Consider the following 144,179-nt stretch of genomic DNA (forward strand, 5'->3'; position numbering starts at 1 on the left):
TGGCTTACCAGGCACGATAATTCTTATTTTTTAAGAAAAAATTAATGATATTTAACAAATCAATATATTATATCATATCACTAATATATAATGTAATACCCCTAATTTTTTTTGAAATATTTTTCTTAATTATTTTAGTAATTTCTCTAATTATTTGGAATAATTAAATAAATTATGATCTTGGTCGGTCCATAATATGTTAGTTAACGTTGTACGCTATTTATTTTTTAAAAAATTAATTATTTTTCCGGATTTTACCTTAACAATACTTAACAACCTTAGCTTAATTATTATCTCATGAATTATAACTAATCTTAGTTTTGATATTATCTATATTTTATATAATAACTTGATTTAATCATCAAATTCAATTATTATATTTATTATTTATGATTTTTGTTTTTTATAAAAAAAAATAAGAAAAAAACACACACAAAATGGCCGTGAGTTTGTTGAGGCCTAGTTGTTTTTATCATGGCTTAGCTTTATCCTATATAACATTAAGCATTTAATCTTTTAATTTATCTTACTTTACCATCTACCTTCCTTAACCAAATTAGCATCTATCTTAATTCCATCTATAATCTTTTCCATTGGATTTTTTTTACATGAATTAACCTAGACTAAATTTCACTCATATTCATTTAACAAATTTACATTTATCATGTTCTCATGCTAATCTCAATCCTCCTTCAACTCTATCTTTCCACCCTCAAAACACTATAAATAGACCCTCAATTCTTCACAAATTCCTCACATCAAAAGCTGAACTTTTCACTCCTCTTAAGTCTTCACACCTTCCTCTTGTTGTCTTTCCCACACTCGTGCAACAACAACACCGAAACCGCAAGTTAAACTAGCTACTACCACCCTCTACCGCCTAGCTGCCGCCACACAAGCCTCCCCGTGAGCTGCCTTTAGAAGGTGGAAAAACATCTTCTTTCTTTCACCTTCATCTTTGCCGCAAGTTTCCTAAAAAAAAATGATACTTTGCTTCCTCTTATTTCTATTGTTACAAATATTACTAAATTATCATACTAATGCTATTTTGATACTAGAATTACAATTTCGATGCTAATATCACTACTTTTGATACTAACATAAACTATTAAAGTTTTGATAGTTTTGGTAGTTCATGCACAAATAGAGTATTATCTGTAGTTTTGTGTTTGTTTGGTTAGCCTTATATTAATTAAGGTTATGTCATTTGTGTAGGAGGAGTCTCTCGACCGTGGTCAAGTTTAGTGGTCGTACCTTTATTTTCGCGTGATCAAGGTACGTATTGGTGGATAGGTCCTTGATACAATTTTTGAATGCATGTTTTGTATAATGTTTGTTTTAATGACTGTTTGAATAAATGTTGTGTATGAATATTTAAGTTAACAATTTTCATGACAAGTTAAAGTATATAATTTTATGATCATTTGAAGGTTTGATCTCTAAAAGTGTTGATCGATTTAATAAAAGTTGTTTGATTTATAAATCACTTGATTCAATTAATTTGCATCTCATTATGAGCCTGAGTATTTGATATTTTAATTGTCCCTCTACCCCGGACTGGTTAAGTAAGACTATGAACTTTGTATGATCTGGTCTTTCCTCGAGTATAGTATAACTTGCTTGGGGAGCGTGCACACTTAGGTGAGGAAAATTGGTTTGGTATTATATTTTTAAAATTGGAAAGTTTTTAATGATGATCATTACTACCCTTGGAAGGTTTAATTTTAGAAAGTATGTAGGGAATATTTCAAGCATTAATCCCCTAGCTTGAACCCCACTATGATCATACACTAAAGTATGGTGACGTCCAAAGGGAAAGAAGATAGAGCAAAAGAGTCGCCAACAAATTTTAGGAACTTGTAAACCGTTCACTGGGTGAAGGTTACACCCCTTAACGATCCAAGAGATCGTCAACTCGATAAGGTTTTGAACCAAATAGGGTTCGGGGATGAAGGTACAAATCCAACCTAAAAGAGATTGAACCTGTCCTAATAATAGGCCTCTACTTTATTCAGATCGTATTCATGTGCGCTTTCTGACTAACATGCAATCAATAGGTTAACCCTAAACCTGTTCATCTATGTTGGTTGAATATTAATGCACAAATAAAACTATTATTGGCGATCACTTGAATTATAATCAAATTAGCCCTAAACAAGATTATTAATTATCTTATTAAGCGTGATTACAAGTACCAATTCCCTTTAAACATGCATAAAAGGTGTGATCAAGCAATAACAATAAATATCAAGCAACATAATAATCATCATCATAACAATAATAATAATTATAATCATAATAATGATATTTAAAATAATCATAATTATAATAACTATCATAATTAAAATAATCATGTTAAAGCATAAGAATAGAAAGATCTTAGGCATGATACTAACAAGATTAATAACAAACCCTAGCATGCCACTAAACACCAAAGATCAAATATATAACCCTAACATGATACTAACATGAATAAATATTAGGAAGAAAATAAAAGGCATCATAGAAATCATAATTGACATTAAAATTACCCTAGACATGATACTAGGAATATCATAATAACAATCTAAACATGATTTCTATATCATAACATCAATAAAAACCATTAAAGTACTTACTTGGATGCCTCGTACCTCTTTCTAATAACAAAATACACACATTAGTAACTTCAAGGAAAATAATAAACAAACAATTAAATTAAATAATTGAAAGAGATATTTGGGACCAAACCCTCAGAAATTAAACCTTTCACGTCTAGGGCGAAGGCAAATTCGAATATGGCTAGGTGTATCTAGGTCTAATGAATGCGGAATTTTGTATTGGAGAAAAGCTAGTTTAGAAAAAGAGAGATGGTAAAGAATAAGAATCGGTGATTGTAGGTGAATGTAGATGAATTGGTGAATTGTAGATGAAAAACTGGTTATCCAAAAACGGAGTTTTTAGCACATTATTTATAGAGAAAATCAGCCAAAAAGATAAAATATCAAAACAGAGTTCTGGCGCACATAAAACTGAGTTGGCGCCAACGCTGGCTATTGGCGCTAGACGCCAACATTAGCGCTAGGCGCCAATGCTAGCGCCAGGAGCTACAGCTGGCGTTTGGCGCTGATCTGGAAATTCTCGCGTTTTCTTAAAATCAGATAAAAATTGTCGTACAGGAGGATAAATTCGTATTTTTCCTCAAAAATGCTCTTTGATCTTAATTAAAACTCTAAAAAGTCAACAAAAGTCAATTTATCAAGCTAATTGAATTAGGAATGAAAAGAACCTTCTAGAAGAATCTAGGAATGATAAATCTATATTAGGCCCTCCTCTAGATCATTGGGTCGCATATAAGGCTCAAACCGGGCCCAGTTCAGTAAATTGGCCATAACTTCCTCAATATTCATCGGAATTGGGCTTATAATATATCGTTGGAAAGCTCTTGTCAAGCCCCATCCAACTAAACTACTATCGGACCCATATCATGGACCATCCAAACTGGATTGGCTGTTTTCTTAAAACAAGTTTTCAAAAATAGAGAGAAGAGAAAAAAAAACTATCCGCAACACTAAACTTTCCACACTTTCACTTCATTCGATTATGATTCGTCGTGAAAGGTACTCATCACAGGGTTTGGTTTTGGGGAGACACAAATGGGTGTCTACAGAAGCCCCCACTTTGACTGAGTTTGGAGAAACGCAAGTTTCGAAAACAAAAGTCAAAGTATCAATAGGGACGGAGAATGATTCAGAACGTTCTGCGATTCTAAACCACTCTTGTAACGCCGATACCTGCAAACTAGCGTTAGTTAAACAGATAAAGGAGTTAAGAAACGCGTATCTTGCCCCGTCGAGCACACGTCTCTGAAAGTAACCGATTTGCTGCCGCATTACTGTTGTTTTGATGACCTCCGGCCAAGAGAATGCCATCCCGCTTGAAAACCGCTACGCTTGTAACTGCCTCCAATATCCGCCTTGATAATATTCCACGTCCAAGGGAATACTATCGAAGATTGCTTCGCTTGAAACAATCCCCTTCTGCTTTGTGACCATCCTCCACGTCTAAGGGAACATGATCGAAGACAACTTCACTTGAAATCACCTTCAGTTGTTTGTGACAACTCTCCACAATCTAGGGAACACCATCTTTGTTGTTTCGATGTTCACTCGTCTTTGAACAAAGAGCTTCTTTTTTCGAATATGTTCTTTTGATATGTTCACGCGCCTCTGAACAAAGTGCTTGATAATAGGATGCCCACGCGTCTCTGAGCAAAAGAGCTTGAAAGAAATGTCCACGCGTCTCTGAACAAAAGAGCTTTGATGATAATATTCCGAAAAATTTCCGAAGACCAACGCTTGCCGATCTCTAAAGCTCGCTTGAACTTTTCTTCCGTTATGCCAGTACGTCGACGGTTTGCTGTTTGTGAACCATTATGTCCGTGCTTTTACTGTGATGACAATCCTCTTTTATTTGGGAATAGTTGCCAACACAACTCTTGTATGATGTATGACAATCCGATTTAGGGAAAGTTGTCAATGCTTCGTAACAATCCATCCTTGGAAATGTTGCCACGATGAAGCGACAATCCGTATCTCGGAAAATTTGCCAAAATCCAATTTTTGGGAAAAGTTGCCAATGCTTCGTAACAATCTGTCATAAGAATTTTGCTACGATCGACAATCCACATCTTGAAATATAACTCTTGAAAGCAATCCACTTTGGAAATTTGCCAACGCTATGCGACAAGCCTTTTAGGAAAATATTTCCACAATTGACAATCCACGTCTTGGAACATTTGCAAAAAAGAGTCGACCGACAATCCACTTCAGGAAAATTTGCCACTCGCTGAAATGAATGACAATCCACGTTGAGGAACCTTTGCCGATTTTTATGATGAATAGAGTCCTACAACAATCCTTTGGGAAATTTTGCCATAGGGAACTGGGTGTATGACAATCCAATCTAGGAAAACTTGTCAATGAGTCGATGAATGTATGACAATCCGAACTTGGAAAAACTTGCCAAACAAAGAAGGAGCACGACAATCCACGCTTGGAAACTTTGCCAGAGATGACAATCCAATCTTGGAAAAATTGTCGTTGAAAAAGATGCACGACAATCCATTTTTGGAAATATTGTCAGTTGGGGATGACAATCCATTTTTTGGAAAAATTTGTCGTTTAATAATAATGCGCGACAATCCATATTTAGAAATATTGTCGTTTAAGTGCTTGCTTTTAAACCGATTGTAATGAGCCAGTGTTTTAGGCGCTTAAGCTAAGTGAGACGATCTTTCGTCGGGTCGATCACTTAGACTGTAATCAAACCGACTACTTAATCATGTCAAATTGCTTATAGGGGCTAACTAGCGTACCAAGGAACCCGAAATTCTTGTATGAGGTTGAAATAACCATTCTGAGAGGCTTCGAGCTCTGTCGCTGCTGAAATATTTCTGGCGCCAAGAATTGACTCTGCCGCCAGACGCTGAGATCTAGCGCCAAGCGCTGAAATCTATTTCCATACGCTAGATGTTGTCGTCTGGCGCTGGAGTAGGGTCTTCTCTATTCTGCTGCACCTGTATTTATTTTTGACTATAGAACTTTGCTAATTTCTTTAATTATCTTAGGGTTGACCTAAGGTTTAACGTCGCTTGACTCATTGATTTGACACAACTCAAGGCATAAACTTGACTCACTGTGATTGACTCGAGGTCGACTTGACTCGAGGTGAAATGACACGTGTGACTCATGACCCGTCTGTGCATTGTATTATGATTGTGCGACTCAAAAATGCAAAAAAAAAAAAACAAAAATTTTCCGTCATTTTTGTGGAGGGTACCGACTTTCTCCCGAAAAAGAAAGACGCGAAAAAAGAATCGAAGTGTTTGAAGGTGCATGTTGAATGAGCTTAGTCAAATGTTGTTTCTCACAGTACAAGGATTGTAACATCTTAGACTGTCCTAGTTGAATCGATAATGAAAGTATTTAGGTAACTTAGGCACGGAGGCTAAGCACTTCATAATTCGATATGCAATGATGATTATGATTGATGAATGATGCTGGGCATGACAAGGCATGCTTCAACGTTATGTTAAGATTTCATGACAAAGGGTTCCTAAGGGAAGTATATTTGGTCATGTATTTGTGCGGTGTGTGAAAGTGACACTAAAGTTAGGCCGCAAAGGCTAAGTGTGTGGGAAAATATTGTTTTTAAAAGAGTCAAATGGTGGTGACTCTTAAGCTAGGCAAGCTAATGATATAGGGATCAAGCCCCCAAGTCTAGCTCTAAGGATAGGGATGAGCACAGGGAATCCCTTGATATGATCACGGTGTAAGTGTGTGAATGTGAATATGAATGCATTTTTATTACGGTCGCACCTCAATGTGAGGTTGCCTACGTATCCGTTAGGAATCAGGCCGAACGTAGCTCTAACCGAACCTCGCACAAGTGTGTGTATACCTCAAAAAGGTCTTTTAAGGGTTGTAACGTGGTTAGGCTAAAGGTTATAGAAGAAGGGGATAAAAAGGCTCAAGACCCTAGATAAGCCCCCAAGGTGTGCAACCTTGCTTTTGAGTCTCTATATTTTTATGCTTGAGTTTCTACTCTTTTTTAGCTCTTTCTTTTGCTTTAGCATTTATTTCATTTTTATAAGTGTGGGCAATCCCGATCATGCGGTCTATCACTCACTTGGCATTCATGTTTCTCAGCCACGGTACCGAGCACTCGATAAGAGACGCAATCTGAGACGTGTTCATATCGAAGACATTTTCATGTCAAAGACATTGGAACACTTACCCTTTTGTACACTTTTATTTATATTTTTTGTTGTTTTTTTTTTTCTTTTTTGCTATTTTCTTTTGAAGTCACTCAAGCTTTTGAGATTGCATAAGTTGCACACTGTCCCATCCCAAGGTTAGGTAGATATGGGTTGGAAAATGAAAGGTCTATCATTAGACGAGGCTCAAAGTGGTTTATGAAGAAAGGATTGTAAATTAGAAAGGTGAAAGGCAATATGATGTGGCTACAAGGGGTGCCTTAAATCATTGGTATACCTTGTGTTTAGTTCGACATGGTTTTTTTTTTTTTTTGAAATGATCATATGTAAGAGAATAAATGCTCATTTTATTAAATGGGGAAAAGAAAGAATTTACAAAATTAATCTAAGAAAAAAGAAAGGTGCCTATGCTAGACTTATTGGGGAAAGGATAAATAAAGAAAAAGAAAAAAGATGTCATGAAATCTCGTCATTTGAAGCTCGCCTTATGTCTTGTATTGTTTGCTTTATCATCACTCGCTCTTCTTGTTAACTGGAGGTATGGGAAGCTTGTTATTATCAATCAAATGTTGGATAGCCTCCTTTAGCTTCCAACGACTCTCAGTAGCATGACCCCTACCTTGATGGTACTTGCAGTGCACATTTGGATTCCAATTAGGCACTCTCTTCTCAAGTGGGGGATCTTGAAGAGGTCCAATAGGAGTAATGATTCCCTTGGCATGGAGTCGATCGAAAGCATCATCGTAGCTAATTCCAATAGGGGTAAAATCCTTTTTTTGTTGCTTTCTAAATCCTCGATTATCCATGGCTAAGATTTCATTAAGGTCGAAAGTACCAACGCTGTTACTAGAGTAGGTGTTTTCGGAAGAAGAAGGATAGTCGTTCTTCTTCCCTTTACAGCCACTGTTACTATCGTTACTAATCTTGGCCTTCTTGTCGCGCGGAGGAACATGAAGGATATTTGAATCAATGAAGTCTTGAACACGATCCTTGAGGGCGAGACACTTTTCAGTAGTGTGACCGCGACCTTTACGGTATCGACAATAGGAATTTGGATCCCAATTGGGAAAACATTTTTCAGATGGAGGGTCTTGACTGGGACCAATGGGGTGAATATGACCTTGATCATGAAGACAGTCAAAAGCTTCATTGTAAGTCATTCCTATTGGTGTGTATTCTTCAATGGTCCGTTTTGCCCGTGGCTTAGGAGCATTGAGTTCCTCATTAAACCCTTGGCGAGAATTTTGTTCGATGACCATCACCCAATTTGTTAATCCTTCTACCACGTTCAAGAGCATGGCAACGACATCTTGCAGTTTTCGAACGTCCTCTTTTAGACTTGACGAGTCTTCCCTGGTATTATCTAAGAAAAGACTTTCATCCTCCCCAATCATGGCCACTTCATCGAGAGAGGTTATATAAGCTGTCTCGATCATGGGTTCTCCTACAGGTGTGATAAGAAGTGATGGATCGAAGGATGTTTGATCATATTCAATGGCTAGAATCTCGGAAGTTTCATTGTTATCGATCAGATCTTGAATAGCTTCTTTGAGTTTCCAACACTCCTCAGTGTCGTGACCCTTTCCTTGTTGATATTTGCAGTGCTTATTGGGGTCCCACTTAGGTGGCCTGGCTTCTGGAACTGGATCTTTGATAGGCCCTATGGGCATGACTAATCCTTTGTGATGTAGCTTCTCGAAAGTTATTTCATAACTCATACCAAGTGGAGTGAACACCCTTTTTGACCTTTGGATTCGTGATTTAGAGGCGTTTGTGGCACGTACCTCATTAATGGGAGAGGAAGAAGAAGGATGGTCGTTCTTCTTTCCTCTCGCACTATTATCTTTCAGAAGGTCATCTTCAATGTCAATGCCTATATTATAGACAGCCTTGAAAGTATTCAAGTTGTGTTGGTACTTTAAGTGCCTTGAATACTTCCCTTGGAGATTCTTGATAAACATCCTCACAAATTCTTTTTCGATAGGAGCCTTGACCATATTAGCGGAAGTTTCCTTCCATTTGTTGAAGAAAGAAGTGAACCTTCATTTTCTTTTTGTTTTAATATCTCGAGTTGTCTATGGTCTATTTCGTCTTGGATGTTGCACTTATACCTATCTATGAAAGCATTTGTTATCGAGTCCCAGGTAGAGGTTTTCTCTTTGTCAAGGGAGAAGAACCATTGTTGGCAAACGGTTTTAAGAGATAGAGAAAATATAGAGGGGAAAACCTTCTTATCGATACCCTTAATACTCATTATTGTTTCGAAGGCTCTTAAATGAAAATAAGGGTTATCTGTTGCCTTGAATTTAGGGATGTCAGTGGCATTGAACTTATGCGGAAAAAGTTCCTTGTCCAGCGAGACCCCTTGTGAACTAATGGCCTGAATTTTATAGTCACTAGATAGCTTGCTCAAACTTTCTTGCATGAGGTTCATTTGTTGTTGCTTCACAGGGTCATCAATTTTGAGGGTTAAAGCCTTTAGCACCTCAGTCACGTCATTCAATTGATTCCTAAGTTCATTGACCTCTTCTTGACTTGCCATTATTTTCTTAGCCTTCCTCTTTTGACGAACTGGTTTATCAAAAAGCGAGACCTGAACAAAGGTGTTGTCCTTGATTAATCGCCCTTCTCTCCTCGACCAAGTACTGTGGAAAAGGAATTTGGGGATATTCATTGTTAATTATTTGACTCAAACTTTATTCAACATGCAATGGATGGAGGAAGTGAAGAAAGATTGGAAGAGAATGTGAAGGAAAATGATGTAGATGGAGGGATATGAAGAATTAGGAATAGAGTGTACCCTCAACTCGAATGACGGAAAAGACCGACTCATGCATGAACCTAAGACACGGTCATGGTGACATATACTCGAAGTGTGTGCTAAGACTAGTGAGCATAGGTGATATGTTAAGACTCGTGTCATGACCATGTGGCTAGACTATGTGACTTTGTGCCTAAACTCAATTAATGACTCAACAAAGTATGATTGACAGTAAAAATTAACCGAATTATTTAGCAAACTGGTTAATTAGACACTAGGTGATGACCCTCGATCAATAATCCAAACTATCGGCAAAACGACAGGACTGGCGTCGCACTGTGTAGTGTAGCGCCAGACGACAGAGCTGTCGCCAGGCGTCACACTCCACAGAGTGGCGCTGCAGTTCAGATTTTGGCGCCAATGCTGGAGCTTCAATCCGAGACTGTTTTCAGTGTTATTAATCAACAGGGGTATGCCTAAAGTCGTACTAGGTCAATTCTGATTAAAAAAATAGACTTTATTTACTCAAATTAATTAATCAATTAATTAATTAATTAGGCAAAGTTCTTTAAGTCATTAAATTATTAAATCTCAACACAAGTCAAACAAACGGTTAAGAAAACATATATATGCACAACAAATAATGCACAATTAGTCAAGTAGGCACAATATGATGCAATGAGTTTGCAACCTAACCATGACTCTAGTTCTCTAAAGTTCGGGTTATGGTTTAGTCAATAGAAGGTCCATGGTTAATTGTCCGGATGCACCGCGCGGAAGCCTAACCGTGAAGGGTTGGCGCGAGTGGATGGGACACCGCGAGTTTTAGAAAAACTCGCTTCTATGGTTTGGTGAATTCAACATTCTTGGATGTACCCTTTGTTGCTCAGAGCGTTCAATCACGTAGATGGAGCATGAATTCCCAGAGGTTATGTCCATATGTAGAACACATATGGGTTTCAGAAAAGTGAGAAAAAACTCAATCAGGAAGTAGGATCGAGCAAACAATGCTAAAAACTGGTCGAAATTAGAACGCATATTTCTGGCTCGGTAATGGAAGAATTTGGCGCCAGCAAACAGAGACTGGTGCCAAGTTTTAGCTGTAGCGCCTAGCGACAAGCCTGTCGTCTGGCGCTACAGTTAAATGTCTGGCGCCAATGCTCTGGTCGCTGACGCTAATTCCTACATGCCTCAGCAGCTTTCTGTGCTCGATAAAATTTTCCAGTTTCGCGCAGTGTTATTTCGGTCCTAGTTGTGAAAGATATTTCTCAAATTTCCTACGTGTAAAATCCTATGTTTTTAACTTATTACGGATGGTCTTTCCAATGAGATCTTTTCTATGCGTATGACAATAATGTTAATTAAAATTACGCACATGAAATACTTAGAACGTTTCGAGTCTCATCCACTCATTCTAAATCATTGCCGAAACAAATTCAGGAATTAAAATAGAAATCCTCCACAATGGAGTCGCCAAAAACTGTGGGGAATATTTCAAGCATTAATCCCCTAGCTTGAACCCCACTGTGATCATACACTAAAGTACAATGGCGTCCAAAGGGAAAGAAGATAGAGCAAAAGAGTCGCCAACAAGTTTTAGGAACTTGTAAACCGTTCCCAGGGTGAAGGTTACACCCCTTAACGATCCAAGAGATCGTCAACTCCATAAGTTCTTGAACCAAATAGGGTTCGGGGATGAATGTACAAATTCAACCTAAAAGAGATTGAACCTGCCCTAATAATAGGCCTCTAGCTACTTTATTAATATCGTATTCATGTGCGCTTTCTGACTAACATGCAATCAATAGGTTAACCCTAAACCTGTTTGTATATGTTGGTTGAATATTAATGCACAAATAAAACTATTATTGACGATCACTTGAATTATAATCAAATTAACCCTAAACAATATTATTAATTATCTTATTAAGAGTGATTACAAGTACCAATTCCCTTTAAACATGCATAAAAGGTGTGATCAAGCAATAATAATAAATATCAAGCAACATAATAATCATCATCATAACAATAATAATAATTATAATCATAATAATGATATTTAAAATAATCATAATTATAATAACTATCATAATTAAAATAATCATGTTAAAGCATAAGAATAGCAAGATCTTAGGCATGATACTAACAAGATTAATAACAAACCCTACCATGTCACTAAACATCAAAGATCAAATATATAACCCTAACATGATACTAACATGAATAAATATTAGGAAGAAAATAAAAGGCATCATAGAAATCATAATTGACATTAAAATTACCCTAGACATGATACTAGGAATATCATAATAACAATCTAAACATGATTTCTATATCATAACATCAATAAAAACCATTAAAGTACTTACTTGGATGCCTCGTACCTCTTTCTAATAACAAAATACACACATTAGTAACTTCAAGGAAAATAATAAACAAACAATTAAATTAAATAATTGAAAGAGAGATTTGGGACCAAACCCTCAGAAATTAAACCTTTCACGTCTAGGGCGAAGGCAAATTCGAATATGGCTAGGTGTATCTAGGTCTAATGAATGCGGAATTTTGTATTGGAGAAAAGCTAGTTTAGAAAAAGAGAGATGGTAAAGAATAAGAATCAGTGATTGTAGGTGAATGTAGATGAATTGGTGAATTGTAGATGAAAAACTGGTTATCCAAAAACGGAGTTTTTAGCACATTATTTATAGAGAAAATCAGCCAAAAAGATAAAATATCAAAACAGAGTTCTGGCGCACATAAAACTGAGTTGGCGCCAACACTGGCTATTGGCGCTAAACGCCAACATTAGCGCCACGCGCCAACGCTAGCGCCAGGCGCTACAGCTGGCGTTTGGCGCTGATCTGGAAATTGACGCGTTTTCTTAAAATCAGATAAAAATTGTCGTACGGGAGGATAAATTCGTATTTTTCCTCAAAAATGCTCTTTGATCTTAATTAAAACTCTAAAAAGTCAACAAAAGTCAATTTATCGATGCTAATTGAATTAGGAATGAAATGAACCTTCTAGAAGAATCTAGAAGACTAAAACCATTCCTAATTGCATTAGGAATGATAAATCTATATTAGGCCCTCCCCTAGATCATTGGGCCGCATATAAGGCTCAAACCGGGCCCAGTTTAGTGAATTGGCCATAACTTCCTCAATATTCATCGGAATTGGGCTTATAATATATCGTTGGAAAGCTCTTGTCAAGCCCCGTCCACTACACTACTATCGGACCCATATCATGGACCAACCAAACTGGATTGGCTGTTTTCTTAAAACAAGTTTTCAAAAACAGAGAGAAGAGAAAAAAAATCTATCCGCAACACTAAACTTTCCACACTTTCACTTCATTCGATTATGATTCGTCGTGAAAGGTACTCATCACCGGGTTTGGTTTTGGGGAGACACAAATGGGTGTCTACAAAGTCTAATTTTGAATGTGACTTGTGACAAGTCAAATGGTTATTTCGAAAGCATGTTTGACTATTAAAAGTATTTACATGCCTTGCACTTATACGTACTTAGCGTTTTTGCTAATCTGTTTTCCTTTTTGTTTTGGTTCGCACTGTTTACCATTTTTGGTAAGCAGTTTTGATTTCAGGTGTGGAGTTGTTCGTGCGCATACTAGAGTCAGGATTGGGATCACATAGTTAGGAGTTAATTTTATTTATGTGTGGAGTTTTTATTATATTATTTCGAAACAGTTATTATGGTTACTCATATTATTATTAATAAAAGTTAGTTATTTTTCCGTTGCAATTTGAGTAATTAAGTAAGCCTTACGTTTTCACGTGGCGGTAATACGCCCAAGTCTACTTCTTCGGTATTTGTATATGTATAAATATAGTAATTACGTAGAGGGAGATTTGGGGGGTGTTACATATAAAGCCGGTCTCGCAACCAGGCTGCAAGACAGCGACACTTGACATTCCAGTTTTTCGACAACTGTTGCGCCATGTCAGATATAAATAGGTATTATTGTAACACATATAATGCTAAGTAAGTGTTTTTTTGGATAGATTTTTTAAGATAAAATTGTTGCATAGAGTTTTATTATCAATAAAATTCTATTATTTCAAATATACAAAATTAGTCATAACTTTTAATAAGTATCCTATAAATCAATTCTATTCCATCATATCATCAAATCGTTTTAAAAAGTTTTTTTAAAATAAGATCCGTTTATAACATATTTTAATTACAAACTTTTATACGTAGATTGGCCAAGCCGTGTCACCGTACCAACTATTACAAGAATTACTTCGTTAGTACTATAGGGTTACTTGTTCGGTGTTATAGTAGTTACTCAATCAGTGATATGAATAACGGTTACTTAGTCAGTGTTAGAGGTTACTCAGTTAGTATTACAAGGGTTACGGCATATTCTCTTCTGCTTATTTTCAGTTCAGTTCAGTCCAGCTCCAATCAATTCAGTTCAGCTCAGTTTAGTTTAGCTCAATTCAATAAATCAGAACAAGCCCTTACTCAGTCAGTTTCATTAGGTTACTTTGTCTGACTAGATTGTGTGGCTAGCTGCATAAAAAAAATGCATTGTTACTTAACTTATTTTTTAAAAAAATTAGAGAATCAGTAAAAAAAAAAAAATTAAATAAATAAATAAAATTAATTATTAAAATTAATTTTAGGTTAATTTTTAAATTACCACCCAAAAATGTATCCATTTTCAAAATAACCACCCGTTAAATTTTTATTATTATTTTACCACCCCTGAAATTCTAAAACTACTCTTATTGACACCTATTTCAAAATTCCGGTGGATTTCTCTTATGTGGGTCCCACCTAACGACTCTTAGTGGTGACAGAAAGAAGATGGTCAGTAGTAGTGGCAATTCAGATAACAAGTGTGGGGAATATTTCAAGCATTACCCCAAACTTGAACCCCACTGTGATCATACACTTAAGCATGGTGGCGTCCAAAGGGAAAAAAGCTAGAGCAAAAGATTCGCCAACAAGTTTTAGAAACTTGTAAACCGTTCACAGGGTGAAGATTACACCCCTTAACGATCCAAGAGATCGTTAACTCCAATAGGTCTGGAACCATGACTGGAAGTTCGGAGTTGAAGGTATAAAATCCAACCTAAAAGAGATTGAACCTGCCCTAATAATAGGCCTCTAGCTACTTTATTCATATCGTATTCATGTGCGCTTTCTGACTAACATGCAATCAATAAATTAACCCTAAACCTGTTTAATCTATGTTGGTTGAATATTAATGCACAAATAAAGCTATTATTAATTATCTTATTAAGCGTGATTATAAGTACAAATTCCCTTTAATTATGCATAAAAGGTGTGATCAAGCAATAACAATAAATATATATCAAGCAACATAATAATAACAACAATAATCATAATCATAACAATAATAATTAAAATAATCATCATAAATTATAACAATTATAATCATAATTAAAATAATCATATCAACGCTAAAGCATATTAATAGCAAGATCCTAGGCATGATACTAACACGATTAATAACAAACTCTAGCATGTCACTAAACATTAAAGATCAAAGCTTTAGCCCTAACATGATACTAACATGATATTAGGAAAGGAAATAGGAAGCATTCTTTTAATCATACTTGATATTAGGAATTTTTAGTTGTTACCCTAAACATGATACTAGGAAGATCAAAACATCCTAATAACATGATACCAGGAATCAAAATAACAATCTAAACATGATATCTATACCATAATATCAATTAAACAATTAAAGCACTTACTTGGATGCCTCGTATCTCTTTCTAATAACAAAATACACACGTTAGTAAATTCAAGGAAAATATAAAATCAAAACAATTAAATTAAATAATTGAAATAGAGATTTGGGACCAAACCCTCATAATTGCCAAACCTTTCACGTCTAAGGCGAAGACAACTTCGAACTTGGCTAGGTGTGTCTAGTGCTAATGTGTGAAGAATTGTGTTTGTAAAAGGGTAGGCTTAGAAAGAGGGAGAGAGAAAATCAATAATTTCTTGATGAGAGTTGGTGAGAGAGAGAATTAGAGAAAATTCCTAAGAATTGATAATTATTGGTCCTTGAAAACGGAGGTTTTATGAGGCTATTTATAGAGAAAATCAGCCGGATATGATAAAAAACGAATTAGAGTTTCGAAAATAATAAAACACGACTGCAGCGCCAAACACGCGCCTATCGCCAGACGCCAGGTCTGTCGCCAGGCGACAGAGCTGTCGTATGGCGCTGCAAATAGTTTTCCACACGTTTTCTTATTTTGATAAAATTTAAGCGTACGAGAGGGTAAAACTGTATTTTCCTTAAAAACGCTTCCTTTATTCTGATTAAAACTTTTAAAAGTCAACTAAAGTCAATTTATCAATGCTAATCAAATTAGGATTCAAAAGAACCTTCTAGAAGATTACAATCAATTCTAATTGCATTAGGAATGATAAATCATAATAGGTTCTCCTCTAGATCATTGGGCCGCATATAAAGATCAAACCGGGCCCAGTTTAGTAATTTGGCCATAACTTCCTCATTATTCATTGGAATTGGGCTTATAATATATCGTTGGAAAGCTCTTTTTGAACCCGACCCAACTACACCATTATTGGACCCTTGACATGGACCAAACCAAAATGGATTGGCTATTTTCTTAAAATAGGTTTTCAAAAACAAAGAGAAAGAAAAGAAATAAAACTAACCGCAACACTAGACTTTCCACACTTTCACTTCATTCGATTATGATTCGACGTAAAAGGTACTCATCACTGGGTTTGGTTTTGGGGAGACACAAATGGGTATCTACAACAAGCTCTTGGTTTTTTTAGTTGTTTTCTTTTGGTTTTGGGTTATCTGGTATTTAATAAACTGGTTTAAAGGAGAGGTGGAGTGAAAACATGGTTGATTGTAATGCTTAGACATAGCCGTTATTAGCCATTGGGTAGGTCCACATACCAGAAATTCACCGAAATTTTGAAATGGGTGGTAATCTGAGTAGTTCTTTAATTTAAGGGTGGTAAAATAAAATAAAAAAAATTAAACTGGTGGTTATTTTGAAAGTGGATACATTTTGGGCGGTGATTTAAAAATTTTCCTTAATTTTATTTTGGTAAAAATACTTTCAGTTTATTAATAATTTAAGTTCAATAAAAATTATTTCAAGTCAATAATACACATAGATATCTATTTATAAACAAAATTACAAAAAGTACGCACTATTATATAAATAAGCAAGATGATATTGTATGTCTAAATATTTTTTATATTATCAAAAAGGGATTACATAATGTTATTTAACATTCAAACTAAAACATTTAGGACAATCCGAGCATTATTCGGGCACAAATATATATCATATCAGTAAGATAGTAATAAATAAAGTCGGTCTTGCAGCCAGGCTATGAGGCAGCGACACAAGTGTCGCTCCATGTAGGCGACAAATAGATATTGTTGTGATTAGATTAGATTAGATGCAACCTAACGTTAGATTAGATTGAATAGATTTGTGTAAGATAAAAAAGTATACATAGAATAATTTATAATTCTTTTGAAAAAAAATATATATCTTTTTTATTGACAATAGAATTTTACTTATATCAACACATCACATATTATAATTAATATGTTTATCCAATTAACAATAGAATCAAATAACCACGTAATTATAATTAGAAATATGGCCATGCATCATTAATTTTTTTTATCTAACATTTAAAAAAAATGTATAAATAATAATAATAATAATAATAATAATAATAATAATAATAATAATAATAATAATAATAATAATAATAATAATAATAATAATAATAATAATAATACAGAATATACCCACAAATAAGTACACTCTCTATAATGCGTATCCGAGGGAATGCTCGGGGCATTGATGGGCGTTAGAACGGTCGCACATTCCACACTCAAACAAACACATTTATTAGCAAACACCTTACAAACCAAGCATACTGATAAGTAAGAGTTCGGTCCACAAGGAACGGGATATGGTTGCTAAAGATCTTAACACTTAAGCTAATTCGAAGTATATGGTCAATTGGGGTTCGTCAAGTAGACAAACAAACTATGATTCTAAATCGATGGATTAAAGACACTAAGGAATGGGATCCACTCAACTAAAGCAATTAGGCAAACGGGGAGTAAAATAGACAAGGTATAGCAAGGACAATATGTAAAATCGACCTCATGCAATTAGAAAACAACTCACACTACTAAACTTAGATTCCTCATTAGTCTAGCAATAGACGATACAAAATCAAATTGCAATAAGTAATGACATATTCGATTTACATTCCCATGTCAAACTAAGCATATCATGCTATCAAGCTCCTAAGTCAAGGGTAGCTAATCCTATCATGAAGAACTAACAAGCAATCTCATATAATCAATTTAATTGCAATACAAACATCAATGTTTCTCCCACATTTTCATAATTAACCCAAAAGGTTGAGCTTCACCCAACCTCTAGCAAGTAGACTACTCACAACTCATGTTTATCAACATGCAAACAAGTATTAGGGTTCTAACTTCTTCAATAATTGGGGAAAAGTGATTAACAATTGAAATAACTATCATCCAATAAAAAATTATCAAGAACTAAGAAGATTTAAATATCATGCAAGAACAAATAAAATCAGAAATTGAATGGAGAAAAGTAGAAGGAAGTTACTAATTGAAGCTTGAAAATGTTGAATACAAAGTGCCAATTCTTGAGGATGAATCTTGAAACCAACTATTACAATGATTAATTTGATTAAAACTAAGCTAAATTAATGTTCCAAACTAAGAGGAGTTTCTAAAAATTAGGCTATTTCTGTCTAAGTTACAAATGAACTAAAGGGGAAGTATTTATACTCCACGAAACACATAGGGAAATCCGTCAAATGAAAACGGATTCCCAACGAAGGAGCACCTGCTCCACGGCCAGGAGCGCCCACTCCTGAATGTTGCACGCCCTCTCCTGAATGTTACACGCCCTCTCCAGCTGTCTTCAGAATACAAACAATTTTGAAAGTTTGGGGAGGAGCGCCCGCTCCACGACCAGGAGTGCCTGTTCCTCATAGGGTGCACTTGGCATTAAGTTTGGAAGAAGGTTTGGAGCGCCCGCTCCTGAAGGGTGCACGCCCGCTCCAGCTTGAGCGCCCTCTCCATTCTCTAATTTCCTTGCCTTGAACACAAACCATGCATCGAATGCTTGCCAAATCGAGTCAATAGACCTGCAAAACATGGACAAACACAAACCAAGAGGGGGCAAGGCCGAGACAAAACATTTTCATTCAAAAACGGGTTAGAAAGAGGGGAAATGAATGCAAAATCGGGTTTAAATTAACACAATAAGTGGTCAAATAAACCACTTATCAGGCATGTACTAGTCTATTAACTATTACTAAAATAGAAGTTGCTGACATCATTATTGCCTACATGTCGCTTTCTTAATAAAAAAAAATCCCGCCTAAATGCAATGATGATGTCATTTTTTGTTGTAGAGCTATCATATTTAACATTTTTGAATTTTATATATTGGAAGCTTCCACATTACAACTAAAACCTATCAATTTATCGTAGGAATTTGAAACAATTTTAAATAACATACTAATAAATGACCTCTTACATTGAACTATGAATTAGACAACGTTGAACAGTAACTATATCATAATTTTTATGAAAATAAAAATATTTAAAATTATAAAATTTACGTAATTCTTATTTATACTCATGTATAATAGCGATTTATTTTTAAAATGTACAAATTAAAAATATGTTTCATAAAAACCGTGCATCGCACGAGTTCTAACCTAGTATATAATACTAAAACAGACACCATGAATGACACGTGTCATTTCCTGATGCTGTTTTTTCCCTCCAAAATCCCTTCCCTTTTTTTCCTTTGTGTGTTTTTTTTTCTTTTTTTAGCCAATGACATTAATTGTAATACCCTGTACTTTTGAAATTTCTAAAAAGGGTATTTTAAGTAATTTATTTTACTATTTGAATTTTTGAGCCAAAATGATATTTGAATTTTGGCACCGACAACATTTTTAAAACTCAATGATTATTTTGGATTTTGCATAAGATTTATTATCCATTTATTTCAATAAAAATCTAGTTATATATATATATATATATATATATATATATATATATATATATATATATATATATATATATATATATATATATATATATATATATATATATATTTCAAAAGGCAATATAATAACTACTTCCTCCGGGTTTTTTTAGTTGACACCTTTCTATTATCACGCTTGCCAACGCATATTTTTAACGATTAATATCTTTAATTATCAACATTGTAAAATTATAAAAAGTGGATATCAATAAAATATACATTGAAACGATTCAAACAAGATCCCACATGAATATGTTTTATCGTATCTACAAACCATATGTAAGTCAAAGCATGTTGTTTGAATAGTGTAAAAGTCAAACGGTGTCAACTAAAAAAACGGAGGAAGTATGCTATTTGGTCTCATTCTCGCACATTTCTATTAGTCCACTTTAGTCTATCTTCCTATTCACATTCTTCTTGAAATTTTTCTAAATGCTATTAAAATTTTCTTCCATTTCTATGAGTAATGTCTTTAATTAATTATTATTATTTTAATCTACACTATATATTTTTGAATAAATAATATATAATTGCTACTCATTTTTAAACAATTGATAAAACTTTTTTTTTTATGCGTTATAACAAAATTATTTAAATCGTGCAACACATGAGTCTAATCTAAAATGCCAATATGAACTCGTTTTCACAGCAAAAATTAGCAAAAAAAATAACGTGAGTGCCTCATTTTGCGTAACAAAAATGTATCGATTTGTGGGCAACTATTTTTTGCTTTGAAAACGAGACACTTACGTTATTTTTTTGCTAATTTCAAGTTCAATTCGGACCCTCAAGACTAAAATGACCCCTAAAACCTTAACCGAATATTTTTCGACACGTAAACCGATGAAAAATTTAAATTAGGCTGCAATTTACAATTTATACGAACTTTTGGGCTGCAAGTTGCAATTTTTTTAAATGGCTGCAATTTACAAAATATTAACTTTAAATGGCTGCAATTTGCAAATTTTTCCTAATAATAATAATAATAAGAAGAAGAAGAATAGTGTTCCTAATCAAGTATTTAAGCCCTAATCCCAGTAAGTCGTTTTGGGTATCAATTGTTTTTGGTTTAGGTCATTTCGGGCATAAGGTACTTTAATTATAATTTAGGTCATTTTGAGTATTGAGTTAATTTCGAATTAGGTCAACTTCGATATCGGGTCAACTCCACTTCAAGTCCGGTTAAAGTCTATGGGCATGTTCACATTTACTGAACTGAACTGATTGGAGGTGAACTGAACTAAGCTGAAATGAATATTTTATGAGAGAAGAAAATTAGGAGCTAAACTAAACTAATTAGAGCTGAACTTAACTGAACTGATTGGAGCTGAAATGAACTGAAATTAAAGTGAAGTAAACAGGCCTTATGTTTAAGATTCGGATAAATAATTTTGGATCAATTTTTGAGTCAAGAGGTTGGGTCAGGATTTCCAAGACTAAAACTTGTGCTTAATATGAGCATGATAGTTTGACCACAATCATAGTCACGAAAGATATCCATACCAGCTTAATCACTTTTATCAAGATCATGTTGATCATGTTTAAGCTGGAATGGATATATATTGATCAAGAAAGGATATATGTTTATCCTAGCTAATATTTGTCAAAGTCAATAATAACCTTTTAATTTGTAATTTTGGTCGATTTATCATATATACACTCTTATAATTGCTTATTTGCTACCAAGAACTAAAAATTACCTCACAATTGGTTGGCCAATCATCAACATCATGTTTCTAGATCATACTCGTTTATAATATTTTATAATACATACTCCGTAACAAACAAAATATAAAAGCATATTTAAAATTACACAAAGTTAACAACCGCATCATATTAAAACGAAATCGTAGCATACCTTATTAAAACAAAATCGTAGCATACCTTACTATAACCGTTATCATAACGCTTCAAAACATACCATTGATGGATTGACCAATTGAACACATTAATGCAAAATAATGATCCAAACCAATCTCAATATCTCAATTTCACATGGAAATTTCAACGCTGATACATGAACCATACTTACAACTAGATAGTGAAAAATCACTTTGTCAAGAAATAACCTCTATAGTACCACACAATATAACCAAATGAACATCATACATCATGTTTCTATAACCAGCGTGCTTATAAGATTATACTCCCTCCGTCCCCTTTTGTTTGTCACTTTTTCACATTTAGCTTTTGGGTGTCCCTAAATGTTTGTTACATTTCATATTTTCATAATTATTAAGATACTAGGTTAGGTCCGTACCATGCACGGTTATTGACAAAAAAAATTATGTACGAATATACTTATTAGTATCATATGTTGTAATATCTCGTTTTTAGTCATTAATTTTTGTCGATCTCAATTGTATCCTTGAAATGGTTATTATGCTTGTCACATAAAAACTTATAGTAGAAGATTGTATTTTTTAAAAATATTTACAAAGAATATATTTTGCTATTCTATTTTTCATATTAATTAGTTAATTGAATGTGAATATAAAAAAAAGGTAAACATCATTTCTATTTATATAGTAATTAAATTTTACAAATAATCTTCTTAAATAAATTTTCTATTAATTTTAAAAAAAAAAAAAATACTAAGGACACACCAGAAATTGACATGTGTCATTGTTGGTGTGTCTTTTAGTATATATAGTTATTGATTATTGATGATTGATACTTTGTATAAAAAGATTTTTATACCCTTATATTTTTTTTGTCTTTATTAAGTCCGTCCTCTCCCTATTATACCCTAACATCCGCTATAATAATAATTGTACTCCAACTTTTGACTAATTTAATGTTTTACACTCTTGATTCTCTCAAATTCTCTTTCTCGTGTACTTTAATTACTTTTTTAATTAGAAATTTCTCTTTCCCATGCACTCTTATTACTTTATTATTGGTTGGGAATTTCACTTTCCATATACTCCGTACTTTCATTACTTCAGATTCTCCATTTTAATTCCCGTGATTTTCTTTCAAAAGCAACAAACAAAAGGGGACGGAGGGAGTAACACTTCCAACAAATAAAGCATAAATCACACTTTAAATCTACATAACGACAATCAGTTCAGTTAATCATCATATCGTATAAAGACAAAACCGAGCATACCTTAGCTTACTATAACCGTTATTGTAACGCTTCAAAACATACCATCAACATATTACCCAATCAAACCCATGAATGCAAACAAATCATCCAAAAAAATCTCAATAGATACCCAATTTATAAGAAGAGATCAACTTTGATACATGAATTATACTTATAACTAGGTAGTAAAAAATTACTTTACTTGTGTATTACCACAACATGCCCCAACATCAACACCATGTTTCTATAACCGACTATAATATTCTACAAAAAAAAAAAAAAAAACCCCATAAATCACACTTTAAACCTACGTAACGACAATTAATTCACTTAATCAGCCGCATCAGATAAAGACAAAAACCGTAACACACCTTACCATAACCGCTACTGTAACGCTTCAAAACATACCATCTGTATCAACCAATCGAACGAACACATGAATGCAAACAAATCATCCAAACCAATCTCAAAATCTACCAATTGCACAATAAGAGATCTCCTTTAGGGCTATATGCTATTCTCCCACAATACAAGAAAACACTCAACATGATGAATGTGGACATCCATCCATCCATCCATCCATCCACCATACATTTCATACACATATACATGTTACATCCATAAAATAGCAAGACGGGGATTTGACTTGTAATTTAATTTTAATTAAATAAATTCCAAAAAATGGAATGAAAATTGAAAAATTCAATCCGATGGAATGCTAATTTGACGTCCGCAAGGAGACATCCTTTCTCTCTCCTCTTTTCTTTCTCTCTCTTCTTCTTCCTTCATCTTCTCTCTCTTGCTTAGATACAGCGAAGAACAGCAGACAACCAAGAGAAAAAAAAGAAAAGAAAAAAAAATCCCCAAAAAAAAAAAAAATTAAAGAAAAAAAAGATACTGAGATAGACCCTCTTTCTTATTTCTCTCTCTATCATATTCTCTTCTCTTATTACTTCAGATATTGATTTTTAGGAGAAAAAAACACTTTGCCCCTTCAAAATTAAAGGAAAATAGAAAAAAAAATCGAACCCTAAAAAAAAAAGCAATTTTTATTGGTGGGTCTCGAAAAACAGAGAAAATTAGGAGCAACCCAGTTCTTAATTCAGTGTTAATTTCAGTTTTTACATCCCCAATTTTGAGAAATTTTCTCTCTCTAGATTAATTAATTTAGTTCTGGTGAGTTCTTTTTTCTAGTCAAATTTAGTCTTCTTAGCTCTAAATTTCATTTCTTTTTAGTCTTATACACTTTTTTTTCATTGTTTTGTTAAATTTTTTAGCTGATCGATTTATTGGGGTTTTCTATTTTTTTTTCCCTTCTATTTATGTAATCCTCTGCTTTCTAATTATAACTTTAATTTTAATTTACTCTGTTTTATGTATTGTAAAATTGTTTGGATTTATGTTATTTGAAGTTAGGAACTTCTATTTTTGTCTAAGAAGTGGGAAATTTGAGGGTTGAAGTTAATTTTTTTGGAAGATTTCTTACTTGGGTGTTTCTATCTTTTTTGGGATTTGGGTTTTTTAGGGTTCGATTTAAGTTATTTCAATTGGAATTAAAGGTACTAACTTAATTTTTATTGTAATTTGCGCTTTGTGCAGAATGAGTGAAGGTTTAAGTGGGATCCAAAGATTTGGAGTTAACTCAGGGAATACCGCGAAAGCTCGAGGATTTCTTGGAGGCGTCGGCATTGTAGAATGTTAAGTAGAAACGCGTTTTGCTCGGTTTGTACAATACCTTTACTGGGTGTTTTATTTAGCGACTTGCAAGTTTTTATGGTTAAGCACAAAATTGTTTTGGATGCTTTAGTGTGTGGTTGCTACTTTGGAGTATTATGCCTTGAATATAGTCCAAAATTGCTTGGTGGGTTGTCGTTTATTTCGGTTTTTGAACTGTCTGTAGTGTAAAATTTAGCTGGTTTTATTAGGATTCATGTGGTTTTAGATAGTTAGGTTTTAATTGTTGAAGCAGTGATAGTTAATTAAGATCTTTTTTATTATACAATGGTGCCTTCTGGACCGTCCACCCCAATTGGTGGAACCCAATCTGTTAATCCTTCACTGTTAAGGTCGAATTCCGGGATGTTGGGAGGGCAAGGTGGTTCCATGCCTTCTCAAGGGGGTTTTCCATCTTTAGTGTCACCCAGAAATCAGTATAATAATGTGAATTTGCTGGGAAACGTCGCCAATGTTTCATCGCTTCTTAACCAGTCTTATGGGAATGGTGGGGCGAATTCCGGGATTGGTGTCGGGAATGGCCCCAGAGGTGGCCTTGATGTAGGAGCTGAGTCTGATCCCCTTTCTGGTATTGGCAATGGAATGGGGTTCAACCCTGCATCCTCTTATGGTACTTCTAATATGGTGAATCCTAGCTCATCTGGTCATAGTCAGGGTCAAGGTCAGGGTCAGCAGTTTCCAAATTCTTCCGGTAATCAAATGTTACAAGATCAAGCACAATCCCAACAGCTTGAATCCCAAAATTTCCAGCATCAGCAGCAACAATTTCCTGCTAACCAGCAGCCACAACAGCAGCAATATCGGGGTGGGCTAGGTGGTGTTGGTCCTGTGAAATTAGAGCCCCAGGCTTCAAGTGATCAACATGGTCCCCCACAACAGCAGCAATTGCAGCCTTTAAGAGGTCTTAGTCAGGTAAAGTTGGAACCGCACCAATTGCAGAATATGCGGGGTATGGGGTCTGTAAAGGCGGAGCCTCAACATTCAGAGCAGTCCATGTTCATGCATCAGCAGCAACAGCCGCATCAACAACAGCAACTCATGCAGCAGATGTCCATGCCAAGGAACCCACAAGCTGCAGCCGCTCATCTTAATCTCTTGCAGCAACAAAGAATGCTTCAGCTACAGCACCAGGCTCAACAACAACAACAACAACACCATCAGTTAATGAAGGGTATTCCTCAACAAAGGTCTCTAACGAACCAGCAATTTCCTCCCCAGAATATGCCTCTTAGGTCACCTGTGAAACCAGTTTATGAGCCTGGGACGTGTGCCCGTCGTCTCACACATTATATGTATCAACAGCAGCACAGACCAGAGGTCAGAACTAGGTTTACGACTGATTTCCTTATGAGCAAGTGTTTTTAAGTTTTTACCTAAATTGGTATTTAAGATTATTGTTATATCTATGCAGGATAACAATATCGATTTTTGGAGGAAATTTGTTGCGGAATATTTTGCCCCGAATGCCAAAAAGAAGTGGTGTGTGTCTATGTATGGAAGCGGTAGGCAAACTACCGGAGTATTTCCTCAGGTAAGCTACTAAATAGCATAAACTGATTGTTTTTCTGTTATGTTGAATATATATGCTTATGAATACCTTTTAATTTCTTTGTTTGCAAACATTCTTGCCTTCCCCTCTTTTTTTACATATCCGGAGTTGTTCACAATGAAGCATTGTTCTGGGATTAGACTCTTTGTATATCTCGTTATTGTTTGGGCTGCCTACAAGATCCGTAGTACATGACACCTTTATTTGGTGTAATGTTGTCTTTTCTCTCCATGGCTGTATCTTTATCCCTTTATGATTTCATCAGATACTTGGTTCTAGTGTTTCAGTTTTTTGTATCTTTTAATGCTGAACTATATGAACTCTAAATTGTCAGGATGTATGGCATTGTGAAATATGCAAGCGCAAGCCTGGCCGTGGTTTTGGTGCGTAGTTCATTGTCTTCCTTACGACATTTTTAATTGCTGTATGTTGCTGTGTATATGTGTGCTCCTTGCTGGCCTGTGATTGACATTTAAATGATGATCCTTCTCAGAGGCGACTGTTGAGGTTTTGCCAAGGCTTTTCAAAATTAAGTACGAAAGTGGCACATTAGAAGAGCTTCTTTATGTTGATATGCCTCGTGAATATCAGAATTCGTCAGGTCAAATTGTTCTGGACTATGCAAAGGCAATTCAGGAAAGTGTTTTTGAGCAGCTACGTGTTGTTCGAGATGGCCAGCTTCGGATAGTTTTCTCCCCTGACCTCAAGGTTGATATTATTCTTATTTCCTATTCAAGATCTATGATATACATAATAATAGTACTAATTATTTTTTGATATTTATGATATATTCAAGATATGCTCATGGGAATTTTGCGCCCGGCGACATGAAGAGCTCATTCCTCGACGACTCTTAATACCCCAGGTCATGTACCAATTCATTATTGAATCTATTGATTGTTAAATTTATTTTTTTATTTTTGGCTATATAATTTCCTTTTGACAAGGGTAATTAGCCAAGTACACTTTTCTTCTTTAAGCTACTCTACAGCCTATGTGTATGAATGTTATGACTTGTCTATAGAAGCCTAGAGTGTAATGAAGATGAATTTATCTGTCATCCTTCTCCTTACTGTCCCTCATTCAATCTGTTATTAAGCCCCATAAATAAGTTTATTCATTTTTTTTTCACTATTGGTGCTAGTTTTTAATTCAGACCTTGTTTTATACAATTTTGGGTTTTCATGTATAGATTTCATTAGTTTTTGCCTGGAATGTGCTCATAAGAAATTCATATATTGAATTATGGTTGTTTAAGATAGAGTCATACATACTAGCTTATAGATAAACTATGACAACACATTTGTTTGTCGATATTCAGATTGATGTGCCATTTTTTGAGTTAGACCTTACCTTAATTTGATTAAAATGATCAATTAAGGATATGGAAAATCTGCGGCGCGAATGTTCTTTTCACTGATGATTGAGCCTTGAGAATCTGCATCAATCCTTTTTATTTCATGAGGGATGGCTCTCTCAACGACGTCATTGCGTGTTGCAATACACAATCCCCTACGGCCCCCCTCCCCACCCCCCACCCCCACCCCAAAAGGGGAATTTCTGAAGAATGCTTTATCATGAAACAAGTGGAAACAAATTAATGTAGATTTATGATAAAAGTTGTTTTTAAATTATTGCTTGATTGGATCTGGATTTCTTGGCTGAATTGTTTTTTATTTTTTTGTTTTTCTTTGGATTCTGGTTACGTAGTGAAAAAAACCACAATGACCTGTTGTTTTACACGTTTCAAATTTTCCTGTACATTGTTTTAAGCTCCCCATCTATTGTAGATAGGTATCTTTTAGTCCTTTTCTGATTACATTTTAGATGTTGCAATCATACCAGAATCTTGAATTTCCCTGGCCCAGTGCACGTAGAAAATAAAAAGTGATACATTTTTATGTAAGGGTTGTAAAGAAAAGTCTCCTGTATTGCTTGTATCTTATTGTGCTGTTATATAAGAGAATGTTACACTTATTTAAATTCTGCCTTTGATTTTCATTTGGATTGCATCTTATTCTGCTACCGTGTTGCTGATTAGATGCTGAATTTGTGCAGGTTAGTCAGCTTGGTACTGCTGCGCAGAAGTATCAGGCTGCTACACAAAATTCATCATCCAATATGTCTGTTTCAGATTTACAGAGTAATTGTAACATGTAAGCAACTATCTTCCGATTTTCTCAATTGGTAATTGGATCACTTTGCGAGAGAACATTGTAACGGCTATTTTATTTAATTTTCTATTTGTTATTTTGGTCTATGTTGGTTGCATGACAGCTAATTAAAACCTCTTCAATTACTAATGCCTTCTTGGCTTTGTTACATTTTTGTGGTTGCATATCCTTTCTTTCTCCTTTTATCCTCTTTACTGTATAAGTTTAAGCTATTGGATTAATCATTTAAGGTTTTTCTCTTTGTTATGATGTTTGTATGTCATTTTCATCTTTTACATTGGTGTATGTATATTTCAGTCCTCCATTATTGGAGTTTTAGGCTTAATCTATCAGTAATGACCTTCTAGGACCTGTTAAACTCTTGGCCTGTGATCAGATTAGAAGCTTAACACGTACCTTTTATCTGAAAAGAGCAACATTTGCTTACATTTTGGTGTCTGCTTTCCACATTTCTTATGAGGTGGTTAAATATGTCACTAACTGTATTCTATTTGCCTCAAATTCTTTTTTTACAGGTTTGTTGCGTCAGCTCGACAACTGGCAAAAACACTGGAAGTTCCATTAGTTAATGATTTAGGTTACACAAAAAGATATGTTCGCTGCCTTCAGGTATGCTCTGCATGTTTTCTTTGCTTTTCATACTAGGATAATGACCAGGGGGATATTGGTTTGAAAATTTGAATAAGTGAGTGCGGCTCTTCCCCCATCTTGAGTTCCTTGATTAATGATATGATGGCTGCACTGCCTTTTGCTTTAATTGACTTTGCTATTAATTTTTTCAGCTTATCTGCTCATCTTTACTTGAAACTTTCATTGTTGGTTGTATGTTCATACTTCATATGGAGTACTAATTTTCTGCATTTATTAATAATATGCTCTTCTTTGTCATGTTCTGTGGTTTTGTAGATATCTGAAGTGGTCAACAGTATGAAAGACTTGATTGACTACAGTCGATCAACAGGGGCTGGACCAATGGGTAAGATTGAATAGTTATTTATTTTTGTTTTTCTTGTCTGAATCTACCAGCATTTTATGCTCTTAGGTCAAGTGGTTTTAGAGACTCACAAAGCCAAATTTACTCGTCTTCCCTTTTTACCCGCGAAATATGAAGATGTCATTGTTAAGTCACAAGCTGGTAGATTTTGTGAGCATATAACAACTAGGGTAGAAAAGATATTAATTTTAAATTGCCTTTGCTGAAGTCACAAGCTGTTATGACATGCCACCTTAGAGGAAGAAAACAGAAGGCAACGGTAATTTAAAAGATGTAAGCTGATATTTCTTTAGCCAGGCTGTCAGAGTTATATCTTTAATTTGACAATTATATCTTTAATTTGTTTAATATCCTATGGACTTAGCTGTCTTTAACAAGAAAGTGCACTGTTCTAGCTAAGAATGGTTAATGATTACTTATTTCGCATTTAATTGCTTCTTGTTTCTTTAATTGAAGGAGGCCCAACATATGTAACATATTCCTTCATTTGTCATGTTGTCAATTTGTTTGATGAATTTATTAGTTAATTTACGTATCTCACTGCCTTCTTTGTTACTGCTGCAGAAAGTTTGGCCAAGTTTCCTCGAAGAACCAGCACATCATCTGCCCTTCAAAGCCAGCAACCTGAAGAGCAGCAGCAGCAGTCGCAGCAACCGCAGCAGCAACATAACCAGCAGCAGTCACAGCAGGCAATGGCTCAGAACTCGAATAGTAATGATCAAGGTTCTGTCCAGGCTGCTGTAATGCAGATTGCTTCTAGCAATGGGGTGACCAGTGTAAATAATAATTCACTCAATGTACCTTCCACCTCTACTTCACAAAGTACTATTGCCGGGCTTCTCCACCAAAATTCAATGAACTCCCGACAGCAAAACCCTATGAATAATGCTAATAGTCCTTATGGTGGTGGAAGTTCTGTTCAGATGCCATCTCCGGGTGGTTCATCAAGCACAATGCAGCAAACGCAACCAAATCCTTCCCCCTTCCAATCTCCTACACCTTCAACTTCTAATAATCCTCCCCAAACTTCGCATGGTTCCTTGGCAGCAACCACCAATCACATGAACTCAGTAAACTCACCTGCAATGTCCAATATTCACCAGCCTGCTCTATCAGGTGATGGAGATACAAATGACAGTCAGAGCACAGTTCAAAAGATGTTACAAGAAATGATGATGAACAGTCAACATAATGGGGGAGGTATGATGGGCATCGGTTCATTAGGAAGTGACGCAAAAAATGTGAGTGGCATATTGCCAATGAGCAGCAACTCGGCTCTCAATGGTCTTGTGGGCAATGGTCCCACGAATAGCAACTCAAGTATGGGTGGCGGGCCTTTAGGGGGCATGGGTGGGGGAATGGGCCAGGCTTCGATGGTTAACGGAATCCGATCTGCTATGGGCAACAATTCTGTTGTGATGAATGGAAGAGTGGGTATGGCCTCAATGGCACGGGATCAAAGTGTGAATCATCAGCAACAAGACCTGGGAAACCAAATGCTAAGTGGGCTTGGAGCAGTTAATGGGTTCAACAGTCTTCAGTATGATTGGAAACCATCACCATAACAAAAGATTATATGAAATGGGTGTGAAAATTTGTTGTCCGGGTTTTGAAAAGATAAATGGAGCTGTTTGTGCAGCATGATAATGCAATGATGGAAAGAGAAGAGGCTTCTGTGATTCCTTGTTGCCCTGAGGCAGAGGAGTTTGCACATGAATGGAGTTGAGGGTTTGCGCTTGAGGATGAGGGAGAGAGAACGAACAGAAGAAAAAGGGGGGGGGGGGGGGGTGGTTAAACACCACTTTGTACTAATTTCAGAGAGGAGAGGGAACATATAGCGTAGCGTTTTACTATATTATTGAAAAGAATATCTTCACATTTCTCAAAAATCAGCTGTTTTTGGCCTCTAACATTGTCTTTCAGTGTTTTAACTCTGATCGTCAAGTGTATACTGCATAGCAATCGAGATTGGGATCGATTGTTGGGTGATGTACAATGAGTAGAGGATTGATCCAATTCACTTGTACAACCTTCTTGTAAGTTTCTGGAGCCTTTGTACACTACTTATATGTCAGCATTCCCTTCAACTCCTAGTTATGTTGCTAGGTGATGTGTTTGCATCTTCAGCAGGGATCTCAGGTTTGCGCCCTATTGGACTTTCTTTGGAGGTTGTCTAAACAACCTATATAGTATCTAAAAGTAAGGTTGAATGTATTAATGCATCATTTATACCGCCTTAGAGAAAATTTTTGTACCGATGTTTTGAGGTGAAGTGAACATTCCTGTGTTGTGCTGCACAGGTCTTATAGATGATCGTCATACTTAGTGTCATTTAGTGATAGTTTTTATGAAGAAACTAAGTTTTGTTTCATAATAACTCCGCATTTGATCAACAGTGAAGGCCAGACGCAAGTGTAGATTGCAACACAAGCGAAACACCTTTGGGAATTATATCCTCTAATCCTACCTTTGTGTATATTGGTTCATACAAACTTTAAATGTCACAAGTTTACTAATTTTCCATCCAACTTTATACAAGTACTTCGTTTCAATTCTACTTATAAATTTCACGAATGATACATAAGAGCCGAGTTGGATGTAGAGTTTTGTATTCCGTTCTGGTCATAACTAAGCTCTAAACAAGAAACGCGATGATAGTCATTTCAATATTGCCAATGATGCCAACTAACGAGCTATTTTGTGCAAATCGATTCGAGGGCGTTAGCCATATGAATTTTAGAAGGGGACTAGGGGAGGGGGAGCTTCATTTTCGACCTCTTATTTCTAGTTTGGATTATAAATCACATATTGTAAATAAATTGAATTATTCTTAACACAACTCAACATGAAGCTTCAATGATTGTGATGATTAGTCATAGATCTTGGAATAATGCTTTTGTATGATTGCATAAAAGTAATGCTTCATTTCTTTAAATGTTAATTTTGTAATCCAAATTGCGTGAATGTGTTTTTTATAATCTTTACACAATAAATACATAATGGATGAAAAATATCAGGTGGTCCCTAAAGCATAAAACATAAAAAAATATAATTAAATTATAAATATGTGGGCAAGAATTGAAGCATATTCAGAAAAATACTACGGAGTATAAAGAGACAGTTTTTGTCATAAAATACTATTGAGAGGCATTGTAGCAAATTTATTGTGAAATTGTGTATTTGTTGCACGAAATAATAGCAAGAATATAAGTATATAACATCATATTTGGACATTTCCAAGGTGATAAGTGGTTGAAATAAATCGAAATGGACATGTGTAGACGTGTTTTGACAAATCTTACTTTGTTAACGTGCAAGTAATATTAAGTTCCAAAAGAAAGCAATTCGTACTCCATCTGATCTCTGTATATATACTTTTTTTTTTTTTAATTATGTTTTGTATTGGGATTTTAGATCTCTACATCTTTTAATAATTTCGTAATGTGTTGGTATGTATGAATGACAAGTTAGTGTAACAGTGTATTGATATTTTACATGACTGCCTTGAATGAGGAAAGCACATGCTAGTCTTTGTAACAATTACAAATACTTTATGACTTCATTTTAAAAATAAACTCTATTTTTTGCCTCCACATGTAATCAAATGTATTGTTTTTGTCATGAATTCCTCTATCTAATAGTGTAATTTCAGACAAAATTGAACTTTATTTAACTAAATAACATCATCAATATTTCACTAAAAAGTAGTAGTAATTCACAAGAGTATCATAATTAACATATTTTCTAAACATTCAAAGATATCACATTAATATCAACAAATGATGATATACAAATACTAAAAGCAACTCTTATGAAATAAAGTTGCTTAATAGTTTTTGTTCATAATTTAGAAAAAGACTGATCTTTTAATCTTAATTAGTACTAAGATTTTTTTTTTTTTTTTAAGAAGCTAAATACTTCTCAATGGTATCAGTCAAAGTAGACTTAGGCACAGCACCAATAATACTCTCTTTTCTTTCTCCATTCTTAAAGAACAACACTGTTGGAATGCTCCTTATGTTGTATTGTGTAGCAATGCTTGGTGCTTCATCTGTGTTCAGCTTGTAAACTGCAATCTTCCCGGTGTACTCTTTCGCCAACTCGTCGATCACCGGAGCAATCAGCTTGCAAGGTCCACACCATGGTGCCCAAAAGTCTACCATCACTGGGACTTGGCTCTCTAGGACTAGCTCTTTCCAACTTGAGTCATTCACATCTTGAACTATAAACATAAACACCAATAACCAAAATGTGGAAAATTAATATTTTAATTTTTTTTTATGATAATTAATTATCATTGGGTAATAAATAATAAAATGAATAATAGTGTTATACTTGGTATCAATTCTTGAACAAAGATTACTTATTTTCTCTATTCTATACCTTACCAAACCCTTAACCTTCGGTGTTACACTTGCCGAGGCTTGTTCACTTCAACTTAATTTCAGTTTAGCTCAGCTCCAATCAGTTCAATTCATTTTCAATTCAACTTAGCTTAGTTAATGTAAACATACCTTTAGTCTGTGTCAATTTTTTTTTTTAAGTGTTACGTAATACACTTTAATTTTTAAGTGTTACAATAGTAAAGTTTAAAAACACTTTTGTCCTCATATGGTCTCCATTATTCTCAATCTACTCGTGATTATTTTTTTTCCCCTCATCTCACATCCTTTGATTTTTAATTAACTATTACATTCTCTATATTTTCGTATAACTTTTTTTTTTTTTAATTTTTTTTAATTTATTATTATTATTTTAATTTATTTATTTTTTATCATTATTTTTTTAAAAAAATATCTCAACTACTCTAACCCACTTACCTCTTGTTATAATAAAGTCAATTAAACCTTCTATTATAAGTACCGGTCAAGTTCTAACAATTTAAAATCGAATGAATAATCTAGATTTTCAATTGTTCCACTAGTTATTTTCTATTATGCATATAATGATAGAGTATAAAACATATTTGTGGGCCTCAACCATAAGTTTAAGCTTTTGGTTGAGTTGGTCCTCTAACATATAATACGTATATTTAACCATACATCGGGTGTATTTTCTATTATGTATATAATATGTATATTTAACCATACATCGGGTGTACAAAATACTTTATGTACACCCGATGACTTTCCGGGAAACGCACCTTTTCATGTGTATGCGCCTAATGGCAATGCCCGGATGTATTATATAGACACGCTAATCAACAAAGGGCTAATCACATGTTACAGCAAAACTATCTTTTCAGGAACTACAATTTCCTATAACTTATTATAAGAAATCCTAAAAAAAAAAAAAAAACAAATATTACTTGCGTTTCATATTATTTGCAACGATTTAACAAAAAGTAGAGAAAAACTAACCTTGCTTAACAGCTTCACTAGCCTTACAAACAACGCTAGAGTACCGTGCTCGTCGAGGGGACGACACGAAAGAAGGCGAAACCGATGAAGACAATGCCGGAACCGATCTCTTTATACATCGAAAACTCGGGAGAGCAAGCTTGGATGGTGGAAGATGATGAGCATGAGATTTAACAGCAACTGTTCCTACACTTGCTGATGTGCTCAACTGTAAACAGTTTTCTAAAGCCATAATATTTGATGATAAAATGTCACAAGATTTCAATTTTTTTTGATGGGAAAAAACTATTGTATGAACAACAAGTATGTAATAATAATATTGTGAAGGAAAATGGTGGATTTAGATTTTGTTGAAGTGTGGATAACTTGGAGAAATTTTCTGAGGTTCTTAAGAATGATCAAATTCATGTGGATCACATTTATTTGTGGCCCTTTTCATATTTTTTATTTTTTTTTGTTTTTTTATAAGGACCACATTGTAATTTCATGTCATTGCTCAAATGGGCTTGTGGTGGCAAATGACAATGAATCAAACGAGGGTAATGAATGGGCAGTGTTATACATGTTGCTTTGCTTGATTGGTTTTGGAAAAAATCTTGTATGAGACGGTTTTGTGATGATTTCTACTGTATAATTATTGAGATCAGATTCGAGTGAGTTATTATTTATGGAGAATTTTTTTGGGTTATTTATACGTTTTTGGTAACGTCTTTCATTTTATGTGTGTGTCACATTGATTTCTAGCTAATTTATTTGAATTTACACATGACATATGATATCTAATAAGTAAATATCGTTGTGTTAGGTTTGAATTGATCATATTGTAGAAACTTATTTTGAAGGCTTAAAGAAGAATCTTAGTTAAGTTATAGGGCGTTTAGTAGGTGGGATAAGGGGATAAGGATAGAGATAATTGGATAAGAAAGAATGATATGTTTGATTAGGTGGATAAGATTTACTGAACAATACTTTTAGAAGTAGGGGTAAAAATACACATAAGACTCGACCTTATAACCTTACCCACTATATTTACATCTAGCGAGTATCAGATATGCGTAATAATGGAGATAGGATGAATAAGATAGTAAAAACGAGGATAGAGGATTGGTGTAGGAGATAAAGAAAACAACGTCAAACTATACGTGAACGAGTTAGATAAATTAGCAAAATTACTTACAAAAATATTTCTTTAAGGAACGGTTCTTTTCAACTCATTTTGTTAAACTTGTTTGGTGAAGTAAATATGCTCTTTTTACTATTTCAACTCATTTTTTTAAACTTGTTTGGTGAAGTAAATATGTTGATGACCTTACTTAGTTTATGATCTTACTTTATCTTTTTCCCAGTACTCTTATTGTCATTGTCACTCAAAACAAACATATGAGTTCTTCTATCTCATATTCTCATCCCTATATATACCTACCCAAACTTACCTACCCAAACTCCCAATTCTAAGCTACTTCCTCTTGGAACTTTGAGGAGGAAAAGAAAGAGGAGATATAGTAAAAAGCTTGGGAATTAATAGGGGATAAGTTATTTTTATCAAACTATTTTGTATATGAACATATTTTTATATATCACACCTATTAATGCATAATTTTAAACATAATTCTATCTTTAATTAAAAGAAGAGATATCTATATTATAATTTAACAGTGATTTTTACAACACTTTATCACAATTCATCAAAATACAATAATACTCAAATCTTATGCATTTGACTTTTTTGTTTTTTAATTTTTAACATTTATATATCTTATAAGAAACTACCAATAGTTCTTGTCAAAAAAAAAAAAAAAAAGAAAAAAAAAGAAAAAAAAAAAGAAACTACCAATTATCCCACTTATGACTAATTGGAGCTGAACTGAACTGAACTGATGAACTGAAATTAAGCTGAAGTGAGCATGCCCTAATTTCCTATTTTTTTTTAAAGGACTCTAATAACTAACTACATTTCACTTTGTGTTGTTTTCTTTTGCGAATAACACATCCCTTGCATTCGTGCAGTAGCACGGATACGCTCTAGTTTTAAAAGTGTACACTAATATTGTTGTACACAATTTTTGTTTTCAGTCATAAAGAACCCAAAATGAATAAAATATGTCGTTCGTTTCACTTATGCTCGTTTCAACTAGCCCAGTTGTCACAAACCCCGTTCAACCCTCGAATCCACTCTTGCTGCCAATACGCTAGAGTGCCCTACAACTCGACATTCACATATGTTGTTTCGTGCTCACGAGCCAGTTGTTAGCTTGCACCTTCTCTCCACAACTCCACCATACAGAGAACACCCCATACAAATCCGTTATCAAAACATTCAGCCCACCCTTAACTCATAATGAATTTGAAGCACGATATAACCCTAATATTGCCATATTAGCTTTAACCAATTGAGTTATTCTTTCTTCTCCATATTTTTACGATGACGTAAATATTAATAAAGCAGATAAAGTACCAGTTAACTCATGAGTTTTGACTTATGATGATATGGCCCATAATAACAAGTAAAGGCCCAAACACTTAACACATTCATAAAAAAGTGAGTTATGTTTCCTCTTTCTAGTCCTCTCTCTTCTTCTCCTCCGCCATTTCCACTCTCTCTCTCCTTTCTTCTTCCTTCTTCTTCTTCTTCTTCTTCATCACTCTCCCCTAAATTAATTTCCAGAAATTTAATCATGAGTTCCGCTGAACCCACTAAAGAAACCCTAATTTCTACTGACGAACAATCCAATGAAATTTCTTCCAAAACTTATTTCGACATTTATGGACCTCAGGTAATCAATAACCTACTCTCTCTCTCTCTTTTCTTTGAATTATATAATTTTCTTATTATATAGTTTTGGATTATGTAAATAATGCTATAAGTTGAATTAATGTGACATTATTTTTGTTTGATTAGGCAAAAGCTGAGGTTGTGCTTAATACACCGGAGGCTAATTCTACTCTGAGTTTGGAAGTATGTTGTTAAATTTATGTAATTCTATTCAATTTAGTTTAATGTAATGTAATTAAATTTTACTATTATGTTGATTTTTTGAAATTTTTGTGTAAGTTTGTAATTTAAAGAAGTTGTAAATTTGATTGTAGGATGTTCAAGGGTTGGTAACATGGGTGCTTGCTGATGGTTATATGCCTCCTTGGGTTTTTATCAAAGTAAGTGTTTGATACGGCGATTATTTGTTACTCTGTATGTTATTCTCGCGAATTCGGATTCTCGACTCAGTTTACAAATGATTTGTGAATTAGAATGACAATGTGATGAAGGAGACCTATTGGGTATGAGGTGAAATGTAATTCAGGGGAAACTAGGGATGAAGGCTTTTGTTTTGATTAGTGAATTGAAGTTTGAAATTCTTATAGCCGGTTTTGGCCTAGTTTAGTCTGAGTTATTGCTGTACAGTACTGATGAATTACATAAATGAAGTTCTGATTCAAAAGTATGCTAGTAACCATACAAATTCAAACCTGCAAATATACAATTAAGGAGGGAAGAAATATACGAAAAACAATACTATGATGATATATTGTGAATTATTGATTACTGTGTTTGTGGGATGGTATCTGATATAAGATGGATTGTGTATTGGCTTGGGCATGCGACTTAGACTATGATGATAGAAATTTGATTTCAATCTATTAATCAAAGTCTTAATCCCATAAGCGGGGCTGGTTTCATGAACCAAAATTGATTATTCCATATAGTCATTTACAAAAGTCTTCCTCCTCTATCCCTTGCGATCAAATACCTCATTCTCATGCAAATCCATATACTTCATATCTTTCTTAACTCTTTCCAACCAAGTCATTTACAGTCTCCTTCTACCTTGTTTAAAGTTAATGTCTCTATCTATAATTAATGTTGCTATTTGTGAAGCATGATTGTAAGGACATTATTCACCAAAACGATATCAACCTCTGCTTCCATTGCTTCAATTTAACATCATCCACCAATACGATATCATCCGCAAACAACTTATACCATGGGACCTCATCTTGAATGTGAATGATTAGCCTTGCACTTCTTTTTCTACCTCCTAAGTCCTAAATGAGTAGACAACGCTTAGCCAAATTTCTTAGTAGTTTGAAATCTAATTAAAAAGCATAAAAAATCATTTGCATTTATTATAATTGCTGATTTACCTACATTATGTGGTGCAGAACAAGCCCCTCATCCCGAAAGTCGCACTTCTATATGTTCCAGGTCTTGATGCAGCATTATATATGTCACACACAAAAAAGTTCAGCAATTTAAAAAAGTGTTGTGGGAATCCAAAGGCTGTCCAGGCTTTAAGGTTGGTAGCACTGATTCTGTTATAATTTTATTTTGATATATATATATATATATATATATTTTTGTTTACCTTGTGAGTGTTTTGTTTCCTGTGCTAGCTGTTTATTAGATGGTATTCAGACAATTGATGCCCTTCTGACATGCAAGTTCAAAAGGAAAAGAGATGAACCTGATTTAGCCCCCAAGATACCTAACGAGTCTTCTGTGAAAGGTATCCAAAGTCTAATTGTCTCATTACTTTTAAAGATTATAGAGTCCACTCGTAAGCCTCCTCTAGCTATCTCATGGTTCTCACCTCCATCCATCTCTCATCCTTTGGTCATTGTCTTTTTGATTCCTCCTATGCACCTGTTGTGCAGAATGTTTATTCATTTATGCTCTGATTGTCTACTGATTTGGTAGATGATTTCATATCAAGATGTTGGTTACCTTTTTTTTTTTTTTTTTTTTGGGTGTAAAAATACCTTTAAATTTAAATCGATAAAATAAATCCATGAGATGTAGAAACTGCTGATTGAGCCACACAATAAGAAAAGTTAAAATAAGTGCTATCCATTTCTTGAAGACTATAGCTTTGGTGGATTGATCTGAAAAAAAGCCTTAGGAAATATTTTACCCTTGCAAGCAAAAAAGCTATAAAATTGATCAACTTTAGGATGGGGGTTATGACCATTAGTGAGTTCTACCGGCCTCAAGCTTGGTTGCTGGCATCTGTGTTGGTTCGTATTTGAAAAGTTTCGCCTGGACGCTGAAGCCCAAGGGTCTTCTGGCTGCTGCCTAAGTGCTTAGAAAGATCTGTGCAAGGTGTTTCCAATTACGTGAAAAAAAAGGCTGTGGTTACGTTAATATTATTTCTGGAATCTGTTTTTATACACAGAATTGATGAAGCATTGTGGTCTGGGCTGACCTTTGATCTGGCTCTAGGACCCTTTTCTTGCAAGCCGAATTTTTTCAATGCTGTTGTCAGATATTAAGTACATGGTGGCCCCCATTCCTGTTTGGCTTGGAATTGCTTTCGATAAGCTCTAGCTGCTCTACAATTCTATTCCATATTTGCTTAAAGTACAAGGTGTATCCTAGAAGCTTGTTTACTAAGCACCAGCCATTGAGGCTATTTTAATAAAAAGAGTTATTGTGGGGACCGGGCCTTTGTATAATTTGCGGTATCTGAGTAGTAATTGCCTATTTGACCTTGAGTGGATTAACAGACAATCTAAATTGTGTACTTAAACTTCTAGCTGTTGATTTAGATTCTGTATTAGAGTTTTTTTCACTCTCTAGAACCTTGGTTTTGTGCTATTTTCTGCATTTTGTGTAGCACGAAATGATCATTGTTTCCGATGCTAATACTTGTCCACAAATACAGAAACGAATACCATTCTAAAAAATTTATCCCCAACTGAGTTCATGAAGAATATACCATTCCCTCTGACATATTACACTCTCACTGCAAAACAGCTGGAGGATAATGGATATTGCCTCAATCAACCTGGTAATGCTCTGTTTTCCTTCTATATTATACTTTGTTGGAGGATTGCCTTTTGGTTGATTATATTTTGTACATAATGTAGGTTTCTGTTCTACCCTCCCTGCACCTCCTGGGTCTTCTCCTTGTGAAATGTTGGCTCTTGATTGCGAGATGGTAAGATGTGACATAGCTGTCTACTTTGTGACAATGTGACTGCATGTAGCTTTTCTGTTATCCGAGGTTTTTATTCTGTCACAAGTGTCCAGTTTCATCCTTAAGCATCTTCAAAGTCATGGGTGCTGTTTATGAAGTGGGAAGGCAAATTTTAATTTTTGCTGGTCATTGTCCCAAAGAAGTTCCTGTTTTGTTTTACTTCTTCTCTGTTCTCTTCACAAAATAAAAGTTTGATGCCACCTTTCTTTATGTTGGATGGACCTTTGGGCATGAATATTTAGTTATTTACGTCAGGATTCCGAATTTAGATGAATGCTGATGTCTTCTGTTCAGATTCTTAGCTAATAGTCACTAGTCACTCAGTTATTATAAAGTTTACTCATTATAGGAAGATGATTTGTGCAAATATGCAATGATTCGTCAGTTGAAGGGAATATGCTAACTCTACTAGTAGTTATAAATTTTTGAGGCCAAGGGGCTTTTAGAGGTATTATGTTTGTTTGATCTTTCTTATGTGTCATCCTTTAAGTCATGAAGTGTAGAGACTGTAGAATATATTGTCATTGGTAACTGTTGAATATTTTTTTGTTTTTCCTTTATGGGTTTGATATGCCTTGCTACTATAACTTTTATCTTGCACTTAGCTTCTAAATACATGCTGTTTTTCTAGTGTATCACATGCAATGGATTCGAGCTGACGCGGGTGACCCTCGTAGATGTTGAAGGTCAGGTGCGTTCTTAAAGTATCTCTATGATCCGTATGACCACACATTGTAGCTCCTTTGAGATCTCTTAAATAATTAAAAGTTAATGTCTCTATCTATAATTAATGTTGCTATTTGTGAAGCATGATTGTAAGGACATTATTCTTTTTAATACTGGTTAATCCCTGATTCTTTTCTTCTATCTGCCTTATGCTACATAATTCCAGGTTATGTTGGACAAGCTGGTGAAGCCATCGAATCCAATTACTGATTACAACACAAGGTATTACGACTCAAGCTGTCTCTGATTCATGTTTTCTTGTTGTGCCTATGAATTCTTTCTTTCTTTTATTTTCTTATATTTTTTTTGGGGGGTGGGTTGCTATTTGCAGATTCTAGTGTCAGAGTTGCCAGTGTTAATTTTTTTTTTTTTCGTTAGCTACTGACATATGACCCCTAATTTTTTAATTGATTGGGCCGCTGTATGTTTATCTCTAAGCTACACAGTACACTTACAGAAATCATAATATTTACTTAAAAGTTGAAAGTAGCTGAAGTTTCCTTAGCCCTTAAACTTAATTTAGCGATCAAAATCCTTTAAGATTGGGGTTTTGTTTCAGTCATCTTTGGGCTCTTAATTGAACTATTTTCGGATTATCAGTTGCTGGAATAGGGAAATGGTGATAGCAACTTAAGGTACTTTCCAAAAGATGTGTTCCAATTCCCCTTTTGCTGGTCCAAGAGGTTGGATGCGCAGTGCATAATTGGGATGAGATCACTTTGAAGGTTGCTTGCATTTTTTAGGTTCTCTAATTATTTATTTATTTATTTATTTTTTTCAATTTTTAATTACTCATTTCTGAAATAGTTTGTGTTTCTCACATTGGTATAAGATTATTAGCTTTTAGGGCTTAATACCTAACAGCTCTCTTTTTTTTTTTTTTTTTTTTTTTTTTTTTTTTTTTCCATTTATAATAATAAAATAAAATCAATAATAGGTGAATGAAAAGTTAGTTTACAAATTAGGAGTCCTTGATGTTTGTTGTGAAGAAAGCATACAAAGACACCCAATTACTATTTATTTCCGAAATCAAATAACAATTAAACCACCATCCACCACAGGGAAACTAAATAGTACCTATACCGTAGTTGGGAGTAAGAGAAGATGTACAAAATCTGTACTAACCGCATACACCAGGAATTTGCTATAAAGGAACTTGCGATGGTAACTTCTTAAATCATCTAGAGTAGGTCTGATAACTTCCAAACCACATACACCAAGAATTTGCTACATTGAAGGGAACTTCCAAACCCTTCAATGTTCAATTGCAATAACTTTACTACTAGAGTAGGCCCGATAGGGGCAAATTCTCAACTCCCACAGAGGCGAATTTCCTAAAGATGTTGAGCCACCTAACAATGAAGGAAGATATGCAAGCTAAGGTCACTGTTGGGACTGCATAGCACTGTTCCTAGCCTCGAAGCTCATGCAAAAGCTTGATGTTTACAATAATGTGTAGCCTTCTAAATCATCTTGGCACTTTGGCAGCTCTAAAACAAGGGTATGATAATGGCGAGGTTAAAAAATTCAAGAAGAGACTTGCAAGACAAAATATTTTCTAAGTTTCCCCCTTTTGCACTATCAAGTCACTATTCTCAGATAAATACAAGTCTAAATTTCCATCAATTGCTCATCTTTCTTGCCATAGGATAGCCTTATTCCGAAGCCAAATGATGAAGAATAGAAGAACATGTTGAGTTGCTGACTCAGGATCATCATGAAAATTAAAGGCAAGGATTGACGACGAAAACATATGCAAATTGATAGTTTAACTGCTCTTGTCCCATGATATAGTGCCTGGTTCTCATTTTTCACGGTAAGTAATGGTAGTTAAGGACTTAAGGGAGTGTAATACTCTTAAAAGTAAGGGTATTATATGGGAAAAGTTAAACAAAAACAAAAAAGAAGTATAAAATGACATTTAATGAACTTTGGTTATAAGAGTATTTTATAGATAAGTAATTAATGGCACAAAATTTAATGAAGCTTTGGATATAAGAGTATTTTATAGATAAGTAATTAATGGCACAAAAAATTGGGGAATTAATTGTAGTTAAGGGAATTAATTTGGGGTTGGTTCAAATGGGAAAGGTAAACAAGTAGGTGTAATATAGTAAAATTTTGTAATATAAAATAGAAATATTAGAAATAGGCACAACAATTTGGGATACCCGAAAAGGAATACAAGCACTATATTATGGGTCGGAGCCTTGGAGGGAGTATATGCCTTTAATTGAATGGTTGTAGTTGAGTTTGACACCTTGTCTTCTACAGAATCATGATCAACTGATTAAGATTAATTCTGCTTAACTACATTCTGAGGAGATTTATTCTTATTCCTTTACACTTAGTTCTTTAGTTCTGCAAAATGAAGGACATGCTTGGTACATGGTACACACAAGCCAAAAGGTTTGGTACACATGAGCCTTGTAGCATTGTTTTCTTTCCCTCAATTTACTGGTGGGATAGTTATATTGCCATCTTGCTATTTGAGATACTTTGCCCATTCTATTCCACATCTTTGTCTGATTTTAGCTGCATCCTAGTATCCTACATCTATTTGCTGTTGCATTTTAGTTTATATAGAATAATTGATCTTTTTAAGAGTTTGATAGACATATGAAATTAGCTAAGTAAAGTCTCTTGCAATTATTTAATCTGTATCATCCTGGTGTCTATTGTTATTTTACACATAGTGGGCTTTATTTACCTAAACTTGGTGACAAAGAAGCTCAAGTATGTCTGGTGCCCCAAACATTTTGACCTCTTTCTTGATGTGGAAATTGGGATGTGCAAAATACTCCACTATTGATTTGCTTAAGTTTTCCTTCTTCTTTCATATATGTACCCCATAACCCCATTTAAGAACTATGTTTCATGATATTGAAATTAGAAATGCTATTTTCATATGTATGTATTCCCACACCCTCTTTTTAAGGTGTGGGAAATGGGATGTGCAAGGTATACATCCCATTAATGATACATTTTGCAAGAATATATCACTAATCCACTATCATCATATATGGTATTATTTTTTATCTTTTTTCTGTTCATGTAAAGATTTATACCAAGTATATGGAACTTTCTGAAGTGGTCAAGTGGAAGCATCATAATCTGTTTTTTCTTTCATATTCTGAACTATGCTTCAATTTGTGAAATACACTCTTGGTTAATTCACTGATCTGACTATTTGGCAACACTTTTTTTTTTTTTTTCAGATATAGTGGAATCACGCCAGAAATGTTGTCTGATGTATCTACTAGTCTTCAAGACATTCAGGTATGATATGTTTTCCTTTTTTCTATTTCTTACTGGATGCTTAAAGTGGCAGCGATATTGTTGCTGATGCTGAGTTGAATCTTGTTTGCTTTCCTGATACAGGAAGAATTTTTGAAGCTTGTTTATAAAGAGACGATCTTGATTGGGCACTCATTGGAGAATGACTTGTTGGCATTAAAAGTGTCACATGATTTAGTTATTGATACTGCAATATTATACAAGCATCCTCGTGGGGGCTCATATAAAACAGCTCTTCGGGTGCTTGCCAGAAGATTTCTTTCTAAACAGATACAAGATTCAGAATGTGGCCATGACAGCATTGAGGATGCAAGGACAGCTATGGAACTGGCTTTGCTAAAGATTAAAAATGGCAAGTGCATCTGAATCATTTGCCACTTTTTTCTATGCTTTCTCGCGTTCTCTTCCATTTTCTCCTTTTCACTCTTCTTTGTTTAGTTCTGTAACTTATTTCTATACTTTTCTTGTTTTACTTTTCACGGGTGGTTCTTTTTGCCGATTCGTGTTAGATCAAATCATTTTGGAAATAAGGCTTTGGTGTAGCAGTAGTGGTTGTTGTTGTTGACTTGTTGTGATGGTTCATGAGAGAGTTCTGACATAGACTCAATCTTGATGTCATCTCTACATTTGTATGTTTTACTTGTACCCAGCACAAGCTATTGATAATGTTTCTAAAACTGAAATTGGGCTGCCTCGGAAGCTTTATTTGGAGGCTAGGTTAGGAGAGCTGATAAGTTGAGTCAAAATGCCTCTAAATTTTCTTTTTCACGTTGCTCTTTAACCAGTTTTGTTAAGTTTGCTCCTAGGTGCAACATATCGTTTTCTCTGGTTACTATCTGCTGGCAATTCTGTTTGTCTACTTCCTACATGTCACATATAATATCTACTTGTTAATAAATTTATCAGGTTCAACATATCACCTTCCCTTATCTCTTTACCTGCCTTTATACTGCTGTTAATCAACCTCTTTTTTTTTTTTTTTTTTTTTTTTTTTTTTTTGTTGGAGAGAACAAAATCCTGCTTTGAGAGAAAATTCTTGTGGTAAGATTATATGGGACAACCCAATTAGAATATGAGTTATGTCGTGGCTTGGAGGAATATCTATCCACACAAGAGTAATTATGTGCACATTTCTTGAGAATACAAAAGATGTTTCACATTAGCCTATCTGAGCACATGGTTACCTGACCTAAAATTTGTACTTCCTCCTTTTCTTAATAGATGCATCATAGAGGAATGACACACATACCAAGGTGAAGGAGAGAGTGTGTGCTAATTTACATATTTGCCCATGTGATTTGTTTGAAAGAGAGAAGGTAAAGTAAGTGCATGTGAGTTGGTCACCATATCTATGAAACAAAGTTGAGGACATATTAAAGTAATTTCACACAATAAAAGTTTCTAAATAGAGAAAAGATGCATCTATTGAGAAACATCCCTAAAGGGAATTTGATGCATCTATTAAAAACCGAGGAACTATAATTTTTCAACTTAGTCATCAAATTATATTTATTATGTGGCATCGCTTCGATGTCCTACATGCTTCTTTGATTTTCATAACTAACCTTTCTTTTCTGTTTGAATTTGGATATTCTACCTCTGCATAAGCAGTTTGTGAAGTTTCTTTCTTATGACTCATACTTTTACGTTTTCCTGATTTTAGGGCCTGATTTTGGCTCACCTCGACAATTTTTGCGAAAGAAGCTTCTCAATGTGTTAAGTGAGTCTGGCAAAACATCGTCTTTCATTGATGATATTTCGATTGTGAAGCGTTATTCTTCTGGGACATGCCATGCATTTCCTGTCTCATCTGATGATGATGCACTATCTAGAGCTTCAAAAGAGGTTTTTAATATCTAATGCAGTGCCTTCTCTTTTATTTTTGTGGGTGGCAGAACTTCTGTATTGAGCAATATTTATGCTTTTTCCAGGTAAAAAATGACAAAGTGCACTTTGTGTGGACTCAGTTCTCGGAAATAAATTCCTATCTTAAAAAACAAGCTGACGACGACGAAAAATTTAATGCACGGCTTGCAGAGTTGATGGCATTTCTCACTTGTCAAAATAAGTCTTCTGCAAGGAAGGGAATAAAGTGTAGTTTACCTTCAACATTCAAAGAGATCCTAACCCGTACAGATTCCAGAATTTACAAGCTCTATTCTAATCTACCTGTGAATAGTATGTTTATTGTATTTACCGGTCAGGGAGACACTGCAATAATCCACAGGTAAATTTTTTTGACAGCTGATAAAGTATTCCTCAACCCTTTTCTGCCATATGTCATACTACTTAGTAAAAGTATGATATAAAACCACATTATCCAGCTATCAACAATTGCCAATGATAGGCAGTGCTTGTTTGTTGGATGTGCCCACACCAGCCCTTTCTTGGATAATATAAGACTAGTGAATTTGCTGGAGAACTATAACGATTGTGTGATTAATAAAAATCTTGCTTTAATGCTATAGTGATTGATCATTGATGGCATTTTTAATTGGTTGAGTCTTGTGACAGATATCACTGTAAAAAGAACTGCTCTCGTATCTTACATATTGTGCTTAAACCACTGTTTTCGTTTCCTAGTGTCAAGAGTTTCAACTATAGTGGTCCTACTGTTAGCCTAGTTCCTTTCATGTTGCTCTCTAATAGTCATACATGGTGAGCCAATGTTTGTAGCCTTACCCTTGGAATCACACAATTCACACCAAGACTGGATCTCTTATTTGGGGTGACAATCAGGCATGGCCTGGCTGCTATTTATCCTACAAGAACTAGCAACAGGTCAGACATTTAAAATTCCCATTGGATTATAGCTTGCAGTCAGAATGTCTCCGAAGGGATTAGCATCTGCCTTAGCCCTTATGATATGGCTCTAGAAATGGAGCTAAAAAGTGAATCTTGAAGATCTATGTTAGAGACCTCTCTCTCTCTCTCCTTTCTTAGCTTTCATTGAAGATTAAATTTTGCTTATGCTGTTTTGGAACAACTTTCTTATGATGCTTAGTTACCCTCTTCATTGCACCTCTTTAGCCTTTGGACATCGGCAAATTTGTACCGTAATCTACATCCATGCTACTTACTGACTTGCATCATTTTACTGGGCTTTCATCATATTATTTGACCATTTTCTCATTTGCTGCTGTTGTCAACCTCTGATCATCCCTATTTGCTTGAACATATTTTTTCTTTCACTTTAAAACTTAATTTTGATCCAGCCGATGAATATAGTGATGTGTTTAAATTTTAGGATTTTTCGGTCTAATCTTTTGGAAATGACATCATATTGGAATTTTCCCTTTCTGGAGATGGTGGTAAATTGTAGCAAACTGATGAATCATACTGCTGTTTCTTTGTATTATGTTTGACATGGAAGTTTCCCTTTGTCTGATGTACATTCTTCTGCTATGTGTACTTGCAGATTGCGAAAGATGTTGACAGAAGAATCCAAAACCGAAGTATGCCGTGAAAAACTCATTAAGGTCTTGGAAGAACTCCAGGCCCAGGCTGAAGTAGGTCTGTGTTTTGTGGGAATAAAACATTGATTTCTAATTGTTAAACAGGATGTTCAACATCATGTATACCATTTGTAGATGTAAAACCCAGAATGAAGAGCATTATTCAGAATTTTATACTTGTATTATACTATGAGTACTTTTTTTCTAATTAAATTTGTTTTTATTTTTATTTTTAAGTAACACAAATTAAAACGCATCTACAAGGAGAGAAAGGGTAGATTCATTTATGACAAGGTTTTTTCTTGCAAAAATTCCCAGACATTTAGCCAGTGAATACATCAAAAAGAAATCCAAATATTATTATGTAATCTAATATATAATTTCAGAGTCGTTTTCACGACAAGCCTCCAATACAAAAACTAGAATAGACCCGGTCTACAATAACTTATTGTAGACCCAACCTTTTTGTATACCATACGAATGTGATTATATCATACGAAGATGTGATTATAGTACTACAAAAGTGATTATATCATTTTGAAACTGTTATATAAATGTATAACTCAAAAAGTGAATTTATCATTATAAAAAGTATCAAATAGTAAATTACATCATTTCAAAACATGATTTTTAAATTTTATCATCCTAAAGATAATTATATAATCTCATTAAATAGTTTAATATGAGATTATATAATTCAAAATATGACTCACAAAAAGATAATTATATCATTTAAAAAAGTGATTATATCATCCAGAATGTGATTATATTATTTGAAAGTGTTAAATTTTGGGTCTACAATAATTTATTATAGACCGGGTCCATACAAGACCAATTGAGCCTCTAAATCCTCAAATCTCATGCATTTGAGGTTTTTTTTTTTTTTTTTTTTTTTTTTTTTTTTTTTTTTTTTTTTTTAAAGAAAAAAATAACTACTTATTCCACAACTATTCTTTTTTAATCATTAAAAAAAAAAAAAAAACTACCCATCCAATACCTTCTTTCTGTTTTTCTTTTTGTTTTTTTTCAAGGAACTATTACTAACATTTCACTTTTTTTTCTTTTTATTTTTATTTTTATTTTTATTTTTTTTGGATACGTAGTATAATATATGACAAGCATTAGCACGAGTATACAGTTCCTTCATCAACTATTCACTATAGCACTCAAAACCCCCAACATTTCACTTTTTTTAAACAATATGTACCAACATTTCACTTTGTTTTACGAGTATTTTTTGATACATAGTATAATATATGTCATGCATTAGCATGAATATATAGTTCTTTTATCAATAATTCACTAAAGTACTCTAAATCCCCAACCCTTCAATTATATGCATTTTTGTAGGGAATACCCTCTAAATAATTTTTACTACTCTGATCATCAAAAATAAATAAATAAATGTACAACACGTTTTTGCGCAACTGACCTCACCGAATAACTATTTGCAACATATTAAAGTATATAACTCCTAGAGCAAGACACTAACCCATATGACACTAACTGAGTAACCCGAGTAACCCCTATAACATTAAACGAGTAACCTCTATAACTTTGACAAAGTAAACCCCATAATAGCTAGCTACATTGCGTGGCCACCGACATAAAAGAGTAAGACCCTGTTTTTTGAGCTTCTAAGCAAAGCAGGGAATATTATATGCAGAGCAGGTTTCAGAGCGACAAAACAAGTGGCAACACATTATTAATACGATTATTAATACTCACTAGCGCAAAGCTGAGCAGGGTTCAACAGAGTCGACCAGTCTAAAACCGACCATTGCAGGCCAAGTATAAATTACAACATCAAGATCAACTTTCTATATTTTAAATATTTTTTTTTATATATATGACAGGGTAAAGTCGTATCCCCTAATAAAAAATAATTACCTAATTCACTAACTAAAGTAGATAGGGAAGTAGGGTCGATCTCCACAGGGAAACAAGTCTTTTTACTCCTAACTAAATATTATAATCTAAATTATTTAAGTAACCAATATTAAAAGTTGAATATGAAACTAAACTAAAAGGAGTAGGAAAAGGGAGAAAATAATATATAAAAGGATCTAGGGCATAGGTTCACCAATAAATAATACTCCGGGGTAAAATAGGGTAATCAATCATTGACATTGCATAAATAACATGATTAACAGGCTCTCGCAATTTATTAACCAACATAGATCTAACAGGCTCTCGCAATTTACTAGATCTAAGTTCTTATTGAAAATAGCCTTTAATATCAAATTAACATCTGCTCGATTCATCAATTTAATATTGCTATACTTTTACAAGCCGCAATTGTAAAACATTAAAACAATCCAATAAGAAATCATCATGCAATACCAACAATCAATAATAGTCAATCATCAATGCATCAATTAATCAGATTGTAAGGGGCTCTCGCTACTTATTACAATCACACAATTAATTTATCGGTATTTAATCTCATCTCACGAATCTTGACTTAACCATTTATAAATTAACTTGCCTATTGAAACTAGACCTAAACATTAATTCTCATCTCTCGATTCTTGAATCAATATTGTCAAACTCATGCATAAAAGATAGGCCTAATCTAGTCACAGAGCATTAAATCAATCAATAGGAAATTAATCTAGCATTGATAAATAACAACAATAAATTTACCCCTTCATATTATTTATTAGATCCCCATAAACCCTAGAAATTAAACTACTCACACATAATTAAATATAAACTAAGCAAAGCAATAAAATAAATCATGATCAAAGGAATAAAATAAATAACTAAGATTAAGGGAAGAGAAATCGTCACCAAAGTAAATCTGGAATTAATCAAAGAAATAAGAACAAAGGTTTAGAGAGAGATTAAGAGAGAGAAAACTAAGTAGAGAGAGAAAGTCTAAGAGAAAGGATTAAGAGAAGAAGAAGTCGTAGAAGAAGAGAGAAGAAGATCTCCCCCCAAAAGAAGAGACAATCTAAAAACGTATTACGGAGGAGTATTTATACTCCGTACAAAAATCCTAAACTAAAACAAATTAAAACGACGCTAATCGTCCCCTAAAAATACACGCGCCCGATCGGGCGAGGCACCGCCCGATCGGGCGCGCCTTTTTTTATCTCTAATAGCAATCTCGCGCCCGGCCGGGCGCGTCATCGGGCGCTTCTCCCGCCCGGCCGGGCGCGCCTCCGGGCGCCAGCCTTTTTGGCCGGGCGGATCATTTGGGCCAATATTTGGACTTCGATTGGGCTCCAATTCTTCGGGCCAATCTGGGTTTCCTCTTTGGGTCTTGAATACTCGGTCCAAACGCCCCGGTATCACCTCTATCGAGCCCTTAATCACCGGTTCGATGGCTCCAACCGGCCCTGGGCTATAAAATCTGGTCGTGCTTCTCCAGTGCTCGTGATTGCTCCTAAATATCTCGGGAAAATACTCCAAAAGCATAAATCCCTGCAAAAGTCAACCAAATCTACGAAAACACTAGAAAACACCAATTAGTAATAAAAGTGGCTCTAAAGAGCAAAAAACACTACTAATTATGACCAAGGGACGGGGGTAAAATACTATATAAATTGGATACATCAAACTCCCCCAAGCCAAACCTTTGCTTGTCCCTAAGCAAAGATCTCATCAATGAATCAATAAATATGCTTCACCCCAATAAGTAAAAATCAAGCACAAGCGATCCAGGGTAAATCAAATAAACACGCTTCAGAGTCAACCAATCAAATCCATCCAATTACCTTTCTTCCCTAACAATTGTCAAACAGAGCAAACCACAAGAGCATATAGAATTCAAGACTAGTGCTCACACACTCGACTCTCATTTATGTGGCGAGTAAAAGATGTACTCGATCGCTCTCCATCCAACCCCTTTATGTGAACAATGCCCTCCCAACTCACACTCTCGTGTGTTTAAAACAATGAACGCTCAACCTACTAGTCGACTCGAAATATGTCAAATCATAACTTGCATTGATAAGCAACACTTTCACATTCATACAATTCTATGCACAAAGGTCGGAAGGTCTTTAAAGCTTGTAATGTAAGACTAGGGTAAAGGGTAGGATAAATTTGGAAATACGTGAGAGAAAATCTATGCCTAAGGGAGCAATATCCTAATAAAACCCATGATCAAAAATAAATAATGATCAACATCTCCTACATAACCAATTCTAACATCAACCAAATATACTCCAATCATAATAAATAAACCCAACTCTTACAATTTCACTCATAAGATATAATAATGGAGTAATAGAGTGAATAAACAAACTTTATTTTCCAAACTTGAAATTTTTTATTGAAGCTCAATTTTTTCTTTGATCAACCTCCAACTAGAACATTTGAACATTTTTTTCTTTTGAAGTTCACTTATTTTTTTCACATTTTTTGTTCTTGAACTTCTCTTTTTTTTCATAATATCATGCTTTATTTTTTCAAGAAAATATAACTCTCAAACTCATAAAAAATAAACATGAATAACAACAAAACAACTTCTCAAAGTCCCACCCAAGTTGTGCAAATAATAAGCACACTACAAACTCTCTCACTACCTAATAGCTCCCCCAAGCCAAGCTTGGGACTAGTAACCAATGGGGCAAAATAGGCTTGTAATGTGGCTAATAAACAACAAAAAGGTCAAGGCAACAACATGGGTAGCAAGAAGGGAACAAATGTATCTACAATATCTGGAGGCTACCTAAAAGAACAAATGCCTTCGTCCTCCACAATGTGCATAATAATGAATCATATAAATATTACTAATAGTTGCAAACCAATACTCAAATTCATTAACATACCAGGAACTATGGAACTATCACACATTTCCTAACCAAATCAACTAGTCAAGCACTATATTCACAAGTAGTTGGACAAAATTGACGCATGTTAAGGTTTCATGACAATCAAACATCAAATCATGATCAACTAATCCACAATATTTATCATCAAATACCAGGGATCAAAACAAATTTGTAAAGTAAGGGGCACAGGGAAGCATGATTTATAATTCATTGGAACGTATTTTTGGATTTTTTAATTTTTCAATTTTTTTGCATTTTTAAATATAAATAAAGCAATAAAGCTAACCTAGAAAGCGAAAAATCTAACCTAAGAAAACACACCAAAAATAAAGGAAAAGAGAAAAAGAAAAATACCAAACCAAAATCTCCCCTAAGCCAGAATCAGACAATGTCCTCATTGGCTCGGAAACTAGCCCAGCATAGCTAGTCCTCATCATCCTCGTCCATCGAGCCGAAGCCCGCACCTCCACTGCCACCTGCACCACCTGCACCAGAAGAGCTACCACCAAAATAGTCAGCGTGAAAACTCCCCCCCGCCGGTCCCCCGAAAGGAATGTCCTGCCCGTACCCGAAAAAGGAAGAATAGTCAGAGTAAATACCACGGGCAGTGGGATCCCTACCGTACCCCTGGGCTGGAGGCTGAAACCAGTCAGGGTGGATAGCGTCGTCGGGAATGTTGCCCCGACGAGCATAATCATCGTACATAGGGTAGAGAGCTCTACCCTGGTTCCTCTCTAGGTACCCTAACCTGTGGTCAATAGAGCCTACCATCCTCCTAAGGTCAGTCTGTGCATGCTCAATACGTCCTAGGGCCTGACCTATACTCTGAAAATCCCAAACTGGGTCAGAGTCAACATGAGGGACGGAATGAGACATACGAGGTGGAGAGAAAGCCACCTCGGGCTGGGGCTGAGGTGGTGGAACTGGTGGCGGTGGTGCCTGTCCCCTAGCGTTGGCAACTAAAGCATCATAGGTATAGGAAAGTTGCCCTGGGGGAAAGGCGGTCAAGTCTGGACTGGGAAGGGGAAAAATAGGCAAGGGTTGCTCATTCCCAGTCCTAATACACCAAAAGGGTGTCTTCTCGCTATCCGGCCTAACCCACCCCACATCTTCAAAATACCTAGCAGTCATGTAGGTGTCTGGTCCACAGTTAGTCAGCTGGTGGGGTCCGTCTACTACAAAACCGGCCTTTTTCACCGCTATTCGAGTGATAAGGCCACCTAAACGGATAGGGGACTTGGAAGTGGTGCTGGCTGTGGCATGCCGACTCAGGTGATGAACTATGAACCTGCCTATGTTCAATTTCCCGAACCCGTATACATAATGTCCTATTATAGCTAGTTCGTTGGTTTGAGCGTTATGAGGCTCGGCCCTACCCAAGAAACACAATCCCGCAGACCTTTGCCAGATTTTCGGGACAGGGTGGTGAATGGGTTTGGTACTAGCATGTTGGGGGTCGGGGGCAGGTAAACCAGTCAAAGCAAAATATAAATCACCCATTTTATAATCTTCATGCCACTGGTGAGATAATTCAGAATTTAATTCAAAAATTTTACAAAATTCAACAAAAGTTAAACTAATATTTCTATTATTTAACCTGAAAAATAAATTAGGTCCATGTCTACTACTAACAACATGAAAAGTGGACAAAAATTCACATGTAAGTTCTCGGTATGTAGGATAATGCATGTCAACGAATTTTCTCATGCCAATATAATTCAAAAATCGTTTAACATAATCAAACAAACCATATGATTCTAAGGTAGGGCGGTGTAACCACCGAGAAGGGATTACCTCACGACCGACCAAATGCTCCAAACGTTCTTTCTGTTCCCGGCTCACGATCCGGATCGTCGGCCAATACGGGAGCTGTAAGTCTGGGTCGTACTCCTCCCTCGAGCTGGAGTTCCTACCAAAAATTGATCTTGCCCCCTTTGAAGCCATGTAGAGAAATGGGTCGAAATTATTTTGAATTAAAACTGAAAAAAAAAATTTATATGAGAGTGAAGAGGATGAAGAGAGGATTACAAATATATAAAAAGTTTTGAATTTGGATTGGTAATGGAGGAGAAATCTTAGAGAGAAGTCAGAGAAAATTTGAGTTTTAGAGAGAGAAAGTAATGGAGGAAAGAAGAAATGAAGAAAGAAAGAAGAAAGAAAGAAGAAGAGACGCGTATATAGCTCGCGCCCGGTCGGGCGATCTGACCAAAAATTTTCATATTGTTTTCGCGCCCGGTCGGGCGTCATTCGCCCGATCGGGCGATCTAACTACATGATTTTCACCTTGCTCTCGCGCCCGATCGGGCGAGGCTTGCCCGATCGGGCGAACAAGTTAGTCCGTAAACGTCAAAATTCGCGCCCGGTCGGGCGGATCTCGCCCGGTCGGGCGAAAATTCTTGTTTTTGGAACTCTACTCTCGCGCCCGATCGGGCGAGCTTCGCCCGGTCGGGCCCGAGACTAAATCTGGGGCAAATTTCCTTCTGTTCTCAAAAAGTTGTCTAACTCTTTTCCTTCAAACCTGTACAAATACTCAAAAAAAAAAACTCATTAAATTCCCTCACTTCTCCTCACATAAGAAAACGAAAAGAAAAACTGGTCTAAAAAAAAAAAAAATAAAAATTAAAAATACGGGTTGCCTCCCGCAAAGCGCTGGTTTATCTAGGTCCCGCACGACCTTCTTACCAAGTACAATTCCTAAGACCCTTGGCCTAACGCTTGATCGGGTGGTTTCTCACCCGGTCTAGCGACGTTTAGGCCGCGATGCGACTTCCTGACATGTCCTGTGGGACGCCAAGTCGCCTTATCTGGTGGATCCTCCATGACTTGGATTGGGGGATCTTCAATGCTACGCACTAAAAACCCTTCTTCGATCGAATGTTGCTTCAAATTGTCATTGTGTTCAACACTTGCAACTCGATCTGGCGGAACACTTACCGTAGGCTCGATTCGCACAACTTGCTCTATCGGTTCCACTTGTTCATCCTCGAAACCAAGACCAACATTGTAGAGTGCTCTTTCTATTGCGTCGACTTCCTTCTGCCATTTGTCTATCTCATCTGAAAAGGATGCAACACAAGATACCGCCTCCAAGGGATATTTTTCAAGAGCTTGGGGCTTATTAGAATAATTTACAACCACATTAACACTGAAACATTTCTCCTCAGTCATGGAGCTTTTGAGGGTGTTATTCAGATTAAAAACCACTTTATCATCCCCTACAGACAGTGTTAGCTTACCACTTCTAACATCTATGACTGCTCCTGCAGTGTTAAGGAATGGTCTACCCAAAATAATTGGGGTTTGCATATCCTCAGCCATATCAAGAACAACAAAGTCTACAGGTATATAAAATTTACCTACTCTAACGGGGACGTCCTCTAAAACACCTAGGGGGTATTTGAAAGAACGGTCGGCCATTTGCAGAGTTATATTGGTAGCTTTTAATTTACCCATATTTAACTTAGAACACACAGATAATGGCATAACGCTAACACTAGCACCCAAATCACATAATGCATTATCAATCAGAAGATTACAAATATGACAAGGGATAGAAAAACTACCCGGATCTTTCAATTTAGGTGGAGACTTATTTTGAAGTACGGCACTACACTCTGCAGTGAAAGCTACTGTCTCTACCTCACTAATAGACCTTTTTCTCGTCAAAATTTCTTTCATAAATTTTGCATATGAGGGGATTTGTGTGATCAATTCAGTAAAGGGAACTGTTACCTTCAAATCCTTAACCACCTCCAGGAACTTACCAAACTGCTTATCCAAGTTTGTCTTCAATTGACGATTGGGGAAAGGAAGTTTGATAATTGGCTTTTGAGCATTCTTCTCTTTGTCTGGAGTAGCCACCTTCTCCGGAGTTTTACCCTGCAATGTAGGATTAGATGTGTTAGTATTATCTTCTAGCCCTGCAGGGCTAGCAACTACATTGTTTGGTTTAATGGAATCAAGATTAGCATTATTTAATAAAATAGGTTCATCAACTCTGGGCATAGAGGGCCCTTCATAATTTGAACCACTCCTTAGAGTAATTGCAAATGCTTGATCCGTAGGCCTAGTCGGCTGTGCCGGCAGGGCTCCCTGTTGGCGTGCTTGTAGAGTAGCGGAGAGTTGCGCAATTTGATTATCTACAATTTTGTTGTGCGCTAGAATTTGATCAATTGTCGCATCTCTGCTCTCCATGTGCTTTTGCATATTGACCAACATTGCTCTAATTTCCCCCAAAGAAGGGTCTGAAGATGAGGGGGGTTGTTGTGGTTGATTCTTCTGGCTAGCATTGGGATGATAGTATTTCTGCTGCTGTTGCTGTGGCACCTGTGGTTCTTGTGGTGGTGGATTTTGAACATTAGTGCTCCGGTAGGAAAGGTATGGATGATTCCGATACCCAGGATTGTAAGTGTTGGAGTATGGGTTATTCTGCCTATAAGCTTGGAAGGCATTAACTTGCTCCACGGAACTCCTGCAATCCTGCTCCCAATGACCTACAATACCACAATTTTCACAGAAAGCCTCATTAGAATTGTTATTAATCGCAGAAACATTGGCTACGTTAGCAGTGCTCAGATTATCTAATTTTTGACAAATAGAGGTCAGTTGAGCTTGCAAAAAGGATACAGAGTCGACGCTATGTTTCCCCTTGTTAGCAAATCCTCTCGGATTCCCATATTGGGAATTGTGTATCGCCATGTCTTCAATAACCTGACCTGCGTCATCAACATTAAGATTCATAAATCTCCCACTAGCTGCAGAGTCTAAAATTATTCTAGAAGAATTTCCAATGCCATTATAAAAGGCTTGGATTAACTGCCATTGTGCTAAATTGTGGTGAGGGCATTCTCTTTGTAAGTCCTTGAACCTCTCCCAAGCCTCATATAAAGACTCATCGGCTTCTTGGGCGAAGTTCTGAATCGCACTCCGTAGTACTGCTGTTCTCTCTGCAGGATAATATTTGTTATAAAAATTAAAAACAAGAGTTTCCCAGTCAGTTATACCAAGCGTAGTTTTATTTAAACCATTAAACCACAATTTAGCTTTTCCAGTTAAATAAAAGGGAAAGAGAATCTCCCTGATTTGGTCTTGAGTGACCCCGGCTTGCCTTATGGTGTTGCAATATTGACAATAGTCGGCAATGTGAAGATTCGGGTCTTCACCCTTGGCTCCACTGAATTGCTTCCTCTCTATCATCGTTATAAATTGGGGTTTGATTTCGAATTGAACCCCATCAAGAGCCGGAGTAGGGGTGAGATGTGGAAAATCTGTAAGCTTTGGTTGTGAATAATCACTAAGTTTCTTTGGAACCGCCATCTCTGATTCTGTGTCTGATGATGCCTCTGAATTGCTAGAACCAGTTGGGGAATCTCGGTGATTATTGTTATTATCACCAGAATCCGCCAGGATTTGCTTGTAGAAGTTTTTCTGTCTATGGAAGGAACGTTCGATCTCAGGATCGAATGAGATGTAACCTAATCTGGAACACCTGGGCATAAACAAAAACTAGAAGCAAATATGAGATTTGTCTCAGAGAACTAACGCTCTATGAGACAAAAAGGGAAATAATCTAGACTACAAAAATAATCAGAAATAAAATTAAAACCGTTTCCCCGGCAACGGCGCCAAATTTTGACAGGGTAAAGTCGTATCCCCTAATAAAAAATAATTACCTAATTCACTAACTAAAGTAGATAGGGAAGTAGGGTCGATCTCCACAGGGAAACAAGTCTTTTTACTCCTAACTAAATATTATAATCTAAATTATTTAAGTAACCAATATTAAAAGTTGAATATGAAACTAAACTAAAAGGAGTAGGAAAAGGGAGAAAATAATATATAAAAGGATCTAGGGCATAGGTTCACCAATAAATAATACTCCGGGGTAAAATAGGGTAATCAATCATTGACATTGCATAAATAACATGATTAACAGGCTCTCGCAATTTATTAACCAACATAGATCTAACAGGCTCTCGCAATTTACTAGATCTAAGTTCTTATTGAAAATAGCCTTTAATATCAAATTAACATCTGCTCGATTCATCAATTTAATATTGCTATACTTTTACAAGCCGCAATTGTAAAACATTAAAACAATCCAATAAGAAATCATCATGCAATACCAACAATCAATAATAGTCAATCATCAATGCATCAATTAATCAGATTGTAAGGGGCTCTCGCTACTTATTACAATCACACAATTAATTTATCGGTATTTAATCTCATCTCACGAATCTTGACTTAACCATTTATAAATTAACTTGCCTATTGAAACTAGACCTAAACATTAATTCTCATCTCTCGATTCTTGAATCAATATTGTCAAACTCATGCATAAAAGATAGGCCTAATCTAGTCACAGAGCATTAAATCAATCAATAGGAAATTAATCTAGCATTGATAAATAACAACAATAAATTTACCCCTTCATATTATTTATTAGATCCCCATAAACCCTAGAAATTAAACTACTCACACATAATTAAATATAAACTAAGCAAAGCAATAAAATAAATCATGATCAAAGGAATAAAATAAATAACTAAGATTAAGGGAAGAGAAATCGTCACCAAAGTAAATCTGGAATTAATCAAAGAAATAAGAACAAAGGTTTAGAGAGAGATTAAGAGAGAGAAAACTAAGTAGAGAGAGAAAGTCTAAGAGAAAGGATTAAGAGAAGAAGAAGTCGTAGAAGAAGAGAGAAGAAGATCTCCCCCCAAAAGAAGAGACAATCTAAAAACGTATTACGGAGGAGTATTTATACTCCGTACAAAAATCCTAAACTAAAACAAATTAAAACGACGCTAATCGTCCCCTAAAAATACACGCGCCCGATCGGGCGAGGCACCGCCCGATCGGGCGCGCCTTTTTTTATCTCTAATAGCAATCTCGCGCCCGGCCGGGCGCGTCATCGGGCGCTTCTCCCGCCCGGCCGGGCGCGCCTCCGGGCGCCAGCCTTTTTGGCCGGGCGGATCATTTGGGCCAATATTTGGACTTCGATTGGGCTCCAATTCTTCGGGCCAATCTGGGTTTCCTCTTTGGGTCTTGAATACTCGGTCCAAACGCCCCGGTATCACCTCTATCGAGCCCTTAATCACCGGTTCGATGGCTCCAACCGGCCCTGGGCTATAAAATCTGGTCGTGCTTCTCCAGTGCTCGTGATTGCTCCTAAATATCTCGGGAAAATACTCCAAAAGCATAAATCCCTGCAAAAGTCAACCAAATCTACGAAAACACTAGAAAACACCAATTAGTAATAAAAGTGGCTCTAAAGAGCCAAAAACACTACTAATTATGACCAAGGGACGGGGGTAAAATACTATATAAAATGGATACATAAATATATCCCGTGCATTTTGCACGAGTACACTCTAGTATCTATAATATAATTGTAGAGTAAGTTGATGGTTTTTCCAAAACCCCAATCCTCAATTCTCATGCACTCCCCCCCCCCCCCCCCCCCCTTTTTTTTTTTTTTTTTTTTTACAATATCCTCCTAATAACTTCCATGTTTTTTTTAAAAACAAAAATAATCCTCCAAATAACTTCAACTTCTTTCCTAAAAAAAAAAAATAAAAAATAAATAAATAAAAAAAACACTTCCAATTTTACTATTTTTATTATTTTTCCTTTTTTTTTGAATTATTATTTTTCCTAATAACACGCATACTATCATTTTAATTAATATTAAAAAAATAAAAAATTACCAATTTTATTAATCTACTAATTATCAAAACAAATTAAATATAGCACGTTTTCTACCCCCGGCCAATTGGAACACAAAAAACACTAACTCGTAACTTCAAACCAAGCTGAGTAACCCCTACCCGACCAAGTATCCCCTGACTGATTAACCCTTGATTGACCGAGTAACACCTAACAGACCGAGTAACTCCAAACCAAGTAACCTCCGATCGAGTAACCTTTGACATATCATGTAACCCCTGACTGACTGAGTAACCCATAAATAAAAAACCCGGCCACATATGAAACTTTGTGAAACATAAATGTATACATCATGTTTTCTATGCAACTAGCGACAACGTATGACCACTTGCAAAAGAACAAAGTAATCTTTATAACATTGACTAATATTTCAAATATTCATTCAGCAACTACCTTAATTATTATTAATTCAATAAAAAAAATAAAAAAAAAAATTAAACAACACATTTTTCGTGTGACAAGTTGTAAAAGAACAAAGTCACTCCTATAACACTAACGGAGTAACCCTTATAACACCAACGGGTTACCTCACACTGAATGGATGAACCCTATAAAACTAATAAAGTAACTCCCATAAGAGCTGGACACACGGTGTTATCATAGTTAGTTACCATATTAAAATCAACTTTCCGTATTTGAAAAACAATTTTTGTTATTAGATTTATTTTTAATATCATTTTGTAAAATATATATTCCGTGCATTTGCACGGGTACACTCTAGTGTAATTGAAATTAATAATAAGCATCTTCAGTTGAAAAACTAAGGTATCTCATTACTTAGAATATTACAACAATTGCGTATGAAAACACTACATTTAAATAACCCTTGTCATTTTTCATAGAGGTGTTAAAACCACACCTGATCTGAAATCGACCTGAAAAGTATTTCGACTCGTGTGGATACAATAATTTAGCATGACTCTACTTTAAAAATTGACCTGATTTGACCCGACCTAATCAAATCTGATAGGATCATCCGAATTTACATCTCTAATTCTTCATCCTAATTAAAAGATTTGTTGGTGATTCCATATTAGCCGACCTACTTGTGCCTTTTAATTATCCTTTTTTGATAGTTCATCTCGAGCCAAATATATTCATGTGTGCAAGTGGTTTATCTTAGAATAGAAATTAATGTTCCAAAATAGGTACTTTTAATTTGTAAAATGCTTACTTATTTTACAGTTTTACCACTTGTCATAAGTGGAACAATCAAATGATGATTTATTAAAAATAATATAATAATAAGTGTAGAATTTTGAGAATGTGGAGTTGTGAATAGACGCAAACTCTTATAGACGCCAAATCACATCTCCCTAGTTAGAATATGAGCACTAGCGTTTAAGGGCATGTTCGGCGCTAGCTTTTGAGTAGCTTTTAGGTAGCTTTTAGTGGTTTGACCAAGTCAAATCACTACTTGACAAAAAATGTGGGTGTTTGACAAAGTAGTGTTTAAGATAGCTTTTAGTGGTGGAGATAGCTTTTATAAAAAGTTTGGAAGATTAGCTTTTGAAATTGGAGGTAGCTTTTGAGGTAGCTGTTGAAAATTTAATCTACAGTTTTAAAAATAAAATGTTGATTTTTATATATAACAGCTAGTCAACCGCTAATTTACCGAACACTCATATGTAAATTATTTATCTTCACAGCTAACAGCTTGTTGACAGCTAACAGCTACATACACAGCTCACAGCCACCTTCACATATACAGCTACCTTCATAGCTATATTTTGCCGAACATGCCCTAAGTAGCTTTTACGTAGATTTTAGTGGTTTGACTTGGTCAAACCACTACTTAACAAAATATGTAAGTGTTTGGCAAAGTAGTGGTTAGGGTAGCTTTTAATGGTGAAAATGACTTTTATGAAATGTTAGAAATATTAGCTTTTGAAGTTAGAGGTAGCTTTTGAGGTACCTGTTGAAAATTTAATCTGTTGTATTCAATGTAAAATATTGATTTTTAAATTTAACAGCTAGTCAGCCGTTACTTTACCGAACACTCAACCTAAATTATCTATCTTTACAGCTAATAACTTGTTGACAGCTAAAATCTACCTACACAACTAATAGCTACCTCACAGCTGACAGGCTGACAACTACCTTCACATCTATATTTTGCCGAACACGCCCTAATGCTTTGGCTAAACCTATCTATGTAACCATCTATGTAATCCCAAATTGAAAAGCTAAAAAGATATAACTACATACCCCAGTGTAACTAAACTATCACCAGAAGTAACCGCAACGCAATGCATTAGAGTTCCAAAATCTGCATGAGACATTAATTAAAGGAAAATGCTATACATAGCCCTAAGGGCTACATATCAACATTAAATTTATATTTGAAAATCATAAAAAGTTAAGAAATCATTCGTAACACTATCTAACTTTTATTATCTATATTTCTGTACAACAGAGTGCTTTTGTCCCGAATTTTTCTACCTAATTTTTCGTAACACTATCTACGAGACTACGATCATTTGTAAAGGCTTTTGATAGAGTAAAACCCCAATTTCTCCCTTTAAATCTATAACTATTAAAAGTGAGAACTTGGCAAGTTGAAAAATCCTTAGTAATAGTGTGGTGACTCTTTTCCCCCTCAAAATATTCAATTACAGTTTTGCCCCTTCTCCTCTTTTTCACCTTTTGTTTTCCCCATTATTCACTTTTCCTCTCAGCCATATGTTTTCTGACCTTCATTATTCACCTTTCAGTTTTCCTCCTTTCTCTCCTCTCTTTTCAGGTTCACAAGTTTTTTTCCCATTTGGGGAAATCTAGAGCTAGGGTTTCGCATGTTTCTTCCTCTGCTTCTTCTCACTCTCTCTTTCCTCGCTCCTCGTTCTTCTCGCCTCCTTCACCATGGCCGCACTCGCAGCTCATCTTCAATTCCTCTTCTTCGGTAATCTCTCGTTTTTGCTTGAAACTGCATTTTCAGCATTTTATTTTTGGATTAATTTGTGTTTTTTGTGTTTTGCTAAGGATGATGATGCTTCCGTCGGATTTTCAATCTCTTCTGTTACGGTTAGGGCTTTTGATTGTCTTTCGATTATGTTTGGATTATTTGAATTCGATTTTGTGATTTTTGCGTGTTGCTTGGATATGATTTTTGATTTTGTTATTTTATGAAATGTAGGATGTTGGAGGAAAATCTAATCATGATATTTGGAGTCTAGAGATTCTATAGTTTTCTATGGTTGTAGCAATGGCAGCAGTAATTTCATTTCTTTTTATTTCATGCCGATAAATTCAGTTTCTATTATTTGCGGTGTGAAGTAGTTTCCTCCTGTTTCTCTCTGAAATAGGTAGAAGGAGGAAGATGGAGCAAGGTTTGCTCGATTCAAATTTGAGGTGATTAAAACTCAGGTAGTTCGACCTGTTTTTTGTATTTAATTTCTAGAAATTTTTTTTTCCTGTTGTTTATATTTGTGTTTTGTGGATTTGATGGAATTTCACTTTGATTAATTGAGAAACAAGATCAGTTGAAGTTATGCAATTTTTTTTGTGAAATTCGAACAAATTTGTAGGTGGCTTGGTGATTTTTTTTGGGTTTGCAGCAAGATGACGAGACTTCTTTAATGGAAGCAAGAGGTTTTTTCTGGGCTATATCTGCTAACTTGACATCTATGTGTATCTAATTTTGATGCTTTATTGTTTTTATCATAAATTTTTTGATGACATGTACTCCACTTGACTGTAGCTCTCATAGCTCAATTAAATTACCATGCTTTAGTCTCACTGCATTGCACTATTCTGGCGTTACCTATTGCCGGGACAAAATGGGGTATGGTATGCAAATCACTAATTTTTCATCAGTTTTGTTGTTTGGATTACTTTTGGATTGATTTGATTTGGTTTCCATTTATTAGGGTTTTGTTTTTTTCGGATTTATTTGCTATTTCTATGCCAAGTTTTGTTGATTTTAGGATGTTTATTGAATTTGTGGAAACCTGACTGAATTGACTGATGTGAAGTATGTTATAGTGAATTTGTGATTTGTTGAGAGCATGGGATGTTGATGTTCGATTTTGTGAGCTTGAAATTCGAATTAATGTTGCCGCTTTCGATTGATATGCAGTCTTTTGATTCAATTTTTCTGATTTATATTAGCTTTGATTGATATCTTTCATGAATAAATTTGATGGTAATTAATATTAGAAAGGGTTTGTCATTTGAATGCATACAAAGTTGGTAATTGAGTGCATTCGAATAATGGATGAATATTTGATGTTGGACCTTTGATTCTTTTTACATGATTGTAAATTTATAATTATCTTGTGGCCTTGTGATAATGATTGTTGCTTGGGGGGGGGGGGGGTTCCTCTGGGTTTAATAGGGTCAGCCCCTAATTTCGTTTCCATTTTCTTAATTTTTTATCTGACTTTTGATTTTAATCTTTCGTTCTTTTCATCGTTTTATTTTTCAGGACGATGAGCTTTGGAAACAGTTCGAGGCTACACAAAATGACTGGTAGATATTCATCTTTTTTGAATTGTACTACAATTTTTTTGTGTTCTATTGGTGTGCTTATGTTGTTCATTCTTCAAGAACTGTAAATTGATGTCACATGCTTAGAGTTCAGACTCCCCACATAAAACATTCTAACTTTTATGTGTGTTGATTACTCTATTTCTATTTGAGTATATTTTGTGCGATTGCACCTATAACTTATTTAAAAACTTCTATAAATCAGAATTTTCATATAACTAACAAGGGACATTTTGTTATTTCTACCAAGCATATAATCCAGGGTTGTGAAATTTTGGTGCCATGATTGTTTTACCTTCCCCCAAACCCCCAAGAAACTGAAATGAGACGACACTTCAGCTACTCTTAATTACTTTTTTCAGAATTTCAAATCTTGCTTCAAGAACCCAACAATGGCGGTCATGTTTGGTTGCTGAAGTTGCTGATTTCCCACCTTCTGATGATTCTGAACAAAACCCAGATGAAGAAACTGCTTCTACTGTTGCTGCTGAAGAGAAGAAAGATCGAAGAAAGGCAGTCAGAATTGCGGGGAGAAGCTTGTTCGTTGGTCTCTTCTTTGCGTTCTAAGTCTAAACCTGATGTTCTTCAATGCACTAAAAAGGTCTCTTTCTTTTCTTTTTATAATTTTTTTAGGGTTAATTTGTTGTATTTTTTTAATTGATATATTATATTTGCATTGGTAATGTTCAGTTTTTGAATTGGGGTTGAAGGTTTATAGTAGGGATAGCAATTTGTAGGTTTGATTGGATAATGATATTAATGCAAAAAGTGTCCTGTTTCTCAATCTTGTTTGAGTTTATGGTGATTTTCATTATGGGTGTATGAGGAGTCGCAAAGGGCAATTGTCTCTCTTTAGTTTCAATTGTCGAAAAGCAACTGCATACGCAATATATGACAGGGCAATAATGATAGGTCTTATGTTGCATACATACAGAAGGAAAGCAGCTAATGAGAACACAACAATACAAAGTAGTATTAGAGATTTTGAGGTGCTTGAAATGGGAGAGGTTAGTGGAAGCACGTCAATGCGGGGAGTTTATTGTAAATAAGAAATTATTTTGTGTATAACTCTTTTCTGAATATCAAGTTCTTAACACGAGATCCATTGTGTTTTTTTAGAAGGTTTTTTCTCTCTGTGACTCAAAACTCATAGAGGTATTGTGTTCATTACTACTGGTGTTTTCTTTGACGAACAAAACTAAGCATCAATTTGTGAAAGTTGCTTAGGTATTTCCATATAATGTGATGCTTTGATAGGTTTGATTTTGTGGGATCTTTTTCTGGGATGGCCACGATTTTCTGGTTACTATGGATAATACACAGCATTATTGTGCAAGATCAGAATTCAGATTTGGTTCTATTTCTCTCTCCCAATTTTTTTCTTCTAATTTTTTATATGGATGAAGATATATTCCTTGCGGGTGTGAATTGTGGTTGATTCTTGTCTTCAAATATATGGCCTAATGCTAAATTTATTAGCTAACATAATCTAAAACAAGGGATTGGTTTTCTGTTTTAATTACTAGAGTATGTTTTAGTATGATGTTGTGGTCAATTATATGTTCATTGATGAAAGAATTAGTTAAAAAGGCTGTTTTTTTAGATGAAAAAAAAAATTATTTTAGTTGATTATTTTAGTTAAAAACTCATTCACTGAAACAAGAGGTCAGAACTCAGAAGTGAATTATGCTTAAACTTTCTGCATTGAGGTCCCTTTTCTTCAAAAATCCCTTTAACTGATTGTCGATTACTTATTTTCTGTCTTGACATTGTTTCTAGATTTTACAACTCGAGAAAAGGTTGCAGAACCAATTTGTTGTTCGGTGTGCTTTAGAAAATGCATTAGGTTCTAGAGTGTCCTCCTACGAGAAAAATGGACCTTCTACAGTCCCAAAGGTATGTACTACAAAGCATATGATAATCACTAATCAAAAGAAAACTCTCTTTAAGTTTGGTGCTTCTGTGTGATTAGAACCTCTCTTGGATTGTACTATTAGTTTGTTGTTTTTTCTAATTTTTCTTCACTCTATGCCTATTTCTTGGTTTCAGCTTGCAACAAATTTTATAAAGGAAATTGCAGTGCTAGAGTTGGAAGTTGGGTATCTGGAGAAGTATCTTCTGTCACTATACATTAAACGTCATCAATTTCTCCAACTATAAAGAATCAGAAATTATCCTCTACATCTACAAACTGTCAGGGATCAAAGACTCAAGTCTCCTCCAGTTATTCCACGTCGACTTTTTTTAGATGAAGATGCAGCTGAAACTGCAACAAAGGTTGAATAATCACCATTTTAACCACGTCGACTATAATTAGTTTACTAGGGTAATTAGTTTGTTAAACAAGGGTGATCTATTTTTACCTACTCATCTTAAGACCAATGTTCTAAAGGAAAATGTACATAAAAAAATTCAATAGTCTAAAAACTTTTCCTAATTTTTTTGGTAAGGGAATAATAAATTAACTTAATTTCAAAGAGTTATATTTTCATTAATGTAATCAATTAGTAAGAAGTATAATGCTTTGCAATGAGTTTAATTTTTTTAGCATAAGTAATAAGGTGTTTGCAATTAGTTAAGTTTTTAAAATTTTAAACAATTAGTATTGGATGCTTTAAAGTGTAATCTGATTTAAACTCCTTGTCACATACTCCATGTCTATATTCATATAGTAATCTTCATCTAAATGTCACAGCTTGTCACATACTCCACACCTGTCAAACGATCATAGAGAAAGACAATATCACTCACAACCACATTAACACAACCTCTTAATCGTGATTTCACTAATGTCAGATGCAATAATGATTTAACCATGGTACACTATCTTATCCTCTTTCCTTACTTGAGGATTTAATCGGTCATGGGTTACTTGAGTTACTCGGTCAGGGGTTACTCGAGTTACTAGGTAAGGGGTTATTTAAGGAGTTCGGGCAGGAGTTACTTGAGTAATTCAGTCAAGGTTACTTTAAGAGTTCGGTCAGGGGTTACTCGGTCAGCGGTTAATTGAGGGTTCATTCAGGGGTTACTTGAAGAATTACTCAGTTCGGGAATAGTCGATCAGGGGTTAGAAGATAGAGGAGGAGAGGAAGGGGAGAAGGAGAGAAAGGGAAAGGGAGGTAGAGAAAGAAGGGCCAAAATAGAGAGAATCATCGAGACAGAGAGAAAGGGAACTAGGAAAGTGAAGGGTTTGAAGAGAGAGATAAAGAGGGTTTAAGAGATAGGGCAGGCCGAAATTAGAGATAGCAGTTCAAAAGAGATAAGGGGTAGTCTAGAACAAGGCCGGGAGAAAAAATGTTAGAAAAAATGGGAGAGATAGAAATATGTGTTATGAAGGAAAGAGGATGAGATAGAAAGAGGCTAAAAAAAAGATGTAAGGACAGGAGAAATGCAAAGGGGTTGGAAGAGAAATAAAGAGAGTGATTAATAGGAAATATGACTGAGTGAAAAGGATAGAGAAAGAGTATATGATATAATAATAAAGAACAAAAGAGGAGGCTCGAGGGAGAGGAAGAGAGGGAGTAAGTGCGACCTATAATTTTCGATTATTTTTTTATCTTTTCTCACTTGTTTGAACTCGATTTTGTTTCAACATATATAATCAAACAACAACTTTTTGGTATAGCAAGCCACACCGTGTGGCAAGGGTTACCTGAGTTATTTTGATAGGGGTTATCCGAGTTATACACTCAAAGGTTACTCAAGTTACTCGATCAAGGATTACTTTTGGGGTTCAGATAGGGGTTGTTCAAGAGTTTCACTTGGTTAAGGTTACTTGAGGGATTACTCGATCAGTGGTTACTCGAATTACTCGGTCAAGGGTTACTCGAGGAGTTAATCGGTCATGGGTTACTTGAGTTACTTGGTAAGGGGTTACTCGAGTTACTAGGTAAGGGGTTATTTAAGGAGTTCGGTCAGGGGTTACTTGAGTAATTTGGTCAGGGTTACCTAAAGATTTCGGTCAGGGGTTACTCGGTCAGTGGTTACTTGAGGGTTCATTCAGGGTTTACTTGAAGAATTACTTAGTCCGGGATTAGTCGGTCTGGGGTTACTTAAGATAGAGGAGGGAAGAAGGGGAGAAGAAGAGAAAGGAAAAGTAGGTAGAAAAACAATGGCCAAAATAGAGATAATCATCGAGAGAGAGAAAGGGAACTAGGAAAGCGAAGGGTTTGAAGAGAGAGACAAAGAGGGGCTAAGAGATAGGGCAAGCTGAAAGATAGAGATACCAATTCAAAGGAGATAAGGGGGGGGGGGGTAGAAGAAGGGATAAAGTTCAGGAGAAAAAAAAGTTAGATTAAATAGGAGAGATAGAAATATGGGTTATGAAGGAAAGAGGATAAGATAGAAAAAGGAAAAGAAAGAGAAAAATTGGAGCATCGACCATGCAAAAAACACAATTTAACCCAAATTTAAATGCATATTGATCAGATCCGACTAAAACAATTCATAATTGCAAATATAAATCATCTTTTATTTATTTGGTATAACAAAAAAAAAAAAAAAAAAAAAAAAAAACAATCCATTCACATAAAATAGAACGACCCATAATTAAATTTCACGTTATAATTTCTTACTACATAAACAACGAAATTACTAATCCATATATAACAATAACATTATATTTGTAGATACACCAAATAATATGTCAAAATACAACAAATTAATTAGCTGATTTGCTTCATCTTCTGATAATTGAACAACGTTTGCTCCGAATACTCTCTCTTTTGGTAGCTTTTTTCGCGGTGCCGGTAGTTTTCCGCCATTGATGCTTTGCTTCTCCATCGTCTATTAAAGGGAGTGAGAGCTGATTTTGCATGACGTTGACGGGAAGACACGGAGGACTATCTGAAGGAGTTTCAGCCTACGTATAATTATTGAGTATCCTTAATTTGATACAACAATGCAACAACATCACTATTTACATAATTAACATACACATTATAAATTATTGCTACATTATGAATTGACAAGAATACACAATAATTATACTACACGTTATAAATTATTGCTACATAAACAACTACAACTTTATTAATCTATATATAATGATAACATTGTATATATAAAATGCAACAAACACTATGTCAAGATACAACAAATTAATTACACATTAACATTAAGCGCCAAACTAAACTTTTCTGATTCACCATACGAAGCGCGCGCATCACGCGCGCGGAGGCTCGATAACTAGTTTTTTAAAAACCCACGAACCATTTTAAATTTCCCAAAACAATTTCAAGTAAGGGTGAATCATCTTACAAACTTGTGATGAGTTGGACTAACTCAATAATCATTAGACCTCAAATAATCCTTCAGTTGTGGATTTGTGGTTGTAATAGGTGTAAACTTATGAAGCTCATAAAATAAATACTTTGAAGGATCATTTTAAGCAAGTGCATTTATATCAATTGATAGTTTTTATGGACAAACAACATGATTACTTTGTGGTTGAAATCATAATTACTTTATCAATAGAAATCAATTTAAAATTTATTTAATGTGACGTTGGTCCGTGGGTTTACCAACTAATCTTAGTTGATAAATTCTCAGATGAAAAAAAAAAAAACCTTTGTTTGTGGTTATAGGAACATTGTTGATTATCGTTTGACATGGATCTTTAATGAAAGTTAGAACTTTGAACAACAAACTTCAAATCAGAAGCAAAATAATTGCACAAACAATCCATTCACCATATATAATTGATAGAGTATAAAACATATTCCTGGGCCTCAACCAAAAGCTTAAACTTATGGGGGTGTGTTAAGATATATTATTCTAATATATCTTTTGGTCAATGTAGATAATTTAGTTACCATGTTTACAGCCTAGTATTTTGTCCATACTTAGCTCTTTCCTTATTGTTAGCTTAATTAGTGCCTTCTGTTAAGGCTGTCAAGTGTATATATTGGCTATGAAGCAAATGCAATACTGACGGATTATTTCCTTCATGGTATCAGAGCTAGCGTGACACAAAGGTCACGAGTTCGAATCTCATCCACCCCCACTTTCAAGTGGAATATTAAGCGCTGGGTATGAGGAGGGCCCATGCTGCATCCACACTTCTAGCTCAAACGGGCTCTCGTGTGAGGGGGAGTGATAGAGTATAAAACATATTCCTGGGCCTCAACCATAAGTTTAAGCTTTTGGTTGAGTTGGTCCTTTAACAATAATACTACATCCATTCCCGAAAAAATGACCCATTTGACCTAACTTTAGTCCAAAAAGAATGACTCATTTGCATTGAAATCCCCACTAATTTGCAATAATATTTGTGCAAAATTAGATTTCCCATGTAAAATTTTGTTTTTGTATGTACTTTTATTACTTTCTCTCTTTACTTTTTTACAAACCCCATGTAAATTTATTTTTCCAATATACTTTTACTTCTTTTTATTTAACTTTCTTAATACCCGCGAAATCAACCCAAATGAGTCGTTCTTTCGGGGACGGAGGGAGTTGAACATCTATAACTTTATACTAAAGGCGAAACCAGGAATGACACATGTCATCTTCTGGTTAAAATTTTTCCCTCCAAAAGTTTTTTTATTTTTTATTTTTTTATTTTTTTGGCCAAAGCTTCTTAGAAAAGTTTTTAATACAAATATATGTAATAATATTTCATTTCCTATTTGATAAGTATATTCGGTTTGTACACATTCAAACAAAGATATTATTTTTTTTATACAATAATATGCAATAATAGTTTGCTATCTATAACTTTGTAATGTAATTCATAGTTATTTTTATTAGTCGTGCATATATAATCTATAACTTTATACTAAAGGCGAAACCAGGAATGACACATGTCATCTTCTGGTTAAAATTTTTCTCTCCAAAAGTTTTTTTTTTTTTATTTTTTTTTTATTTTTTTATTTTTTTATTTTTTTGGCCAAAGCTTCTTAGAAAAGTTTTTAATACAAATATATGCAATAATATTTCATTTCCTATTTGATAAGTTTATTCTATTTGTATACATTCAAACAAAGATATTATTATTTTATACAATAATATGCAATAATAGTTTGCTATCTATAACTTTGTAATGTAATTCATAGTTATTTTTATTAGTAGTGCATATATTATTCTCTCTGTTTTCTTTAGTGTGATAAATTTTTTTTTAAAAAATTAAAATTACAGAACTTTCATCCTTGCAATTAGATATAATTTTTTATAATTTAATAATAGTGTTAAACTAATGATAAGTATTAAGTATTAAAAATTACCGTGCATGGTACGGGACTTAACCTAGTTTATTGACTAATCTACAAGTTTCTCATTCTTTTCAATTTTGCAGAGAAATTATTACGACATATATATTATAAAAACCGATATCAAATACTCCAATCTCCCATTTAAATAGTCACTCATAATTCACACCTTTTATACGAGTCATACTAATATAATTTAGGCATGCACCAAGAGGATATTTTCTATCATAGTTCCTCAAATTTAGTTTTATACATTAAGTAACTTTGACCATAAATTGGATAAACTTTGTATCATAGTGGATTAGTGGATATAACTAAAGAAAACCACCATCATCATCAACCATCTTTCCACGAAATCAACGGTCAGGATTAAACAAAGAAAAAAAAGACTTCACAAATCACAACAACCCAAAAAAAATAAAAAAATAAAAAATGGTGCTATAATTTATTTATTTTTTTAAAAGCAGAAAAACCATTTTAGTCAGACAAGTTGGTGGTATGCATGCAGACAAATATTCAACCCACCAAAATAAAAATACAATAAATTATAAAAATAAAATAAAATAAATCAAATCCAACATTTTGAGAATTTTGGGTAAGCATTTTCTCACAACTTTATGCTCCACTTTTTTCCTTAAAATTCCAGAAGATTTGATTTCTTCATCATATTTAACCAATTGGGGCATTACATACATTCTAAACAAGCTCTGAATTTTCTTATCATCTTTTAAAGCATTTATTAATTATTAAATAAAGTTTTTTATATCAAAAGTTTGTTCTTTTTAGTACCTAACCCAACTTATTGACTTATTTAAGGTAGTCTTCCTGTTAATTGGTCAATTTTGGTTGGGGGGTTTTGTGTCATGTTTTTGTGATTTTTGGCCAAAATCTGTTGACAATATTAATTCTGAAGCTTATCTCTTTTCTGGGTTTACTATTGTTTGCAGATTATTCCTGTTTTCTGTGATCTTTACTCCCAGGTATTGTAATTTTTTTTTTTGGGTTTTCAATTTCATGAAATATTTGATTGTTATTATTTCCTTTATAGTTTCAATTGTTATATATTTGGTGGGATTTGATTTATTTCCTTGTTTGTTTATGTTCTTAATCTTATTTTATGTGCATGCTTACATTTTATATTTGAAAAAGACTGTATGAAAAGCTCTGTTAGTAGATCTGCTTGTGCCAATCCCCAGATATATTCTTCTATTTCCTGATTAAGTTTTGTATTAATGTTGACTGTTCTTGGTGAATTATTGCATGCTACTTAATTTCATGATCTTCAAGTATATATGAGCATGTTGTAGATTTCTTTTGGGTTTGATAGCAATTTTTTAGTTGGGTTATTGAGAATTGAGATTTTGGATTTCCGAATTATTTTTGCGAGTTTATGTCATGTGCTTAAAAGGTTAATTCTCAGAAATTGTATTGATTGTTGGTGTGTAGCCTATTTGTTGTATGTTCATTAGATCATACCATTTTAAATTGGATTTGTTTGGTTTGTTTAGTATAGTTTTGGTACCCTTTAAAGGAACTTGGTTTTTGCATAACGAATCCAAGTGTTCTGGTCCTAGACTCGAGGATCCGTAATATGAAGAGTATGAGTTACATATAGAGCTAGTTAATCAAATTGATTACCAACTATAGATGTTGCAACCAACTGAGAACGTCCATGGTACAACAGTATGTACCATGCATGCTCACTCATTTTTTTTTTTTTATCTTTATTTTGGCTCAATTGTTCCTTTGGGGGAGTTCATGTGGAGCTCCCCAAAATAAGAAATTAGAACGAGTAGGAAATTAGTCTTGGTTGTACCATGCAACTAGTTGTACAAATGAAATCATTTATATGGGTTGGATTCCAAGAACGTCCAATTAAAAGTATAGTATTTGGAGATGTTCTGTGTTGTTGCTTGCTGTTCTTGAATTGTTCCAACAGTGACAGATTATATGGTCACTCCTTGCGTTGTGATTTTATATCTAGTAATGTGCTCTAACTTGGTGATGGTGATGTATTGATGTTGCAACTGCTTACATCCTTAGTTTGAGTTCAATAATTAAACATATCTCTCTTGAGGAGAGACCAAGTCTGGACTAGATTCTACTTATTTTTGTGTTATTTAATTGCTTCAAGTTGCTTATTGCCAAATAAATTAATCAAGTGCCACAAAAAAACCCCTTATGTGTTTCTCTTTTCCTTGTTTTTTTTCGAATTCTTTTGTTTAGATAAGATAGCTTGAGAGCAACATGATTATTGCAACAACACTTGGTCAACTTGATAACGGCATTTGGCATCCACAAAACTAGTCATATATACGGGAAGAATTGGATTTGTTTGACATCTAGACTCCTGGATTTGGGATAATAGTTAAGAGCCTCGATCACATATTTAGTTTGGTCAGAAGATATGTCTACAGCATATGGAACTCCGAGGCTTTATGCACTGCAAGGAGGTAGTAACAGCTCTGGTTTGTCTACTCAGTTATATGGTTCTGAAAAGCATAAGGTCAAGTACATGACAGAAACTTACAACAGTCCTAGTTATGATGCACAGTTCTTCAATAATTCTCCCTCGGAAGAGCTGATTCACCCACCAAATTCTACTCCAAACCAATTTGACTCCTCATACCAAACAAATTATGACCTGGATTACTTCATCAGTCAAAGTCCAGAAGCAGTTGAATATGATGAGGGTATGATGAAGTTGAAGCTTCAAGAATTGGAGCATGCTCTCCTTGACGATGATGAAGACGGAGTAGATGAGGTTGTTGTTGGGCCTGAGCACAGCATGGAGATAGATGAAGATTGGGCTGGGTCATTGAGGAATATGATGGCTCATGACTCCCCAAAGGAGTCTACTTCCTCGGAATCTTCCAACTTGAGTAGCGTTGGCAGCAAGGATGAAGCACTACCTTCTTCTCGTAATACTAAACAGTTACTCTTTGATTGTGCTGCTATCATTTCAGAGGGAAATTTTGCGCAAGCTGAATCAATGATCAACGAGCTTAGACAAATGGTTTCGATCCAAGGGGAACCATCACAGAGGATTGCAGCCTACATGGTAGAAGGCCTTGCTGCTCGATTGGCTTCATCTGGGAAAGTTCTTTATAAAGCTCTGAGATGCAAAGAGCCACCTTCTTTTGAAAAGCTTGCAGCAATGCAAGTACTCTTTGAGGTATGTCCGTGTTTCAAGTTTGGATTTATGGCAGCAAACGAGGCAATTTTGGAGGCAATTAAGTATGAGAAGAAGGTACATATTATTGATTTTGATATCAACCAAGGAAACCAATACATAAATCTTATACGATCTGTTGCTAAGCAACGTGGAAAGTTGATTAAGGTGAGATTAACTGGGGTTGATGATCCGGAATCTGTTCAGCGCCCAATTGGTGGCCTAAAAAACATTGGGCAAAGGCTTGAGGTGTTAGCTGAACTTGAAGGGCTGCCCTTTGAGTTTAAGGCACTACCAACGAGAACACCGCTTGTTACCCGGGAAATGTTAGATTGCAGACCTGGGGAAGCACTAGTGGTAAATTTCGCTTTCCTGCTTCACCACATGCCTGATGAAAGTGTCTCAACAATCAATCTCCGAGACCAACTTCTTCGAATGGTCAAAAGCTTAAACCCAAAGCTAGTAACCATTGTGGAACAGGATGTGAACACAAACACCACCCCGTTCCTCTCTAGATTTTCCGAGGCTTACAGCTATTACTCTGCTGTTTTTGAGTCTCTCGATGCCACTCTTCCGAGAGAAAGCCAGGAAAGAATCAATGTCGAGAAGCAATGTTTGGCACGCGATATTGTGAACATTATAGCCTGTGAAGGGGAAGAAAGGATTGAGCGTTATGAGGTCGCTGGAAAATGGAGGGCAAGGATGCAAATGGCAGGTTTCAGATCATGCCCGTTAAGGCAAAATGCAAGTGATATGATTCGAGAGCTCATCGTATCACAGTATTGCAACCGGTACAAGTTGAATGAGGTAATGGATGCACTTCATTTTGGATGGGAAGACAAAAACTTAGTCGTTGCATCAGCTTGGAATTGATCAAAATCGAGTTATTAGTGACTGTTTCTAGTTTGAGTTTTCACTTCTAACAGACTTGAGGGTGCTGTGTAATTTATATAATTAGCAATAAGTGTTTGTATATTATGTTGTGATCTTTATTTTTTTGCTGGACTGCATATTGTGGTCTTCCCTGAGGCGATGTCCGACGCCTTTTTTCTAGCAGTTCATCATGAACATAAACTGTTATTAGGTTATCCAATTTGCTGACTACACACTTTTATGTATCATACTGTATTTTTCTTCACTTCATTCCCAAGTTTCTTAATTATTACTCTTTTATGTATCATCTGATATTCTTTTTGTATACTTCGTATGATTTTGCATAGAAACTTCTTCAATCTTCATAAATGCAATGACACGCTATAGTATTGAACTGGAATATACAATTTACAATACTCATAATATATACTCCTTCCTTGTTCTTTTGTTTATAATTGACGTATGAACATGAACAATATCGGTGTTTTATACATAAGATTAAACATGATCATTAGATACTTGGTAGATAAAGTATATCTTATTTTATACAGTAGTATTATCTAATTATCAAATTGGGGTACTTAAAATTACAAGAACCTATTATATAGTCAACTATATATGGCTACCTCTTTTTCGTGTCTTGTAATTATAGAACAAATCTTATCTAATTTGATAATTTCCAAGGTATGAAAACAAACAATAGGAAGAGAATTGTTATACGTCGTTCTCAAATCTCATTGCTGAAAAAAAAAAACTCAGTCAAATTTGCCAACTACTAGTCTACTACCTGTTGGGCCCGTATTATCACACGACCCATTACATTTAGGGCATTAATCCAAGGCCAATAAGTCAGCAAGAATATGCAAAGTGACTTGATTGAAATAAACAAGGAAAGCAGCATCAAGCATATCAATCAAGAAAATACTTGCCAAAGATACACCTACAGAGCAGGAAACAAGATAAATTAAGAGGATCTTATGCATTTCAAAGATATTCTGAATATATTTGTAAACCCTAGAGATCCCTAGATATAAATAAGAAAAATTAGACATTTGAACAATCATGTACACACGCATACACTTAAATATAATCAAATTATTCTACTTTTATCTACGGAGCGGCATCCCTACTGAAGAAGGAGGCTTGTCCTTACTCAGTATTGTGTCTCTGAACTCACCTTCTTTATATAATTGAATATTTATTGCTCACTTGTTGCTTATTTATTGCTTTATTAATTGTTCTTAGTTAATTTATATGCTTTTGGTAGTATGATTGTTATTACCCCTCAAACCTAGCAGATTCTCGTATGTCCTTATTGAGATTTGCCTAAACAATTTGGCGCCCACCGTGGGGCTAATAATCAATTAACCTACCAATTCGCCAAAAAAAACCAAGACAAACACCATGACTGGGCAACCAGTACCTTTTACCATTGCCGAAATTAATGAAGGAATGAACGCATTCCGCCAAACTTTAGACCAACAGAAAAGCCAAATTGAAACGCTGCTGGCTCAAAAGATCCAAACTGAAGCCAAACTCACCAGCCTTACCAAACAAAATGAAGCCCTTCGTAGCCAAATACAATCAGTTGCATCCAAAACCATTAACACCAGAAAGAACACCGAAGGCATAACCATGCAGCTTGACTTGTCCGGAACCTTTCACACCCCTAACGGGGAAAAAGGATCTAACAACAGGGATGATACCCTGGATCTAGACTCTTTGGATGCAGGAACCACCAAGAAGGACAGTCAGGAAAGAGCCGAAGAGGGAAAAGTAGAAAAGATGGTCAAGGAATACCTCAAGACAATCGAGGCCAAAATAGCCAAAATCCCTGGAATGCCGAAACCCATGGAAGAGGAAGCAGCAGATGGCTATATAGAATCCCCATTCTCAGAAGAGATCGCCATGGTAGAAGTCCCAAAGAGGTTCAGCACGCCCAATATGACTATGTACGATGGAACAACAGACCATGATGAGCACGTGTCCCTCTACAAACAGAAGATGATGACAAGCTCAATCCCTAGAGACATCAGAGAGACTATCATGTGCAAAGGCTTTGGAGCCACATTATCAGGTCCAGCTCTAACCTGGTTCATTAATTTAGATAATGGGACTATTCGATCTTTTGCAGGAATGGTGAACCTATTCAAGGTCCAATTTTCCAGCAGCAGGAAAATCGAAAAACAATCTTCAGATCTGTACCGCGTTGTGCAGAGACATGGTGAATCCTTGAGAGATTATCTTAACAGGTTCAACAGGGAGAAGATTGGAATACATAAGTGTGATGCTCCCACAACAATCGAAGCGTTCAGAAGAGGATTGCTAGACCATAGTGAGCTCTACAAGGAGTTGACTAAATATCCCTGTACAACCTTTGAAGATGTGCAAGCCAAAGCTATAGCTCAAGTCAGATTTGAGGAAGATGCATATGCAAGAAAGACTCCCGAGCCAGATTGCCAATCAAGAAGGAACAACAATTTTCCCAGAAGGGACCATCGATTCAAGCCGTATCAGCGTTCTCGCTTTGACGAGGGAACAATCAATGCTGTCGAAGAAGAATTTTCTGATTGGAGGGAGGATCCTGAACTCCCACCTAAGTTACATGAGTATTGCTTTAATGTTAACCTTGCAGGAGTAATTAGGACTCTAAATAAGATGGGAGATACTGTGAAATGGCCCAGAAGGAGTGATAGGCCTGGAGAGAAGAAAGATCCATCCAGATGGTGTGATTTCCATTCAGATATCGGCCACACTACTGACGAATGTGTCGCGCTCAGAAAGGAAGTCGCATACTTGTTGAAGAAAGGCTACCTTAAAGAGCTCTTGTCAGATAGATCTAAAGCTTCAGGGAAGGAGAGAGAGTCTAAGCAAGGAGGTCCTCCTCCTCCGCCTCCAATTATCAAAACCATCTGTTTCATATCAGGAGGGTCAGAAGTATGCGGTTTAACATATTCAGCAGCAAAGCGACATGCAAAGGAAAGTAACAAGGATCAACCAGACAAGAGGGAGAAATCCAAGATAGACATCCCCATCATGTTTGAAGAAAGCGACGCAGTAGAAGGCCATCATGACGGTCTAGTGATTTCACTCCCAGTGGGAAACTGCATGATCAAACGAATCCTAGTTGACAATGGAAGCTCTGCAAATATCATCATGCTCGACACCTTGAAACACATGAACATAGATGAGAAGAACATCGTCAACAAGTCAACAATGTTAGTGGGATTCAGTGGGGAAACCAAAAAGACAAGTGGAGATATTACATTGGCAACATACGCAAAAGGGATCAACCTACAGGTCAAGTTCCTAGTGATTGATACTCTATCTTCGTACAATATGATTCTAGGCAGACCTTGGATACATGAGATGAAAGCCATCCCTTCTACGTACCATCAAGTCATTAAGTTCCCTACTAGGTGGGGTATTCAAGAAATCAGAGGAGATCCTAAGGAAGCTAAAGAATGTTACAAGATAGCACTGAAAGCAACGTCGGCAGAAAAGAGTTCAGCATAGCACTCAGAGGGTCAGCTGGGCCAAGAAAAGTTGAGCATAGCAGAAGAGAAAGAAGCTACAGAAGTCCAGTTGAACCCCAAACATCCAGATCAAAAAGTCAGAATAGGATCAGAGTTGAAGGCAGAATTCAGACAACAAGTTTACAACTTTCTAGACGAAGAGAAAGATGTATTTGCTTGGACCCATGAAGACATGAAAGGCATCTCTCCAGACGTAATTACTCACAAGTTGAACATGGATCCAATGCATACACCAGTAAAACAGAAGAGAAGGAAATTCAAAACCTACTTAAGAATGGGAAGATCAGAGAGGTAAAGTACCCAGAATGGCTCGCCAATGTAGTGGTAGTCAGAAAGAAGAACGGAAAATGGCGAATCTGCATAGACTTTACAGACATCAACAAGGCGTGCCCAAAAGATCTGTTCCCTTTACCTCATATTGATGCCATGGTAGATGCCACAGCAGGGCACGAGCTGCTATCCTTCATGGACGCCTACAGTGGTTACAACCAGATCCTCATGCACAAGGACGACCAGGAGAAAACCGCCTTCATTACCAGTCAAGGAATATACTGCTACAAGGTAATGCCTTTTGGATTGAAGAACGCAGGAGCAACATACCAGAGGTTGGTGAACAAGATGTTCGAAGAACAGATTGGGAACACAATGGAAGTCTACATAGATGACATGGTAGTTAAGTCCAAAAAGGCAGAAGATCACGTCAAAGACCTTAGAGAAGCATTTGCCATCTTAAAGCAGTACGACATGAAGTTAAACCCCACAAAATGCACATTTGGAGTACAGTCAGGAAAGTTCCTAGGATACATGGTCACACAAAGAGGAATAGAAGCCAGCCCAGATCAAGTCAAAGCCATCCTAGACCTAGAGCGACCAAAATCCAAGAAGGATGTACAAAGCTTAACAGGGAAAATTGCAGCATTGAACAGGTTCATCTCAAAATCTTCAGACAAGAACAGAGCCTTTTACGAAGAACTGAAGAAGGATAAGGAATTCAAGTGGGAACAAGAGCACGACGAAGCATTCTAGAAGCTGAAAGAATATTTAGCCAACCCGTTGATTCTCTCCAAACCCAAAGAAGGGGAGCCACTCCAGTTGTACCTCGCAGTGTCTGAAGGGACAATCAGCGCAGTTCTCACAAGAGAGGAAGACAAAGAGCAGTTCCCAATCTACTACGTAAGCAAAACCTTACTCAGTGCAGAAACGAGGTACGCATCATTAGAGAAAATCATTTTAGCCTTATTCATTGCTTCAGTAAAGCTACGCCCATACTTTGAAATCCACTCCATACGAGTACGTACCAACTATCCCATCAGAGCTATCATGAGAAAGCCAGAGATGTCAGGAAGGATGGAGAAATGGGCCTTACACTTGAGTAGATACGATATACAGTACGAACCCAGGACGACAGACAAATCACAAGCCTTGGCAGAATTCGTAGCAGACTTCAGCTGTAACACCCCAATAATTCTCCCTTTTCCAAACCACTTACTTTAGATAAAAATAGAGGAGAACCATTGGCATGTTACCGCCACGCGTTAAAACGTTAAGGCTTTATCAAAGTATTGCAGCGAAAATCCAACTTAAATATTAAAATAATATAATTTAGAAAACCAATAAGTCAAAGCTTACAAATTGGAACCATAAAGGCCCTTATTAAAACCAAACCAATATTCCAAAATCCCAAAACATAATTAAAATAGTAAAACATAAATAAGTTCAACACAAAGAACGAATACTCTCAATCACGCCAATCCCTTGACAATGCGTATGTCAAATCCCCGAACTTCACATCATCAAGCTAACCTGTGCAATACTGCTCCCCAATAATACAAGTGTAATAATTGGATCATCACAGGGTCATTGAAAGGCGAAGGCCATGACCAAAAGAAAACACACAAAAGCACGCAATCAGCAAAGCTGAGTACATACAAGCTACAACGCACAAAATCTAGCATGCTCAACTAGTTAAAGTAAATAAATATACAACTCGAATTCATTAATCAAGACTCTACACTTAAACAATTCAAACGACTCAACATACTTGCTAATAAATTCCAAACACTTGATTCTTTATACTTAATTTAATTAATTTAGTTTGGAGTAAGCAATAGACGAGGTTGTCCAATCCACCAAATCATTTTGGTCTCAAATGACCATTTAAAATAAAAGTTTAGCGCGATGCAAGAATGGGCGCGACTCCATTCTCACAAAGTTAGTCTAGGATCCCATCTAACTTTCATTATAAAATAAAATGTAAATACCAAAAGAGAAGAGGACATGTTGATCAAACAAGCCTCGGAAAGCCACGGGCTACCACCGTGTACCCCAACCCATAATTGTCAATACTCTAGAAGTGCACGCTTTCTAGAGTTTTATTGCTCATCCATGTTTCACTTTACGTGATTACAATTTTAATTAATAGCCGACTCAATCAAGAAGACCATACATAACAATCATACATCAATTCACTTTTAATCTTATTTAGGACAATGGTGATCACATCACAAGTTGACCTTTAATTCCATTAAACTTCCAAATTATTCAAAATTGTTGAACATAGTCAACCCACCTAGCCATTTCGGCTTAATCCACCTTTACTCAACATACTAACAAGTCATGATTAAGTAATAAATAAAATAATAATAACCTTGTGGAATAATTAATAAATTCATTCCACTTAAACCATTCAATTCCAATCCTTTAATAATCCAAATGTGGTTAACAAACCAATCCAATAAAAATATGCCAGTATCAACATTCCATACAAACAATTAATCCAATATAATTCAACATGTTTGCATCCATAATTCCATACAAACATAATCAATTCACCAAAACATGTCTCATAAACATAAGCACATGAATTAATTAAATGTATAACCAAACAATTTTCATCCAAGTGTTCTCTAATCATGAAACTAAGTTCTTTTCTTTGGTACCTAAACATGATACTACTTACAACGAAGTAGACATGTACGTACCTCGTATAAACAATCCTTTGTGCCACTTTTAATCACTTAAAAGTCTCCTAAGAAATAATCACTTCCTAGAAAACAAGCAACAATAATAAATTAATACTTAACCAAATTTCCAGCAATATAATTTAGATTAAAACTCCTTAAAAATTCATTAAAAACATGTTTTTATGGTTAATTATGCATTAGAAATACAATAGGAACAAAAGCCCCAATTTAATTAGTCATAAGAACCCTAAAATCCCAATTTAAATAAATTGAAACCCTAGGTTTTTAAAATTATAAAATCTGAAAATTATAACAATAATTATAATCTGAAATTATTAGTTTAAAACATAAAAACATGATTTTGATACTAAAAATATAAACTTTATACTATAAAATCAAAACCCAAAACTAATTATAAACATTAAGCATAAAAAAAAACTTCGTTAAAAATCAAAAACTGCCCGAAAATCATATTTAGAGGCTGAATTTGGCCACGAGAGGGTGGTGCTCACTACCAAAGGTAGTGAGTCTTTCTTAAAACATTGTTTCCACATGGAAAACACTACTTTTTTGTCAAAATCGGATGAGTTCAGAACCTGATCGGGATTAAAACGGGATTAATATTAACGAACCAAAATCTAAACATTAAAACACGAATTTACGTGTTCAAAATAATCTGGAATTAAGTTAAACTAATTAGTAGTATAATCACCAAAATTTCAAAACACCATTACTATAAAAGCCCTAAATCGATTGTTCATAAAAACCCTAAAATCATGATTTTCAATGATTAAAAACCCTAGGTTATTAAATTTACAAAATCTGAAAATTATAACATTTATAAAATCTGAAATTATAAATTTTAATCATCAAAATACAATTTGATATTAATTAAATTAATTTCAAACAATAAAATCAAAACTCATAATCAATAATTATAATTACACAAATTAATAAAACAAAGGAGAAAGAAAATAAGACTAACCTTTTGTGTGGGGAAATTTTTGGGGATGTATGGGGTATTTATAGGAGAGAGGGTAGTAGGGTAAGTAGGGATATTGGGCCTCATTAAATTAATGGGTCAATTAAGAAAGTAAACTGGGTTTGGTTTGTTTGTTGGACATAAATTATAGAAGGAAGGTTCATAAAAAGTTCTTTGTAATAAAATCGTTTATCAACCCCAAAAATAATTTGAAACTTTTGAAATTAAATTCCGGAAAAATACAAGTAAATATTATAAATAATATATAATTTCATTTATAATATATTTTAAAATATGGGGGATTACATCAGCCCTACCCTTGAAGAAGACAAGATAGCACAGGCAATAAGGTGCAATTTCAAGGCTACCAATAATGAAGCTGAATATGAAGCACTAATCACAGGATTAACCGTTGCAAAGGACATGAAGATACAACATCTAGAGGTAATTTCAGACTCCTTGCTCATGGTAAACCAAATCAACGGAGAATATGCAGCAAAGTACGCCAGAATGATAGCCTACGTGGAAGTCGCAAAGAAGCTCATTAAAGAGTTCAAGGAATTCAAAATAGAACAAGTACCCAGAAACTTGAACACTGAAGCAGACGCCCTAGCAAACTTGGGATCAAACATCAACCTAGAGGAATTTGAAACTATCCCTCTAGTGCACGTACTCTCTCCAGCCATAGAGAAAGAATCAACAATGAATGTCTACGAAGTTCAAACAGACCTTACAGAAGAGGAAGACAACAGCTGGACAATGCCACTGAAAGAATACCTCTTGGGCAAGACAAAACCAACAGGGAAGGTAGCGGCTCAAGCGTTTGCTCAGAAAGCCTCCAAGTACTGTCTGATCAGCAATGTACTCTTCAAGAAATCTGCAGCAGGACCTTTCTTACAATGCCTAGAAGAAAAAGAAGCTCAGCAGGTCTTACAATCCTTACACAGCGGAGAATGTGGAAATCATTCCGGAGGAAGGAACCTAGCCAACAGAGCACTCAGAATGGGATACTACTGGCCCAGCATGAGAAAGGATGCAACAAAGTTCGCCAAGAAATGCCTAGCATGCCAAAAGCACGCACCCTTAACACGCAAGCCATCAGAAGAGCTACATCCAACATTGACACCTTGGCCATTCATGAAGTAGAGAATGGATATAGTAAAGCTACCTCCATCATCAGGACAGAGAGTATACTTCTTAGCAATGACAGACTACTTTTCGAAATGGATCGAAGCAGAAGCATACAAGGAAATCAAGGATAAGCATGTAATCTCGTTTATAAAAAGAAACATTCTGAGTAGATTCGGGGTACCAGCAGAGATCATTACAGACAATGGATCCCAGTTCATCAGCAATAAGACCACCAAGTTCTGTAAGGAACGGAACATCTCCCTTATCACATCTACACCTAGGTACCCACAAGCAAATGGACAGGCAGAATCAAGCAACAAAGTCCTTATAGGCAACATGAAGAAAAGGCTAGAAGGAGCCTAAGGGAAATGGGCAGACGAACTACCCAACATACTGTGGGCAGATAGAACAACTCCAAAAGGCGCTACAGGCCACACTCTATTCTCGTTGGTATACGGATGTGAAGCAGTGATCCCAACAGAGGTAGAAGTCCCCACAGCAAGGTATGGGTTTATGACAGAAGAAAGGAACCAAGCAGAATTAATTTACAGCCTAGACACAGTGGAAGAACTTAGAGAAGATGCACAAATGAGGATGGCAGCATACCAGCAAGAAGTAGAAAGGTCTTTTAATAAGAATGTCAGAACAAAAGTCTTCAAACTAGGAGATTGGGTTCTCAGAAAGGTATACGAAAACACCAGGGACGTAAACGCAGGGAAGCTAGCACCCAACTGGGAAGGACCCTACGAGATCACTAAGGTAGTAGGTAATGGAGCTTACAGACTCAGAAATGTAGAAGGAAAAGAGGTACAACGAAGCTGGAACGCAACACACTTAAAGCTATATCATTTCTAAGGATCGAAGGTACATAATTATCATTTCAATTTTGTCTTTTTTTTTTTTACCAAAAAAAAAAAAAGAAGAAGAAAAACACAAAAATCTCCAACAGCCAAAATCAACACGGAAGGTACTCCTCTCTACTCACTCTTTGTCAATTTGATTTATGATCATTACGAGTACTGACTTTGGCATCGGAGGGCCGTTGGGGAAACCCACGGCCACCCCTCACCTTATTCTGTTTTGCAAGGAACATTACCTACACTGCTAGGCAAGAGCACAACAGACCATCACAGAGCAAAGGCTAATCATCCCTGCAAGGAACAAACCAACTATCCTCGCAGAGCAAGCAAACACATGTAATCAACACTACACTCATATTACAACTGTAATACAACTGCAATATGATTGCAATACGATCATAAGACAGCAATGATACAATAAGAAACATAAATACAAATCAACATAGCAAAAAAGGCAGAATTACTTAGTTGCAAAGCAGCAAAATAGACAAATTATCCAGCTACAAAAGTGTAGCACAAAGACAAGATAAAAATTATCGAACTGCACCAAGGCAGTAAAAACAAACATCCTCCAAAGTTAACAAATTTTTAAAAGGTGACACAACACCATTGAAGCTAATTCTCATCCATGTTGTTAGCAGGGATCACTTCCTCGGCAACAGGCTTCGTACTTTCTGGGACATCCCTGACCTCGGTGTTGTGAGGAGAATTCACTTCCTCATCAGCATAGCTCAACAGCAATGTGCCAGGAGCAGCAGTCCCTGTAGGAAATGCAACCTCAAAAGCAGCCTTGTCAGCATCATAATCCCAGGCCTCATGTTTTCCCTGCTGAAATTCCTCCATCATTTCAAGACGAGCTTTCCCAAAGTAATACGCTGCAGCATCAACAACCTCGTTCCCAGCCTCCTTCAAGGTCCTCTTCAGCCCATCACGTTCAACAATGCATTCCCTGTGCCTAGCTCGTTCAGCCTTCAGAGCCTCAGTAGCAGCCTTGTACTTATCAGAAAGAGAATCACGCTCCTTCTTCATAGCCTCATACACTCGAGTAAACTCAGACACTTTTCCCAGTACGCCCAAGCAAGACTGCAGGCTCTGCAGAACACGGAATCAAGTAAGGAATGCGCAATCCGGTTTTAACCATGTTTATTAATTTTTTTTTTCGGAGTATACCATACCTGGAAAGACTGCACAGCAGCCTCTTGAGAAAGGTCAATGAAAGTCTGCGAGGACTGGCGATCCTTGAAGGACGGAAACAGTAAGGTGTCCACATGTGGAGCCAAAGAATCAAAAGAGAAATCAGCAGCATCAACATCAATAGGTACCCCCAGCTTCCTCTTTAGGCCAGTACGAGGTGGAGGCGGAGGAGCACCACTCTTTGGAGCCACCGTGTTGAGAGGAACAACTTCAGTGGTTTGAGGAGAAGAGCGATGCTTAAGGCGTCCCAAAAGGGAAGATGAGCTAAGAAGGTCATGAGACCTTAGTGACCTCGAAGTATCTGCAAGGAACATGGCAGAATTCAAAAGGGAATACAGCAACGAGCATGACAAACGCATACAACAAGGAACACGACAAATATACTCAGCAAAACACATAACCGCCTCAGAAAGGATAAACAAATTAAGAGCTAAGTAAATCTTTAACAAAAGAAGAACAAATTCACAACAGGACACATCCACAAGGAACAACACAACAGAAATCACAAACATATTAGAAAAAAGAAGAACATACCATGAGACATAGTTGGGGCAACCTTCTGCTCAGAATCAGAATCGTCCAAAGACTTGATCTGGACAACCGCCTCTGATTGCGTCAACTTGATGAAAGATCTCTCGTCCACACTCAACTCGTACAACTTGTCTATCAGGGACGGATACTGAGAACGCTGCTTCAATTTACTCACTGCAACCATCAAGCAAATAAGCCCAAATCAACAAAGAAGGAGAGCAAAACACAAGAAAATGAGAAAACAAAATACCTTCAGCCTCAACAGTGTCAATCAAAAAGTCACAATCACCACCCAATGAGTCGATCCTCACAAAGAAGAATTTGTGATACCACTTTTTGTCAAAAGCCTTCTCCAAATCAGCCACCAAAGGACCAACACCATCCTTCAAATGAAGACCAACCCGACCCTTACCACTGGTCCTAATAGTATAAGGATAACACAAATCCCTCACATCAAGTTCCAAACCCAATTTCGCACTCAGCAAATCCAAAATTCTCAAAACCCTCCAAGTTTGGGGCAATAACTGACAAGGTGAAACCCTAACCCTAGAGAGAAATTGACGAACACGAGGAGAAAAAGGGAAGACATGCCCAATTACAAAGGGATACTCAAAGAAACACACCCAACCAGGAGCAGTCCAGTTAGCCCTCTCCCTAGAAGATGGAATTTTCACCACAACCCCACCAGGAAATCGCGCAACAGCAGCGATGCCCTGAACCTCTTCTTTCGTTATGGTGGAAGGGTAAACATCCTTAGCAGGGAATACATTCTGCGCCACTAAGGACGGCTTTTTTACACCCTCATCCACCCCAGCAAACACCACTTTTACATGACCACCCATCGCAAGATAAAAGAAAAAACAACGAAGAAAAGAAACAGAGGAAACAGATAAGAAAGAGAGAATACCTGGTGAAAACCGAAATTGGGGCAAAGCAATGAAGTGATTAGACAAGAGCCTGCACACTCAATAAATACCAAAAAAGAAATAAACCGCCACAAACGGTTATCGAGGAAGTTGCCTTAAAACTGCCATCACGTTTCCTATTTTGCCAACCGTTGAAATAACTTCTGAAAAATTCAAAATCCTTCCAACAGCTTTTTAAGTAATTTTCACTTCCAAATACTTGAAAATAAAAATTAGGGGCAATTGTTGGGCCCGTATTATCACACGACCCATTACATCTAGGGCATTAATCCAAGGCCAATAAGTCAGCAAGAATATGCAAAGCGGCTTGATTGAAATAAACAAGGAAAGCAGCATCAAGCATATCAATCGAGGAAATACTTGCCAAAGATACACCTACAGAGCAGGAAACAAGATAAATTAAGAGGATCTTATGCATTTCAAAGATATTCTGAATATATTTGTAAACCCTAGAGATCCCTAGATATAAATAAGAAGAATTAGACATTTGAACAATCATGTACACACGCATACACTTAAATATAATCAAATTATTCTACTTTTATCTACGGAGCGGCATCCCTACTGAAGAAGGAGGCTTGTCCTTACTCAGTATTGTGTCTCTAAACTCACCTTCTTTATATCATTGAATATTTATTGCTCACTTGTTGCTTATTTATTGCTTTATTAATTGTTCTTAGTTAATTTATATGCTTTTGGTAGTATGATTGTTATTACCCCTCAAACCTAGCAGATTCTCGTATGTCCTTATTGAGATTTGCCTAAACACTACCTATATATTATCTAATCTCCAAGGTTATAATAAGACCTTTTTCATGTTATTGATTATATATTTATATATAAAAAAAATCTTTTTTTGCATGCACTGGACACTGGGTGCATAATTGCATATATTGCTTTTTTTATTTTTTTATTTTTTTTTTTAAATAAAATTGTTCATAAAGAAAAGACGACATTTACAAAAAGATTTTGATCTACCAAATACATAATAATTAAATCAAATAAAATCATTCCGTAAGCAAAGCTAAATCGTACATTCTTTATACCCTATTTCATATCGCTGTGATTTACTACAATAACTAGGTTTTGTTTGGTTGGATCATTTGAAATGGGTTGGAGTGGAGTTAGAATCTATACAATCTTTTTTTTTTTGTTTGTTTTATTTTTTTTTTAGTAATGGAATCTCATACTCAATGGGTTCTAACTCTACCCCTAACCTATACCTATGGAATTCCAGACACACCTCTCCTCCGAAGATTCACAACTCATCCATTAATGAAGAGTATAATTTATTCTAACATTAAATCAAACAACTTAGAATAATATGGGATTTAAAGTCCATATCTCTTTAGTATGAGATTGTATACCAATTCATTCCAATACAATGAACCAAACACCCCCTAGATAATTTCCGGGGGGAAGGGGGTTTGGAAATCATAGTAAAGGTCAAAGGGAGGTGAGGTAATTGTAGGGGCAAAGGAAATGATAAGAGTGATCAATCAAACAACTTCAAACTTGGAGGTGATCACGATGAGCATGACCCTGTTTTTTGGGGGGCTTAAGGCAAAGTTGAGTTCTGTTCGGTCTTATTTAAAATTAGTTTTGGCAACGTGCAATGCACGGATTTATAAAGTAAGATTTATCTATAATAATAGTCAATTGAAATAAAATGACTTGTGTAACAGTATTTTTTTAAAAATTTTGAATTTATTATTGTCTATCCTTTATATTTTTTTGTGTTACATATATATAAAAGAAAATTTTATTAAAGAATTTTAAGTTTTTAATAGAATTAAAAAATAGCATTTTAGAGGGAAAATTTTACACAAAATAATGTCAAGTGTTCCTCGGTGATTACTTTAGTATATAGTAAGTATACATAGATTATTTTGTTGTTTTGCAGGGCCTAAATATGTATCTTTGATCTAACTTGTAAAAGCCCGAAAAACCTACATGCCCGGTCCAATCCATAGGTTTTGAGCATGCATATATATTCAGCACGCAACTTGACCCAATCAAACCCTCTTATTTAGGCCTTTTTGGTCCGCAAATTTTAAGATGCACCATGGTGCACCTAGAAGCCTATACTTTTGAACATTTAGTAAAAAAAATCTAAACAATGCAAATTTTAAACATGTAGTAAAAACATCTGAACATCGCAAATTTTGAATATTTAGTAAAAATATGAACAATTGCAATGCACCACGCCTATACTTTTGAACATTTAGTAAAAAAAATCTGAACAATTGCAAATTTTGAATTATTACGTGTCAGACAAATTAAATTTTGAAAGAAGTTTGTCTGACTCGTAATAATTCAATAGTTTTGTAAAATAAACTGAACATTTACTTTAAACAAAATGAACATTTCCTTATAAAATATGAACATAAAAATTGCACGTTAATGTTCAATATTTGTGACGTGTTCATATTTTTTTTTTACTAAATGTTCATTTTTTTTTATTAAATGTTCAAAAGTATAGACGTGGTGCCTCTATGGTGCACATAATACTAATTCGGCTCAGCTCAAACACGGCTCGAATAAGTAGTCCTTTTTTTCTTTCCTTCAGCTCTCTCGAACATGGCCTAACTAAGTGAGCGTTTTTTTTTTACTTCATGATTCTAGCCTCTAGCCATCCAGCTTGGTCCACGATCACCACTTATATTCTAAGGAAGTCAAGGTATTTGTTCAATTTTTTTCGAAATTCCAAATTAAACGCTCCCTTAATATAGGTAAAACATACGAAGTAATATAATTTACATAATAGTTTCACAAAGTTTTATATGCGGCTGGCCGCACCGTGCGGCCAGCCACAATATTTAAAAAAAAAAAATCTTCTTCTCTCTCCTCTTTTCTCTAGTTTGCCCACCCAAACCCACTCCCTACATCCTTTTTTCACGAGCTCTTCCTCTTTTTATCTTCTCTCTCCTCTTTCTCTTTCCTCTTTCCCTCTCCTCTTTTCATCTTCTCCAATTAGGCGATTAGCCCACCCAAACAAAGCTATTTGGTGCAGCAGTAGTAGCGGTGGAGAAAGCTCCTCGTACTCCGTCGCCATAAAATAAGCTAGAGGTTTTCAAGGTCAAATTCATCCATGAAAACTTTAAATCTAGAGTTTTAATGGTCAAATTTGGCCTTTTTAACCATATTCGAAGTGAAATTTGAAGTCACTATTAATTTTTAAGGTATTTGTTCATTTAATTAATTTTTTTTAACGATTTTTAATTTTTTTTTCCGGTTGGATCTAGAGTTTGGGTGTGGTTTGGGTGTTGTCGTGGTGTGGGTCTGGTTAGATGAGGTTTAGGTGTGGTTTGGTTGTGGGTTCGATGAATTTTGGTGGTGGCGTGGTTGTTGGTGGTGTGGGGCAGTGGGTATGGCAGTTGGTGGTGGCATGGTTGTTGGCGGCGTGAATATGGGAGTGAATGTGCAGCAAGTGGTGTAGGTTGGTTGGGGGTTACTAGGTTAGAAAGGTTACTTGGTCTAGGGTTACTAATTTGGTCAGGGGTTACTAGGTCGGTTAGGGGTTACTTGGGGTTACTAGGTTAGGGTTTACTAGGTCGGTTAGGGGTTACTAGGTCGGGGGTTACTAGGGGTTACTAGGCCAGTGAGGGGTTACTTGGTTAGGGGTTACTAAGTCAGTCAAGGGTTACTTTGTTTGGAAGGTTACTTAAGGGGTTACTTAAGTGGGGGGTTACTTGGTCAGGGGTTACTAAGTCAGTAAGGGGTTACTTTGTTCACAAATGTTCAAAAAAATCGGATGTACAATAATGCTATTGTAAATCAATAGCAGTGAGCCTCTTCATTACTTTCTTTTATCAGTTTCTCTCTCTCTCCTCACTTATTTTTCACTCACTACGGAAGCCACCGCCGCCACCACTGCCGCAAGTTTGAGCCTCTTTCTTTCCTCACTTATTTTTCACCCACTACAGGAAGCCACCATCGCCGCCACCACTGTCGCGAGCTTGAGCCTCGTCAACAGTGATGTGACGGTTGTTGAGTGTCTGGCCGTTCATTCCTTCGATCGCTGACAGGCTAAAGTCGTATCACCTAATAAAAAGTAATTCCTAAATACTCTAACTAATGTAGATAGGGAAGTAGGGTCGAATCCATAGAGAAACGAGTCTTTCTATTCCTAATTAATTAATATAATCTAGATTATCAAGTAACCAATATATTATAATTGAAGGAAACTAAACTACGAAGATTAAGAGTAAAGAGAAAACAATGAATAAAAGGCCTAGGCTATAGGTTCACCAATAAATAATATTCCAGGGTAAAACATAATAATCAATCATCAATGCATACATTAATCAGATTATAAAGGGCTTTCGCTACGTATTACAATCACACAATTAATTTACCGGTATTAAATCTCATCTCTCGAATCTCGACTTAACGAACCATTTATAAATTAACCTGCCTATTGAAACTAGACCTAAACATTAATGCTCATCTGTCGAATCTCGAATCAATATTGTCAAACTCATGCATAAAAGATCTGCGCAAATCTAATCACAGAGCATTAAATCAATCAATAGGAAATTAATCTAGCATTGACAATTAACAACAATAAATTACCCCTTCATATTATTTATGGATCCCCACAAACCCTAGAAATAGAACTACTCACACATAATTAAAACTAAACTAATCAAAGCAATAAAACAAGACATGATCAAAGGAATAAAATAAATAACTAAGATTAAAAGAAGACAAATTATTACCAAAGAAATCTGGAATAAAGAATAAAGTCAAGAACAAAGTATTAGAGAGAGAAACTAATCTAAAAGCTAAGTAGAGAGAGAAAATATAAAAGAGAAAGTAATTAAAATTACGTACAAAAATCGTACTTAAATATCCCTAAAACAAATCCTAAACGAAAACTAATCAGGTCCTCTAAAAATACGCGCCCGATCGGGCCCGCCTTTTTTTCTTCGTTCTTCCTGGCGCACCGCGCCCGATCGAGCCTACACTCACCCGATCGGGCGCGCCTTCTTGGTGCTGCTTCTTTGTGCGCGCCTGCCCGATCGGGCGTAAGCTTGCCCGATCGGGTCCGGCTTCTTCTTCGAGGCTTGTACTTCGATTGGGCTCGATTCTTCGGCCCAATCCGGATTTTCTCTTCGGGTCTTGAATACTTGATTCATATTGTAATACCCCGTATTTTTATGTATTTTTATAAAGTATTTAAATATTAATAAAATGTATTGTCAAGGGCTCAAGTATTTTAATTAAATATTTTAAAGGGTTAAATTATTTTAAATATAAAGTTTTATAAAAGTAAAATATGTTTTGGGCCAAACGTTTATTAATTATTGGGCAATGTAAATTATTCCTACATACTCTTATTGGAATAACCCATTCAAAAACTCATAACTTAAACCCTATCCCATAACTCAAGCCCACATTTTTATAAGCCCAAATTTAACCCTACACTCTCTACTATATAAATACCCCATGAATCCCCAAAAATTTCCCACACAAAAAGGTTAGTCTTATTTTCTCTCTCCTTTGTTTTATTAATTTGTGTAATTATAATTATTGATTTATGAGTTTTGATTTTATTGTTTGAAATTAATTTAATTAGTATCAAATTGTATTTTTATGATTAAGCTTTATAATTTTCAGATTTTGTAAATTTTATAACCTAGGGTTTTTAATTATTGAAAATCATGATTTTAGGGTTTTTAATGAATAATTGATTTAGGGCTTTTATAGTAATGATGTTTTGAAATTTTGGTGATTATAACTACTTATTAGTTTAACTTAATTCCAGATTATTTTGAACACGTAAATTCATGTTTTAATTATTAGATTTTCGTTCGTTAATATTAATCCCGTTTTAATCCCGACCAGGTTCTGAACTCCTCCGATTTTGATAAAAAAAAAAAAGTAGTGTTATTCGTGTGGAAACAACGTTTTAAGAAAGACTCACTACCTTAGGTAGTGAACACCACCCTCTCGTGGCCAAATTCAACTTCTAAATATGATTTTCGAGCAGTTTTTGATTTTTAACGAAGTTTTTTTTTTTTTTTTTTTTATGCTTTAAATTTTATCCTTGAGTTTAAAGGGTAAGAGATAATTTAAAGTTTTAAAGGATTTTTGATTAGTTTAAAATGTTGGAATTTTATTTAAAGTAGTATAATTGTGATTTTTAATAAAAAGGTGTGATTATCCATTAAAAAGGAGTTTAATTAGGGGTTTTTAAATAATTTTCAGATTATTATAAGTTATTTAAAGTGAGTTTAAGTTGCTGGAAATTGTGTATACAAGGGTAATTAATATAGTATTATTGTCCCTTTATGTAGGAGACTTGGTTCGAGAATTGTTGTAGAGTACTCGGTTATTTTAAGAGCTTATTTGAGGTACGTTCGCGTACTTAGCATATTTTGATGATGTAGAATCATGCTAGGTTTGATTTCAATCAATTACAAGTAGTATCATGCTAAGGTTTATGTATGAAATTGTGAATTAATGGTATTGGTGATTAAATTAGAAAGTATGATTTATTTGAGATGGATTAATAGTTGGAAAATTAATGTTTGGCATGTTGTGTTTGAACCACACTTTTATTTATGGCATGTTAGAATGCATGATTAATTAAACTACATGTTTAATTATGTTAGGAATATTGAAAAGGAATTTTATTATGGTTCAAATAATTTTTATTGATGCTTTAAGCATGAGGAAAGAGCTATATAAGTGTCTATGTACATAAGGAATAAATTGTATGTTGGTGCCTTTGTGCACTTAAGGTGTTTTTAACACCGAGGGATAGGATTTTTGGCGCTTTATGCGTTTAAGGTGTCTTTTACACTAAGGTAGAATTAAAAAGGGTTCAACATTAAAATAATATGTGGTCACTAATTATTCAAGAATTAATTTGGTATGTTTGGTTGATTGAATAATTATTGTTGATTGATTTATTATGCTTTGAGAGTCATCACCAAGTCCAATAACATGTAAATAACGTAAAGTGAAAGAGATTACGCACCAAAACTCTTGGAACGTATATACCTTGAGTATGAACAATGGGGGGAGTTATGGGGTTTTATATTTAACCATAACTTCTAATGGAGTACCAAACGATGTACATTCCTTTTTATTTATTATTATGCGCAGGAATTCTGCCCTGAGTGGTTTTGTCGCTGGCACGGTTAGCTACCGTGTCAGTTAACATGCATAAAAGGCGTGATCAAGCAATAAAGCATAAAATAAGCGTCAAGCAACATAATAATAATCAATATCATGAACAATAAAATTATAATCATCATCAAGATAATAATAATAATAATAATATTCATATTCATCATAAATTATAACAATTATAATCATAATCATGTTAAAGCATGATAAAAATAGCAAGATCCTAGGCATGATACTAACAAGATTAATAACAAACCCTAGCATGTCACCAAGCAATAAAAATCAAATCTTTAACCCTAAAATGATACTAACAATCATAAATATTAGGAAGAACATAGGAAGCATCATAACAATCATATTCAATATTAAAAATACCCCAGACATGATACTAGGAATATCATAGAAACAATGTAAACATGATGTCTACATCATAATATCAATAAAAACCAATTAAAGTACTTACTTTGATGCCTCGTACCTCTTTCTAATAACAAAATACACACGTTAGTAACTTCAAGGAAAATAATAAACAAACAATTAAATTAAATAATTGAAATAGAGATTTGGGACCAAACCCTCAGAAATTAAACCTTTCACGTCTAGGGCGAATGCAACTTCGAATATGGCTAGGTGTTTCTAGATCTCGTGAATGCGGAATTTTGTATCAAAAAGCAAGGTTTTGATTTGAATGATTAAGAGAATGCTAATTAAAATTGATTGTAGATGAATGTAGAATGAGAAGAATTGGTGAATGATTAGTGAGAATAGGTTTTTTTTGAAAACGGAGTTTTTAATACGATATTTATAGAGAAAATCAGCCAAAAAGATAAATTAAACAAAACAGAGTCTGACGCATAAAAAACAGAGCTGGCGCCACCCTTGGCTAACTGGCGCCAGGCACCAACACTAGCGCCAGGCGCCAATGGCTTGCGCCAGGCGCCAAGGCCTGGGGTTAGGCACCAAGCCTGATTTTAACGCGTTTTCGAAAATCCGATGAGTTTACCGTACTGGAAGATAAAATCATATAATTTCCTCGAAAATGCTATTTGATTTTGATTAAAACTCTGAAAAGTCAACAAAAGTCAATTTATCAATGCTAATTGAATTAGGAATGAAAAGAACCTTCTAGAAGATTCTAGAAGACTAAAACCATTCCTAATTGCATTAGGAATGATAAATCATATTAGGCCCTCCCCTAGATCATTGGGCCGCACATAAAGCTCAAACCGGGCCCAGTTTAGTAAATTGGCCATAACTTCCTCAATATTCATCGGAATTGGGCTTATAATATATCGTTGGAAAGGTCTTTGCAAGCCCCATCCAACTACACTATTATTGGACCCATATCATGGACCCACCAAACTGGATTTACTGTTTTCTTAAAAAAAGTTTTCAAAAACAGAGAGAAGAGAAAAGAATTTAAAACTTTCCGTAACACTAGACTTTTCCACACTTTCGCTTCATTCGATTATGATTCGACGTGAAAGGTACTCATCACTTGGTTTGGTTTTGGGGAGACACAAATGGGTGTCTACAGAAGCCCCCACTTTGACTGAGTTTGGTGAAACGCGAGTTTCGAAAACAAAAGTCAAAGTATCGATAGGGACGGAGAATGACTCAGAACATTCTGCGATCCTAAATCACTCTTGTAACGCCGATACCTGCAAACTAGTGTTAGTTAAACAGATAAAAGAGTTAAGAAAGGTATATCTTGCACCGTCGAGCACACGTCTCAGAAAGTAACCGATTGTTTTGATGACCTCCTACAAGCTAGAGAATGCCATCCCGCTTGAAAACCGCTACGCCCGTAACTGCTTTCAATTTGGAAGATTGCTTCGCCTGAAACGATCCTCCTCCGAAATGATAATATTCCACGTCCAAGGGAATACCATCGAAGATTATTTCTCTTGAAACAATCCTCAGTTGTTTGTGACAACTCTCCCCAATCCAGGGAACGCCACCTTGCTATTTCGATGTTCTAAACAAAGAGCTTCTTTTTTGATATGACTCGAATTTCCGCTGTGATAGTCCTCGAAAAGATCACTGCTTTTTAATCCTTAATGCTGCTATGCCAGTACGTCGGCGCTTTTCTGCTTGTGAACCAGTATGTCGGTGCTTTTGCTGCTTGTGAACCAGTATGTCGGTGCTTTTGCTGTGATGACAATCCTCTTTTCTTTGGGAATAGTTGCCAACACAACTCTTGTATGATGAATGACAATCCGATTTAGGGAAAGTTTTCAATGCTTCGTAACAATCCATCCTTGGAAATGTTGCCACGATGAAGCGACAATCCGTATCTCGGAAAATTTGCCAAAATCCAATTTTTGGAAAAAAGTTGCCAATGCTTAGTAACAATCTTTCATAAGAACTTTGCTACGATCGACAATCCACATCTTGGAATATAACTCTTGAAAGCAATCCACCTTGGAAATTTTCCAATGCTATGCGACAATCCTTTTGGGGAAATATTGCCACAATTGACAATCCGCGTCTTGGAACATTTGTAAAAAGAGTCGACCGACAATCCACTTCGGGAAAATTTGCCACTTACTGAAATGAATGACAACCCACGTTGAGGAACCTTTGCCGAAATTTATTATGAATAGAGACCTACAACAATCCTTTGGGAAATTTTGCCGTAGGGAACTAGGTATATGACAATCCAATCTCGGAAAACTTGCCAACGAGCCGATGAATGTATGACAATCCGAACTTGGAAAAACTTGCCAAACAAAGAAGGAGCACGACAATCCACGCTTGGAAACTTTGCCAGAGATGACAATCCAATCTTGGAAAAATTGTCGTTGAAGAAGATGCACGACAATCCATTTTTGGAAATATTGTCAGTTGGGGATGACAATCCAATTTTTGGAAAACTTTGTCGTTTAATAAGAATGCGCGACAATCCATATCTAGAAACATTGTCGTTTAAGTGCTTGCTTTTAAAACAATGCTTTGGTGCTTGTAATGAGCCAATACTTAGGCGCTTAAGCTAAGTGAGACGATCTTTCGTCAGGTCGATCACTTAGACTGTAATAAAATCGACTACTCAATCATGTCAAATTGCTTATAGGGGCTAACTGGCGTACCAAGGAACCCGAAATTGCTGTATGAAGTCGAAATAACCTTTTGGAGAGGCTTCGAGCTCTGTCGCTGCTGAGATATCTCTAGAGTAGGGTCTTCCCTATTCTGCTGCACCTGTATTTATTTTTGACTATAGAACTTTGCCAATATTTTTAATTATCTTAGGGTTGACCTAAGGTTTAGCGTTTCTTGACTCAATAACTTGACACGACACAAGGTATAAACTTGACTCGATGTGATTGACTGACTCGAGGTTGACTCGACTCAAAGTGAAATGACATGTGTGACTCAAATCAAAGTGATATGATATGACATGACATGACTCAATTTGTACATGACTCGTGTGTGCATTGTAATGTGATCGTGCGACTCGAAAATGCAAAAAAAAAAAAAAAAATTCCGTCATTTTTGTGGAGGGTACCGACTTTCTCCCGAAAAAGAAAGACGCAAAAAAGAATCGAAAGTTTGAAGATGCATGTTGAATGAGCTTAGTCAAATGTCATTTGATACTATCTCTCAAGGTGCAAGGATTAATCCATCCTAGGCTATCTCAAGGGTTGACTAAATGATGAAAGTATTTGAGTAACTTAGGCACGGAGGCTAAGCACTTCATACTTCGTGATGCAATGACAATTGTGATTGATGAGTGATGTTGACATGACAAGGCATGCTTCAGCGTTGTGTTAAGATTCCATGACAAAGGGTTCCTAAGGGAAGTATATTTGGTCATGTATCTGTGCAGTGTGTGAAAGTGACACTAAAGCTAGGCCGCAAGGGCTAAGTGTGTGGAAAATATTATTATTAGAAGAGTCAAATAATGGTGACTCTTAGGCTAGGTAAGCTAATGATGTAGAGATCAAGCCCCCAAGTCTAGCTCTAAGTGAATAGGGGTGAGCATTGGAGATCCCTTGATATGATCATGGTGCAAGTGTGTGAATGTGAATATGAATGCATTTTTATTACGGCCGCACCTCGATGTGAGGTTGCCTACGTATCCGTTAGGAATCAGGCCGAACGTAGCTCTAGCCGAACCTCGCACAAGTGTGTATACCTTAAAAAGGTTTTTTAAGGGTTGTAACGTGGTTAGGCTAAAGGTTTAAAGAAGAAGGGGATAAAGGCTCAAGACCCTAGATAAGCCCCAAGGTGTGCAACCTCGCTTTCGAATCTTTATATTTTTATGCTTGAATTTCTATTATTTTTCCAAGGAAAATAATAAACAAACAATTAAATTAAATAATTGAAATAGAGATTGTGGACCAAACCCTCAGATTTTAAACCTTTCACGTCTAGGGCGAAGGCAACTTCGAATATGGCTAGGTGTTTCTAGATCTTGTGAATGCGGAATTTTGTATCAAAAATCAAGGTTTTGATTTGAATGATTAAGGGAATGCTAATTAAAATTGATTGTAGATGAATGTAGAATGAGAAGAATTGGTGAATGATTAGTGAGAATAGGTTTTTTTTGAAAACGGAGTTTTTAATACGATATTTATAGAGAAAATCAGCCAAAAAGATAAATTAAACAAAACAGAGTCTGACGCATAAAAAACAAAGCTGGCGCCACCCTTGGCTAATTGGTGCCAGGCACCAACACTAGCGCCAGGGGCCAATGGCTTGCGCCAGGCGCCAAGGCCTGGGGTTAGGCACCAAGCCTGATTTTAACGCGTTTTCGAAAATCCGATAAGTTTACCGTACTGGAGGATAAAATCATATAATTTCCTCGAAAATGCTATTTGATTTTGATTAAAACTCTGAAAAGTCAACAAAAGTCAATTTATCAATGCTAATTGAATTAGGAATGAAAAGAACCTTCTAGAAGATTTTAGAAGACTAAAACCATTCCTAATTGCATTAGGAATGATAAATCATATTAGGCCCTCCCCTAGATCATTGGGCCGCACATAAAGCTCAAACCGGGCCCAGTTTAGTAAATTGGCCATAACTTCCTCAATATTCATCGGAATTGGGCTTATAATATATCGTTGGAAAGGTCTTTGCAAGCCCCATCCAACTACACTATTATTGGACCCATATCATGGACCCACCATACTGGATTGGCTGTTTTCTTAAAATAAGTTTTCAAAAACAGAGAGAAGAGAAAAGAATTTAAAACTTTCCGTAACACTAGACTTTTCCACACTTTCGCTTCATTCGATTATGATTCGACGTGAAAGGTACTCATCACTTGGTTTGGTTTTGGGGAGACACAAATGGGTGTCTACAGAAGCCCCCACTTTGACTGAGTTTGGTGAAACGCGAGTTTCGAAAACAAAAGTCAAAGTATCGATAGGGACGGAGAATGACTCAGAACATTCTGCGATCCTAAATCACTCTTGTAACGCCGATACCTGCAAACTAGTGTTAGTTAAACAGATAAAAGAGTTAAGAAAGGTATATCTTGCACCGTCGAGCACACGTCTCAGAAAGTAACCGATTGTTTTGATGACCTCCTGCAAGCTAGAGAATGCCATCCCGCTTGAAAACCGCTACGCCCGTAACTGCTTCCAATTTGGAAGATTGCTTCGCCTGAAACGATCCTCCTCCGAAATGATAATATTCCACGTCCAAGGGAATACCATCGAAGATTATTTCTCTTGAAACAATCCTCAGTTGTTTGTGACAACTCTCCCCAATCCAGGGAACGCCACCTTGCTATTTCGATGTTCTGAACAAAGAGCTTCTTTTTTGATATGACTCGAATTTCCGCTGTGATAGTCCTCGAAAAGATCACTGCTTTTTAATCCTTAATGCTGCTATGCCAGTACGTCGGCGTTTTGCTGCTTGTGAACCAGTATGTCGGTGCTTTTGCTGTGATGACAATCCTCTTTTCTTTGGGAATAGTTGCCAACACAACTCTTGTATGATGAATGACAATCCGATTTAGGGAAATTTTTCAATGCTTCGTAACAATCCATCCTTGGAAATGTTGCCATGATGAAGCGACAATCCGTATCTCGGAAAATTTGCCAAAATCCAATTTTTGGAAAAAAGTTGCCAATGCTTAGTAACAATCTTTCATAAGAACTTTGCTACGATCGACAATCCACATCTTGGAATATAACTCTTGAAAGCAATCCACCTTGGAAATTTGCCAATTCTATGCGACAATCCTTTTGGGGAAATATTGCCACAATTGACAATCCGCGTCTTGGAACATTTGCAAAAAGAGTCGACCGACAATCCACTTCGGGAAAATTTGCCACTTACTGAAATGAATGACAACCCACGTTGAGGAACCTTTGCCGAAATTTATTATGAATAGAGACCTACAACAATCCTTTGGGAAATTTTGCCGTAGGGAACTAGGTATATGACAATCCAATCTCGGAAAACTTGCCAACGAGCCGATGAATGTATGACAATCTGAACTTGGAAAAACTTGCCAACGAGCCTATGAATGTATGACAATCCGAACTTGGAAAAAATTGCCAAACAAAGAAGGAGCACGACAATCCACGCTTGAAAACTTTGCCAGAGATGACAATCCAATCTTGGAAAAATTGTCGTTGAAGAAGATGCACGACAATCCATTTTTGGAAATATTGTCAGTTGGGGATGACAATCCAATTTTTGGAAAACTTTGTCGTTTAATAAGAATGCGCGACAATCCATATCTAGAAACATTGTCGTTTAAGTGCTTGCTTTTAAACCGATGCTTTGGTGCTTGTAATGAGCCAATACTTAGGCGCTTAAGCTAAGTGAGACGATCTTTCGTCAGGTCGATCACTTAGACTGTAATAAAATCGACTACTCAATCATGTCAAATTGCTTATAGGGGCTAACTGGCGTACCAAGGAACCCGAAATTGCTGTATGAAGTCGAAATCACCTTTTGGAGAGGCTTCGAGCTCTGTCGCTGCTGAGATATCTCTAGAGTAGGGTCTTCCCTATTCTGCTGCACCTGTATTTATTTTTGACTATATAACTTTGCCAATATTTTTAATTATCTTAGGGTTGACCTAAGGTTTAGCGTTGCTTGACTCAATAACTTGACACGACACAAGGTATAAACTTGACTCGATGTGATTGACTGACTCGAGGTTGACTCGACTCAAAGTGAAATGACATGTGTGACTCAAATCAAAGTGATATGATATGACATGACATGACTCAATTTGTACATGACTCGTGTGTGCATTGTAATGTGATCGTGCGACTTGAAAATGCAAAAAAAAAAAAATTCCGTCATTTTTGTGGAGGGTACCGACTTTCTCCCGAAAAAGAAAGACGCAAAAAAGAATCGAAAGTTTGAAGATGCATGTTGAATGAGCTTAGTCAAATGTCATTTGATACTATCTCTCAAGGTGGAAGGATTAATCCATCCTAGGCTATCTCAAGGGTTGACTCAATGATGAAAGTATTTGAGTAACTTAGGCACGGAGGCTAAGCACTTCATACTTCGTGATGCAATGACAATTGTGATTGATGAGTGATGTTGACATGACAAGGCATGCTTCAGCGTTGTGTTAAGATTCCATGACAAAGGGTTCCTAAGGGAAGTATATTTTGGTCATGTATCTGTGCAGTGTGTGAAAGTGACACTAAAGCTAGGCCGCAAGGGCTAAGTGTGTGGAAAATATTATTATTAGAAGAGTCAAATAATGGTGACTCTTAGGCTAGGTAAGCTAATGATGTAGGGATCAAGCCCCCAAGTCTAGCTCTAAGTGAATAGGGGTGAGCATTGGAGATCCCTTGATATGATCATGGTGCAAGTGTGTGAATGTGAATATGAATGCATTTTTATTAAGGCCGCACCTCGATGTGAGGTTGCCTACGTATCCGTTAGGAATCAGGCCGAACGTAGCTCTAGCCGAACCTCGCACAAGTGTGTATACCTCAAAAAGGTTTTTTAAGGTTTGTAACGTGGTTAGGCTAAAGGTTTAAAGAAGAAGGGGATAAAGGCTCAAGACCCTAGATAAGCCCCCAAGGTGTGCAACCTCGCTTTCGAATCTTTATATTTTTATGCTTGAATTTCTATTCTTTTTTAGCCCTTTCTTTTGTTTTAGCATCTATTTTATTTTTATAAGTGTGGGCAATCCCGATCATGCGGTCTATCACTCACTTGGCATTCATGTTTCTCAGGCACGGTACCGAGCACTCGATAAGAGACGCAATCTGAGACGTGTTCTTATCGAAGATATTTTCATATCAAAGACATTGGAACACTTGCCCTTTTGTACACTTTTATTTATTTTTTTATTTTTGCTTATTTTTTGCTATTGCTTTCTTTTGAATTTGCTCAAGCTTTCTTTAGAATTGCATAAGTTGCACACTGTCCCATCCCAAGGTTAGATAAATGTAGGTTGAAAAAATAAAGGTCTATCGTTAGACGAGGCTCAAAGGGTTTATTAAGAAAGGATGTATACTTGAAGGGTGAAAGGAGATATGACGTGGCTACAAGGGGTGCCTTAAATCATTGGTATACCTTGTGCTTAATTCGACATGGATTTTTTTTTTTTTAATGCAATATAATGAAATGATCATATGTAAGGAAATAAATGCTCATTTTTATTAAAAGAAAAGAAATAAAGAATCTACAAAAATAATCTAAGGGAAAAGAAAGGTTCCTATGCTAGACTTATTGGGGAAAGGATAAATAAAAAAGAAATAGAAAAAGAGGTCATGGGATCCTGTCGTTGAAGCTCGCCTCTTGTCTGGTGTCATTCGCTTCATCATCACCAAGTCTTCTCGCTAGCTAGAGGCAATGGGACCTTGTTTGCTTCTATGAGATCTTGAATGAGATTTTGAAACCTGTAGCATTCATCAGTAGTATGACCGCGCCCTCGATGATACTTGCAATAGGAGTTTGGATTCCATCTCGAAGATCGATTTTCTGGTGTTGGATCCTCGGTAGGGCCAATAGGTTTGATTAATCCTCGATCATAGAGACGATCGAAAGCAGCATCGTAGGTCATTCCAATGGGTGTGAACTCTCGCCTGGGTTTCCTTTTAGATCCTTGATTGTCCATGGCTAAGACACCATTATGGTCAAAGGTACTAACATTATTACTAGAGTGGGCTTTTTCGGAAGAAGAAGGATTGTCGTTCTTCTTTCCTTTCCAGCCACCGTGGTTACTATTGTTAGTAGCTTTTTGCTTTGCGAGGTCATCTTCGATTTCAATTCCGATGTCATAAACGGCCTTGAAAGTATTCAAGTTGTGTTGATATTTTAAGTGCTTTGAATACTTTTCTTGGAGATTCTTGATAAACATCCTCACAGACTCCTTTTCGGTGGGGACCTCAATCATCTTAGCGGAAGTTTCCCTCCACTTATTAAAGAAAGAAGTAAAGCCTTCATTCTCTTTTTGTCTTAGCATCTCAAGTTGTCTATGATCGGTTTCAACTTGAATATTGCACTTGTACCTATCAATGAAAGCGTTTACTATCGATTCCCAGGTAGAGGTTTTCTCTTTGTCAAGGGAGAAGTACCATTGTTGGCAAACGGTTTCAAGAGATAGAGAGAACAGAGAGGGGAAAACCTTCTTATCGATACTCTTAATACTCATTATAGTTTCGAAAGCTCTTAGATGGAAGTAAGGGTTATCTGTTGCCTTGAATTTAGGGATGTCAGTGGCGTTGAACTTATGTGGAAGAAGTTCCTTATCCAGAGAGACCCCTTGTGAACTCATGCCCTTAAATTTATAGTCACTAGACAGCTTTCTCAAGCTTTCTTGCATGAGGTTCATTTGTTGTTGCTTCACAGGATCATCAACCTTAAGTGTGAGGAGCTTCAGTGTTTCAGTCATGGTAACCATTTGGTTCCTAAGCTCATTGACTTATTCTTGGGTTGCCATTATCTTTTTAGCCTTCCTCTTTTGACGAATCGGTTTATCAAAAAGCGAGACTTGAATAAAGAGGTTGTCCTTGATTAATCGTCCTTCTCTCCTCGACCAAGTACTGTGGAAAAGGAAATTGGGGCTATTTATTGTTAATTATTTGACTCAAACTTTATTCAACATGCAATGGATGGAGGAAGTGAAGAAAGATTGGAGTAGAATGTGAAGAATATTTAGATGGAGGGATATGAGGAATTAGGAGTAGAATGTACCCCCAACTTAAATGACGGAAAGACCGACTCATGCATGAACCTAAGACATGGTCAAGGTGACATATACTCAAAGTGTGTGCTAAGACTAGTGAGTGTAGGTGACATGTTGAGACTCGTGTCATGACCATGTGGCTAGACTATGTGACTAAGACTCGATTAATGACTCGACAAGGTGTTATTGACAGTGAAAATTAACCGAATTAATTAGCAAACTGGTTAATTAGACACTAGGTGATGACTCGACTAATAATCCGAACTGTCGGCCAAGCGATAGGACTGGCGTCACACTGTGGAGCTTGGCGCCAGGCGACAGAGCTGTCATCAGGCGCTACACTTCATAGTGTGGCGCTACAGCTCAGACCTTGGCGCCAATATTGGAGTTTCGGTCTGGGACTATTTTCGGTGTTATTAATCAACTGGGGTATGCCTAAAGTCGCACTAGGTCAATTCCGATTAAAATATTAGACTTTATTGACTTAAATTAATTAATTAATTAATTAATGAGGCAAAGTTCTTTAAGTCATTTATTTATGTAGTCTCAACACAAGTCAACAAACGGTTAAGAGAAACATAGAATATATATGCACAACAAATAATGCACAATTAGTCAAGTAGGCACAATATGATGCAATGCGTTTGCAACCTAACCATGGCTCTAGTTCTCTAAAGTTTGGGATATGGTTTAGTCAAAAGAGGGTCCATGGTTAATTGTCCGGATGCACCGCGCGGAAGCCTAATCGTGAAGGGTTTGCGCGAGTGGATGGGACACCGCAAGTTTTAGAAAAAACTCACTTCCATGGTTTGGTGAATTCAACATCTCGGATGTACCCTTTGTTGCACGGAGCGTTCAATCGGGTAGATGGAACATGAATTCCCAGAGGGTTATGTCCATATGTAGAACACATATGGGTTTAAGAAAAGTGAGAAAAAATTCAATCAGGAAGTAGGATCGAGCAAACAATACGAAAAACCGGTCGAAATTAGAACGCATATTTCTGGCTCGGTATTTGGGAAATTGACTCCAGCAATCAGAGATTGGCGCCATATTTTACCTGTAGCGCCTGGCGCCAATGCTGACGTCTGGCGCTACAACTAAAACACTGGTGCCAAGCTCTGGCCCCTGACGCTACTTCCCACATGCCTCAGCAGCTTTCTGTGCTTGATAAAATTTTTCAGTTTTGCGCGGTGTTATTTCAGTCCTAGTTGTGAAAGATATTTCTCAAATTTTCTACGTGTAAAATCCTATGTTTTTAACTCATTACGGATGGTCTTTCCAATGAGATCTTTTTTATGCATATGACAATAATGTTAATCGAAATTACGCACATGAAATACTTAGAACTTTTCGAGTCTCATCCACTCATTCTAAATCATTACCGAAACAAATTCAGGAATTAAAATAGAAATCCTCCCCAGTGGAGTTGCCAAAAACTGTAGGGAATAATTTCAAGCCTTTAAAATCCCACTAGCTTGAACCCCACTGTGACCATACACTAAAGTACGGTGGCGTCCAAAAGGGAAGAAGATAGAACAAAAGAGTCGCCAACAAGTTTTTTTAGGAACTTGTAAATCGTTCACGAGGTGAAGGTTACACCCCTTAACGATCCAAGAGATCGTAAACTCCATAAGGTCTAGAACCAAATAAGGGTTCGGGGATAAAGGTACAAATCCAACCTAAAAGAGATTGAACCTGCCCTAATAATAGGCCTCTACTTTATTCTGATCGTATTCATGTGCGCTTTTTAATTAACATGCAATCAATAGGATTAACCCTAAACCTGTTTAATCTATGTTGGTTGAATTTAATGCACAAATAAATCTATTATTGGCGATCACTTAAATTATAATCACAATTAACCCTAAACAAGATTATTAATTATCTTATTAAGCGTGATTACAAGTACCAATTCCCTTTAAACATGCATAAAAGGCGTGATCAAGCAATAAAGCATAAAATAAGCGTCAAGCAACATAATAATAATCAATATCATGAACAATGAAATTATAATCATCATCAAGATAATAATAATAATATTCATAATCATCATAAATTATAACAATTATAATCATAATCATGTTAAAGCATGATAAAAATAGCAAGATCCTAGGCATGATACTAACAAGATTAATAACAAACCCTAGCATGTCACCAAGCAATAAAAATCAAATCTTTAACCCTAAAATGATACTAACAATCATAAATATTATGAAGAACATAGGAAGCATCATAACAATCATATTCAATATTAAAAATACCCCAGACATGATACTAGGAATATCATAAGAACAATGTAAACATGATGTCTACATCATAATATCAATAAAAACCAATTAAAGTACTTACTTTTATGCCTCGTACCTCTTTCTAATAACAAAATACACACGTTAGTAACTTCAAGGAAAATAATAAACAAACAATTAAATTAAATAATTGAAATAGAGATTTGGGACCAAACCCTCAGAAATTAAACCTTTCACGTCTAGGGCGAAGGCAACTTCGAATATGGCTAGGTGTTTCTAGATCTCGTGAATGCGGAATTTTGTATCAAAAAGGATGAATGTAGAATGAGAAGAATTGGTGAATGATTAGTGAGAATAGGTTTTTTTTGAAAACGGAGTTTTTAATACGATATTTATAGAGAAAATCAGCCAAAAAGATAAATTAAACAAAACAGAGTCTGACGCATAAAAAACAGAGCTGGCGCCACCCTTGGCTAACTGGCGCCAGGCACCAACACTAGCGCCAGGCGCCAATGGCTTGCGCCAGGCGCCAGGCCTGGGGTTAGGCGCCAAGCCTGATTTTAACGCGTTTTCGAAAATCCGATAAGTTTATCGTACTGGAGGATAAAATCATATAATTTCCTCGAAAATGCTATTTGATTTTGATTAAAACTCTGAAAAGTCAACAAAAGTCAATTTATCAATGCTTATTGAATTAGGAATGAAAAGAACCTTCTAGAAGATTCTAGAAGACTAAAACCATTCCTAATTGCATTAGGAATGATAAATCATATTAGGCCCTCCCCTAGATCATTGGGCCGCACATAAAGCTCAAACCGGGCCCAGTTTAGTAAATTGGCCATAACTTCCTCAATATTCATCGGAATTGAGCTTATAATATATCGTTGGAAAGGTCTTTGCAAGCCCCATCCAACTACACTATTATTGGACCCATATCATGGACCAACCAAACTGGATTGGCTGTTTTCTTAAAATAAGTTTTCAAAAACAGAGAGAAGAGAAAAGAATTTAAAACTTTCCGCAACACTAGACTTTTCCACACTTTCGCTTCATTCGATTATGATTCGACGTGAAAGGTACTCATCACTGGGTTGGGTTTTGGGGAGACACAAATGGGTGTCTACACCCGGTATCACATACCGAGCCCTTAATCACCGGCTCTCACCGTCCTGGGCTTCAAAGACGGTCGTGTCCTCCTAATGTTTGTAGTTGCTTCGTGAAAAACCCGAAAAACGCTCCAAATGTGTAATTTCCTACAAAACTCAAGCAAAACTACAAAGACACTAGAAAACACAAATTAGTAATAAAAGTGGCTCTAAAGAGCCAAAAACACTACTAATTATGACCACGGGATGGGGGTAAAACACTATATAAATTGGACATATCAAACTCCCCCAAGCCAAACCTTTGCTTGTCCCTAAGCAAAGAGCTCATCAATGAACATATAAAACATGCTTCATCCCAAATAAACAAAATCAAGCACAAACAATTCCAGGTAAATCCAATAAACATTCTTCAAAGTCAACCAATCAAATCCATTCAATTACCCTTCCTCCCTAACAATTGTCAAATAGAGCAAACCACAAGAGCATATAGAGTTCAAGATTAGTGCTCACACACTCAACTCTCATTTATGTGGCGAGTAAAAGATGTACTAGATCTCTCTCCAATCAACCCCTTTATGTGAACAATGCCCTCCCAACTCACACTTTCGTGTGTTTAAAACAATGTACGCTCAACCTTCTAGTCGACTCGAAATATGTCAAATCATAACTTGCATTGATAAACAAAACTTTCACATTCATATAACTCTATGCACAAAGGTCGAAAGGTCTTTAAATCTTGTAATGTAAGGCTAGGGTAAAGGGTAGGAATCATTTGGGAACAAGTGAGAGAAAAGCTATGCTTAAGGGAGCAAATCCTAGTAAAACCCATGATCAAAATAAATAATGATCAACATCTCCTACATAACTCAAATCTAACAATAATCCACCAAATACAACTCCAAACAATATAAATAATCCCAACTCTTACAATGAGTAAACAAACTTTATTTTCCAAACTTGAATTTTTCATTGAAGCTCAATTTTTTTTTTTCTTTTTGATCAACCTCCAACTAGAACATTTGGACACTGAACAACAATTTTTCTTTTTGCTTTTTCTTTTTTCTATTGAAGTTCACTTATTTTTTTCATTTCTTCTTTCTTGAACCTCTTTTTTTTTCATAACATCATACTTTATTTTTTTCAAGAAGATATAGCTTTTAAACTCATCAAAAATAAACATGATCAAGAACAAAATAACTTCTCAAAACCCACCCAATTATTGCAAATAATAAGCACACTACAAACTCCATCGCCTCACTCACTAATAGCTCCCCCAAGTCAAGATTGGGACTAGTAACCAATGGGGCAAAATAGGCTTGTAATGTGGATAATAAACAACAAAAAGTCAAGGCAACAACATGGGTAGCAAGAAGGAAACAAATGTATCTACAATCATCTGGAGGCTACCTAAAAGAACAAATGCCTTTGTCCTCCTCAATGTGCATAATAATGAATCATATAAACGTTACTTATAGTTGCAAATCAATACTCAAATTCATTGACATACCAGGAACTAACACACATTCCTTACCAAATCAACTAGTCAAGCACTATATTCACAAGCGGTTGGGCAAAATTGACGTATGTTTAGGAATCCAAACAATTAAACTTCAAATCATGATCAACAAATTCACAATGATTATCATCATATACCAAGAATCAAAACAAATTTTCTCAAGTATGGGGCACAGGGAAGCATGATTTATAATTCATTGTAACGTATTTTTGGATTTTTTATTTTTTAATTTTTTTTTTTTGTATTTTTAAAATAAGAAAGCAATAAAAACTACACTAGAAAGCAAATAAAACTATACAAGAAAGCAAATAAATAGAGAAAAGGAAGAGAAGTACCCAAAACAAGATCATCCCCCCAAGCCAAATCAAGCAATGCCCTCATTGGCTTGGGATTGTAGCTAGAGTAACTACTCCTCATCTTCATCCATCCTCGAATAGCCTCCCCTATGGCTTGGACCGACTCCTCCATAACCCGAACCACCACCTCCGTAACCCGAACCACCTGCAAAATAGTTAGGGTCTACATTCCCCCCAAGCCCACCAAAAGGAGCATCGGTCCCATAACCGTGGACCGAAGAGTAGTCCACATAGGTACCAAAGGCACTTGGGTCCGAATATCCTCCTTGAGGATATTGAAACCAATCGGGAACAAGTGATTCGGGGGGAATAGCCCCCCGACGTGCATAGTCATCATACATGGGGTATAAACCCCGCCCAAGGTTTCTCTCCACATTCCCCACCCTCCTATCTAGAGACCCTACTCTAGTATCTAGGTTTCGCCCCATACTCCCCACTCTCCCTTGCCCCATCTCAATCCTATCTAGTTGGCTCCTAAAAGCCGAGAAGTCATTAGGGGCGTTTGGGTCGATGTTATAGTTCGTGGAAGAAGTGGGGATGTCATAAGTGTAGGGTTGGGGTGGTGATTGAGGGTGAAATTGAGGTTGTGGTGAAGGTGGTGCTTGGTGAGCCGCTTGAGCCTCACCTTGGTTACCTAAACCAAAGGTGTAAGAAGGTTGACCCTTCTCAAACTTAGTCAAAACGAGGTTAGGGAACGTAAAGGCATTGTCCCTTCTACCCGACTCCCTTTGGATTACCCACCAAGTTTCACCCCCTATAACATTGATCCAGTTGAGGCTACCTAAGTAGGGTAAGTCCATATGAGTTGGGCCTACTACCTTCCTAAAGTCGTTAGGAACAAAGTTAAGGTGCTTGACCGCTATGTGGGTGACTAAACCGCCAAAATAAATAGGGGCCCTAGACCTACCACTCTCGGCCGCGTTGGCCTCCCGTTAGAAGTGTTGGGCTATCCTATGAGGTATGTTTAGTTTGTCACTCCTAGGGATCATGTAAAACCCTAACAACTCTAGTTCATCCCTCCTTACATTGGCGGGTTCATGCCTCCCAAAGATAGTGAAGCCAACAAACCGTTACCAAAATTTTGGCACGGGATGTTGTATCCAAGTGCCCTTGGCATGTTGGAGGTTTAGATTAGCATCCCCCGTGAGGGATTGATAGATAACAACAATGTTGTCTTGAGACGGTTCAATAGGTCTATCTGATTTCAACTCAAATAATTTACCAAATTCTTTAAAAGTCAATCTCACATCATTATTAAGCAAACGGAATTGAACATGAGTAATCAAAGCATTAGATTTTATCACATTAAAACTAGAAATAAATTCCAAAGTTAGATAGTCATAAGTATCATAATGCAATTGAAATAAACCGCTCATTCCAATACCCTTAAACAATTTTTCTACCGGTTTATTGATTCCTAATCTAGAAAGAGTAGAATGATGAACAAAACGTGTAGGAATTACCTGCCTCGAGATGAGGTTGAACATCCTTTGAGGTTGTTCTTGTGAGGTTATCACCACCTCGCTCCATCCCGGAATTTGCAGCTCCGGGTCAACCAATGGTGGTTGTTGTTGCCTTGAGCTTTCACCCCTCACGGTTCTAGATCTTTTGGAGGCCATTTTTGTGAGAAATGGGGGAATTTGAAGCTTTCTCTCTTAGGGTTTTGAAAAAAAAATTGAGAGAAAGTGGTAGAAATTTAGTGTAGATCGAAGGGAAAGATGAGAGGATTAAGAATATGTAAAAAATTTTGAGTTTGGATGGAAGAATTAGAGAAGATCTTGAAAAGAAGTAGAGTTCGAAGGTATGAAATGGGGGTTTTAGAGAGAGAAAGTGATGAAGAAGAAGATGAAATAAGGAGAAAGTGAGGAAAGAAGAGGAAAGGAAGAAAGTAATAGGTCGGCCAAAGTGGCGCGCCCGATCGGGCAACCTTCGCCCGATCGGGCAATGACAGGGTAAAGTTGTATCCCCAAATCAAAAGTAATTCCTAAATCCTCTAACTAATGTAGATAGGGAAGTAGGGTCGAATCCACATAGAAACGGATCTTTCTATTCCTAATTAACTAATGTAATCTAGACATGATCAAAGGAATAAAATAAATAACTAAGATTAAAAGAAGACAAATTATTACCAAAGAAATCTGGAATAAAGAATAAAGTCAAGAACAAAGTATTAGAGAGAGAAACTAATCTAAAAGCTAAGTAGAGAGAGAAAATATAAAAGAGAAAGTAATTAAAATTACGTACAAAAATCGTACTTAAATATCCCTAAAACAAATCCTAAACGAAAACTAATCAGGTCCTCTAAAAATACGCGCCCGATCGGGCCCGCCTTTTTTTCTTCGTTCTTCCTGGCGCACCGCGCCCGATCGAGCCTACACTCACCCGATCGGGCGCGCCTTCTTGGTGCTGCTTCTTTGTGCGCGCCTGCCCGATCGGGCGTAAGCTTGCCCGATCGGGTCCGGCTTCTTCTTCGAGGCTTGTACTTCGATTGGGCTCGATTCTTCGGCCCAATCCGGATTTTCTCTTCGGGTCTTGAATACTTGATTCATATTGTAATACCCCGTATTTTTATGTATTTTTATAAAGTATTTAAATATTAATAAAATGTATTGTCAAGGGCTCAAGTATTTTAATTAAATATTTTAAAGGGTTAAATTATTTTAAATATAAAGTTTTATAAAAGTAAAATATGTTTTGGGCCAAACGTTTATTAATTATTGGGCAATGTAAATTATTCCTACATACTCTTATTGGAATAACCCATTCAAAAACTCATAACTTAAACCCTATCCCATAACTCAAGCCCACATTTTTATAAGCCCAAATTTAACCCTACACTCTCTACTATATAAATACCCCATGAATCCCCAAAAATTTCCCACACAAAAAGGTTAGTCTTATTTTCTCTCTCCTTTGTTTTATTAATTTGTGTAATTATAATTATTGATTTATGAGTTTTGATTTTATTGTTTGAAATTAATTTAATTAGTATCAAATTGTATTTTTATGATTAAGCTTTATAATTTTCAGATTTTGTAAATTTTATAACCTAGGGTTTTTAATTATTGAAAATCATGATTTTAGGGTTTTTAATGAATAATTGATTTAGGGCTTTTATAGTAATGATGTTTTGAAATTTTGGTGATTATAACTACTTATTAGTTTAACTTAATTCCAGATTATTTTGAACACGTAAATTCATGTTTTAATTATTAGATTTTCGTTCGTTAATATTAATCCCGTTTTAATCCCGACCAGGTTCTGAACTCCTCCGATTTTGATAAAAAAAAAAGTAGTGTTATTCGTGTGGAAACAATGTTTTAAGAAAGACTCACTACCTTAGGTAGTGAACACCACCCTCTCGTGGCCAAATTCAACTTCTAAATATGATTTTCGAGCAGTTTTTGATTTTTAACGAAGTTTTTTTTTTTTTTTTTTTATGCTTTAAATTTTATCCTTGAGTTTAAAGGGTAAGAGATAATTTAAAGTTTTAAAGGATTTTTGATTAGTTTAAAATGTTGGAATTTTATTTAAAGTAGTATAATTGTGATTTTTAATAAAAAGGTGTGATTATCCATTAAAAAGGAGTTTAATTAGGGGTTTTTAAATAATTTTCAGATTATTATAAGTTATTTAAAGTGAGTTTAAGTTGCTGGAAATTGTGTATACAAGGGTAATTAATATAGTATTATTGTCCCTTTATGTAGGAGACTTGGTTCGAGAATTGTTGTAGAGTACTCGGTTATTTTAAGAGCTTATTTGAGGTACGTTCGCGTACTTAGCATATTTTGATGATGTAGAATCATGCTAGGTTTGATTTCAATCAATTACAAGTAGTATCATGCTAAGGTTTATGTATGAAATTGTGAATTAATGGTATTGGTGATTAAATTAGAAAGTATGATTTATTTGAGATGGATTAATAGTTGGAAAATTAATGTTTGGCATGTTGTGTTTGAACCACACTTTTATTTATGGCATGTTAGAATGCATGATTAATTAAACTACATGTTTAATTATGTTAGGAATATTGAAAAGGAATTTTATTATGGTTCAAATAATTTTTATTGATGCTTTAAGCATGAGGAAAGAGCTATATAAGTGTCTATGTACATAAGGAATAAATTGTATGTTGGTGCCTTTGTGCACTTAAGGTGTTTTTAACACCGAGGGATAGGATTTTTGGCGCTTTATGCGTTTAAGGTGTCTTTTACACTAAGGTAGAATTAAAAAGGGTTCAACATTAAAATAATATGTGGTCACTAATTATTCAAGAATTAATTTGGTATGTTTGGTTGATTGAATAATTATTGTTGATTGATTTATTATGCTTTGAGAGTCATCACCAAGTCCAATAACATGTAAATAACGTAAAGTGAAAGAGATTACGCACCAAAACTCTTGGAACGTATATACCTTGAGTATGAACAATGGGGGGAGTTATGGGGTTTTATATTTAACCATAACTTCTAATGGAGTACCAAACGATGTACATTCCTTTTTATTTATTATTATGCGCAGGAATTCTGCCCTGAGTGGTTTTGTCGCTGGCACGGTTAGCTACCGTGTCAGTTAACATGCATAAAAGGCGTGATCAAGCAATAAAGCATAAAATAAGCGTCAAGCAACATAATAATAATCAATATCATGAACAATAAAATTATAATCATCATCAAGATAATAATAATAATAATAATATTCATATTCATCATAAATTATAACAATTATAATCATAATCATGTTAAAGCATGATAAAAATAGCAAGATCCTAGGCATGATACTAACAAGATTAATAACAAACCCTAGCATGTCACCAAGCAATAAAAATCAAATCTTTAACCCTAAAATGATACTAACAATCATAAATATTAGGAAGAACATAGGAAGCATCATAACAATCATATTCAATATTAAAAATACCCCAGACATGATACTAGGAATATCATAGAAACAATGTAAACATGATGTCTACATCATAATATCAATAAAAACCAATTAAAGTACTTACTTTGATGCCTCGTACCTCTTTCTAATAACAAAATACACACGTTAGTAACTTCAAGGAAAATAATAAACAAACAATTAAATTAAATAATTGAAATAGAGATTTGGGACCAAACCCTCAGAAATTAAACCTTTCACGTCTAGGGCGAATGCAACTTCGAATATGGCTAGGTGTTTCTAGATCTCGTGAATGCGGAATTTTGTATCAAAAAGCAAGGTTTTGATTTGAATGATTAAGAGAATGCTAATTAAAATTGATTGTAGATGAATGTAGAATGAGAAGAATTGGTGAATGATTAGTGAGAATAGGTTTTTTTTGAAAACGGAGTTTTTAATACGATATTTATAGAGAAAATCAGCCAAAAAGATAAATTAAACAAAACAGAGTCTGACGCATAAAAAACAGAGCTGGCGCCACCCTTGGCTAACTGGCGCCAGGCACCAACACTAGCGCCAGGCGCCAATGGCTTGCGCCAGGCGCCAAGGCCTGGGGTTAGGCACCAAGCCTGATTTTAACGCGTTTTCGAAAATCCGATGAGTTTACCGTACTGGAAGATAAAATCATATAATTTCCTCGAAAATGCTATTTGATTTTGATTAAAACTCTGAAAAGTCAACAAAAGTCAATTTATCAATGCTAATTGAATTAGGAATGAAAAGAACCTTCTAGAAGATTCTAGAAGACTAAAACCATTCCTAATTGCATTAGGAATGATAAATCATATTAGGCCCTCCCCTAGATCATTGGGCCGCACATAAAGCTCAAACCGGGCCCAGTTTAGTAAATTGGCCATAACTTCCTCAATATTCATCGGAATTGGGCTTATAATATATCGTTGGAAAGTTCTTTGCAAGCCCCATCCAACTACACTATTATTGGACCCATATCATGGACCCACCAAACTGGATTGACTGTTTTCTTAAAAAAAGTTTTCAAAAACAGAGAGAAGAGAAAAGAATTTAAAACTTTCCGTAACACTAGACTTTTCCACACTTTCGCTTCATTCGATTATGATTCGACGTGAAAGGTACTCATCACTTGGTTTGGTTTTGGGGAGACACAAATGGGTGTCTACAGAAGCCCCCACTTTGACTGAGTTTGGTGAAACGCGAGTTTCGAAAACAAAAGTCAAAGTATCGATAGGGACGGAGAATGACTCAGAACATTCTGCGATCCTAAATCACTCTTGTAACGCCGATACCTGCAAACTAGTGTTAGTTAAACAGATAAAAGAGTTAAGAAAGGTATATCTTGCACCGTCGAGCACACGTCTCAGAAAGTAACCGATTGTTTTGATGACCTCCTGCAAGCTAGAGAATGCCATCCCGCTTGAAAACCGCTACGCCCGTAACTGCTTTCAATTTGGAAGATTGCTTCGCCTGAAACGATCCTCCTCCGAAATGATAATATTCCACGTCCAAGGGAATACCATCGAAGATTATTTCTCTTGAAACAATCCTCAGTTGTTTGTGACAACTCTCCCCAATCCAGGGAACGCCACCTTGCTATTTCGATGTTCTAAACAAAGAGCTTCTTTTTTGATATGACTCGAATTTCCGCTGTGATAGTCCTCGAAAAGATCACTGCTTTTTAATCCTTAATGCTGCTATGCCAGTACGTCGGCGCTTTTCTGCTTGTGAACCAGTATGTCGGTGCTTTTGCTGCTTGTGAACCAGTATGTCGGTGCTTTTGCTGTGATGACAATCCTCTTTTCTTTGGGAATAGTTGCCAACACAACTCTTGTATGATGAATGACAATCCGATTTAGGGAAAGTTTTCAATGCTTCGTAACAATCCATCCTTGGAAATGTTGCCACGATGAAGCGACAATCCGTATCTCGGAAAATTTGCCAAAATCCAATTTTTGGAAAAAAGTTGCCAATGCTTAGTAACAATCTTTCATAAGAACTTTGCTACGATCGACAATCCACATCTTGGAATATAACTCTTGAAAGCAATCCACCTTGGAAATTTTCCAATGCTATGCGACAATCCTTTTGGGGAAATATTGCCACAATTGACAATCCGCGTCTTGGAACATTTGTAAAAAGAGTCGACCGACAATCCACTTCGGGAAAATTTGCCACTTACTGAAATGAATGACAACCCACGTTGAGGAACCTTTGCCGAAATTTATTATGAATAGAGACCTACAACAATCCTTTGGGAAATTTTGCCGTAGGGAACTAGGTATATGACAATCCAATCTCGGAAAACTTGCCAACGAGCCGATGAATGTATGACAATCCGAACTTGGAAAAACTTGCCAAACAAAGAAGGAGCACGACAATCCACGCTTGGAAACTTTGCCAGAGATGACAATCCAATCTTGGAAAAATTGTCGTTGAAGAAGATGCACGACAATCCATTTTTGGAAATATTGTCAGTTGGGGATGACAATCCAATTTTTGGAAAACTTTGTCGTTTAATAAGAATGCGCGACAATCCATATCTAGAAACATTGTCGTTTAAGTGCTTGCTTTTAAAACAATGCTTTGGTGCTTGTAATGAGCCAATACTTAGGCGCTTAAGCTAAGTGAGACGATCTTTCGTCATGTCGATCACTTAGACTGTAATAAAATCGACTACTCAATCATGTCAAATTGCTTATAGGGGCTAACTGGCGTACCAAGGAACCCGAAATTGCTGTATGAAGTCGAAATCACCTTTTGGAGAGGCTTCGAGCTCTGTCGCTGCTGAGATATCTCTAGAGTAGGGTCTTCCCTATTCTGCTGCACCTGTATTTATTTTTGACTATAGAACTTTGCCAATATTTTTAATTATCTTAGGGTTGACCTAAGGTTTAGCGTTTCTTGACTCAATAACTTGACACGACACAAGGTATAAACTTGACTCGATGTGATTGACTGACTCGAGGTTGACTCGACTCAAAGTGAAATGACATGTGTGACTCAAATCAAAGTGATATGATATGACATGACATGACTCAATTTGTACATGACTCGTGTGTGCATTGTAATGTGATCGTGCGACTCGAAAATGCAAAAAAAAAAAAAAAATTCCGTCATTTTTGTGGAGGGTACCGACTTTCTCCCGAAAAAGAAAGACGCAAAAAAGAATCGAAAGTTTGAAGATGCATGTTGAATGAGCTTAGTCAAATGTCATTTGATACTATCTCTCAAGGTGCAAGGATTAATCCATCCTAGGCTATCTCAAGGGTTGACTAAATGATGAAAGTATTTGAGTAACTTAGGCACGGAGGCTAAGCACTTCATACTTCGTGATGCAATGACAATTGTGATTGATGAGTGATGTTGACATGACAAGGCATGCTTCAGCGTTGTGATAAGATTCCATGACAAAGGGTTCCTAAGGGAAGTATATTTGGTCATGTATCTGTGCAGTGTGTGAAAGTGACACTAAAGCTAGGCCGCAAGGGCTAAGTGTGTGGAAAATATTATTATTAGAAGAGTCAAATAATGGTGACTCTTAGGCTAGGTAAGCTAATGATGTAGGGATCAAGCCCCCAAGTCTAGCTCTAAGTGAATAGGGGTGAGCATTGGAGATCCCTTGATATGATCATGGTGCAAGTGTGTGAATGTGAATATGAATGCATTTTTATTACGGCCGCACCTCGATGTGAGGTTGCCTACGTATCCGTTAGGAATCAGGCCGAACGTAGCTCTAGCCGAACCTCGCACAAGTGTGTATACCTTAAAAAGGTTTTTTAAGGGTTGTAACGTGGTTAGGCTAAAGGTTTAAAGAAGAAGGGGATAAAGGCTCAAGACCCTAGATAAGCATAACTTGCATACACTCAACCTACTAGTCGACTCGAAATATGTCAAATCATAACTTGCATTGATAAACAATACTTTCACATTCATACAACTCTATGCACAACGGTCGGAAGGTCTTTAAAGCTTGTAATGTAAGGCTAGGGTAAAAGGTAGGAATCATTTGGGAACAAGTAATAGAAAAGCTATGCTTAAGGTAGCAAATCTTTGTAAAACCCATGATCAAAATAAATAATGATCAACATCTCCTACATAACCAACTCTAACTAAAACCCACCAAATACAACTCTAAATAATATAAACAATCCCAACTCTTACAATTTCACTCATAAGATATAATAATGAAGAAGTGGAGTGAACAAACAAACTTTATTTCCAAACTTGAATATTTTTCATAGAAGCTCAATTTTTTTCTTTCCTTAGATCAACCTCCAACTAAAACATTTGAACATTGAACAATTTTTTCTTTTGAAGTTCACTTATTCTTTCTTTTTTTTTTTTTATTCTTGAACTTCTCTTTTTTTTTTTCTTCATAACATCATACTTTTTTTTTCAAGAAATATAACTTTCAAACTCATCAAAAATAAACTACGACCAAGAACAAAATAACTTCTCAAAACCCACCCAAATTGTGCAAATAATAAGCACACTACAAACTCCCTCACCTCACTCACTAATAGCTCCCCCAAGCCAACCTTGGGACTAGTAACCAATGGGGCAAAATAGGCTTGTAATGTGGCTAATAAAACAACAAAAAGTCAAGGCAACAACATGGGTAGCAAGAATAAAACAAATGTATCTACAATCATCTGGAGGCTACCTAAAAGAATGAACGTCTTCGTCCTCCTTAATGTGCATAATAATGAATCATATAAACATTACTTATAGTTGCAGCCTCCCGGGCGAGGGCATTTCTGCTTCACTCTGCTCTAAGGGCAGCTCCATGCTCAGCTAAGCTCGCAACAAATGAAATAAAAAGAGTAACCAGAGGAATTTAAAAATTCGCTCTCGGTTACCGGACTGAAGCCGTAATCAATACTCAAATTCATTGACATACCAGGAACAAACACACATTCCTAACCAAGTCAACTAGTCAAGCACTATATTCACAAGTAGTTGGGCAAAATTGACTCAGGTTAAGGTTTCAAGGCAATCAAATATCAAATCATGATCAACTTATCCTCAATATTTATCATCAATAACCAAGAATCAAAATAATTTTGAAAAATTTTCATCAAGGGGCACAGGGAAGCATGATTTATTATTCATTGGAATGTATTTTTGGATTTTTTTATTATTTTTTTCAATTTTTTTTGTATTTTTCATAAATAAGAAAGCAATAAAATTAACCTAGAAAGCAATAAATCTAACCTAGGAAAACACACCAAAAATAAAAGAAAAGAGAAAAAGAAAGATACCAAATCCAAAATCTCCCCCAAGCCAGAATTAGACAATGTCCTCATTGGCTCTGGAACTAGCCCAGCATAGCTAATCCTGATCATCCTCATCCATCAAGCCGAAACCTGCACCTCTACTGCCACCTGCACCACCTGCACCAGAAGAGCTACCACCAAATAATCAGCCTGAAAAGTCCCCCCCGCCGGTCCCCCGAAAGGAATGTCCTGGCCGTACCCATGGAAGGCAGAATAATCGGTGTAAATACCATGGGCAGTGGGATCCCTATCGTATCTCTGGGGTGGAGGCTGAAACTAGTCAGGGTAAATAGCATCGTCGGGAATGTTGCCCCGACGAGCATAATAATCGTACATAGGGTAGAGAGCTCTACCATGGTTCCTCTCCAGGTACCCTAACCTCTCGTCTATAGAGCCTACCATCCTCTTAAGGTCAGTGTGGGAATGCTCGATACGTCCTAAGGCTTGAATTATACTCTGAAGGTCCCAAACTGGGTCAGAGTCACCATGAGGGATGAAGTGAGACATGCGAGGTGGAGAAAACGCCACCTCGGGCTGAGGCTGAGGCTGGGGTGGTGGAACTGGTGGTGGTGGTGCTTGCCCCTAGCGTTGGCAACTAAAAGATCATATGTGTAGGACGGTTGCCCTGGGGGAAAGGCGGTCAAGTCAGGACTAGGTAGGGGAAAAATGGGCAAAGGTTGCTCACTCCTAGTCCTAATACACCAAAAGGGTGTCTACTCGCTATCCGGTCGTACCCACCCCAACTCCTCAAAATACCTAGTAGTCATATAGGTATCTGGTCCACAGTTGGTCAGTTGGTGGGGTCCATTCTCTACAAAACCAGCCTTTTTCACTGCTATTCGAGTGATAAGGCCTCCTATACGGATGGGGGTGCGAGATGTGGTACTGGTCGTGGAATGTCTGCTCAGATGGTGAATAATATACCTACCTATGTTCAATTTCCCGAACCCATACACATAGTGTCCTATGACAGCTAGTTCGTTAGTTTGGGCGTTATGGGGCTCGTTCCTACCTAAAAAAACACAAACCCGCAAATCTTTGCCAGATTTTTGGGACAGGGTGATGAATAGGTTTGGTACTAGCATGTTGGGGGTCGGGGGTAGGTAAACTAGTCAGAGCAAAATAAATGTCACCCATTTTATAGTCCGCATGCCATTGGTGAGGTAACTCAGAATTTAATTCAAATAATTTACAAAATTCTATATAAGTTAAACTAATATTCCTATTGTTCAACCTAAAAATTAAATTCGGCCCATTTCTACTATTTACAACTTTTAAAGAAGACAAGAATTCACAAGTTAGTTCTCGGTATGTAGGATAGTGCATATCAACAAATTTTCTCATGCCAATGTCATTTAAAAACCGTTTTACAAAATCATACAAACCAAACGATTCTAAAGTAGGGCGGTGTAACCACCGAGAACGAATTACCTCGTGCCCGATAAGGTGTTCTAGCCGCTCCTTTTGCTCTTGGCTAGCAATACGGATTGTCGGCCAGTACGGGAGTTGCAAATTCGGGTCGTATTCCTCCCTCGAACTAGAGCTCCTATCGAAAATGGACCGAGCCCTCTTTGAAGCCATGGTAGAAATGGGTATGAAATTAATTTGAAAGAAATTCGAAAATTTTTATATAGAAATGTAGAGGATGAAGAGGGGATTACAAATATGTAAAAAGTTTTGGAATTGGGTGAGAATTGGAGAAGAAATCTTAGAGCGAAGGTAGAGAGAATTTGAGTTTTAGAGAGATAAAGTTATGGAGGAAATAGAGTAAAATGAGAAAAAAGACGAAGAAAGAAGAAGAAAAGAGGTCGGGTGCGTCGCCCCCAGTCGGGCGATCTAATTTGTAAATTTTGCTGTGCTCTCGCGCCTGGTCGGGCGGCATTCGCCTGATCGGGCGATCTAAATGCCCGATTTGCGTCAATTCTCGAGCCCGGTCGGGCGATCTGACGTTCGAAATTTCGCCCCTTCTCGCGCCCGGTCGGGCGAGAGTCGCCCGATCGGGCGGACAACTTTGTCCGTATACGAAGAGTTTCGCGCCCGGTCGGGCCCGAGGCTAATTGACGAATTTCGTATTTTCTTCTTTTCTTCAAATTTTGGCTAACTCTTTTCCTCCAAACTGTATAAACACTCATAAAAATCATTAAATTCCTTCATCTCTTCTCTCATAAGAAAAAGAAAGAAAAACTACTCTAAAAAGAATTAAAGATACGGGTTGCCTCCCGCAAAGAGCTAGTTTATCTGGGTCCCGCACGACCTTCTTACCAAGTACAGTAACTAGGACCCTTGGCCTAAATCTCGGTCGGGTGGTTTCTCACCCGGTCTAGCGGTGTTTTGGCTGCGACGCGGCTTCCTGACATGCCCTGTGGGACGCCAATTCACTTTGTCTGGTGGATCCTCCTTGACTTGGACTGGGAGGTCTTCAATGCTACGCACTAAAGATCCTTGTTTGATCGAGTGTTGCTTCAAATTGTTATTGCATTCAACACTTGCAACTCGATCTGGCGGAACACTTACCGTAGGCTCAATTTGCACAACTTGCTTAATTGATTCCACCTTTTCATCCTCAAAACCAAGACCAACAGTGTAGAGTGCTCAATCTATTGCATCAACTTCCTTCTGTCATTTATCTATCTCATCTGAAAGGGATGCAACACAAGATACCACCTCCAAGGGGTCTTTTTCAAGAGCTTCGGGCTTGTTAGAATAATTCTCAACCACATTAACACTAAAGCATTTCTCCTCCGTCAGGGAGCTTTTAGGGGTATTATTGAGATTTAAAACAATTTTATCATCCCCTACTGATAGTGTTAATTTACCACTTCTCACATCTATGATTGCTCCTGCAGTGTTAAGGAATGGTCTACCCAAAATAATCGGGGTTTTCATATCCTCAGCCATGTCAAGAACAACAAAATCAACAGGTATATAAAATTTACCTACTCTAACGGGAACATCCTCTAAAACACCTAAGGGGTATTTGAAAGAACGGTCGGCCATTTGTAGAGTAATATTAGTGTAGGGAATAATTTCAAGCCTTTAAAATCCCACTAGCTTGAACCCCACTGTGATCATACACTAAAGTACGGTGGCGTCCAAAAGGGAGAAAGATAGATCAAAAGAGTCGCCAACAAGTTTTTTTAGGAACTTGTAAACCGTTCACGAGGTGAAGGTTACACCCCTTAACGATCCAAGAGATCGTCAACTCCATAAGGTCATGAACCAAATAAGGGTTCGGGGATGAAGGTACAAATCCAACCTAAAAGAGATTGAACCTGCCCTAATAATAGGCCTCTACTTTATTCTGATCGTATTCATGTGCGCTTTCTGATTAACATGCAATCAATAGGATTAACCCTAAACCTGTTTATCTATGTTGGTTGAATTTAATGCACAAATAAATCTATTATTGGCGATCACTTGAATTATAATCAAATTAACCCTAACAAGATTATTAATATCTTATTAAGCGTGATTACAAGTACCAATTCCCTTTAAACATGCAATAAAAGGCGTGATCAAGCAATAAAGATAAATATAATCAAGCAACATAATAATAAATAATCAATCATTAGAATAAATATGAATAATAATAATCATCATCAAAATAATAATAATAATCATAATCATCATAAATTATAACAGTTATAATAATAATCATGTTCATGTTAATATTAAAGCATAATAAAAATAGCAAGATCCTAGGCATGATACTAACAAGATTAATAACAAACCCTAGCATGTCACTAAGCATTAAAAATCAAATCTTTAGCCCTAACATGATACTAACAATCATAAATATTAGGAAGAACATAGGAAGCATCGTAACAATCATATTTAATATTTAATATTAAAGTTACCCTAGACATGATACTAGGAGTATCATAATAACAATATAAACATGATGTCTACATCATAATATCAATAAATCAATTAAAGTACTTACTTTGATGCCTCGTACCTCTTTCTAATAAAAAAATACACACGTTAGTAACTTCAAGGAAAATAATAAACAAAACAATCAAATTAAATAATTGAAAGAGAGATTTGCGACCAAACCCTCAGAAATTAAAACCTTTCACGTCTAGGGCGAAGGCAACTTCGAATATAGCTAGGTGTTTATAGATCTTGCGAATGCGGAATTTTGTATGAAAAGCAAAGGAAAGAATTGAATGTTTAAGAGAGATGAATGATTTAGAGAATGCTAAAGAATTAATGATTGTTGATAAAAACTTGCGAATGAGGAGAATTGGTGAATGAAATCAATTGGTGAATGAAAACGGAGTTTTTAATACGATATTTATAGAGAAAATCAGCCAAAAAGATAAATTAAACAAAACAGAGTCTGACGCTCAGAAAACAGAGCTGGCGCCAACCCTGGCTAGCTGGCGCCAGGCACCAACACTAGCGTCAGGCGCCAGGCCTGGTTCCAGGCGCCAAGGCCTGGGGTTAGGCGCCAAGCCTAATTCCAACGCGTTTTCGAAAATCCGATAAGTTTACCGTACTGGAGGATAAAATAATATAATTTCCTCGAAAATGCTATTTGATTTTGATTAAAACTCAGAAAAGTCAACAAAAGTCAATTTATCAATGCTAATTGAATTAGGAATGAAAAGAACCTTCTAGAAGAATCTAGAAGACTAAAACCATTCCTAATTGCATTAGGAATGATAAATCATATTAGGCCCTCCCCTAGATCATTGGGTCGTACATAAAGCTCAAACCGGGCCCAGTTTAGTAAATTGGCCATAACTTCCTCAATATTCATCGGAATTGGGCTTATAATATATCGTTGGAAAGGTCTTTGCAAGCCCCATCCAATTACACTATTATTGGACCCATATCATGGACCAACCAAACTGGATTTGGCTGTTTTCTTAAAATAAGTTTTCAAAAACAGAGAGAAGAGAAAAGAAATAAAAACTTTCCGCAACACTAGACCTTTCCACACTTTCGTTTCATTCGATTATGATTTGACGTGAAAGGTACTCATCACCGGGCTTGGTTTTGGGGAGACACAAATGGGTGTCTACAATTAGTAGCTTTTAATTTACCCATATTCAGTTTGGAACACATATAAAGGCATAACACTAACGCTAGCACCCAAATCACACAATGCATTATCAATCATTAGATTGCCTATATGACAAGGGATATAAAAACTACCCGGATCTTTTGATTTAGGTGGAGATTTATTATGAAGTACGACACTACACTCTGCAGTGAAAGCTATTGTCTCTACCCTGCAATGTAGAATTAGATATATTAGTACTATGCTTTAGCCCTGCAGGGCTAGTAGCTACATTGTCAGGTTTAACGGAATCAAGATTAGCATTATTTAATAAAACAGGTTCATCAACTCTGGGCATAGAGGGCCCTTCATAGTTTGAACCACTCCTTAGAGTAATTGCATAGGCTTGATCCGTAGGCCTGGTCGGCTGTGCCGGCAGAGCTCCCTGTTGGCGGGCTTGTAGAGTAGCGGAAAGTTGCGCAATTTGATTGCGCGCCCGATCACACAATGCATTATTAATAATTATATTGCCGATCACTAGTAGAAAATATCAAAAAGGCAACCCCTAATTGGAACCGGTTCAGTCCAAACCGGTGCCAAAAATGGCCTACAAAATTGGTGGGAAGCTGAACACAATGCATTATCAATCATTAGACTGGCGATCACTAGTAGAAAATATCAAAAAGGCACCCAGTAATTGGCACCGGTTCAGTCCAAACCGGTGCCAAAAATGGCCTACAAAATTGGTGGGAAGCTGAACCAGAATAAAAGGCACCGATTCACTTCAAACCGGTGCCAAAAACATAAAGGCCACCGGCTTGAACCGGTGCCTAAGTGAACCGGACCTTTTAATTATTAAAAAAAAAGGCTCACTCCGCCTCCCTTTAAATAATTAAAACCCTAAAACTAAACCTTGTTCTCCTTCTCTCTCCTCTCACTCCGCCTCCTTCACTCTCTCCTCTCCCTTCTCCGATTTCTGCTCTCCCTTCTCTTTCCTCTAGCTCTCCTTCTCGATCTCTCCTTCCCAATCTCTTTTCTTTCTCTACAACAACAACACCACCGCAACAACAACAACAACAACACCGCAAAGCTGCCACCACCACCGTAACATCACCGCCACAAAGTTCGATTTCCTCATTTTTTCGTCCATTTTTACCACCACCGTAACATCATCACCACCACCAGCGATTTCCTCATTGTTTTCGCACTTTCTCTCCCCCTCGTGATGAAATTAAAGGTTTTCAGGTTAAATTCGACCATGAAAAATATAGAGTTTTCATGGTCGAATTCGACCTTTATAACCCAAATTTAAGCTAATTTCGGGGGTTTTGGGTGTAATTCGAGGTAAATTCTCTTTTTTTTCTCACTTTTTTTTTTTGAGATTTTTGGTGGAATTCGAAGGTTTGAGGGTAGTGTTTCTGGGTTAGCTTTGCGTTTTGGGTTTAATTTGGTTGTCGGTGGTTGTGGTTTCATTTGGTTGCCGGTGGTTGTGGGTTTAATTTGAGGATTTTTTTTTTTAATAGCCGAACACTATTTTTATTGGTTCCATATTACCAGATTTTTTGCTATTGTTTTTTGCTTTAATTTGGTTGCAATTGTTTTTTTTTTATTTTATTTTTTTTATTGTTCTATAATGTTTAAAAATTTCAGATTGTAGTTTATTGAGGATTTTTATTAATTTTGGTGTCCAAATTTGATGCAGGTTTTACACTCCACACAGAAAAAGGATTCAAATATCAAGATGATGTAGATTTTGGTGTTTTAATTCGATGTTGTAATGTAATTTTTTTTTTTCTGAAATTGAAATATAATGTATTAATGTAATGTAATATAAATTTTTTTTTTCTGTAATTTGATGGATATAATATATATATATATATATATATATATATATATATATATATATATATATATATATATATATATATATATATATATATATATATATATATATATATATATATATATATATATTTATATGTCATTATTAATTTATTTGATGAATGTGATTATTGTATGTATTTTGTTTTTAATATTATTTTCTGTTAATTTTTAAGTAAAAAAAGACAAAAAAAAATTATATTTTTTGGGAAATTTTGGCACCGGTTAACCGGTGCCAAAACCAAGCAAATAATTTTTTTTTGCCATTTTTGGCACCGGTTTGAACCAGTGCCTTTTTAAACCACTTATTGGCACCCCCCACATTGGCACCGGTTCAAACCGGTGCCTTAGGCCGGGTTTGAACCGGTGCCAATTTCATTTTTTCACGTAGTGGATATGACAAGGGATAGAAAAACTACCCGGATCTTTAAATTTAGGTGGAGATTTATTTTGAAGTACGGCACTACACTCTGCAGTGAAAGCTATTGTCTCTACCTTTTTCTTGTCAATATTTCCTTCATAAATTTTGCATATGCAGGAATTTGTGTGATTAGTTCAGTGAAGGGAGCTGTTACCTTCAAATCTTTTACCATCTCCAGAAACTTACCAAACTGCTTATCCAAATTTGTTTTCAAGTAACGATTGGGGAATGGAAGTTTGATAACTGGCTTTGGAGCATTATTGCTCTTATCTGGAGTGGCCACCTTCTCTGGAGTCGTACCCTGCAATGTAGAATTAGATATATTAGTACTATGCTTTAGCCCTGCAGGGTTATTAGCTACATTGTCAGGTTTAATGGAATCAAGATTAGCATTATTTATTAAAACAGGTTCATCATCTCTGGGCATAGGGGGCCCTTCATAGTTTGAACCACTCCTTAGAGTAATTGCATAAGCTTGATCCGTAGGCCTGGTCGGCTGTGCTGGCAGGGTTCCCTGTTGACGGGCTTGTAGAGTAGCGGAAAGTTGCGCAATTTGATTATCTACAATTTTATTATGTGCTAGGATTGAATCAATTTGGGCATCTCTACTCTCCATGTGCTTCTGCATATTAACTAGCATCGCTCTAATTTCTACCAAAGCAGGGTCGGAAGATGAGGAGGGTTGTTGTGGTTGGTTCTTCTGGCCAGCATTGGGGTGGTAATATTTCTGTTGTTGTGTTGTGGCACCTGTGGTTCTTGTGGTGGTGGTGAATTTTGAACATTAGTACTCCGGTAGGAAAGGTACAGATGATTCCGGTACCTAGGATTGTAGGTGTTGGAGTATGGGTTATTCTGCCTATAAGCTTGAAAGGCATTAACTTGCTCCACGGAACTCCTGCAATCTTGCTCCCAATGACCTAAAATTCCACAATTTTCACAGAAAGCCTCATTAGCATTATTATTAATTGCAGAAACATTAGCTACATTAGCAGTTGTAAGATTATCTAATTTCTGGCAGATAGAGGTTAATTGATCGAGCTTGCAAAAAGGATACAGAGTCAACACTATGCCTCCCCTTGTTAGCAAAGCCTCTAGGATTCCCATATTGGGATTTATGTATCGCCATATCTTCGATAACTTGACCTGTATCATCAACATTAAGATTCATAAACCTCCCACTAGCTGCAGAATCCAAGATTATTCTAGATGAATTTCCAATGCCATTGTAAAATGCTTGGATTAACTGCCATTGTGCCAAATTATGGTGGGGGCATTCTCTTTGTAGATCCTTGAACCTCTCCCAAGCCTCATATAGCGTTTCATCGGACTCTTGAGCGAAGTTCTGAATAGCACTCCTTAGTACCGCTGTTCTCCCTGCAGGATAATATTTATTATAGAAATTCAAAGCAAGAGTTTCCCAGTCAATAATACCAAGTGCAGTTCTATTCAAACCATTAAACCATAATTTAGCTTTGCCACATAATGAAAAGGGAAAAAGAATCTCCCTGATTTGGTCCTGCGTGACCCCGGCTTGTCTAATGGTGTTACAGTACTGGCAGAAATCTGCAATGTGAAGATTAGGATCTTCACCCTTAGCTCCACTGAATTGCCTCCTCTCTATCATAGTGATAAATTGGGGCTTGATCTCAAATTGAACTCCATCTAGAGCCGGAGTGGGAGTAAGGTGCGAGAAATTTGTGAGCTTCGGCTGCGAGTAGTCACTGAGTTTCTTTTGGGCTGTCATCTCTGATTCTGAATTTGAAGGAATTTCTGCGTCGCTAGAATCAGAGGGAGGGTCTCTTCTATTGTTGTCTTCCTCAGAACCCGCCAGAATTTGTCTATAAATTTTCCTTTGCCTATGAAACGAGCGCTCGATCTCAAGATCGAATGGAATGTAACCTGATCTGGAACACCTGGGAATAAACAAGGAACTAAAAGACAAATATGAGAATTGCCTCAAAGAACTAACGTTCTCTGAGACAAGAGGAAATAACCTAGACTACAAAAATAATCAGAAACAAAAATAAAACCGTTTCCCCGGCAACGGCGCCAATTTTGACAGGCTAAAGTCGTATCACCTAATCAAAAATAATTCCTAAATCCTCTAACTAATGTAGATAGGGAAGTAGGGTTGAATTCACAGAGAAACGAGTCTTTCTATTCCTAATTAATTAATATAATCTAGATTATCAAGTAACCAGTATATTATAATTGAAGGAAACTAAACTACGAAGATTAATAGTAAAGAGAAAACAATGAATAAAAGGCTTAGGGTGTAGGTTCACCAATAAATAATATTCCAGGGTAAAACATAATAATCAACCATCAATGCATACATTAATCAGATTATAAAGGGCTTTCGCTACGTATTACAATCACACAATTAATCTACCGGTATTAAATCTCATCTCTTGAATCTCGACTTAACGAACCATTTATAAATTAACCTGCCTATTGAAACTAGACCTAAACATTAATTCTCATATGTCGAATCTCGAATCAATATTGTCAAACTCATGCATAAAAGATCTGCGCAAATCTAGTCACAAAGCATTAAATCAATCAATAGGAAATTAATCTAGCATTGACAATTAACAACAATAAATTACCCCTTCATAATATTTATGGATCCCCACAAACCCTAGAAATAGAACTACACACACATAATCAAAGCAAGAAAACAAGACATGATCAAAGGAATAAAATAAATAACTAAGATTAAGAGAAGATAAATTGTTACCAAAGAAATCTGGAATTAAGAAGAAAGTCAAGAACAAAGTATTAGAAAGAGAAACTAATCTAATAGCTAAGTAGAGAGAGAAAATCTAAAAGAGAAGGTAATTAAAATTACGTACAAAAATCGTACTTAAACATCCCTAAAACAAATCCTAAACGAAAACTAATCAGGTCCTCTAAAAACACGCGCCCGATCAAGCGAAGGGCCGCCCGATCGGGCCCGCTTTTTTTCTTCGCTCTTCCTGGCGCACCGCGCCCGATCAAGCCTACGCTCACCCGATCGGACGCGCCTTCTTGGTGCTGCTTCTTTGTGCGCGCCCGCCCGATCGGGCGCAAGCTTGCCCGATCGGGCCCGGCTTCTTCTTCGAGGCTTGGACTTCGATTGGGCTCGATTCTTCGTCCCAATCCGGATTTCCTCTTCGGGTCTTGAATACTCGATCCATATGCCCCGGTATCACATACCGAGCCCTTAATCACCGACTCTCACCGGTCTTGGGCTTCAAAGACGGTGGTGTCCTCCTAATGCTTGTAGTTGCTTCATGAAAAACCCGGAAAACGCTCCAAATGTGCAATTTCCTACAAAACTCAAGCAAAACTACAAAAACACTAGAAAAGACAAATTAGTAATAAAAGTGGCTCTAAAGAGCCAAAAACACTACTAATTATGACCACGGGACGGGGGTAAAACACTATATAAATTGGACATATCAATCGCGGCATCAAGCTCTTCGTTCCTTGCTTCCGAAGGTAATGATGGTGACGATGCTTGTATGTTAATTGGAAGCAGAAGCAGAAATTTTGGAATCAAATTAAAGTAAAATAATACTTGTATGGTTTACTTTTGAAAAAAAAAACAAAAAAGTAGTGAGATTTTGATACTTTGTTTTGCAATTTGCATATGTAGCTTAATTACTTTTGTGATAAAAATGGTCACTTTTGTGAAAAAAAGGGGACACTTATGTGAAAAAAAAGGATCACTTTTATAAAAAAAAAAAAAAAAAAATAGGTCACTTTTGTGAAAATATGGGTCACTTTTGTAAAGAAAAAGGGTCACTTTTCGCAAAAATGTTCGAAGTACAATAAATTTATTGTAAACCGGGGGCATGCAAAAGTTTTTGTACTTTGTTTGGGGGATTACTTGAGGGGTTACTTAAGTGGGGGATTACTTGGTCAGGGGTTACTAAGTCAGTCATGGGTTACTTTATTTAAGGGGTTACTATAAGGGTTTCTTAAGTGAGATTACTAGAGGGGTTACTGATGTGGCACCTTACCGCACCGTGTGGCTGGCCGCACCATAAACGCACTGTAATAGTTTTGGTAATTTAGTCCGTAAGTTTCATTTCGAAATATTCCCTATAAACTCAAATCATATACCAAAACCAACTTAGCCAATATTCCAAAAGCCAACACAACAATTTATCTTGCTTTAACATAATAGTTTTACCAATGGTTCGAAATCATTGAAATCATAACCTCTAACTTTCATAATTATATATTCAATTCCAAACTTCGAATGCCAATCGAAATACATTCATAATCAAACAGGAACAATTTTAACTTGGAAGGTGGATGAACAATGAGTACCTTAACCAATTGACAATAATTCTCACTTTTTTTTCTACTATTTTTTTTTTTTTTTTTTTTTTGAAAGGGAACAATAATTCTCACTTCATACATAAAATTATATCATGAAATAGTTATTATAATAACTTGAAAGTTTAACATTCTTGTAGGGAATATTTCAAGCATTACCCCAAACTTGAACTCCACTATGATCATACACTTAAGCATGGTGGCGTCTAAAGGGAAAGAAGATATAGCAAAAGAGTCGCCAACAAGTTTTAGGAACTTGTAAACCGTTCACAGGGTGAAGGTTACACCCCTTAACGATCCAGGAGATCGTCAACTCCAACAGGTCTGGAACCATGACTGGTAGTTCGAGGATGAAGGTACAAATTCAACCTAAAAGAGATTGAACTTGCCCTAATAATAGGCCTCTACTTTATTCTGATCGTATTCATGTGCGCTTTCTAACTAACATGCAATCAATAGGATTAACCCTAAACCTGTTTATCTATGTTGGTTGAATATTAATGCACAAATAAAACTATTATTAGCGATCACTTGAATGATAATCAAATTAACCCTAAACAAGATTATTAATTATCTTATTAAGCGTGATTACAAGTACAAATTCCCTTTAAACATGTATAAAAGGTGTGATCAAGCAATAAAAAATAAATATCAAGCAACATAATCATAATAAATATCCTGATAATAATAATCATCATAACAATAATCAAAATAATAATTATAATCATAATCATAACAATTATAAAAATAATCATAAATCATGTTAAAGCATAATAAAAATAGCAAGATCCTAGGCATGATACTAACAAGATTAATAACAAACCCTAGCATGTCACTAAGCAATAAAAATCAAATCTTTAACCCTAACATGATACTAACAATCATAAATATTAGGAAGAACATAGGAAGCATCATACTTTTAATCATACTTAATATTAAAATTACCCTAGACATGATACAAGGAATATCATAATAACAATTTAAGCATGAACTCTATATCATAATATCAATTAAAACCGTTAAAGTACTTACTTCGATGCCTCGTACCTCTTTCTAATAACAAAATACACGCGTTAGTAACTTCAAGGAAAATAATAATCAAACAATTAAATTAAATAATTGAAAGAGAGATTTGGGACCAAACCCTCATAAATTAAACCTTTCACGTCTAGGGCGAAGGCAACTTCGAATATGGCCAGGTGTATCTAGATCTAATGAATGCGGAATTTTGTATGTAAAAAGCAAGTTTAGAAAAAGAGAGAGAGAAAGATGAATGGTGAATTATTAGAAAAGAATGAGAGAGAATTGAAAACTGATTGTAGGTGAATATAATTGAAAACTGGTTGTAGGTGAATGAAAACGGAGTTTTTACGACATTATTTATAGAGAAAATCAGCCAAAAAGATAAAATTAACAAACAGAGCATTGGCGCACAGAAAAATGAACCAGCGCCAACGCTGGCTGTTGGCGCCAGGCGCCAAGCGTAGCGCCAGGCGCTACAGCTGGCGTTTGGCGCTGATTCCAGAAATTCACGCGTTTTCTAAAATCAGATAAAAATTACCGTACAAGAGGATAAAATCGTATTTTCCTCAAAAATGCTCTTTGATTTTAATTAAAACTCTGAAAAGTCAGCAAAAGTCAATTTATCAATGCTAATTGAATTAGGAATGAAAAGAACCTTCTAGAAGAATCTAGAAGACTAAAACCATTCCTAATTGCATTAGGAATGATAAATCATATTAGGCCCTCCCCTAGATCATTGGGCCGCATATAAGGCTCAAACCGGGCCCAGTTTGGTAAATTGGCCATAACTTCCTCAATATTCATCAGAATTGGGCTTATAATATATAGTTGGAAAGCTCTTGTCAAGCCCTATCCAACTACACTACTATTGGACCCATATCATGGACCAACCAAACTGGATTGGCTGTTTTCTTAAAATAAGTTTTCAAAAACAGAGAGAAGAAAAAAGAAATTAAAACTATCCGCAACACTAGACTTTCCACACTTTCGCTTCATTCGATTATGATTCGACGCGAAAGGTACTCATCACCGGGCTTGGTTTTGGGGAGACACAAATGGGTGTCTACACCCACCAAATCCATGCCCTAAAGAATTGGGGTAAACTACACTAGGAGCTAACCGGGTAGGCAAATGTCACATGAAAGTGGCGGACAACCTGCGCATAAAACAATAAAAGAAAAATACATCGTCCTGTACTCCCAATAGAAGTTATGGTTAAATATAGGAATGGCAACGGATCGGACTCGGGTCGGACTATGTAGGATCCGACTCTGATCCGCCACATTATCGGACCTTAAATCTGGCTCCAACTCCGAATCCGACTCCGAGTAGCTGAGGTCCGAATCCGTGTCCGATTACTTCCGCCAACTCCGGCTCCGACCCGAATCCGAACTGTCTATTAACAAATCTTTCACTTTTTTAATTTTTTTTTTTATATATGTTTACATCCAAATCATTGAAGATCTACATTAATGTATAATTGCAAATAAACTTTCAACATAATTAAATATATAAATTGAATTGATAAATTACAAATTTACAATTATAAAAATTACAAACTCGGATGTAGATATATATACTAACACTATTAATTCAAACTAGCATAATACTTACATATTCCTCAGATTTAATCCTTATTAACAAGTTGCAAAACTAGATCTACAAATTCATACGAGTAAGAGATCTTTGTGAAGGAATTTTGCAGCTTTGAACCAAGTACGAGCATATATACTACACATTAGAACCAAATTGGGGGCCTTCAAATTGATAGGAGATGAGAGAGAGTAACTTTCTGAGATAGAAATGTTAAAGGGTTTAAAATGGGAGATTTTTAAAGAAGAGGAATTTTGAGGAGAGAGAAAAATGAGCATAGGAGAAGATGAGTGCAAGGAATCAATATTTGAGGGAGTAAGTGGCGGAAGAATAGAAAAAGGGTTATGGGATTTTTGGCTCTTTAAATGACCCACTATAATCTGAACTAGAAAACCTACCCCGTATAATTTTATTACATATAGCGGGTCGGACACGGACTCGGGTTGAGTCCATCGGACCCCAAGCAAGATCCGAGTCCGATCCGACTCCATTCGGATTCAGACTTTTTTAATCGGATTCGGATTCGAATTTTTTCATTTCGGATTTGGATCGGACTTTTTTTTTCGGATCGGATCGGACTTGGATCGAATTCGGATTAAATTGCCATCCCTAGTTAAATATAAAACCCTATAACTCTCCCCATATGTTCATACTCAAGGTATATACGTTCCAGGAGTTTTGGTGCGTAATCTTTTTCACTTTACAATGTTTACATATTTTTAGATTTGGTGGTGACTCTCAACCCATAACACAATCAATCATAATAAATCATTCAAGCAATCAAACATAACAATTTAATTCTTGAATAATTAGTGTCCACATAAACTTAATGTTGAACCCTTTATAAGCTATCTCGGTGTTAATATAACACATTAATTGCATAAAGCACCGCAAATCCTATCCCTCGGTGTTTAGAACACCTTAAGTGCATTTAGGCACCGCTATTTTATTCTTGTAAACTAAAACACTTAATAGCTCAATCCTCATGCTTAAAGCATCAATAAAAATTATATGAACCATAATTAATTTTATTTTATTTTATTTTTATTTTTTATCTTCTAAACCAAATTAAACATGTAGTTTAATTAAACAAGCTCTCAATTATGCTATTAATAAAAGTGTGGTTCATAATCAACATGCCAACATGATTAATTCCAATCATCAATTCACCATAAATAATTCATACTTCACATATCAATCACCAACATCAATCCAATCAACAATTCCAATCATGATACTACCTTGGAATTAATTATTCAAATCCTAACATGCTTCTATATATTTAAATAATTATCGAGTACACGAATGTACCTTGAATATGATCTCAAAATCCCCACGACTAAATGTAATCACTCACTTTGAAGAAGTCTCCTACAACTCAAAATTACAAAGAGGCGTTAATACCTATTCAATATAAATTTCTAACAATATATACACTCTTTAAATCACTTATAAACCCTCTAAAACAAGCTAAATTTTTTTACTTTTATCACCTGTAAAACAACTTATTTGCTTTTACCACCGACATAATTTTAAGTTTTATTTTACCACCTCATAAAAAATAAAAAAAAAGCTAGCTTTTCCCACCAAAATCCAACTCCGGTGACGGAAAAGTAATGTGGGCCCCACAATGGCTATTTTTAAAATTTTCCCCCAATCTTTCACGATTTCCCTCTTTATTTAAACCTATCTTCTTCATTTCTTAAAAAATAACTTTGAATTGAGCTTGAATTTGGTGAATTTTTCCCCAAATCCTCAAATTTGCTCTACGCTAACAATCCTAGCATCCAAATTTCAAAATTTGTGCTCGTTTAAAAAAAGCCAGCTGTTAGAGAAATTAGAAGAACGTATGTTTTTCACTTAATTCGCAAAAATCATGAATTTTTAGGTGTATTTTTCGCAATTACTGTCGTAATTATCTTCCAATTGTTTTGTATCATTGAAATTGTTAATATCACTTATGAATTGAGCTCCAAATTCAGAGTTTAAAAAAAAAGGGTTCATGTTATTAAAAAATTAATTTGGGGATTTTTTGAAATTGAAATTGGTTAATATAATTAAGGTTAGGGAATGATAAATGTGTTCAATTAGAATAAATATTGATGTATGTTGTTGGTTGTGAATGGTAGAAGCAAATGTCTTACATAAGTCTATCACCTTCAAAAGAGAAAAGAGAGATGAAAAATGTAAGGAGATTAGGATAGAGATAAAATCAGAAATTTAGGGTTTAAATTTATAAAGAGATAAATAATGTAAGGAGAGAGATGAGAATTTTAGAAAAATTAACGGCTATTTCACTAAATGCAACTGAGCAATTTAATAATTCACCAAATGCCATCAAGGTTTTCAAAATTCACCAAATGCCACTGAGTTTTAAAAAAATTCACAAAGTGCCACTATTGTCTAACGGAGTTAACTCCGTTAATCACTAGGGCTTAATCATGACACATGTGGACACGTGTCAGTCAGCTGTTGGTTTAAAAAAATAAATATAAATAAAATTTAAAAATTAAAAAAAAAAACAAAACAAAAAAACTCTAAATATTAACCCAACCCAGCCCCACTACCATAACCACCAGCCAAAGCCAATCGACAGCCCAAATCCAACCGCCGGAACCCCCTAACCTCCCGTCGAAATCTGCCAGAACCCCCTAACCTCCCGTCGAAATCCGCTGGAACCCCCTAACCTCCCTCTTGAACCCATTGACCCCACCAAAACCCCAGCCCCCGCAACCACCTCACGCACCAAACACGACGCATCAAAGCCCCAGCCCCCGTCGAAATCCGCCGGATACCCCTAACCTCCCGTCGAAATCCGACGAAACCCCCTAACCTCCCTCTTGAACCCATTGACCCCACCAAAACAACGCATCAAAACCCCAGCCCCCGTCGAAATCCGCCAGAACCCCCTAACCTCCCTCTTGAACCCACACTACAAAAATTTGGCCTTTTAGCAACAGGTGAAATCCGTTGCTAATTGCTAAAAATCCGTCGCTGGACATAGCTAGCTACGAATTTATCATTCAACGGAATCACTCCGTTGGTAAAAACCTTGTCGCTAAATGAATTTAGAGACGGAAAAAAAAATCCGTCGCTAGACTTAGCAACGGAAAAAAAAATCCGTCGCTGGATTTAGCAACGGAAAAAATAAATTCGTCGCTGGATTTAGCAACGGAAAAAATAAATCCGTTGCTAGATTCAGCAACGGAAAAAAAAATCCGTTGCTAGATTCAGCAACGGAAAAAATGTTTTGAATCGAAAAAAAAGCTGCTATTTGGGTCGACCTCACTCGGGTCAACCCGACTCGGCTTTCCATGTAACGCTCCTGGAATCTCCAATCGCAATATTACTGTTAGTAGGAGTCGAACCCGTGACCTCAATGTCAAATATTGATACTCTTACCAACTATACCAAATATTATTTATTTACTTTTACCCACATAATTGACAATAAATGAAAGAAATATTAGAGACGGAATTTAAAATCCATCTCTAGTTTAGAAACGGAATTAGAAAATCCGTTTCTAAATTAGAGACGGATTTGAAAATCCGTTTCTAGTTTAGAGATGAATTTAACTTACATAATTCGTCTCTAATGTAATATTTTAAATAATTAGTTTAAAAAATTATCTAGAGACGGAATAAAAAATCCGTTGCTCATATTAGCAACGGATAAAAAAAATTTCATCTCTAACTTAGCAACGGAAAAAAAAAATCCGTTGCTAACTTAGCAACGGAAAAAAAATCCGTCTCTAAATTTAGCAACGGAAAAAAATCCGTTGCTAGATTCATCAACGAAAAAAAAATCCGTTGCTAATTTAGCAACGGAAAAAAAATCCGTTTCTAATTTAGAGACGGATTTTCAATTCCGTTGCTAATTTAGCGACGGAATTTTTAATTCCGTTTCTAAATTAGAAACGGATTTTTAAATTCCATCGCTAAATTAATTTAGAGACGGATTTTTTGATTCCGTCTCTAATTTAGAAACGGATAAAATTCCGTCGCTAGAATTCCGTTTCTATATGGACATTTTTTTATAGTGCCATTGACCCCACCAACACGACGCATCAAAACCCCAGCCCCCGTCGAAATCCGCCGGAACCCCCTAACCTCCCTCTTGAACCCATTGACCCCACCAAAACCCCATCCCCCGCAACCACCTCACGCATCAAAGGGTGTGTTCGATGTTTGTTTTTGGGGTTGGGGCAGCTTGTGTGGGTGGTTTTTGGGGTCGGTGGTGGGTCAGGTGGGGTGTTAAAGGATCGTCCGATCGTTTTTTGTTTGTTAAGGGTGTGGCTGACCGTTTTTCGACGAGATAGGGGGAGGGGCTAGGGTTTGGCGATGGTGGTGGTGGCTGGGAAAATTTTGGGGTTTTTTTTAAAAAAAAATTTTGTTTTTTTTTTAATTTTTATTAATTTAGATAAATGGACCAATTATATCATGACATGTGTCATGATTAACCCCTAATGACAAACGGAGCTAACGGTCGTTGGTCATTAATGGCACTCGGTGAATTTTTAAAAAACTGGGTGGCATTTGGTGAATTATGAAAAGTCCAATGACATTTGGTGAATTATTAAATTGCTCAGTGGCAATTGGTGAAATAGCCGAAAAATTAATGGGAGGAAGGAGAGAAAGCGAAAGGAAATGAATAGGGAAGGTGAGGGTAATGAAGAGAGAGAGGGGGGGGGGGAAAATCATGTTTGGGAGCGTTTAATTTGGGGGGAAATAGAAAAAAGTGGGCCCCACATTACTTTTCCGTCACACTAGTTGGGTTTTGGTGGGAAGCCAACTTTTTTTTATTTTTTTTATTTTTTTTTATGCGGTGGTAAAGTAAAATTTTAAATTATGTTGGTGGTATAAGCAAATAAGTCGTTTTATAGAGGTGATAAAAGTCAAAATTTCCTTAATACGAAGTATTATTTATAACTCATAAAGACTACCGCTTTGTTTGGATAGCAAAGAAGGAAGGAAAAGAAGGGGAGGGAAAATGGAGGAAGGGAAGGGAAAAGAAAGGGAGGGGGAGGTGAGCTCCATTTTCCCTCCAAATCTCTCCAATTTTGGAGAGATTATGGTTATTAAAGAGAGAGGGAAAATGATTCCCTCCCTCTCCTTCCCCTTCCTTCCCCCAATCTTTTACCCAAACAAGAGATTTTGTCCCCCTCCATTTCTCTTCTCTTCTTTTCCTTCCATTTCTTCCTATCCAAACAAAGTGTACGGCAAAAAAAAGTTAATGCGTATTCGATTTGGCTTATAAGCCACTTATAATTCAACAAAATTGAATTCATCATCATCACTATTAAATTAGCACATGTTTTGAGTTTAATTGTCGATAGAACTATTGGTTGACAATAACTTAATTATGAAAGCAAGGCAACTCATCTACAAAACTTGTAGCAAATTCATAATGAGGTCTCGAAATTATGGCCACATTTGCAAGGGAATTGTATACGTTACTGTAACAATATTGATAACAACAAACTAACAAAGGAATTATTACGTGAGTTATATGTGACCATTCCTTTTGTTGTCTTAGATAATGTGACTAGATGTTTGGTTTTAAACACACACCAACCGTTGTTTTTTTTTTTATTTATTTTTTATTTTTTTTTGTGTGTGTGTGTATAAAACGGCAAAATATTTTTTTTGAAAGTTTGTACATACCATATCCAATATTTACAAATAATTAATTGATTGACATTTCATTAATTGTTTAAATATAAAGAAAGCAGGTTTAGTTAAGATTGTTGGGAAGGAATTCGTATTGTTACTTTGAGATCATAAGTTAGAGGCTTAGAGCTCCACTAATGGTACATGTTTGGGAGTTGGAAGTTGGGGGATGGGATTTCCTTATCTTCCCCTCTATTTTCAAGTAGAAACCTCGTCTGCGTAATTGGGTAATGGTGCTGGTTTAGTAGGGTCGTTAGACCTTTTACTTAACCAGACCATGAGTTGATGTCCACCTAAATAGGCCACCAGTTGTTGATTTGAATATTGACATGTGGGATTTCAGTTTTTGAACAACATACATACACATCCAGTATTAAAACTTACAGTACAATTATGCAAATCATTGTCTTGAATTTAATTATCACCAATGAAAACAAAATTTGGTGACCACTTGAAATTAAATTGATTGAAGCCTTTGAAGGTACCTAGCCATCCGTCCTATAATTATATAAATAATACAATATTGTGTGATTCAAATTTCAGGTTTTAATTAGCTTAAAGTATAGTTCATAACATATAAACATCATACAAATAACACAATAATCATCATATAATAAAGTCAACAAAACATAGGAATTGTCTTTTTATCTATATTGAAAGAACATTAGTATTGATCGTAAAAAAAAATTAAAAAATAAAAAATAAAATTGATAACATAGAAAATTTGATTTTTGAAGTGGAGCTGATTTAGTTAATTGTATCCTTAGAACTGTACTTTTTATCACCATTTGTATGTATGAAATTGAACTTCTAATGGACCTTGGGATACCTTTGTTAAGATTAGGCAAAGATAGATTTGAGGTATTTAGGAGTAACAACCTAAACCTTATTTAGTAAATTTTCAAATTGTTTGTTTAAGGGGTAAAGATGTATGAGCCCTAAAAGCATTTAGGGCATGATAACAATCTAATCTTATTCAAGTTTATTTTCAAATTGTTTGTTAAGGGGGTAAAGATGTATGTAGCCCTAAAAGCATTTAGCACATGATATGATTTTAATAGATAAAACTTTAAAATAAATAATAAAATTACATGTTGATTAGTGTAATTATTATTGTTTACTGACTTTATAATTAAAATTATGTTTTCTTATACGCAACCCCATTTTCTTTTTCTATTTTTTAAAAAAAATCATGAAATATGTTCAAAGCATATTTTTTTTATTTGATAAAAAAATAGATATATGCCACTCTTTAGAAGACCATTTATTGACAATTCTATCAACAACTATCTTCAATTATAAATTGACAAGGCTATATATGTAGTTGAGAAACCCAAAACAATTAATATTGGATTAGCAAAACTCTAATATAAGGAGATCAAACACTCAAATAGCATATGAGCATATCATATTCATAACTTAGCATGTTAGTGTGACATTGACTAGTAATAAATAAAAACAAGTATATATGAATGTCATATATGTATCATCCAATAATGTTGTAAACATTACATTATTATTGTATATTTTCAAAAGCAACCACATATTAAATTTAATTTTGCACTGATGTTGGATGGTCTATTTGTATTGTTCCATTCTCATTAAATAAGTCAAGATCAAAGAGATGGTGAACCATGTGGATGATAAGTGCTTGAATGATGACTAACATGTTAATATGACGAAAGGGTATTTTCGTCCACAATAACAAATCCAACATTGTAGGGTCTCGAATCTTAGATGTAGTACATAAAAGATGTACTATATGTGGCTTGAATCTTGCTATCTCATATCAAATTCTATGAATAATGCATCTAATTTGGTATATGTACATGTTTGAGGGTTGTCTGTATAAGTGTGAGGTCAAAGAGTGACCAATTTATTTGTGCGGTTGCATAGCTATACAATTATGTGTCACTTACGGAATATAATATGTTTTTTAGTGTAGCAATAATTAGGTGAGCGATAATGTAAATGGTGTTTGATTTTAGTTACTGAGTATGTATCACAAGTTACAGGAAGAAATTTTAGTGATGCAAGGAGTAATAAGTAAATTATAGTTGAAATCGGCCTATCAACCATTGAGCTCATTTTGTACAAACAACCAAAGTTAGAACGTAATTATTGTAGTACTTTATACGAGTATTCAACTATGAATTTAACTTTGAGTCATTAGTTCTTAAATGTTTTTGATTATTACTAGTTTGTTGTAAGAGAATTAAGGCAAGAGAGAATTGAATGAAAAAAGTGAGAAAAATGTGATAATTAAAATAATAAAATTGGACTAATCAATAACAAGTGATTAAGGTTTTTGTTCTCTTCTTATTCTTGCCAAATGAGATTAGAAAATTTTGGACAAGACTAGAACAATTATAATCAAACCAAACAAAATTTATATATGTAAATAGCAATTCAAACTAAACAAAATATTCAAACCAAACTAACAAAAGCTCATATCAAACTAGATTAGACCAAACTGTTAAACTTTATATAAAGTGAATAGAGCATAGCCTATGTGTGGTTTGTGATTGTGAGGAGTAAGAGAGGATGATTAATAAAGTAATTAAAAAAACTGAAGAAAAAAAATTTAAAATAACATATACTAGTAATAGATATATAAATAACAAAGCAAACATATTTATTAAAATTAAATATTATCAAGTCGATACTTTAATTGAAAAATAAAACAGTATGATTGTTTAGTGAATTTGGTACTAGTTGGATTTAATTGGTTAATAATACTAGTTGATATGTGTATAAAAATTATGAATAAAGTAATTAAGAAAAAAGAGTGAAAATGGGAAAGTAATAACAAAACTCCACAATTTTCATATAATTAAAAAATTATCATCGGATTTAGGATTCGGATTTAAGTGTTCGATCTCTTGATGCCTTTGATAGGTTGTCAATTAATTAATTCGCTTCATTATTCCATTAATTTTCTTCACATTTAGAAGTCATTGACCCTAATCATTTTAGGTGCACACGGCACAATGGCGTGTATCACGAAAGTTGATAATTTATTAGTGATAATTTTAATATTTTTTTTTTGATAATCAATATCAAGTCAAGTCTAGTTAAAAAAAAAAATATAAATAAAAAGGTTATGCCCCCACCATAAATTTCAACAAGGAGAATAAAAATAAAGACATCTTGAAGGAAATAAGCAATATGAATTATTTTATTCATTTCTC

The 144,179-nt window shown here is 35.8% G+C and overlaps 6 protein-coding genes, 2 long non-coding RNA genes, 2 other non-coding genes and 1 pseudogene across 14 annotated transcripts; 10 read left to right on the forward strand and 1 right to left on the reverse strand.

Annotated features, from left to right (window-relative positions):
• Positions 1 to 23,443: 23,443 nt before the first annotated feature.
• On the forward strand, positions 23,444 to 31,733 carry LOC145639182 (transcriptional corepressor SEUSS-like). The gene is made up of 10 exons (XM_081690352.1): positions 23,444 to 23,920; positions 24,344 to 25,795; positions 25,890 to 26,009; positions 26,362 to 26,410; positions 26,521 to 26,735; positions 26,824 to 26,892; positions 28,086 to 28,183; positions 28,717 to 28,810; positions 29,108 to 29,177; positions 29,760 to 31,733. The coding sequence occupies exons 2-10, from the start codon at positions 24,746 to 24,748 to the stop codon at positions 30,758 to 30,760; spliced, it is 2,766 nt and encodes a 921-aa protein (XP_081546478.1). The 5' UTR covers positions 23,444 to 23,920; positions 24,344 to 24,745; the 3' UTR covers positions 30,761 to 31,733.
• A 1,202-nt stretch (positions 31,734 to 32,935) lies between these two features.
• On the reverse strand, positions 32,936 to 34,913 carry LOC145639183 (thioredoxin M-type, chloroplastic). The gene is made up of 2 exons (XM_081690353.1): positions 34,556 to 34,913; positions 32,936 to 33,417 (listed from the first exon to the last, which is right to left on the reverse strand). Exons 1-2 carry the CDS (start codon positions 34,785 to 34,787, stop codon positions 33,098 to 33,100), a joined length of 552 nt encoding a protein of 183 aa, XP_081546479.1. The 5' UTR covers positions 34,788 to 34,913; the 3' UTR covers positions 32,936 to 33,097.
• A 2,174-nt stretch (positions 34,914 to 37,087) lies between these two features.
• LOC145638091 (small RNA degrading nuclease 5-like) lies at positions 37,088 to 48,234 on the forward strand. The gene is made up of 14 exons (XM_081689050.1): positions 37,088 to 37,329; positions 37,455 to 37,511; positions 37,643 to 37,708; positions 38,714 to 38,847; positions 38,945 to 39,057; positions 40,213 to 40,338; positions 40,418 to 40,488; positions 41,159 to 41,218; positions 41,420 to 41,475; positions 44,472 to 44,532; positions 44,635 to 44,902; positions 46,214 to 46,395; positions 46,482 to 46,777; positions 47,969 to 48,234. Exons 1-14 carry the CDS (start codon positions 37,102 to 37,104, stop codon positions 48,090 to 48,092), a joined length of 1,842 nt encoding a protein of 613 aa, XP_081545176.1. The 5' UTR covers positions 37,088 to 37,101; the 3' UTR covers positions 48,093 to 48,234.
• Positions 48,235 to 57,617: 9,383 nt separating this feature from the next.
• On the forward strand, positions 57,618 to 57,724 carry LOC145641230 (small nucleolar RNA R71). Its single transcript, XR_014115289.1, has one exon. It is a non-coding gene; the product is annotated as a small nucleolar RNA R71 (small nucleolar RNA).
• Positions 57,725 to 63,217: 5,493 nt separating this feature from the next.
• LOC145638093 (uncharacterized) lies at positions 63,218 to 63,877 on the forward strand. The gene is made up of 3 exons (XR_014114615.1): positions 63,218 to 63,419; positions 63,500 to 63,541; positions 63,654 to 63,877. It is a non-coding gene; the product is annotated as an uncharacterized LOC145638093 (long non-coding RNA).
• Positions 63,878 to 64,033: 156 nt separating this feature from the next.
• Positions 64,034 to 66,121, forward strand: LOC145638092 (uncharacterized). Of its 2 annotated transcripts, XM_081689051.1 has the most exons (4): positions 64,120 to 64,301; positions 64,944 to 64,987; positions 65,368 to 65,606; positions 65,940 to 66,121. In XM_081689051.1, exons 1-4 carry the CDS (start codon positions 64,192 to 64,194, stop codon positions 65,952 to 65,954), a joined length of 408 nt encoding a protein of 135 aa, XP_081545177.1. In that variant the 5' UTR covers positions 64,120 to 64,191; the 3' UTR covers positions 65,955 to 66,121. The 2 variants fall into 2 exon arrangements, 1 of the variants encoding a protein (XP_081545177.1); XR_014114614.1 differs by lacking the exons at positions 64,120 to 64,301; positions 65,940 to 66,121 and adding an exon at positions 64,034 to 64,108 and having other exon boundaries at positions 65,368 to 65,789.
• Positions 66,122 to 72,703: 6,582 nt separating this feature from the next.
• LOC145639185 (scarecrow-like protein 1 pseudogene) lies at positions 72,704 to 76,583 on the forward strand (annotated as a pseudogene). 3 transcript variants are annotated; one of them, XR_014114849.1, is made up of 3 exons: positions 72,704 to 72,808; positions 73,161 to 73,193; positions 74,440 to 76,583. The product of XR_014114849.1 is annotated as a scarecrow-like protein 1 pseudogene, transcript variant X3 (transcript). The 3 variants fall into 3 exon arrangements; XR_014114848.1 differs by lacking the exon at positions 72,704 to 72,808 and adding an exon at positions 72,820 to 73,029; XR_014114847.1 differs by lacking the exon at positions 72,704 to 72,808 and having other exon boundaries at positions 73,039 to 73,193.
• A 1,079-nt stretch (positions 76,584 to 77,662) lies between these two features.
• Positions 77,663 to 79,774, forward strand: LOC145640481 (uncharacterized). Its single transcript, XM_081691753.1, has 2 exons — positions 77,663 to 78,272; positions 78,393 to 79,774. Exons 1-2 carry the CDS (start codon positions 77,663 to 77,665, stop codon positions 79,772 to 79,774), a joined length of 1,992 nt encoding a protein of 663 aa, XP_081547879.1.
• Positions 79,775 to 84,033: 4,259 nt separating this feature from the next.
• LOC145640482 (uncharacterized) lies at positions 84,034 to 85,725 on the forward strand. Its single transcript, XM_081691754.1, has 2 exons — positions 84,034 to 84,586; positions 85,274 to 85,725. The coding sequence occupies exons 1-2, from the start codon at positions 84,034 to 84,036 to the stop codon at positions 85,723 to 85,725; spliced, it is 1,005 nt and encodes a 334-aa protein (XP_081547880.1).
• Positions 85,726 to 126,978: 41,253 nt separating this feature from the next.
• LOC145638094 (uncharacterized) lies at positions 126,979 to 127,923 on the forward strand. The gene is made up of 2 exons (XR_014114616.1): positions 126,979 to 127,416; positions 127,775 to 127,923. It is a non-coding gene; the product is annotated as an uncharacterized LOC145638094 (long non-coding RNA).
• Positions 127,924 to 129,630: 1,707 nt separating this feature from the next.
• LOC145641203 (small nucleolar RNA R71) lies at positions 129,631 to 129,737 on the forward strand. The gene has a single exon (XR_014115264.1). It is a non-coding gene; the product is annotated as a small nucleolar RNA R71 (small nucleolar RNA).
• The last annotated feature ends 14,442 nt before the right edge of the window (positions 129,738 to 144,179 follow it).

Source organism: Chenopodium album, chromosome 7, assembly GCF_948465745.1.
Source record: "Chenopodium album chromosome 7, dcCheAlbu1.1, whole genome shotgun sequence".
In the NCBI taxonomy this organism is placed as follows: Eukaryota; Viridiplantae; Streptophyta; class Magnoliopsida; order Caryophyllales; family Amaranthaceae; genus Chenopodium; species Chenopodium album.

Bases quoted from the DNA above. Each gene is read 5' to 3' on its own strand.
- LOC145639182 (XM_081690352.1), top strand. From the start codon at position 24,746: ATGGTGCCTTCTGGACCGTCCACCCCAATTGGTGGAACCCAATCTGTT. The intron at 26,411-26,520 runs GTGCGTAGTTCA...GATCCTTCTCAG, and splicing joins CAAGCCTGGCCGTGGTTTTG to AGGCGACTGTTGAGGTTTTG. The intron at 29,178-29,759 runs GTAAGATTGAAT...TTACTGCTGCAG, and splicing joins AACAGGGGCTGGACCAATGG to AAAGTTTGGCCAAGTTTCCT.
- LOC145639183 (XM_081690353.1), bottom strand. From the start codon at position 34,787: ATGGCTTTAGAAAACTGTTTACAGTTGAGCACATCAGCAAGTGTAGGA. The intron at 33,418-34,555 runs GTTAGTTTTTCT...TTATGTTTATAG, and splicing joins TAGTGAAGCTGTTAAGCAAG to TTCAAGATGTGAATGACTCA.
- LOC145638091 (XM_081689050.1), top strand. From the start codon at position 37,102: ATGTTTCCTCTTTCTAGTCCTCTCTCTTCTTCTCCTCCGCCATTTCCA. The intron at 38,848-38,944 runs GTTGGTAGCACT...TTCCTGTGCTAG, and splicing joins AAGGCTGTCCAGGCTTTAAG to CTGTTTATTAGATGGTATTC. The intron at 40,489-41,158 runs GTAAGATGTGAC...CTGTTTTTCTAG, and splicing joins TGGCTCTTGATTGCGAGATG to TGTATCACATGCAATGGATT.
- LOC145638092 (XM_081689051.1), top strand. From the start codon at position 64,192: ATGACATGTACTCCACTTGACTGTAGCTCTCATAGCTCAATTAAATTA. The intron at 64,302-64,943 runs GTATGGTATGCA...TTTATTTTTCAG, and splicing joins TATTGCCGGGACAAAATGGG to GACGATGAGCTTTGGAAACA. The intron at 64,988-65,367 runs GTAGATATTCAT...TACTTTTTTCAG, and splicing joins GAGGCTACACAAAATGACTG to AATTTCAAATCTTGCTTCAA.
- LOC145640481 (XM_081691753.1), top strand. From the start codon at position 77,663: ATGACTGGGCAACCAGTACCTTTTACCATTGCCGAAATTAATGAAGGA. The intron at 78,273-78,392 runs GCTCAATCCCTA...GATCTTTTGCAG, and splicing joins CAAACAGAAGATGATGACAA to GAATGGTGAACCTATTCAAG.
- LOC145640482 (XM_081691754.1), top strand. From the start codon at position 84,034: ATGGGGGATTACATCAGCCCTACCCTTGAAGAAGACAAGATAGCACAG. The intron at 84,587-85,273 runs GTCTGATCAGCA...TACTGTGGGCAG, and splicing joins TCAGAAAGCCTCCAAGTACT to ATAGAACAACTCCAAAAGGC.